At 39.5% G+C, this 122,658-nt stretch overlaps 2 protein-coding genes across 16 annotated transcripts; both read right to left on the bottom strand.

Moving 5' to 3' along the window:
• Window positions 1–26,341: 26,341 nt before the first annotated feature.
• chd9 (chromodomain helicase DNA binding protein 9) lies at window positions 26,342–100,917 on the bottom strand. Of its 8 annotated transcripts, none has more exons than XM_079605414.1 (39): window positions 100,803–100,917; window positions 89,087–90,776; window positions 69,829–70,250; window positions 59,371–59,479; window positions 57,118–57,264; window positions 56,697–56,765; window positions 55,089–55,144; window positions 54,775–54,892; window positions 54,534–54,620; window positions 54,303–54,440; window positions 52,602–52,723; window positions 50,959–51,202; window positions 50,181–50,357; window positions 49,938–50,081; window positions 49,581–49,836; window positions 49,280–49,487; window positions 47,669–47,864; window positions 47,397–47,570; window positions 45,978–46,163; window positions 45,244–45,354; window positions 44,563–44,759; window positions 44,083–44,282; window positions 43,810–43,969; window positions 40,928–41,017; window positions 40,063–40,166; window positions 39,866–39,983; window positions 39,662–39,719; window positions 38,895–38,943; window positions 38,530–38,782; window positions 37,475–37,680; window positions 36,491–37,360; window positions 35,362–35,516; window positions 34,887–35,117; window positions 32,431–32,608; window positions 32,172–32,311; window positions 31,838–32,059; window positions 31,459–31,596; window positions 31,266–31,370; window positions 26,342–29,800 (listed from the first exon to the last, which is right to left on the bottom strand). In XM_079605414.1, the coding sequence occupies exons 2-39, from the start codon at window positions 90,641–90,643 to the stop codon at window positions 28,913–28,915; spliced, it is 8,883 nt and encodes a 2,960-aa protein (XP_079461540.1). In that variant the 5' UTR covers window positions 90,644–90,776; window positions 100,803–100,917; the 3' UTR covers window positions 26,342–28,912. The 8 variants fall into 8 exon arrangements, with proteins under 8 accessions (XP_079461540.1, XP_079461542.1, XP_079461541.1 ...); XM_079605416.1 differs by having other exon boundaries at window positions 32,431–32,605; window positions 34,941–35,117; window positions 35,362–35,522; XM_079605415.1 differs by having other exon boundaries at window positions 34,941–35,117; window positions 35,362–35,522.
• A 1,416-nt stretch (window positions 100,918–102,333) lies between these two features.
• aktip (akt interacting protein) lies at window positions 102,334–114,463 on the bottom strand. Of its 8 annotated transcripts, none has more exons than XM_079591262.1 (11): window positions 114,267–114,463; window positions 112,869–112,972; window positions 111,192–111,267; window positions 110,471–110,679; window positions 109,451–109,515; window positions 108,085–108,185; window positions 106,041–106,129; window positions 105,607–105,705; window positions 105,117–105,224; window positions 103,032–103,092; window positions 102,334–102,788 (listed from the first exon to the last, which is right to left on the bottom strand). In XM_079591262.1, exons 3-11 carry the CDS (start codon window positions 111,204–111,206, stop codon window positions 102,681–102,683), a joined length of 855 nt encoding a protein of 284 aa, XP_079447388.1. In that variant the 5' UTR covers window positions 111,207–111,267; window positions 112,869–112,972; window positions 114,267–114,463; the 3' UTR covers window positions 102,334–102,680. The 8 variants fall into 8 exon arrangements, with proteins under 8 accessions (XP_079447388.1, XP_079447392.1, XP_079447387.1 ...); XM_079591266.1 differs by having other exon boundaries at window positions 102,992–103,092; window positions 114,267–114,444; XM_079591261.1 differs by lacking the exon at window positions 114,267–114,463 and adding an exon at window positions 113,715–114,069.
• Between the last annotated feature and the right edge of the window lie 8,195 nt (window positions 114,464–122,658).

A 122,658-nucleotide genomic window follows, 5' to 3' on the forward strand; every position in this document is an offset into this window, starting at 1 on the left:
ATGTATGGGGCTGCGGTGCTGGGGTGGTGTGCTCTGTAGACCGGGCGGGACTGGATGAGTCGACCATACACTGGCTGAGTGTAGGTTCCGCAGTCGGTGATCAGGAGTCTCAGTTGTTCTCTCGGTGGCAGCTGTCCTCTGGATGGCTGACAGCACAGCATGACGACCCACAGCAGCAACCTGGTACAGATGACAGGGAGAGAGAGAGAGAAAGGGAAGGAAGAGGCAAACGAGGGTTGTCTTTGGTTGGACAGGGCAGTTCTTTTGCTTTGTGGGTGGCAGCTAGGTTTAGCTCGCCTTGGCCCATGTTTTGTCACATCTTTCTGCCAGCCTGTCGCTTGCTTCATTGTCTCGTCAGTGACTCTGGTGCTGTGTTGTGCCGCACATGATGCGTCATAGATAAACATTGGCATGACCCCCCTTTTGCAACTGTTCACCACAAGCTTTTGCGCTGTGATGTCAACAGGTGCAGAACCCGTAATGTTGTGTGTATGCAGCGTGTGCATGTTATGCAGCGGTTTGAGGCACTGGCTGTCAGTGAGCTCAGACGGCGTGCAAGGGTGGCAGGAGGGGTATAAGTGGTGGCAACGCAAAGTCTTTGTTGTGGTGTCAGAAGCCCGCATGTCCGCTATGTTGGGTGTTGCAGACAGCGGGGCCCGCGTAAGCGGGACAGTGTTAGGCCGTGTAGCCTGTAAAAGTCTTATGCAGTGTGTAGTCGTTGCAAAAGTTAGGGCGGGTGGGTGGGTCGGGTGTGACCACCGCTTTCCGTTTAGTGCGCCAGGCTTGGCGCGGGCATGAGTTTGGTCATGTGGCTGCAGGTCAGTCTTGACCTTGGCGCAGCATTTGTTAAAGTCTTTTGTGGGCTGGAAGGTGCAGGGTAGCGAACTTGAAACTTGACCTGTTGCTAAGTCTGTGTCGTTGTGACTGGCTGTGGGAGTTCCCATGAACTGTGTGACCTGACAGTCTGGCTCTGTGGAAAGTCTCGTGACCTCTGTGATCTGACAGTCTGGCTCGGGTGGCCTGTGTGACTGGATGGGGAGAGGTTCTGGCACTTGGGCCCAAAGAGTTCGCTTTTTGAAGTCCAGTAAGGGCTCGAAACGATCCAGCAGGTCTTTGCCAATGATGAGTGGATGAGTGTTCATTGGTGAAACGTACACAGGGTGAGTCAGCGACATAAAACCTATTGACAGGTGGATTAGAGTTAGCTGTTCGAGCCGGATGCGATTTTGGCTGTATGAATGCACATTTAGCTCACAAGTGTGGGATTCAAGAGTTCGATTCTGTCTCTTAGCTTTGACTTTGAGTCTTTTGAAAAGTTGAGATGAGATCACAGTGAGGTCTGCTCCTGTGTCTATCAAGGCTTCAAGTTTCACTTCCTTCTCCAAAGTGCAGGCTAGGTAGGGTTTCCTGGTCACCCCCCTTTCAAGGAGGTTTCCCAGAAACTGTGGCACCGGGGCTGTTGTTGTCAGCCGGAGTGAATGGTAGGTGTTGTCAGTTTGTGATGCAACAATGAGTGAGTGAGTGGAGCTGCTATTTGGTGATGTAACAGCAAAGTTCATGGGTTGCGATTTGATAACAATGTCTGGTGGGTTGTCCCCGGGAGGGGCGTGTGGCTTGCTGCGGGGGCAGCTAGCCGGAACAGCACTTCCTGGGACTTTGTGATGTTGGTCCCAGGTGTGATGTGTTGTGCTGTTTCGTGTAGTGTGTGCAGCTGTCAGCTGTGGTGCTGGAGCGGAGCTGTCACTTTGTGGTGTGACAGCTAGCTCTGTAGTCTGTGGGGGACGAGCAGTGTTCGTGGTGCTTGGCTCAGGCAGATGGCAGTCAGACAGGGTGTTGGTTTCAGTTCTTATGCTTAGACATAAGATGTCTGGTTCGTCCTTGTCTCTCTTGCGATGTTTCTTGTGAAGAAACTCTTTCAGCATCCTCACGATCTCTGCTGTCTCCGACGTGGCTGCACTGTGTTTTTCTGGTGTGCGATGAGGCTTGGGCTTACCAGTAGCATGTCGAGAGGGGTTCCAGGGCCGGCTTTCTGGGCTTGGAGTTCTGGACGGCGGGTGATGCTGGTCCCAGAACCTCTTAGAGCGCTCGCTCCGATGCTTTGGATGAGCACCGTCACGGTTGTGCTGCCCTTTGCTGGCTTGGAACGGTCTTGACTCTCTGTGGTAAAGTCTGTGACTGTGGTGCTGTTGGGCACCCTCTGTGTCTAGCTCTGAGCAGTGCTCAGAGACAGAGTCGATTGTGGGGTCTTTTACAGTCTTTTTTGAAATAGTCTTTTGCTTGGTGTAAGCTTTGTGGACCAAGTCACGTAGCTGTTGAGTGGACATGCTACGTGGACAGGCCAGAACGCCTAAGTGATGACTCACTGTGGGATGCAGATTTCGGAGGAACAGCGTCCTGAAGTTGACATCTTCTTCCATACCGGGCATGTTTCGTGCTCCGAAGTAGGCGTGTCGGAGTCGGCCGTAGTAGGTCTGTGGGTGTTCAGGTCGGGCCTGTTTGATGTCCATGGCGGCGATGAACCCCTGATCTGACTCTGGATCGGAGAATTCACGGATCAAAGCTTGTCGCAGCTGCTGGTAGTCCCTTTTGACAGTCTCTGGTTGACGGTCTAGGAAGCTGCGCACGTCACGGCTAGACGTAATTCTGAGCAGGTAAAACTTGTCCCAAGCTGTCACGTTGGCGACAGTTTGCAGGTGAAAGTCAATGTCTTGAAGGTAAGCATGTACATCATGGCCTCCTGCAAGGTTTGGAGTGAACGTGGGGATGTTTCTGGCCAACTTGTCAAAGTCTGTGGGGGAAGGGCTGTGGCTGGGGGCCCAATCCGTCTGGAGGGGATTCTGACCCGTTTCAGCTCCGCCCCCGTCAGCTTTGGGAGCCGTGCCGCGATTAGCGGTGAGTGTTCTCTGTGAGGGCCCCCCCCTTTCTGCTGACAGGGGTTTTTGTTGGCTGGCTGGTGATGTCTGGAACAATGGGCTTTCGCCCCCCTTTTCAGCCCTGGGTTGTTGGCTGAAAGGTGCGTACCAGCTGGTCAGGGGAAACTTTGTGGTGTGTGTTTCCCCTACCCGGTCACTATTAAGTCTGTAAGAATGTCTCAGTTCTCTGTGAACAATGTCAAGTTCGTCTCTGAGATCATGTCTCTGCAGAGTAAGCTCATGGATTTCAGCTCTGGCCACCTGTAAGTGTTTTTCACAGGCTGTGGCTTTAGCGTTTTTGTCTCTTAGTTCAGTCTTTGCTCTCTCGAGGAGAGCGTCACTTTGTTGGAGTCTTTCGTCGAGTTCTTTACGGGTTTCTTTCTCCGACTGTTCTCTTTGGTCTGTGTCGAGGCGAAGATCTTGCAGGGCCTTTCGAAGTCTTTCTACTTCTTTCTGTAGCTCTGGATCTGTGGCGTCCTCTTTCTCGGTCTGGAGAAGAAGCTGGTCAAGATGACTTTGGGTGTGGGCCTGGTTCCTCCGGGCCTCCTCTGCTTGAAGCTTTAGCGCTGCTGCTTCCTGCTCCAGGTTGATGTGGCTCCTTTCGCTGAGCCGTGCCTGGGCGACGAGTTTGTGTGCGAGGCTTCCGACGATTTTGGCCCAGTCCTTGTAGCTGTAGCTCTGTGTCGGATCGTGGGTCATCAGTTCGACCAGGTCGGTGTCCAGCTGTTCCCGGCTCCGGGGCTCTGTGTCAGCGGCGTCTCCGGGCAGGAAGTCGGTCGTCATGGCTCTCAACCACAACTCGAGTTCGTCCCACTGGGCAGCCATACTGGACGGCCGTGACCTTGGCACACTGTAGGCGAGAGAGAACACAGAACACACACACAAAAGAGACCAATGCAAGTTCGTTTTAAGGTTGACGAGCTATGATCATACGGCTATGCCGTTTATGAGAATTTTGGGGCTAACTGATGCCAACAGTTAGACAGTTCACGGAGCCAATTAACTTGGGTCGTCTGAGGACCTGCACTAGGGGTTGTGACGAGCAGTAGCCTGGCGGGTCACGTGGTGGCCCCGGCTGCTGGTGGTCACTCCACTACTTAGTTTCCTTGATGGCTCTCTCAGGTTACTGTTTCTAGGTGAAATGAAAGAAACAAATCACAACAGAACAAAGGATAGAACAGATCAAAGTGAAATAAAATCAAACAATAGTAACACGGTATGTGTCAGAGAGAATAAGGAGGCCTAAGCCTATTACCACTGCCAGAGTTTACGATAGGGCCTACAGGTGAGTGGGGGCTATCGGGGTAGAAAACCTAGGAAGATGGTGAGGCTTGGAGAAAAGGATAGGGGCCAAACACTTAAATGACCGGGGAATATCTAATATTCTGTGGCTTATACTAAGTGTATGGGTTTTACCTTATTTAGTCTGCCTGGGGTGAAATGAGGTCACTCAGGAGGGAGCCGGCGGCGCGGTCAACCTTCTTGACGGTCCCAAACACTCGACCACAGTGGACCCGGGCCCTCTGTTACTCTGTGTACCACGGTGCGACCTTCTCAAACAACTTGCGACCTTAAACACAACCTGGCAACACCAAGGTGTCAACTGCCAGACAGCACGACAAAATTGGGTTTTCCCTGGAACCCGGCCCCTGCAGCAGGCCCTGGTTCAGGTAATTGTCCCGAAATTGCCTTGTGTGTCAGCTGGCGTGGTTGACTTTACCCTTGGAGTGCTAAATTGCTGATGTAGCAGTTGCGTGCCGCCCCAATGGTAAGAGACAGAAGAGTCCGAGACTCACGCACGGCCGGTGTCGGTCGTGACGGCCAGGTGACCCCGCTCGCTGGAAACCAACCAGAGATGACCGTCAAATCACCACAGCGCCCTAGGGAGAACTACACATAACACACAAAAAGGGGTAAACAGGTGAAAGTTAAAGTCAATTAAGGCTTTCTTGTTTAAACCAAGTTTAGTAATTATGTATGTAGAAATAAAGGCAAAGGCTTTGAAATAATGATAAAACAAAAAGGGGAATTATGATAATGTTGGTGATTATCAGAATAACCTAACCTAAAAGAGATAAGAAAATTAGGAATAAAAAAAAATTTAATAATAATTTTTTTTTTTTTTTTTGAGAAAAAAAAAATTTATTTATAAAATAAAATAATGGAAAGACAGGATGACCCCAGAAGAAGAGACAGGCCGCAGTAGTGGGTTTGTCCCACAAGGGGGCGTATCTCTTTTCAGTGGTCAACCTGGTTGGACAGACAAACTCATTCAAATTAAATTCAAACTGGTTTTAGATTCAAATTTAAATAAGCCTGTGCAGAAATGTAAAAATCAGAGTGATATTTTATAATAATCCAGATGACGTTAAAGCATCAGTAATTACTATGAAATAATCAGAAGGGAAAGATGAAATAAGTACACACTTCAAAAGAGTGAAAGGGAGGAAAAGAGTGGCACCGACTTAGTATCCACAAGGCCACACGGTGGCGCTGTTTCCTTCTAGTGGATGACAGTGGCTGCCAGCCAAACAAGATTTAAATCCAAAATTTAAATCTGATTTAACTCGAATTTAGATAAGCGTGTAAGGGAATTGAGAACTCAGAATGATATCGAATAATAACTTAGATGCATTAAAGTATCAGTAATTATTATAAAATTATCAGACGAGAAAACAGAAATAAAGCAATTCACACAGAATTGGAAACAGAGAAGCGAGTTGAATGAACCGCTTTAGCGGGAGGCGGCCACTGGGTGGCGGACTTCCCTCTATGGGCTCTCAATGGCTGGGCTGGGATTTAATTTAAGTTTTAATTCACCTCTTGTTTGAACCAAACTCAAAGTAAATGTACCAGTCACAAGCAGGAAAATTGTCTAACACAAAATAATATTCGCACGAGCAAAGCTGGAAATGCCAATAATTATTGAGAATTTAGACATAAGCTAATTCACTATTCATCATAGAACACTTGAATTTAGCAGTACGAGAGCATTATCTGAAACGGCCACGAGATGGCGTAGTCGCGCTCATGCAGGCTGACGTCAGTGGGAGGCGGTGCTCACGCAGGGTGACGTCGTTGGGGCGCGTATTTTGAGACTTGAACACCTAAAAGGACCTCTGGTGTTTAGTCCGCGGAATTACAACCAATTTTAAATGTGACTCTAAAGAGCTCAGAGCGTTCAGCTCAGTCACGTGCTGATTTTCTGCAATAAAATCACAAAGGAAACAAGATCTCTACAGATCTTCGGGTGCTATACTGCACAAGAGAGAACGTGTCAGGACTTCTTCACTGCACTTTATTACTCAAATGTGGAAAACAGGAATTATCATCTGTTGTTGGGTTCCCGTAAACATTTAACCACAATAGCACTTATGATTTAAAAATGTCTTAGGTTTACAAAATGGGTAGCTAATCCAATTTTCGACCAGGAGTTATCGTTATTTTAACGATCTAATATTATTATTAGGCCTATTATCGAAACGGAGGAGACTCGCTCTGTTCCAATCTACCGCGTGAACAAAGAAACTCGTTTGATTTCAAGCGGGCTAAAGCAATATTAATTACAGGCTGAACAGAGATTCTTTTCTCTAGGACATTTACCGGTATTGTCACTTCCAGCGTCTGTTAATATGCTTGTAGCTGAGCTGGCTCGGCGCCAGTCAGTTCTTCAGTGAGCGCGCGTGGGTTCGCATTTGGGCGCGCGCGTTTCCTCACTGAACCGCGTGGACTCTCGCTGGAGCGCGCGCGTGGGTAACACAATATTCAGAATGTACGGAATGTACAGAGATTCTGTTCTCTTTACCGAAACAATATTAATATAATACATCGAAGTTTATTTTAGCAATTAACAGGGGCTGAAAATGTTAAACATATCTAGCAGGGTCAATTTGCTTTGACTGAGATCGGCTTCGTGCCTTCTAACAGTCCTTCGGTGAGCGCGCGTGGTTTTTGCCTTACTAGGGCGCGCTTGTTTCCTCAATGGGAGCGCGTGGGCTCTCGCGTCTCGCTGGAGCGCGCGCATTACATTAATACACAATATAGACGAAACTGATTTGCTCGTAAAACACAAAGTTTGAGATTGCCCGCATTCTCCACCAAACTGTAATCTATATGCCTAGGACTCTGGGTCCGGATGAATCAGCTCAAATGATCCATAGGGAATTTTAATAACTAATCATGAATATGATTAATATTTTGCATAGTTCAGTTACATTAAATTGTCGAAAGTGAAGGTGGATTATATGAATATATGAATAATCAATCACAACGAATTATAATTCCTCATTCATATATCAATAATCTTACTTAACTTCGATTATGAGATAATCTTTAAGGGAAATTAATGTAATTATCAAATCGTTGTTCGTCCGGCGACCAACCGTCAGATTAAGTGATTAATTTCTCAATAAAATTATCCTTTCTTATAAACTCCAAGAAACATTAATTTTCTGGCCGTGAACATTAATTTTCCTGTGTTTATAGAATTAAAACTAGTAAATAATAAGAGCTCTGGCAGCTCTTGGATCTTTTAATCTCATTGACATTTGTGGTTTTACGAGCGTTTTTTCACAGACACAGTCTTGAATATATTGTTTTAATAAATGCAAACTACAGAATATAACGGATTACACATATTGATTATACACCGATTATATCTATGTACATAATTTACAGTAAACAATACAAGACACGAATAGCGGATAAGAGAGAGAAGTTGAGAGAGAGAGATTTCTGAGGAGGGGCGCGCCGTGCCGAAGCACGCGTGGAGTTTGTAGAGAGAGAGAGAGAGAGAGAGAGAGAGAGAATGGTCACGAGTGGCCATAGAACAGCTAAAATCACAGACCATTGAGAGAGACATCAATCAAAACACCTTAAAACATTAAAACTCGTAGAGCTTGATACTTGCAAAGTTCGTTTGTGCGGAGCTGTGTTCAGCCTGCGCGTGTTCTTGGAGCAGAGTGCGCGCGCTCGTGCTGAGGCGTGCGTGCTTGTTGCCAGAGCAAGCTGTTCGCGGGAGTTTTTGAAGAAGGTCTCTTTGGAAGGGAAGTTGCTGAAGGAATTCAGGCTTCGTTCGTTCGACTCGTAGGTGGCAACGAACAAAGGAGAATTTAAAAAGGAAACAAAAAACACTTTATAAAGGAAATAAAAGAGTGGAGGGAACTCCTGGAAGGAGTTCCAGGATCGGAGACTTTACATGACCAGGTCGGGTAGTAAGAGCAGGAAAGGGGAGGGCAGGAAGAGCGTTTGGCTTTTAAGGAATGTAAGGATAACGCCTTCTCCTGGTGGATGGTCCAATCACCTTCAGTGATTTGAGAGCGGGAGACTTTTCCTTTGTCTTGTCACGACCCCAGTCTGTGTAGTTTATGACAGAGCTCCAGTCATTTCTATGACTGGCAAGAATTCATATCGAAATAATCATACCATTGCAGTCTATTATCGAGATTCAACTCCGTTAGATTTAGAGAATTACAAAGGTACGAAACACATCATATTAACATTGATAGGAATACAACATTTGATTATTATGCATTAGTATAGACATTTAAAAGTTTAATTAATACATGCTATAATTGTAAACTAAACCCAAATCTGTCACGACACATAAATAGCAACACAGAATGCATTTGGTAATGTTTTAAATATGATTCGTTCAACGAAAAGTCTCTTGTGTGTGTGTGCTCCAGTCTCAACGGAATGTGTGAGTGTCACGTTACATGTCTCTTTGTGTGTGTGTGTGTTGTAATGGAGAAAGAGACAACGCTCTCATCTGGTCACACAACGAATGAAGTGTATTAGAGAGTCATTGTTGCTACAATAGATAGATAGATAAATAGATGTATTAATTGTTCACTGGGGAAAGTTGTTTTCATAGTAAAAATTTATTCATCAGCTACGGAATCATGGTATTCATGCATATGCCTTTAGTTTGTTTTATTTTTGATAAAATAATGTATATGACGTATGTCTCAACCATTTAGAAAGCTGCAAGAAATTACATTTGCACTGAGCTATTTCCCATTTCCACGTAGATTATAACCGACATCTGTAGCTTGTCAGGTGCAATTAAATGGATGGAAATAAAATGCCCCATCACAATGCGTAATGACGCACAATGGCTGATCTTGTCCGACCATTTCTTTTTTATTTCGGCCACGGTCCGAGGTCGTGAGGCTACAGCATTTACGCCGTCTGCAACCTTTTGCCACTCAAGTGCCTTTTTGGCATTAGTAATGACCACACTGTGCCCTCCAAACAAAATTTTTATCCTCTTTTCCACCTCGCCAACGATAACTTCTACTTCACATTGAGTGAAGTTAAGTTTTTTTTATTTCCTCTCTGTGTTTGCCTTGATTTCGCAATCGATGAATATTAACTTGTGGGCGTTTCACAGACTATTTATGGGAAACTATGGGCGTGACATGAAGCCGCAAAAGCTGCGCTACATTTAGAATTGATTGTTATTTATTAGGGGAAAACTGCGTAGGATGTGCGTGCGCACGGTTTTATAAATCTGAATATTTCTGTGTGTACGCACGTCCTATGTTTCATCCGTACGCGGCGCAAATCCTACGCAAAGTTTTATAAATGAGGCCCTAGGTCTTCTAGATCTCCCGTTTCTAGCCCACCTCCACCTCAGTGGAGCCTCTAGAGAGGTGCAGGGTTTTAAAGGATGTAATCCTAGGTTACAATGATACAGTATGAGTAATTTTGGCCAGTGTTTCAGCTGCAGCACTGAAAGGATCTTAAATGCCTCATGCTAACTGATGCCATTTGTTTCGGCGTAATCTGATATTTAACAGGTGGGTGTGTTATTGCATGGCTATATGATACACTAGGGCTGTTCGACATAATGGAAATCTGACTCGAGTCCAAACTATAATGCCCTCAAATTCAATCACAGGTAGTTTGGCCTCTGCTCTCTTCCTCTCTCGTCTCAAACAGAGGACAGAGAGAGTTATTTATGATTGGACTCTAATGGTTCGCTCTCTCCCCGAAATGCACCTATTCTCAAAGAGGCAAGAGAGAGACAATCATATGTCAAAAGCTTTTCTACAAGCAATTTAACCCCAAAACATTCTGGCTTTTGCATCATTTAGCATAATTGCTTGTGTCTGGCCTGCAGGACAAGTACTTGATTTCTTTGAGACAAGAGTATGGATGTTGTTACTCTACATTAAAAATGCAAATATGAAAGGGCACTAATGACGGTGTGGAGTGCTCTCTCCGTCTCTCACTCGCTTTGTTTCTGTCCTCTTACTTCTATATGCTGGTGCTCACCCGCCCACTCACCAACACACACATTAATGACATTCCTCTCAATGTAAAATTAACTTAGCTTTCATATTCAAGTGCACAAAAAACCTTGCATGTTGACGAGCAAGTACACGGTCTTGAAATGAAATAAAACATGCCGTTAAAGGAAAAGTTCAACCAAAAATGTACATTCTGTCATCATTTGCCCAACTAATCGCTAATAATGAAGATGTTCTGAAGAATGTTAACTGATTTTGTCCAATCAAAGACTTCCAGGGTGCTTTCGCACTTGGTTTGATAAAACTCTAATAGATCTAATCAGACATTTCTTAAATGTACAGTTAAATACTGTTAAATGGCGAAAGTGTTAAGTGAAAAAGAATGTCATCTTACAATTTATGGAGGAAAAGATTTTTTTTAAATTGACATTCCCTGTGTGACACCTCATATTTGACATTTCTTCTAGTTCCCTTTCGTAGGGAACTCGCACTGCGTCGTTGAAAACGACTCTTTGGGGACGCTCCCTAAGCGTACGCCTCTGAAGTATGAATGAAACTTATCCAATCCTGATTGGTGTTGCGTCGTGACGTAACATGTGACGGCATAACCGGATGCATAAAAGTGTCGCCGGCGCACACACACATTAGCTTTCGCTCTTCAGCAAGCGCTCTCTGTTTTGTCTGTCTTATTTGGTGTTGTCTGTCTGATCCAGTCACTGTATTATGGCGAGTGAGCAATTCATTAGATGTGTGCACCCCTGCCCAAAATATATTACGAGTGGGGACACGCATCAGTTGTGTGTGAATTGTTTTGGAGTGTAACACACGCACGGGCAGCTCTCGAGGGGGCTGTCTGTGATCTCTGTGAAACACTCCCTATCAGTACTGCGCTCGCGTTCCCCGTGGTTCAGGTCCCGCGTCCGTTGAGGCGGCGCGGTGACTCAGATCGCGGGGTTCGCAAAGGGATCTTGCAGATGAGAATGAGACTGCTGCGGCACTTTCTCATTCTTCATCTGAAGGTTCTAAGGCTCTCGTTCATGGTGCAGAAGCCCGCGCTGCGGCTTCTTCTGCCCGTGACGAGACCTCGATGTTTGAACTATCTGCTTCCGAGGGAGTGGATGTGTTCAGCATCGAGGCGGCCGGAGGAGCGTGAGTTAAATTCACCAGCTCGCGTTCCCCGCGGTTCGGGTCCCGCGTCCGTTGAGGCGGCGCGTCGACTCAGATCGCGGGGTTCACGGGGATCTTGCAAAGGAGAATGAGACTGCTGCGGCACATTCTCATTCCCTATTTGAAGGTTCTGTGGCTCCCTTTCATGGTGCAGAAGCCCGCGCTGCGGCTTCTTCTGCCCGTGATGAGAACATGATGTTTGAACTATACACTTCTGAGGGAGTGGATGTGTTCAGCATTAAGGCGGGTGAGCGTGAGTTAAATTCACACAGCTCGCGCGCGGCGAATCAGATCGCGGGGTTCGCGATAGGATCTTGCAGATGAGAATGAGACTGCTGCGGCACTTTCTCATTCCCTATTTAAAGGTTCTGGGGCTCCCGTTCATGGTGCAGAAGCCCGCGCTGCGGCTTCTTCTGCCCGTGATGAGAACCTGATGTTTGAACTATCTGCTTCTGAGGGAGTGGGTGTGTTCAGCATCGAGGCGGATGAACGTGAATTAGACTCGCCAGCTCACGTTCTCCGTTGTTCAGGTCCGCGACTCAGATCGTGGGGTTCGTAAATAAAATAAATAATAAAATATGAATTTTGCTGATGAGAGTGAGACTGCTGCGGCACTTTCTCATTCTAATGGTTCTAAGCCCGCGATGCGGCTTCTTCTGCCCATGACAAGCACCCGATGTTAAAATAAAAAATCTTCAACATCGAGGCTTAATAGCGTGTTGTGATCCGTGCTGTGGCCAGATGAAAATTAACTGGCCACATGTTAGACAGGAAGCGCTTAATAAATAACTAAGAAAGGAAATAAGTGAACACTTCCTGCAGCAACAATCACAACATCAGCGCCGGAGCTTACCATTTTTATTGATTTATTTATTTTTCCTGACTTGTATAATTATCTAAGTCATGGGATAAACCCCACTCCTTCCTCTAGAGCCCCTCCCTCTGGAGTTTGGCAACAGATAAATTTATCTCGCTCTTTTGATCAGAAGGATGACCTGAGGGCCGTCCTTCAGGCAAGAGGGCTTCAGGAAAGAGGTTCTACCTGAAATAAAAATTAGACCCTTTCCCTCCCCCCCGTTGTAGAGCAACTGAGGTTGTTCTCACAGTGGAGCCCTCAGGAAAACTATGCGGTTGCCCGCCGTCCAAGACGCTTCGGGCCACATCAGTTTCCAGCGAACGCATACTGTTGTGTTCGCTCCAAAAAGCTTGAAAAAGGGCACTGACTATGGTTACAAAATCGGTCTCGACTAATCCCTGCCGGTCATCTGCTTCAGGGGGTCGAGAACAATGCTCAAAGAATACCCGAAACCAGCCTCAAGGGGCTGGTTCCCGTAATAGATTTTGTTGAAGCGTGTCAAACGCTTACCCAACATATCTGCATGGGTCCTGCGTATAAGCAGGATTGGGTGATGGAACAAAAAGTATACTCTTTACTGGTCAGAGAGGCCATATGATGGGTTCCTCCTCCAGACAGGGAGTCCGGATTTCTCAGCCGGTACTTTTATAGTTCCAAAGAAGGATGGAGGGTTCCTGCCGATTTTAGATCTGAGTCACTTAAATCGTTCTCTGAGGAGCTTCAGGTTCAAGATGCTCATCGTGAATCAAATCAGGTCCGAGGACTGGTTTATCACGATAGGTCTAAAAGACGCATACTTCCGTGCTCCATCCTTCCAATATACAGGAGGTTCCTGAGGTTCGCTTTCGGGGGCGAAGCGTACCAAATTCGGGTTCTTCCGTTTGGCCTAGCACTCTCCCCTCACAAAAGCTCCAAGTGTATGGATGCAGCTCTGGTCCTACTGAGGCTTCAGGACATCCTCACACTTAATTGAATCGACGACTGGCCCATTCTGGCTCAGTCTCGAGCAATGGCAGTTCGGCATCGAGATGTCGTCCTTGGCCGTATTCCGAGCTTGGGGGTGAGACTCAACACGAAGAAAAGCGTGTTGGTACCAGCTCAGAAAACTACGTTTCTGGGCGTGGTATGGAACTCAGATACAATGTGGGCACATATGTCTTCCGCGTGTATCGAGTCCATCTGGGCCATGGCATCCGGGATAAAGCTAGGCCAGGCCATCACTGTAAAGCAATTTCTAAGACTGCTGGGCCTCATGGCAGCTGTGTCCAACATAATACCTTTTGGACCTTCTACACATGAGGCTCCTTCAGTGGTGGCTGATAGCCAAGGGGATTTCCCCAAGGGGGAATCCGTTCCGAACAATCAGGGTTACGCGCCGATGCCTTCATTTCCCTAATTAATATGGAAGAAACCTTGGTTCCTGTCCCAAGGGCCAGTGTTAGCAGCGTCATGTCGCCGGAAAACCGTTTCGACAGGCGCCTCCTTCACTGGCGTGGGCGCGGTCATGGATGGCCGCTTTGCCAGGGGTCTGTGGCAGAACCATCAACATGTTTGGCATATATTTTGCCTAGAGATGTTGGCTGTGTTCAGGGCTCCGAGGAGCTTCCTCCCAGACATCAATTTATCTGAACCGACAAGGGGGACTCAGATCGCGCCCTCTATCCAGACTGGCGCATCAGATTAATCTATGGTCCCAGGGGAAATTATTATCTATTAGAGCAATATATGTCCCGAGGGTTCAGAATCAGGGAGCAGACATCCTGTCGAGGCAGGGGCTGAGGCCCGGGGAATGGAGACTTCACCCAGAGGTGGTGAAGTTGATATGGCAGAGGTTGGACCAATGGAAGTGGATCTGTTTGCGTCTCGAGAGACGTCCCACTGTCCACTTTGGTTCTCCCTCACTCATCCAGCCCCACTGGGGTTGGATGCCATGGTACAGGCTTGGCTGAGGCTTCGCCTGTATGCTTTTCCCCCGATCGCTCTGCTCCCGGGAGTCCTGGAGAGGGTCCGTCAGGAGGGCATCAGTCTTCTTCTGATAGCCCCGTTGTGGCCGGCCCAAGTATGGTTTTCAGACATATTTTCACTTCTGATAGCTCCACCGTGGCAGATTCCTCTGAGGAGGGATCTGTTGTCTCAGGCGGAGGGCACAATATTCCACCCTCGCCCGGAGCTGTGGAAATTGTGGGTCTGGCCCCTGAGGGGGTCCAGTACCTAGATGCCGGTCTATCAGCTGGGATGGTCAAAACCATACTTAGCTCTAGGGCTCCGTCTACTATGAGATTATATGGCCTCAAGTGGTAGGTTTTTCCACTTGGAGTAGAGAACATGAGTTAGATCCAGTTAACTGCCCAGTGGCTTCAGTTCTGGAGTTTCTTCAAGATCGTTTCTCTGCGGGTCTCTCCCCGTCCACACTTAAGGTGTACGTGGCTGCCAGTTCGGCGGTCCATGCACCACTGAGTGATGGGCTTTTGGGGAGGCACCAACGGGTCATACTATTTCTCCATGGTACATGGAGGTCAGGTCCTTCCTGGGACCTGGTGGTGGTTCTCGAAGGGCTATCCCTGGCTCCCTTCGAATCCCTCCAGTCGGCTTCGCCTAGGACCTCACGTTCAAGATAGCCTTTCTCTTAGCTGTTTCTTAAAATTATTAAGAGAGTGGGAGATCTCCAAGCCCTGGCACTAACGCCAGCTTGCTTGGGGTTTTGCCCCCGGCAGAGTTAAGGCCATCCTGCACCCGGGACCCGGCTATGTGCCTTAAGTGCATTCTAACATGGCTAGGTCCATGGTCCTGCGAGCATTTCATCCTCCACCTCATGTGTCGGCAGAAGAAGAGAGGTTCCTTTGCTCTGCCAGTCAGGGTTCCGAGTATTTACCTTGAGGGGTCCTCTTCTTCGAGGAGGTCGGACCTACTGTTAGTGTGTTTTGGGTCACCTAATAAGGGGCTCCCGGCATCCAAACAAACCATAAGTAGGCCTACAAGGTGCGCAATTTGCCTTCACCTTTGGCCGTAAGGGCTCATTTTAACAGAGGCATGGCGTCCTCTAGGGCCCTCCGTTCGGGAGTGCCCCTCCAGGAGATCTGTGAGGCAGCCGGTTGGGCTACCCTGCACGCTTTCATCAGGTTTTATTGTCTTCACCTCCTTAGTGCGTCTGGCGCACGAGTGCTCTCGTCCTAGCTTAAGTGCCTGAGATCAACTTCACTCTAGGACAGGCTTTTTCGGTGCGTGGCCTAGTGGGTATTCGTTCCCCAAAGAGTCGTTTTCAACGACGCAGTGCGAGTTCCCTACGAAAGGGAACGTCTCGGGTTACGTCTGTAACCCTTGTTCCCTGAGGAGGGAACGAGACACTGCGTCGTCTTGCCACGCCCCTTAACGCCTGGGAGCGGCTTGCTTCATCGCGAGGCTAATGTGTGTGTGCGCCGGCGACACTTTTATGCATCCGGTTATGCCGTCACATGTTACGTCACGACGCAACACCAATCAGGATTGGATAAGTTTCATTCATACTTCAGAGGCGTACGCTTAGGGAGCGTCCCCAAAGAGTCGTTTTCAACGACGCAGTGTCTCGTTCCCTCCTCAGGGAACAAGGGTTACAGACGTAACCCGAGACGTTTTTCTTATCAGTTATATACATTAGGGGTTTGTGTTACATATTGTAGTTAAATTAATGTTTATTGTATTATTTTAGTGTCAAGTGTTGTATCATGAAAACATTTTTTTTCGTATTTGTGAATATGACACCATGCATATTCTTTATTTACTCAGCTTGTGGAAATGTAGGCTATGTGGTGGTGAATATAGAAACTTTTTTAGTAGGCTATATTCACTCTAATAGTATAATAATGTAAATGAAAAACAACAACAATATGGTTTATGGCTCAATAAAACAATCAAACAAGTCCATCTGTTTTTTGTGTTGATGAGGTGCAACAATGTATCCCTGACAACTGCACATTCACCCTATAATTACTTGTTCTAGGAAATGCATGCTGTTTTCATGACTCATGAAACTATTGTACTGAAATTAAAACCGAGATTAGGATGGAGAGGTGAGAGGGGGTGATTAAATACTGTTATATGAGCTTTGAGACGCTTACGCAAGGGAGACACAGTGACATACTGTCTGAGGCCTTCAATACCAAAACTGGCACATCTACTACACCCACAAATAATAATGCAGGGCCTTTGTTGGCTACATTTACATCCAACCACATAGGCTAATCCATTAGTAATCGTATAGACGGCTCAATCGGACTGAGGTATTCATGTAAACACCTTAATCCATTCGATTGAGCTAGATCTAAAGGAATTTTCAATCAGATTGAAAGGTTTATTCCTTGTTTTTTACACTTGATTGGATTGAAAACCAAAACTAAAAGGACTGCGCATGTGCAATGACGTGGAAATAGCGTGATGACGTATGACGTGCTGAACGAGCTGATCTTCCTGTTAAGGCGAGACACTACAGGTGAATAGGGAAATATTTGTAACTAGCAGATATCACCATGAAACTTTCCCAGTTGATTACCTACATTAAGATGAGAAAAAAATGTATTACAAGTTTTCTGTAATTTATTGTTTAAATATGCAAATTAGGCATTATCTAATTAAATATGCGCTAATTTGCCTATATTTAAAAAAACGAAATCTCAGAATTGGATAAAGCCAGGTTCAAAATTATTTTTTCATTGTGTTCACATATTAGATGGGGAAAAAATTACAGAGGGATTTATGGATATCTACTTTTGTTATCCTGTAAAATAGAATATACTGTCAATAGCCTTAAAAAAATTATTTTCGCCATGTTTACTGGTGGGACGTTGTCCTGCTCCACTTCATAGACGTGGAGTGAAAGGAGAATTTTAAAATGACAGAATATTTATTTGTATGACACTTTATTTAAGGCGAGACACGGCAGGCAAAAACATCGTTTTTTTTTTCACTGGTCAATTTTGAGATTTTGGGTCATTTGTCTTCAATAACATGTTTTCTTTCAGACTTGTGCTGAAAAAAAGTCCAAAATACACATTTAGGTCTTTATTTTACTACACTTTGTCTATTTGCGTCAGTAGATTTCTCTGAAATTCAACAAAAGTTGCCGTTCTAAATCAACGCGCTGCTCCGCGATCTCTGTGTTCTTCCTTTAATCACGCAAGCTCCAACGGCAGTAAGTTAAACCCTCAGGTGTCATCTCGCAAATTACACCAGACGCCATTTTGGATCAGCAATATTTCCGACCAAAATAGAAATGAGCTGAACCATACTCTTTTTAGAGTAGGGCAGGCTACTGAATATCTATTCTAAACAAGAACAACAGTATCTCGTTTCACACTTTAAAAAAAAAAACTTGCTCGTGATCGAGGCTATACGCTCTCATGAGCCGATCGAAGGTCTAACCCCATTGATTGTAAATTTTAACTTTCAAAATAACAACAATCATAATGTTTTATGTATGCATAATGTTAAACGTAGGCCTACTGAACAGCTCGCTCACCTGATATAAAAGATCGGGCGGGCAGTGCACTCCTTCTTGTGAGCGGGAGCAGACAGCGCGATCCCGCACGGCCGCACCACCAGCGCTGGCGTAGTGCCAAGCCAACTACAGGACTGTCACGTGTGTGACAGTTCTGTGTGCTTTCATTAGCGAAAACTGATAGAGTGCATTCGAAGCCCTAAGTGGGCACTTATTTTTAATAAGTAATTAATTTACTTATTAAAAATGTTAAAACCGCTAAAAATGTTCTATGTGAATAGTAGAGGATATGTTGAAATTTTGTTTTGTTTATATTTCGTTTTTTTATTTGTTTGTATATTTTATTAATGTGTTTCTTTCTTCTTTTAATAGTTCTAAATTAAGATTTTCATTCATTCATGAATGTGTGTAGTAATGTAGCCTAATCCAGACCATGGCTTAATTTGGAACCGCATTGCATAGGGCCTACTTCTCTCTTACTATTTCTGCCCTAGAAAGATGTGGTTAAAGTAGTATAGCCTACATACAGTCGTCGGACTATTCATAGTTGGGGGCATGGTCTGGCGGGGGGAACACAGCGAACATCGTGTGTATTTGAATGACAAAAATCTCATATTGCGAGTCTTGACGCCTGCCGACCGGCAACAGAACATTGCAAAATTAACTGAAATAGGTTATGATTGCCCTTATTTAATTAAAAACTGGGTCAATGACCCAACCAAATGGCCGAGCTAGGTGTCCTTTCCAGACATATTTTGTTATCTGGTTGAATCTGCAGTAGGCTATGACATGTAGCTACCGGTAGCTGTAGCGGTAACATTAGCCTATAACTCAATCAACTTTCGTATGTTGCATACTATAACTCCATAAAACCTTGTCACGTATGCTTCACTCCAAACTATTAATCCTTTTGTAAAACGGTGATCAGTAGTACGAAGTTGCCGAGGGACTGTGTTGACAGTTATCTCTAACTCACAGACTGCAGTCTGTATTGTAGACCTCGAACTACTCCATAGGTTCACGGCTCGCTTCATTACGTAGCAATTGGCCTCCTTTCCGGTTCTGTGTGTTTATTAGGAAGGATGTAGAACTTCAATTCATAATTTGTTTGTTTATTGGCTGTACAGAAAACGACACAGCAACTCTTCGGCATGATTGTCCCGTGTATTTCAATTAGCGCCAAGGCAATGTTTTCCCCCACAGGCTAAATTCACATCTCGTGACGGGGCGTTCCCAGACTAACCGTCTGTATATGCGGTTCCGAATTCAGCACACTTGACCCAGACCATAATACTATACATAATAAGATGTCTTACGGCGGAGTCTCGAACAGCATCACCCGGTGGCCATCTTGTCACAGGGAAGTTTTCTGTAAGGCGAGTGATCTGCACGAACACAAATACTATTATCTCGCTGAAATCTTGACGGATTTAAAAACGTTTTGGTTTCTTACAAACGTTATTAACGTGGATATAATTCTGGATGCTTGAACATGTTGAAATATATAATATTATAATTATTCATAAGTACGCAGTGTCATAACTACATCTCTGACGTTTATAACAAACCAACCCGTTTGAAAATCGGTAGAAAATTTAGCAAGTTATGGTTATTTAAAAAGTACATGCACCATTAAAACAATGTTACGAGTGAGCGAGCCCCCTGTGGCAAGATGGCCGCCGTGTGCGGACGTTGACCTCCATTGGCCAGCAGCGCGGGCAAGACATCTAGCCTTTATTATATGATATCTATGACCCAGACTACATTCCATGTTGTCATTATCACGTGACCCACTAGCGTCAGTTGCGTCGCTTCACTGCCATTCACAAATCCTCTCCCGTGGCCTCATGGGATAGTAAAGTGTCCATCGTATGCACAATGGACTTTATGCACAGCTGCACTACTTCCTGAACTTTACCCAGCTACTTTTGTTTCCTGTCTGCCATTATTGGACAAACTGATTAATCCAGGTGTGCCTGACCAACAACAATAATCAGACACACCTGGATTAATCAGTTTGTCCAATAATGGCAGAAAGAAAACAAAGGAGCTGGCTAAAGTTCAGGGAGTAGTGCAGCTGTGTATAAAGCCCATTCAGAGTAGGACAGCCTTCGTTGTGCAGGTGTGGTGGAGTGTTGAGTCCCATTGAAGTGATGCGGTCTTCGAATGATGCAACCTTTGAATTGGGATGCAGCTATGTTTTACTCTACAAACTGTACAGCAATTAAACAAAACAATTAACTTTTTTTTTAAAGAAATATGCTATAGAGTTAAATAGGTCAGGGCAATATTAGTCCAATATGAGTCCAGTACATATGAAGATAAATAAATGATATTGGCCTACAAATAAATTATAGGTTATAAGTCAATTTAATTCACAATGAGTAAGTAAAAGAAGAACAAACCTAATGGGAAGACTATCATTACAAATAACTCTGAATAGTTCATGTCACCCTTTTATGTGGCTTCATCTCTTATCAAAATGTGGTATTTTACAGGATTCTCTTGCCCATATGAAAATAAGAAATGTCACCTTGGTAGCTATAGATGAAATAAAACGTTTTTTATATTACATTTTATTTCAAGTATCATTTTGTTTTTATGATTTTAGTTTAATAACTAATAATAACAGTGCATATTTTGTGGATTCATTATTTTCTACTGTGACACATAATGCATTGAATTAATAACAGCAATTGCTACAAGTTGGAATTGATGCGGCCCCCCCTGGAGCTGTGAGCCCCCCATCAGGGCCACCCTTTCACCCCATCACTGATTGCACAACACACACACACACACACACACACACACACACACACACACACACACACACACACACACACACACACACCACACACACACACACACACACACACACACACACACACACACACACCCTTTATGTGGCTTCATCTCTTATCAAAATGTGGTATTTTACAGGATTCTCTTGTCCACATTTACAACAAGGGATAGATGATATTTTAAGGTCAGAGTGACATGGTGGCTGAATGAATGACATTTAGAATATGTTTTCCCATTTTTCTCCATTTTCACTGAAAAGACTTCTCCCTGCCTCAGCTCAAAAAAAAAAAGAAAACCTCATCTGGGAGATGAATGGCTACACCTGCCAGGCAGGCATTTTATATACACACACCAGCAGCTTTCACATAATTACACTGCAGCTGCCAGAGCGCTGCTCTTACTCTCATTCACCTTGAGACAGAGCAGATCACACAACACACACATGATGCACATTCATGGAACCAGCTGCTTAGTTTCACTCACCTTGAGCCAAGACACAGATCAATCACACACAACTTAGCTCTACTGTAAATAAACTGTATAATGCAGAATTAATATTATTATTAATAATGTATAGATTGAACTTAACTTTACAGTCTTAATGAGCAAAGTAAATGTATGTATACCCTCAGTAGACACTTTTATTTTGGCACATTACAGTTTTAATTCTTAATGTCACAGATTCAGCATGGTGTTTGAAATAAAGAGATTCTGCTATTTAAGTTCACTGAACTCATTGTGTTGTTGTTGTGTAACAAGCATGGAATGAAGTCTGCATTTTGCAATAGGTTGAGTTGTCCTAATGGACGTGACCATTTGAGAATGACTGTGTTGAAATGGATGCACATGGAAGCAGCAATGAGGGCATATTTGACATTTAAAGTTGAGAAAAATAAAATTAAAATAAAAAATGTATCATAACACCCCGACCGATCTGAATAGAGTGCGACAGGAAATTTTTTGTTGTTGTTGTTGGCCAAAACCTAAAAATAACTTTGGGTTCCATTGTCCTAAAGTCAAATGTGTTTTTAAGATTATCATGATGAACAAAACGTGTTAGAATCATAAACTTTTGTAGGTCACAGAGCTTATTTTCTGTAATAATCTAAAAGCGTATGTAATGATCATATTGAGTTTTTGTCGAGCTAACTTTCGGTTTGGCCTGCAAAAATACATCATCACTGCAGCCCTCTGTTGCCACAAGGCAGGATAAATTCATGAATTCATCTTCTCTTCATCAAATTTTGACTCTCATTTGCATATTACATTCAAAATTGATATTGTCCAGCATTTTGAGTCTGGTCATCAATTTCCTCACACGTTTCTCATTAACAAGGGCAGTGTCTGCTTAAAGAACGGTGATGGCTTTGGAAAGTATTCCATTAAGTCTAATGGCTTTTGTTTGTGAAAATCCTGTCTGGAGTGTCTGTCTGCATTTCTTCCTCATTTTCATATTTAGTTTGAACAGCAAGTGAATCTCCTGATATGATAAAACATGATATGTGAGGCAAATACATTTTATTTTTCAGACGTGTAAATTGAATCATCTCAGATCCAGATGTTGGTCACACTGCATACAGAATTACCCAGTGAAGCGATATTTCTCCCGCCAATTGTCTGTGACAACAATTAAATTAAATTGATGTCAATCAATGGCTTGCACTACACTACACTCCCGCAGAGGAGCGAGTGTATTAACATAACATTCCGTTAACATCAATGGATCATTTGGTTTCATGTAACCACAGAGATAATGGGTATTTTAAGCATTCATTCATATTAATTAACTGATAAAGAGAAGATAAGACACCAGCTCTCTGCAGGTGTGTTTGCTCTCATCAATAATGAGAGGAAGTGGCATGCAGGAGAAATACTGTAAGTCCTTCTTTTCATGCATCATCTGAAATTAAAAAGCTATTAAGCGCCACATTTTCTTGAAAAATGCTTTTCATTTATCGTTTCAAACATTTAATTTATTCACAGTATCCATTTGTTGAATAATAATATTTTGCAGCAATTTCCTGCTGTCTTTCTGATGAGAGTGAAACTGGGCTTTATAGAACAGCTTTTCTGTGAGCTCAACCCACTCTGTGTTAATAATCTTAAAACATACATTTCACATTGAATGCTCTCAGCAAGGGGTGCAACTGCAGAAAATGCTGATTCCATAAAGAGTACTTTTGCCCCCTAGTGGTGCTCATCTGTATGTGCGTCCGGTCAAGATTTGCTTATCAGAATGTGATAGTAGTAACACATGAAATCACAGCCTGCATTAAGGCCAACAGTCTTCAAGAGGAAACATCTTTATAAACATAGGCTAAAATGTTTTAATGAAAATCTAAAATGTGAGGGTTTGGTTTAGTGGAATAGGGGGTTGAAAATATCATTAGTTCAGTTAAGTATAAAAACGATAACTGTCAATAAAAAAGTCCCCACTCTGACGGAAATCTCTTTAAAACCACTTTGTAAAGTAGCCTGTTTTAGCATTTATTATTTTTTAGGCACATTATATCACATTTGATCTTGTGCTGCATACACAAGGTTTGTCAAATGTGCATGAATTTCATATAAATAATATACAATTTAAATAGAGAAAGAGAGAGAGCCATCTGTTGGTCTTTGAATATATTTTTCTACTCCGCAGTGAATTTAGCATAATGTTAATATAATAAAGTGTGCATGTGGGGTGTAAAATAACAAATTATAATGCATTTATTATTTCTTAAGAATATTTATTTACATTCTTAAACAGCAGAATCTACTATAATATCACAATAACAATATTATAACCTTTTTAATCTTTGATACTTTCCTTATAAGTTTAATCACGCAATGAACCATACAGAAGGAAGGTATTGAAGTATGTATAATGGACAGAGATCACATGATGAGATGAGAACATAAAGTAACAGGCTGGGATGTAGATATCATCACACTCTCCTGGAAACTTAGCAGATCACATGCAGCTGGACTGGAAATAAACTGAAACAGATAAAAGTCATAAGTGTGTAATATAAGTATCATCAAGTGTATGATATCTTAAAAAAACACAGGTCTATATTGGCATCGATGGTTCCATGAAGAACATTTATCATCCATGGAACCTTTTATTTGAGAACTTTTAAGAACTTTTCACTAAAATGTTCTTTAGGGAACCAACAATGGTTCTTCTATTGCATTGTTTTGAAAACCCCCATTTGGAACCTTTATTTTTAAGAGTGTTTCAACAATTCCTGATGCTGTTCTCTCACTTGAGCAGATAAATAAACTATTATGCAGCATCATAAAATAAGGTGATATAGGAAATAGTTTCCTGACATGTCAAAACACATTTGTGAATCTTACCATAGAAGCTTGAGGAAGGTAGCCAGCATAAAAGAGAGTATCAGCTGTCTTCTGTCTCAACCCCATTATTCTCTGTGTGTGAGATTTCATTGACATTGTCCTCTTCTTTGTCCGATGAGTCGCCTGATTCGGCTGATTTGGGTCTTTCTCCAGGTTTTTTGGATGAATCCACAACTTCAGTACCTTTACTTGAGTTGCACCCCATTGTGATATCCGAATATGCCTGTATTGAATATTTTGATGCTTAAAGACAACAATAAAACGTAGCGAAGTATCTCAGTAGATGTTGTCCAAAGGCAGTAATGTGCTCTTTAGAAGTGCATCATATACAATCTCTGCCTAAGTAGTATGTCTCCTATAACAGTGTTGTGGAAGTCAGGGCTCTGATTTCTATGACAACACAGTGAACTTCCTGTTGGCATTGGTGCGGGTACTGCAAACATACTTCAGCATGGTCACAATTAGCAGGGTTTGTTGATTTAGATTCCCGCAGACTTTGTGTTTCACCTGCCAGGCAACGCGAGTTGCCATTTAACCTGATGGCGTGTGAAGACATGGTTACTGATAAACACAGCAGGCCTGGTTGTCAGTCAGTGTCTGTCCATTGTAACAAATGAATGACAGGTTGAATAAGCATGAACAGCCTCTTTCGTTAATCTCTGTCCACAGGGTCAGAGCAGAAATATGACAACACTGACACACTGATTCATTTCAGAGGTGTTGAAACACTTCCTGTCTACATGTTTGTGATTCATTGATCACTATTTAATGTTGAGATGCCCTAGAGCAGGGGTGTCCAAACCTGCTTTTGGTGGGCCTTTAGAGTTTAGCTCCAACTTGCCTCTAAACACCTGCCTGGAAGTAAAGACCTTGATGAGCTGGTTCAGGTGTGTTTAAATGGAGTTGGAGCTAGGACACCCCTTTAGGTAGCAGGACTGGACACCCCTAGAGAAATAGGCTGAGTTTAACTCCACTTTTTGACATCCAGTCGCAAACTTCTCTTAGCACATCCCCTCGGGAGAATCCCCGCCAACATTTTAAATGCATTCAACTTTGTCAAGTGAGGGTAGTTTATTTGGATTGAGGGATTTTGACCAAAGTCTACTCATATGTACACTTCAGGCAGATTCGTAGACCACAATGCAACAGGATTGTGAGGTCACAACAGCAACTCCAAGGCAGGCTCCATGGCAGATTCCAAGTGATAAAGGGCTTAGGGCAGAGGCGTCCAATCCTGCTACTGGAGTGACACTGTCTCCAACCCCAATTAAACAGACATGAACCAGCTAATAAAGGTCTTAGGCATACTAGTACTCTGCTTTCGGGCCAAAAATCTGAGCTTGGAGCCCTCCCCTCGGACAGCACGCCAAATACTTATTCTATCTGATTATTTGTAAGTGTGAACTCATGAAAAGGCAGTTTAGTAAAGCGATACTCTGATGCAGTTGAAAACATTCGCTAGAAGTAATCAAATTTGATCAGTTACATTACTTTAATAAAGTATTTGAAATAGTATACTTATTACATTTTAAATAGGGTAACTTGTAACTTTCCCATCACTGTTGATTGGATATGAAGCTGCAAAAGGGAAAATAAAACAACCAAGTGAGTAATTAGAAAATGTTTAACATCTGATTCTTCCTGTTGTAATCAACAACTTGATGCTTTCCCTTACTGTTGATGCACAACACACTGAATAGTTCAGCACATCATCATAATGGGCTGTTTGATTTCTGATGGGATTGGCAGAGATTCAGCTGTAGAGATCTCTCTCTAGATTACAAACATCCTGAGGGAGAGAAACAACTGACAACAGTGCTGAAATCAGGACTGATCACGTTGTTCACTCATTTGTTTTCTTTGTACCTCGTTTCACCAGCAGGAAAGTATAGCGTATGCCCTGTAAGCACCTCAGTCTGAGTTATACATTCTTTCAATGTACTCCCACAATTCTGAAATATAACAATTTGCATACTTTTGCTTGATTTAAAGTAACAACAGAAATCTGTTCATCTGTTCTCAATTATTAGTAACATGTTGGTGAAAGTATAAAATACATCTAGTCAGTTGACATTTTACTTTTAGCTACCTTGCATTACATTTCTGAATAAATGGGATGATTTGGATGTTATATAGGAAGCCCTTTTACGATATCATTATATTTATTTTAAATTGTCCTTGTTTCAGTGTAAATACATCTAAGTATGGATTAATATTAATTAACAACACCTACTGGTTTGCTTTAGTGTAAGTTGCATGTATTTATGCATAATTTATAGTCATTACTATAACTACATGTAACAAGGACACAGTAAAATAAATTGTTACCCTAATTAGTCCATCACTTCAACCCCACAGATTATATCAGTCCCATTCTGTTGTTCCTAACAAGTGTCTTTTAATGTAATTCACTTGCGGTCAAATATTCAATAACATGTAATGGTATAGTTGATGTCCTTTAAATTACAAACGCAATCAAACCAGCCCACTTTCATCACAGATTAATAAAAACATTTTTAGATGTTTTGATTTTAGACAGTTTTAGATTTTAATAACTGGTGCTTCAGCTCAAAACAAACAAATACATTTGACAAATTTCACATGAGACACGATTTTTCTGTAGAGTCAGAATATGTTTAATAAAAATAATTAAACCTCAATTTCTTCTATAGAACTTCATAGAAAGTAATTCAATAAATTACAAACTTTTTAAGACATGTATCCTGCACTACAAGAAGCATTAATTGACTACACAGGCCACAACTTGCAAGTATTGCAACTGTCCAAAAAAAAAAAGGAAGAAAAGAGGGGGCTTTAAATTTCAAAATATTAAAAATATGAAACAAAATAAGCCATGAAAACAAATGAGTCGGTTTGTCAATTCAATCATTTACATAACTGAAAACAAACTTTTATTTGCAGTAGTGTATTTCTATTTCATTTGCTGTTGCATGGTGGATGTCATTGTCTTTGTGCCACAATGGCAAGTCTTGCCCTGATTCTGGTCAGTAGTCCAGCGGTTCATAATGCAACACATGAAATACAACCAAAATACTGAATTAATGTACACATGAAAAAGAAAGAAAACCAAGGTAAATGTCCAATTCTCAGTAAACCTGCAATTCTTCTCAGAACATTATTCAGTTAAATGAGATGCTAACGCTGCAATGTCATAATAAGAGGAACTATATAGGTTTCATGTGCGGTTTTGGGAAGAAGTGGAAAGCAGCAATACCTGTACACAGTTTCAAAGTGCGTGGCTCAGCACGAACTAACTGGAAAGAGGAAGATCTGATGCCACAGTGGAGAGGAGAGGGCATTCAGAACATCTACTGAGGCAAAAATCACACTGAGAGAGATAAAAGTGAGGGCATCTGAGTGAAACCATGATGAATGTAATCATACATGCTTGGAAAGACCCATTAATATTACTGTGTTCACTAGTGAGACAGGCAAAGAGTTGCATTGTGCAGTGCATCCCGAAGAAATTTGCATCACAAATGGAAAACTTCAGTAGCCAAACCTGAATATGAACAAATGTGACGCAGCAGAGACTCGCGTGAATCAAATGAGCCTAACAGTCTAGAACAAGGGTACATCAGCACATGTAACAGAAAGCAAATCACATACACGTCCTGATTCAAAACGCCAATGAGGTTCATCGTGTTGGCCGAGGTGCTCGACTGCAATGAATCATTCTATGAGGGACAGACACTGAAGTATGGCATAAGGACACTTCTAGATCAGTCATTTACATCTAACAGCAGCAAGGCGACTATGTGGATCTGACGTATTTTATCAGACTAAAGGAACATGTAATTTTGACCTGTATGGGGTATTTAACCCTCCTATCAAATCTGAGGACTTTATGTGCCTAACAAAGTAACTGAAATACTACTGCAAATACTTGAATTTCTCTCAATACTTTTACACAGATTACAAACATGGGTGATTTAGCAAGTGATGAACTAATGGGACAATACTGTAGCAGTCTGTGGAAGAAAAAAAGAGGATATACGCACTGCTGTCTGTCGCAAGAAGGTTTGCATGTGAGGCCGACAGGACCTTGGACACATAGATTTTCATGCAAATTGAGGCAACAGTGTTCATAAGCACAGAACGCCACACATGCACACACACACACACACACAGTGCTGTCTGAACGCTAAAAGTAATGTATGAATATATGGATGTGAAGAAAGTGGTCTGAAATAAAAAGGGTAATATTTGTTGGAAGCATGTTTCAGGCAGGGAGGAATGTGTCCCTAAAATAATGTATGATACACTATAGACGTCACCGTACAGCGTGTTGGCAAGATGGATTTCCTGCACCCATGTGTTACGTACAAAACTCAAATCTTTGGGTAAAAATAGCTGTATGAAGATAATTTAAATATAGGTAGGAAGGAAGGAAGGACAGACAGACCATGGGCAGGAGGCAGAGTCCAGGACAGTAAACAGATGCACAAATCTCAAGAGGAGTGAATGAACAAGAACGTGAGTGATGGATGGATGGATGAATGAATGAATGAACAAATGCAGGGTCTCTACAGCTTCAGTGACATTCATAAGCTGCCTGTGTGTTATTGCTGTGGATCTGTAGGTATAATCTGTGAAGTCTATGTGTTCAGGATCCTGCTCAAGTATTTACAAATGAAACCCAAACAGTCGATGTGTTTTTTCTCCCAAAAGAAAATATATTAATTATACAGCTCTGCAATGAGCAACAGCATCCTCATATCTTTAATAAAATTAAATCCCGACATAGTTATAACAATAATGCCTTTTAGTTTTTGCTTCTTGTCTGTTGCAATTGTACATCATGGTGTAATACAATTTCACAAAGTTTTTTTTTTCCGACATGCAAAACGTCTCTTCGAAACGACAATGTACCTAAACAAACACTGAAATCTCATTTCAGTTTCTCTAGAATCTCCGTTTTCCATTTTTTCCTCCGTTACACAACACTTTAGTTATTATATTTACATGGAAACAAAAAAACATGATGTAGTAAATGCAGGATAATTCCTATATGTGTGTATATGTATACATTTCTAAGAGATGTATATAAATATATAATATTTATTTATACATGTATAAAGACTCAGTCTTCGTCGCTGGAATCGGAATCCTCGGATGACGAGGAGGAGCTGTCGGACTCGGAGGACGACGACTCCGCCTTCGCTGAGCCTTCTGGACCACTGGTATCCTTCTTTTCGTCGGGCTCCTCCCCCTCATCGCTGTCTCTGTCCTCTGAGCGGCCGGGCCGCTGGACCGTGGCTTCAGAGGCAGCAGTTTGCAGCAGTGGGGTTGGCTGAGTGTTTGAAGCTTGCGGCTGGTTGGCCACAGGCAGGTTAAGGCCTGGAGTAAGAAGCATCCCTGGGTAGAGCATACTAGAGAGGAGAAGGGGGTTGAGGGCCAGTGAGTGGCCAGAAACAGAAGCACTTGTTTGATTCGAGTTGGTGGCCATTGAGGTGGTGGCTCTGGAGCTTTGACCCTCTGTCCTTTCTGCTTTGCCATCCGGAATCAAAGTCTGAGCCGACGCTTTGTGCGTGGCGGACTCTCCGCCGTTCCTCTTTTTTCCGTCCTCGTCACCTGTCAAACATCCACCGGCCGCTTCCTGCGAGGGCTTTCCGAGGAGACCGCTCATCCCGAGGAGGTTCGGCAGGCCAGTCATTCCAGACAGCATCATAGGAAACATGGCAGCCATGTTGGTGGGGTCGTGAGGCAGTCCCATTAGGCCAGTGGTGAGTTGGAGAGACTGGAGACTCTGGAGGTTGTGCTGAAGAGCTTGAAGACTAGGCAGATCCAGCCCAGTGAGGAGGCCGTTGGATAGGAGTGGGTTGAGCCCCAGGGCGGCATTGGCACTGGCACTGGACATGGTGGCTGCTTTAGCCAGAGCGTTTTTGGGGCGTCGACCTCGCCGGCTCACCTCTTCGGGAACGATGGGGCCAGTCAAGATGCGGTCGAACATACTTTCAGGAAGGTAACCCTGAAAACACAAATACATCTGTAATACAACTAAGTAAAAACATCTATTAAGTTTTAGTTAATATATTGAGTTGGTACGGAAGCCCTGAACCGCAACGTAGAAAAAACAACAAGTAGTATTTCGAGATTTAAGTCGAAATATTTCGAGAATAAAGTTATGAGAATACAGTCTTCCGTAGAGGTTCTCATTTATTTATTTGCACACACAAAAAATGCGCTTGAGAAGTCGAACTGTTTCTGATGGATCTAAATATAATAGTAGCTTTTTACTTTTATCTGGGCTTTCAACAAAAGAAAATTCTACAGGTGCTAATCTAACATGGCATTACCATTTGTTTTAGGACGCCTATAGACGAGCACGAAGACTCCGCCGGAGTAGGTACCACAATCCTGGTCCAAACTTTGTGGCACGCTGACTCGAAGCCTACGTGTCTTCGTGCTCGTCTATAGGCAACACCATCTGGGCCGAGAACATTTAACAGTACTGTCTCCCTCTTCACTGTAAATCCTTTCTGGATACATTTAAAGTGCATCATTCTGTATCCAATCATTTGGCCGGATCTCTCGATTTCCTCAGATATAAAGCTGGATAACTCCATCCAGTCTGAAAAGTGATTTCGCCTGTCTATTCCGGCGCAGTATATATTTTGTAACGTCCTAAAACAAATGGTAATGGACATGTTGTTAGATTAGCACCTTTAGAATTTCCTTTTGTTGACAGCCCAGATAAAAGTAAAAAGTATTTTGTTTAGATCCATGTCCGAGGCAGTTCGCCTTCACGAGCGCATTTCTTTGCACGCACGCACACACGCACACACACACACACACACACACACACACACACACACACACAAACTTCTACAGAAGACTTCTCGTAATTTTGACTTTATTCTCAAAATATTACGACTTTAATTTCGTAATATTTCGACTTTAATTTCGAAATGCTAGAATAAAAAAAAATTACGGATTTTGGGGGCTTTTACATGGGCTTTTTTTCCTTTAGGTATATGTAAAATTATAATTTAATTTATGTTGGGGCTGTCAACATATCAGATTTCCAAAAAGAATAATAACGCAATAATTGTGATATCTATTGAAAAGAAACTTGTATATAGTGTTTTTTCTCTTTTTTGGCCAATGAATCACACTCAAAATATGTGTAGGGAGAAAAACTATTGAAGAACTGCTGATCGGCACTTCCAGTAGACTGTGGTGTCTAACACCATGTTTTTTTAAATCCCCCCCAAAATATCACACATTTTCCCCCAACTTTTTCATGTGCAGGCCTAGTTACTGGCCCTGGATATTATCTTTGGTGTAGTACATAGTATTATACATGTGTAGTATGATATTTAAAAAATGAAATATTTATATCATGGTTAACAGAAATACCAGTATATTGTGACATGCTTAATTTCTGTAAATTCACTGTATTTGGAATGGAAAATGTTTCTCTTTTTACTCACAGATTGTTTAACAACGTCAGCCCACTCTGGTGGGACGCCATACTCTGGATTTTCTTGCAGGAACCGGCTTAAATCTTTCAGAGGTGGAGCAAATGCACCACCAATCTGGAACAAAGAAAGAGGAAACAAATATTACAAACACCCAGCACAGCAAAGAATGTGCACACAAAGTCTATAACCATCATAGACTCACCTTGCGAGCATTTCGCCTGTTGATAATCTGTACTCGCTCTTCTCCAGTCAGGCTGTTGATGTCAATTTTGTTGGGATTTCTGCAGCGATGTCTCTTCTGTTTTGGTCTGCCATCTTGAAACTGCAGCTTGGTTGCACTCTGCAAAAGTAGTAATGATCAGAAACTTGAATCCATGGATATTCTTACAGTACATACATATATATATATATTTTTATATTTGAAAGGATAATTTGATTTTAACATAAAATGAGATGATGGTATTTGTATTGTTTAAGAAATTGGGATTATCGTTAAAAATTAAAACATTTTTGGCCTATTTTATGACATTTATTAAATTATTTTGAAAAACCCATAGAATTATCTAGCATCTGGTATTTACAGGGATAAAAGCTCCCACATCTGCCACGAAGCCCGGGTGCTCCTTCAGCCACTGGTCAAGATCTTTCCGTTTCGGAGCATCCTCTCCAGCTAGTCGCGTCCCATCTTTGAGGCTGATGACGGGAACGCGACTCTCCGTATCGTGGGTACTGGGCCCCTGAGGTGTGCTCAGCCCAGGGGGAGCAGATGTACCTGCTACGCCACCACTCCAACCAGCAGGAACCTGCAGAAGTAGGGGGTGCATTTGCCTTATTGATACTGAAGAATGACAACTTTTTCTTGCTTTCTACATATAGAATTAAACAGTAAAAAAAAAAGTCATAAGCAAGTCGAACCTGCTCTGGCATCACAGAAGGCCTGTTTCTGTTCATAAACAGCAGGTCCATCCCCTCCACATTCTTCCGCCGTCCTCTCCTCCTCTTCACTACAGGCTGTCCATCAATCACTCCATTCAGTCGCATTTGCTCTGGCGGTACTGCAATACCACAAAGAACATGCATTTCTAGTGTCCTCCAGAGTTGTACATTGTGTACAGCGTTATGTGGTTTGTGGGTAAAGCAGGTACCTGAGAAAGTATGTTAGGTTATATGTTACCTTGTGGATAGCTGTTCAGTGTTTTGGTGTAGTCCGCTAGGCTGGTATCAGATGCGTTCTGCAACTCTTGTAGCCGGGCTAAGTACTGCTGTTGGGCGAGAGGTCCCTCCTCACCCTCCAGGGGGCGCTTCAGAGGCAGGCCTTGCTTCTGGAAGGTCAGTTTAAGGCTGCCCTCCTGCTGCAGGTCACAGGCCAAAGGTCAGAGGTTAAGGACACATTGCTAATCAGGCAGTGTCCTATGAAGCCTATGATACTGGTAAGAGACAGGTGAAGGCCTACTGAATAAACAAACAAACCGTTTTTACAGATAAAAACACTCATATAAGGTACTCAAATGACATCAGTTTTTATACTGACAGGTAGTTTTAATCAATATGTAAGTAATATAATTGTCTCTCTAGTGGGTTGAGGCAACACAGGAACACAGAAAAGTCAAAGGACTTAAAGGTGATGTGTGTAATTTAATACATGGGTTGATTCTCACAATTTGGTGTTATCAAAACTTTGCTCCGTCTAAGCATCCTGACCAGTCTGACATTAGCAACATTGGCTCAGTTTGGGAAAATTTAGGGCTGGGACTATCTGTTTGTCAAATACGGTATAGACAGCTGTATTACACTAACATTCAAAAGATTGTTATGCTCACCAACACTGAATCTATTTGATCAAAAACACAGTAAAACAGCAATATTTTTTTTTTTTTTTTACAAATTAGAACAGTTTTTTATTTTAATATATTTTAGATTTATTCAGCTGAAAAAATATGAATTTTCAGCTGAATTATTCCAGTCTTCAGTGTATTCAATATATATTTTTTACATTTATGTAATAACATTAGGGATGCACCGAAATGAAAATTCTGGTCCGAAACTGAAAATTCAGGATGCACTTAGCCTAAAACAAAACCCAAAAACTATAATAAATTAATGAATCAAACTTATTTAATAATCAACACTCAAATAGCTAAAACTAAGTTGTACAAACATTTAAATTGCACATATATAATGCAGTTTTTCCATCAACTTTTTTAATAAAAATAATTGTTTCTACTCCAGTTTGTTGGTGAAATAAACATTTAAACGACAATAAACTGTAATAATAACTTTTCTTGACAGATTTATTCAGACAAGTCACATACATTAAATAATGAAGACATCACTAACAGGTTAAGTAAAAATATAATGAATATGTACACCTTATATTTAGCAAAATTCTATTCTCTATCTATAGTTATTTTTTCTAGCTAACTAATGAGTTTATGGACATTGAATAGTTTTTTTTAAGTTACTTTGTATAGCCTACAAGCTGTTTTATTGACGTCTTTCCCTGGTTGAATCACTGACTGAGCGATTACATGAGACAGTAATTTTGGTAAGTTGTAATGTACCGGTAGTCTTTCATGTAATCTAATCTTTCAACATACCTTCTGGTGTTCACCCATGAGATGATCGGTTCACGTAAGCTTGATCCATGTTGCCGCTTGAACTGAGGCGGCTACAGTGATCATCAGTCACGTCGAATTAAAGAGCGCCAAAACCACATATATTGTTTGAATTTCGTAAGAAAATTGACAGACTTTTAGAATTTGCAGTTGCACATATTAAAAGATTTAAGAAACCATATCATAACAGATTAAAATTGTGAAATTAATATTGTCAATCCAGAGCTAGTGTCTACACAGCTGACAAGTTTAACTGTTGAAGCTCATCCACGTGCACGAGATAACTCTGAACACAGTGAAAACATGGCATCAGAGAAACGCTAATTAAACATCTGTTTCGGTCACTGATTTTGTCCCTTAAAAAACATTTCGTCCCGAAACCGAAAATAGCTGTTCGGTAGCCAATATTTTGGTGCATCCCTAAATAATATGTATAAAAAATATAGTAATATTATTAAATATAATAATATAATGAATATAATAAAACGAATAATTTGTTATAATTGAAAACTTAAATTTAATGATAAATGTCTGTTAGGATGTTGAATACAAAAATAATCATAGTATAGGCCTGATAACTATTATGTTTGTTTTAGCCAAACTTCTTTAAGTACTGAGGTACTGTGAAATTAATGTGGGTAAATTTCCCTTTTGCTACTGTTGCAGAAATTACACACTTCACCTTCAAAGCAAAGGACAGAGGCTAAGACTGATTTGTGTACTGGGAAAATGTTGCAACTTCAGTGTAGTAGAATTGAGTTGACCCCAGTGAAAGTCACAGGAATAGACCATTGGTCTCCAGGCAGGTATAGAAAGCAAACTTCTGAGAACATAAACAGAAAATGAAACCAAAGCTGCAAAATTTTCAAAGCAAAGTCAAATGAAAGGAAGAAAGAAGCAAACAAATACTGGAGGAAAAGGGGGAAGACCAAACAATAAAAACAAACAAAACATGCCAAGCACTGCAATGACATTGCAGATCGGCATTTGTGGGGGAAAACTTAAAATAACATACGTTATTGATTTTGACTGAGAACTCCTTTTCTCTGTCTGCAACATGCTTCTTCACCTTTGAACCCTGAGGGGAGGCTGAGGGGTCTTCTGTGAGCGTGGTTGCGTTGTCCAGGAGTTTGGTGGTGTAGAAAGAAGTCACTGCATTGCCTTCATATGCACGACGAACCCCTGGCCATTTCCCCTTCAACACTGCCTGACATATACTGTCCAACCGGTTTATCATGACACGGTCCTGCAATGAGAGGACAGTATTATTGTAAGGACATCACAAGCAAGGACTGTACTATAAGTTTGAACTGTAAGATTATGGTGAGGAAGAGAAAAACATGTTCCAAAGCAGACTTACGTTTATATAGGTTTATCACTTTTTAGTTAATCAAATTACACCGTTCTTACAGTGGAAGAGCCTAAACTAAGATACAACACTGACAGAGTGTGGCCAGAACTGGCACAAGATGTTGGCTTGGCCTGCTAACCTTTGGCCAGTAGGAGGCAGCAAGCATATATCCGCCCTGGAAAGGGTGGGGAGGGTTGGAGATACCATTGGTCACATGACTGTCCTGCATGTCATCTTGTGTAGTGTTGAGTGAGGCAATGCTGTCTTCGTCAAAGCCTTTAACACCAGGTACTGCTGACGCTACCGGAACACAGACAGACCCATCAATGATATACAGGCCAAACACACTTTAAATATTATCCATTTTTACATTTTGCAAACTCAAACTTCACATGAAAGTATTTCAAAAGGCTATGTTTGGAATTGCACACTTTCATATAATTATTTCTATTTTTGTAGCATGCATACTGTGCAAACACTGTGCAAAAGAATACCCAGAGAACCTACAACATTTGCCAAAATGTGCAATATACAACCAGGGCATACTGCACTGCGTACGGTTTCCTACAATGCAATGTGCTCAACTTTCATTCTTTCCATTAACAGTGTGACGAATGAATCTGAAGCAATGTCAATCTCTTTCTTGACTGCAAGACAGGACTTTTTTATTTTTATTTGGATTAAATATGTATTCTGAGATGTCAACTGAATGTCTCTTGCTGAATGAAAAATATAATGTTTGAAATGTTTATCATTATATACGATTTAATTACATACAGGTTTATTTTTAAGAAACAGCAGGCAGTTTACCGTATATGTGCTGTATAGTACAGTAGGAAGTACACTAGTTCTCCAGTTTCCCATTTGAACCTACACTGAATATATACAAATTAAATGAAGATATAAGCATTTCTCTCTCTTAAAATAGTCTCTAGGGTAGGCATGCTGTCCTCTCCAAAAGACCTGCTGAATTCTTTCAAACCCTAAGAACTGGACATTAATGCATAAGTGAGCTGACTCGACTCGACCTGAATACTATAAGGGAGACACACATGTGCCAGCTCTAAAGCTGGTGTGCTTATTACAGTCATCTCTAGAGCCTGAAACCTCATCACCAATCAAGCATAGCTGAACCTAAGACACAAAATGCATCGTACATGGACTGGACTCAAAGACGCAATAAAATGCTTTACTTGTTAGGAGTGCTGAAGTAGTCCTATAGTTACTGTAGAGGCTGGGATACAACTTAAGTTTATTAGAAAACTTACCGTTCTTTGGTACCTCTTCGCTGTCACTGCCTTCTGAAGATGAGGATGAGGATGATGATGAAGACGAGGAGCCCGAAGAACAGGAGGAAGACGAGGAGGAGGAACTGGATCCTGACCGTGACGAAGACGAGGATGAGGAAGAAGATCTCGATGAAGAACTTGACGAAGAGCTGGACGAGGAGCCGTCCGAGTCTGATCCCGACCTCCTCCTGGCCTCCCTGCGGCTCCGCTTACTCAGCTTCTTCTGTTTTCGAGTAACTGAGTTCGGCGTGAGCGGTTTTGTTCTGGCCGCCACCATCCGACTCTCGCTCTCTCCCGCTTTGTTGACATTATCTTTCTCGTCCACTCCTGAAGGTGTGGGTGGTCTGATAGAGGGTATCTCCATCTTGGGCTCTCGCTCTACACGCTCTTCTTCTCCCTCTGACATCAGCTCCTCCTTCAGTTCAGTTTGGTTCAGGAGTGGTGAAGCAGAAGCCTCTTTAGGCTGAATGTGTTGGAGGGGGGCCGGGATGTGACACTGACCCAGCGAAAGCGTCTGATTCTGGGCTTGGGCTTGTGATACAGTTCCCTTGTTCTGGCTGTAGTTCCTCTGGGCCGCCATAAAGCAGAGCTCCGGGTCACGGAGGATGTGGTAGTCTGTTCGACTGACTCCGTGCTTGGCCGCCCCAAGCAGAAGATCTCGATCGTGTGATCCTGTTTCCCACCACACTGGAAGATCTGGTCCAGGCAGGCACAGTGCGAGATGCTCACCAAGCTGCGGGTGACGCAATACCTGTTCTCTTATCTTTCGCAGCAACTCCACACGGTATAGGGTACGGGACGCACGCTCCTCAGTGATTGGTTGAATAGCAAGAGAGGAGTCCACCATATCTGATGGAAGAGAAGACACAAACTGATGATGAAAGAGGACAAGCTAATGCATTGGGAGACTGGTAGAAAAGCAATGCAAGTGTGTGAGCATGTTTAGATGTTTGTGGCACTTACCTCCCTCTATAGCTGGTAGGCGGCAGACCCTCCTGCACATGGCAATAAAGGCACACAGGTACTTGTGAAGACTCTCGTCAGTTTTCTTGTGCAGTCGAGCCATGGCTCTGAACTTGGTCCAGTCAAAACGGCCCAAATCCGGATCAAAAACTACCCCAAAAGTTGAAACCACACGGTAGAAATCGGCCTCCTCCCTCCGTGTCCACCTATTGAGAAATGGGAGAAAAAAGGATAAATTCTTAGAGTTATTGGCCCACAAACTTAATTTTGTAGAAAAGATAATGCATTTTACAAAGAGGTATGTTACAAATAAAGTTTCTTAAAGGTACACCAAGTATTTAAGTTTTTTTAAATGCAAATCATAGATTCAAGAAGTTTTTGTTGATTAACTCGGTTAAACAGCTGATTATACGAGGAGTCACCCACTTTATGTAAAATAAATTTCTAGGCCACATAATCTCATGTGGGTTTACATAATTTTAAACTGATTTTTCAAGTGTCATTCATTTCTTTTTTTAAAAGCAAGAAAAAAATACTTCTTTATCCTTAAGATGAATTAGGGTTGAAATTCCATACGACTTTTCAAATCTGTACAGATTTTAAAACATTAAGCATCATACACTTGCCAACTTTGTTAATGGTTACAAAAAAAAAAACTGGACATCATACACTAAATGACTAAATGACACTGATTTCCGAACACAACAAACTCACACGGAAACATGCTCCTTGTTGCTGGAGCCGCACAACACATGAAAACAATACGTGTTCTACAGTCGGCTTAAAATATCAAACATGTTTGATATCCTTTGACTAGATGGAATCAAAGTCTGAAGCAAAAAAAAGTCTGTGCCCATCATACACTGCACAACTTTTGCTTGTCAAATTTTGCTGCAAAATTAAAGGCTGCAAAATTTGTAGTGTATTCCAGTCATTAAATAACTCACTATCACAATCTATATTTCGCATTAATTTAATTGGTTCAAACGGAATGAACTTTAGTTAGTTGAAACAGAAAATGTTATGATATTAGGATGTTTTCTAAAGCCTCTCACCGTTGTTGTCTTTCAATCTTAGCAGCAATTTTGGGATTGAGTGTGTCGCTGACGGTGGGAGGCAGAGCGTAGAGGGCTGGGGTCGTAGCCTGCTGTGTCTGGTGGATTTGAAGTATCTGTCTGCTCTTGGTGAATCGTTGAGATGCGGTGATCAGACGCCGCAGTCGGGCCGTCAGCGTGGAGGGCGAGGGCCAATACACCCCTGAGCCAGCACCCAGAGACCCACCTCCACCATCTAATACAGACCCTCCTTCTACATGAACACAAACACACCACTGATGACTAACAATAACTTAATATTAACTCAAAACAAAATAGGGGTTTATTGATAAAAGTGAATAGGAAACACTTTAGTTTGTCTATACCTCCGACTGCATCAGTGATGACCAGGTCTCCCGGGGAGGAAGCATCGTCCTAGAGGTAAGGGCACATGTTAAGTCATAGTTTAACACTATAACACACACATGAAACACACTGAAAGCCCTTTAAAAATCCAGTATTCAACCAAATTTTCAAATAAAAAAAGAAATTAAATAAGAAATTCATAACTGCTGTAAATTTAGTTTTTAGTATGTTTCAGTATGAATTACTTACTGTGTGTTACCATACACACACCATGTGAGGCATTTCCAGAAACATTAGATGACATTTATAATATAATTACATATATAATCGAATTAAGCATTATATTTTATTATATTTATTATACTGAATTCTCTTTTAAATATATTTGTATAAATCAAATTCAAATGTTGATGTCAATTGTTTATAATATTATCTGAAAATATTTTGTAATGCTGCATGGCTAAAATTTAATTTAAAAATAAGAAAAAAGAGAAAGTATGGCTAATCAGTTAGGAAAAAAGTATTCTACATATCAGATAACAAATAGGCTGCTATTTAGTCAAATGAAACACCCTTGTTTTGTGACTGTGTTTACTGAATTGAGACTACATTCCTCTTCGTGTCATTCCAATTGAACATCCAGTGGGCTGTGGCCTAGTCAACTCATGAATTGTAAAATTTGCCCATCCCTGATGTCACACTAGTTCGTATCATTTATGAGCTTGTGTGTGCGCTCGTGTGTGTAACAGTCTTATCAGGGCCAGTTCTCTTTCTTCCACTTGCGTACCTCCATATCGTCCTTCAGCAAAGCTGGAGCAGGCTTATACTCAGGGTCATCCACATCCCTGCACGCACACACACACACACGCACACACACACACACACACACAGACAAACACAGTTACAAACACCTCCGAGAGGTACTGCTGACAGAAACTGATAAAAGACTTCCTCTATCTGTATGAATGGAACACATGTTTGTGTCGCTTACCCATCTATAAAGTCATTTCCTCTCTGTTCGGCAGCGATGGCCTTCTCGTCTGGCCGCCCAACCCTTTCTAAGAAACACAGTGCTGGATCTGCACGAATAGTGTTGTACTTCTCATAACCTACAACACATACATACATTAGTTAAAAGTGTGAACCCACACATAAAGCCTTGAGCGCATCAGAGCTGATCAGACTTACCGTGCTTATACACTCCTAATAGAAGACATTTGTCCGAGAGCATGTCCCACCACAGAGCAGGCATCTCTGAATGATCCGGCTCAGGAACCCAGATCTCGATGTCACTAGCAGAGCAGATAGCAAACGAAACATTTTCAACCAGTAGTATTGCTGTATGTTTTAGTCTACAGCTGTTTATTTCGTTTTTCTATTTTGGAACAGACAAAATGTAAGTCTAATATTGTCATTCATAGAAAATGTTCCCTTTTAATAGCTTTTATACATATTTCGAAGAGAAAAAAAAAAACATTTTATGGTACTTTAAGGTGCTTTTGTTGCAGTTCAACAGCTCCAGTCCTGAATAGTTAAAAGAGCATTCTGGACTTTCTTCTTTTGTGTTCCACAAGGGTTTAAATTGGCATGAGGTGAGTAAATGATGACACAGTTTTCATTTTTGGTGAACTGTTCCTTTAAATGCTGGTATTGGTATTACATGCTAACATTCCTGAAGTTTCCGCAGCAGAACAGCAGATGGCGCTTTAATGTTTATCTTACTAACCAAACTGGCTTAAACTGGAGTAGTTCAAGGAGCACCTACAGTACCGGTATTTATAATCCTAAAATCTTAAGGGATACACAAGTAAAAGTCTTCTGAAACCTTGTACATTTTTAGATTTTAATCCATTTTATATGGTTGAAATACAACCTTTTATTTTTAAGTACTAATAACAATTCAGTTTCTTTCACTTTTCTACTCCCTCTCAAAAAAGAAACTACTGGTACTGCTAGTTTTACCACAATTGGTACCTCAAATGCAGAACACACTCTTGTTTCTTTGCCCAGACCAGTGAAGTAATAAGGTAAGAGGGTCCATGGCAATGCTTACCTGGCATCTATCCCGTCCAGCACTTTTTGGCACTGTGCTCCAATCACCTCTTGTTTCAGATAGTACAGCATTCTGACCCTCAACAGCACCCTACCAGACAAAGACACAGAGAGATCGAGGTCAAAGTGCACACACGCACACAGAAACCCACAACGCGTTCACCAGTAAATACAGTGTGTTCTCTTATGCAGTCAAAACAATGACAAACTGTCCACATCCCTTTATGGGGCAGCTGAGCATTACTGCACTATTCCATACACAGTATTTCTGCATGTTAGGGCTGACTATAAAGAGCATCCTTTGCTAAAATGTACTATAACAGGGAGTCTGTAACACCTAGGCATTCATGGCAGCAGTTGTATGATCTCAAGTGTACCGCTGAGTAAATATGAAACGCATTAATGTTATCTGAACATTAAGGTTAAATCCTAGGTTTTCCTATCAATTCTAAGACAGACTTTTGCCTGTATATAAGGTTAATTATACTGGAGTCAGATAAATAAATGAATGATGTATCTAAGTATCTACATACACATATAACTATACAAAATTATATAATTATATATTTTTGAAAGAAATGAATAATTTTATTTAGCATGGATGCATTACATTTATCAAAAGTGACAGTTAAGACATTTATAATATTAGAAAATATTTATATTTCTTATAAATGCTGTTCTATTGAATTTTCTATTAATCAGAAACAATAACATCAATAGTTATTGAAATGTTTCTTAAGCAGCAAATCAACATATTAGAATGATTTCTGGAAGATCATGTTGACACTGAAGACTGGAGTAATGATGCTGAAAATTCAGCTTTGACATCACCGATGTCAATAAACGGCATTTTAAAATGTATTTAAATGGAAAATAATATTATATGTAATGATATTTCACAATGCTACGTGTGTACTTTCTATTAATTAAATGCAGCTTTGGTGAGCGAGCATAAGAGACTTCTTTCATAAACATTAACAAATCTTACACATCCCAAACTTTTGAACAGTAGTGTAAATGTGCTTATGTGTACATTCTGATGTAACATGCACTGCCATATGGCTGGTGTTCATGAGTGTTAACACACATTGTTTTTCAGACACAAAGTGACCAGAAGTTATTCCTTTTTAATGGAAGTTGCTGTTTTTCGGAGGACATGAATGACAATGACAGTGAATGTTGGCAATTTAGCCTAAATATTCAAAAAAACGTTCTTTCATGTGGACTACTCAGCATGACTTTGTTTTTTCAGCTTGACTTTTTTGAACATTACATTCAAGCTTATATGTGTCCATGTAATCACTGAAATGAGAAATAATTCATCCTCTCTCATTCTAAAACTCACACTTTCACCCTAACATTAGTGGCATTCCAGGCCCAAGGGAAACTGCAGACGCATGCGAAGCTGACAGCTGTGTCCCAGGTCACCACTTGTGTGTGTTGTGTGTGTGTGTGTTAAACAGGACAGCGCACTCAACAATGGGGAACTTTCTCCAATGGCAGAAAGCCCTGGATGGAAAACCAGCCTTACAGTAATAAACTCCCTCCACACACACATCCTGGTCCAGAACAGTCCAATTATCAGAGTACAATTGTACAGCATATTTATAACATGACATGATGTACAGTGTACATGATGTACATCCTCTGCTTTCTAGTGCATTAATTTACTGTACAAGCATTTGTGACAAACAAATAGACAAAGAGTGTTAACTTAACAGCCAGCCAGATTCACCACCAGTTTCGATCATGAGTTTGACAACTTAAGCAATAAGAACTGAAGAGTGTGACCTGAAAACGACCTCTTATCTCCCACTCCCTAGGTGACAAACCCCTGAACCAGTGTGTGAGAGTGGGCCAGTCAGTCCCCTTTTATCACTGCATCACACACTTCCTCCAGAGCAGCAGATATCCATCGAATCAGGCGTTCACAAGTAGATAAATTGCTGTGTGGTTGAAAGTGGGCTGTTGCTAGATAGCCTAACATTATTGGTTGACGGCACAAAAGGCCATAACCTTTGAAAATTTGATCATAAATGGAATGTACTGATCGCAAAAATTTGATCAGGAAACAATGATCTTGCTGCTAAACATGTTCTTAAATATAATTTGCAGCAGTCCATAATAAATCATGACATAGACAAGATGGATGATTATGAATGCATGAACCAAAATCACTCAAAATGCAAATTCTGATTGCATTCATGATTGCAGATATGTTTTTTTATGCATCATTTATTTAAATTTGAAAAGCCTGTAAGTGGACAGAAATGAACATATAGAACACTGAAAACGCTCACAGTAATACTAATTCTCCTTCTATCTTGCCAACATTTGACTACAATATGTCACATATGATTGATCTGTGAGCTTCAGTGTCTTCATGCCTATTGGTATGAAGTGCTATCATCATGAACATCACTGGATATTTCTTCTCAACTTTGTCAAAACCAGACATGCCTACATTGCATCACCAACAGTTGCCAACAAAAAAGCAACTTTCATTGAAAACGAATGACTTCTGCTTCCTTTGTCGTTGCACAATGCAGCACGACTTAGTGCCCATTAACACCAGCCATATGCCAGTGAATATTACATGAGATTGTGCAAAGAAGCGCGTTTACAGTACTGTTCAAAAAATTGGTGCCAGTAAGATTCTTTTTTTTTAATTAACACTTTTATTCAGCAAGGATGCATTCAACTGAAATAAGACAAATGCTCTTATTTTTAAATTATCAAGAGAATCCTGACAAATATTTATCACAAAATTAGGCAGTGTTTGGCACTGGTAATAATAGGAACGTTAATTTCATGAGCACCAAATCATCTTATTAGAATCATATCTGAAGGATCATGTGACACTGAAGACTGTGCGGTACTCACTTGTTGCAGTGGTGTTTCAGGTGTTTCTTGTACCCATCATCAGACAACATGTGTTCTGGGTTGTGTTTTCGGATCCACTCTGCCTTCTGGATGTCAAATGAGCTGGACTGAATCTTCATCTTCTTTCCTTTTCTGCCTCGCGGTACTGGAGTCGATAAACCTGCGCAAGTCACATTCAAAACTCGAAATGATGAGAGATTCATTATTCTCCTGACCTGATCAAAATGCAAAAGCAAATTGAATTAATTAATAACAACGCTTCAGTCCTCATACCCAAATGGTTCTGAAGTTCCTTGGTCCTGCCGTCCTCCGTGGGAGCGATCAGATCCCACATGAAACTCTTGATTTTGTCGTCTCCACGGTAATGAACGAGACAGTACGACAGGAGCGCCCTGCATATACACTCCACGTCACGCTCACTCAGCTGTCGCTTAAAGCGGCCGTGAGTCAGGATGTCCTTCCAGCGGCCCCACCTACGTCCATAGAAACAAATTCAATCACAGGAACAAATGGTATTTTAAAATATATAAAAACAGAAAAGTTATTTTTTATTTGTAATAATATTTCACAATATTACAGTTTTTTACTGTATTTTTTATCAAATAAATGCAGCCTTGGTGAGCATATGAGACTTCTTTCAAAAACATTTAAAAAATCTTACAGACCCCAAACTTTTGAACAGTAGTGTAGTTATTGTACTGCCATACACAAATCACCAAAACCCATATCAGCAGAACACCAGCCATCACTCACCCATAAACCAACAGATTTTTCTCCACCCTGAAGCACTCCGTGCGGCCATAGCTGTTGAGCCGGTCATGTGGCCGGCGGAGTTTGGGTTTGTCGTCTCCGCTGCTCTCCCCTTCAGAGAGCTCGGCCAGCTCATCCTTAGTGGCGCTGAACGGCCGGGTCTGTTTCCTGACCCGAGGGGTGTCGATCACCAGACTGTTCTGTAGCAAAACCACATCAAAAGACACAAGTGAAAAAATAACCACTGACACACCTTTACAAAGAGCAGTGCTATGGATTTAAATAACGCCAACCGCCAAATCATTATGCACTCTTAAGTCCAGCACTTACAACTAAAACACAATAGAGCCCACAGAAAACAATGATTGAGTTAATTTCATAAAGTACATAACATTAAACACCAATCAAGTTAGCCAGCATCCTGTCATCTCTTACAGCAAAGCATCTCAATCTCATTTCTGGGGGGTTTCCCATCAGCCATTGATACTCGAAATAGCTTTCCATTACTTGATTCCTTATTTTTTATTAACACGGATGTCTAGGCAAACCGTTCTCAAAGTAATTCTGGCACTGCAAAGAATTTGCATACATATACACTTTGACCTGATCAGCCTGGTGGATGTGGGCTACTCTGCTCTAATGTGAAACTTCTCATTCATACGGAAGAGTTTGTGTATAACTTACTCTGCCATTGACAGTATCCATGTCAATCTCTGCTTTCTTGGCCCACTTGTCCCAGAAGTTGGGGTCATCCAGAGAGATGTCTGTTCTGTTCCCTGAAGCTACAAAACTGGCCTGTGGGCACAGCAAACATTATGTTAAAAATGTCTCTAAAATGACCCTTGCAGTTGAAAAAAACAAAAAACAAAAACAGATATGGAAGGTATAAGCACATATGCACCCAAGAATTAAGAAAGCACAATATTGAATAAAAAAATAAAAAAAATATGATAATGTGATAAATACTGTGATATGAAAAAAAATGTAAATGACTTGTTATACAATTTATAATTATAGAATGATTCTGGTCTTTTGGGGTGATTGGAGATTGGAGTGCATCTGCATAAAAAAATAAAATAAAAAAATTTACTCTGAAGACTTAAATTGACCTATTCAATATAACAATCATAGTTTTTATGTTATTATTAAATAAAAATATTAAACAAAATAATACATATTATATATTACTGTAATAATACTATTGTACTGTAACTTAAAGAGTATTTAATAAAAAATATATATTTTACAGAACAAAGGTAAAATTACAATTACTTATATTTGTCTGAATTTCTTAATTTTCAGATGTCCTTTTTAATTACATTTGTGCAGCCTTAACAACTGAAAATGTATTTAATAAGAGGAAATGTACGGAAAAAAATATATGATCAATACTTTTAAGCCAAAAGAAGGAAGTTGACCTTGGCAAAGGTGGAGCCCCGGCCCTCAGATTCAATAGTTATGGTCTTGGTTCTGCGTTGCAGGATTTGGTCAATGTCCTCTTCACAAAATTTAGCCCCCTCATCTTCCTCATCCATGATGGCACCGTAAGCTCCACGCCGCAGAAGGTCCTCGATTTCCTTCTTAGAGAGCTGCTGCTGCATCTGCTATAAAGATGAAGAAGGAAAGAGAATGAGACTACTACAATATATAATAGACTAGTACAAAAAAAAACAACAAAAAAAACAGACTAGAATTGTCTACAGCAGGGGTATTCAATTAAAGTTCCAAAAGATGCGGTCTCTATATTTCCTTCCCAGCGGAGGTCCGCCGGACAACACAGTTTTGGAACAGTTACACATTTCCATTGGGGAGGCCGTAGTATTTTTTAAAGAAACAATTCTAAACAACTCAGAGATGAGAATCTTGGGCCTCGAGAGCCAAAAGCAGTGATGCCTACAAAATGTTAACAAAGAAAGTAAATATTTCTCCCAACTGGGTATTAATATAAAAAGGTTAGATCAGATGTTTTATTAGGCTATTATTATCATCATTATTATTTTTTCTTTTTACATTTAGACACCTTTGTGTATGACACAAAGAAGGCCTTGGGACTGAGAACATAGTGGGGGTGCAGGGTTTACTCTTAAGAAAAGTAATGACCATTTTGCTCTAAATAATAAACTACCGTACCAAAAATAAACAACGTACATAATCTAATAATCAAAACTCTCATCATGAGGACAAAAAATTCACTTGTAATTTCAAAGTTTTTTGTCTTCCCTTACCATCTCTAAATAACTTTCCAAATTATAACATTTTATATTATGAAATGCTCTTAATATGCTGATTAATAATGCTAAATGTATGAAAAAAAAAAACGTCTAAAAGAGCCATGCATTAACTTGTCACAAACCTGGTTTAATTAAACAGTCGGAGTCATCTGTATGACAGATACAAATAATTGTATTTGCTGCATTCTTGTTTTCTGCAGCGTTTTAGCAAAAGTATCTAGTTTGCTGCTCACTGTAGTTAAAATAACTACGTCATCTGCAGCTCTTGTGGCGCTTTGCATCTTTTTAGCGGGAGAGAGAAGCAAAGCGCAAGGAACGGAAAGGGCTTGAATGAATCGCGTTTGGATCTAGACAACGTAGTGGCGAAAGATCATTACTATAAACGGCCCTAAACACTTTTGGTGTGAACTGATCCGTTGTTATGAAGTGCTGCTCACATTAATCAGTAGAAACAGTAAAATGTCGCAATTACGTCCCGCAATCTGGATAGAACCAAGTCATTTGAATACCACTGGTCCACAGCATCCATCATGCAAATCTCTATGTAGGGAACCACATCGAGGGCTAGAGAAAACCCTGGTACACGGTTGACATTTGACGACTTACCCCTCCTCCTCCTAGACTGTTGTCCCGTCCACTCATGCTCTGAAGCACCGCTTTATCCAATCCCAGCTTCAGACTGGCTCTATCGAACATCTCTCGCTCATACGAGTTGCGTGTGATTAGTCGATATACTTTAACAGCTTTATTCTGACCAATCCGGTGGCAGCGAGCCTGAGCCTGTGGAACAAAGAAGGGGGAAAAAAGAGAGGTGAGCCAACAGGAACATCTACGATGCTTTTTTATTTTTAAGTGTGTGTGTGTGTGTGTGTGTGTACCTGCAGGTCGTTCTGTGGGTTCCAGTCAGAGTCAAAGATGATACAGGTGTCAGCAGCTGTGAGGTTAATACCGAGCCCACCTGCTCGTGTACACAGCAGGAAGACGAAGCGATCGGAGTCCGGTTTACTGAAGCGGTCAATTGCTGCTTGACGGAGGTTCCCACGTACACGGCCGTCTATCCGCTCATAGAGGTATCTGAAAAAGGTCAGTTTGACTTAGAAATTACAGATCAATGTACTTTATTGAGCACTTCCACACAGTAGGTGCAAAAAAATCATACAATCATACGCCAGCGTTCTGAGTTTTTTAATGTTTCTGAAATCTTAAGCTCACCCAGGCTGACAAATATAGTAGAAACAGCAGTATTGTGAAACATTATTACAATATAAAATAACTGTTTTGTGTTTTAAATTTTAATTTATTCCTGTGATGGCAAAGTTGAATTTTCAGCAGTCTTCAGTATCACAGAGGTTGCTCAAGAATAATTTTGTTATTATTATCAATGTTGAAAACATTTGTGCAGCTAAATATTTTTGTGAAAACCGTGATACGTTTCACTGAATAAAAGATTGCTGAATAAAAATATTCATTTATAACAAAACAAAAAAATCTTACTGACCCAAAACGTTAGAACGGTTAATATACAGAACATATACACAACTATAAATATACCGGTATCATACCGGTATATTTATAGTTGTGTATATGCATCAACACATTCACATGATCCTATATATATTTTGAGTGTCATCCAAAATAACTGAAACAACTTACACATATTTTTTTGTCTTTACATTAGAACTGAATTTGTTAACGGAATATTCCAGGTTCAATACAAGTTAAGCTGTATCGCCATCATCTCTGGCATGGATGTTTATCCAATAACAATGTTGCATCAGTACGTCCCTAGCTCGCTCGTAAACCTCTTTCCTATCCCTAATCATCATTTCAGTCACTCTTTCTTTCATTCTTTCCACTCATGTCCTTGATCTCTTCCTCTCTTTTTATTAACAGTAACAATCTCCTATTTTCCCCTGTAACTTCCTGCTTTCTCTGACCCACTTTGGGCAGAGCTGTGCCTCTGGGACTGTGTGCCTGATGTGGGGTCCCTGGAGTGTCTGTGTCCTTCTGCACCCTAGCTGCATTGGCCAACATACACAACACTTTGTTCACAAATGGTACACTGTACACACTGTTAGATTGTCAAAGACAAGCTGAGGCAAGAGGAAAAATTAATGAGAATTTTTCCTTAGGAAATAAACTAATCCTAGCCACTGCATTGAACAGTCACGTGATATCGGTGGTGCTAAGGGGTTCAACAGCAAAGAGCTCTGTATACAGGCCTAGAGAGATAAGGAACACGTGAACACAACTGAAACTGGGGTAAGCAAACTGTGGCATTGAACTCCTGCCAAAAAAGCAGATTAGGCTACTTGTTAAAACTGCATATATAACCCTGTAAGCATCTAAAACAAATTCAGAACATCCCAAAATGCAGTTAAACCCCATGAACTCTGTGTGAACACAACGAGAGCCACATCAATGAAATACACCTCTACTTACAAGTACCATACATTTTTTTTGTGATCTCTCTTGTTTTTGATTCCCACCTTCTCTGGATGAGGTAGTCTTCCAGGATGTCCAGGCAGCGCACCATCTGAGAGAAGATGAGTACTTTGTGTCCACCGGCCTTCATCTTGGGGAGCAGCTTGTCAATGAGAACGAGTTTACCGGCCGACTGAATCATAGCCTGCAGGTGGAAATCTACTGCTGTGGGGCTGTACACCTTAAAGTCCTCCAAGATCTTCTCCTCAGCCCCTGGAAGCAAAAGAGAGAGCGAGAGACTCCTTAGGACCTTGCCTATTGAAGGTGTGTTGGTTTTGACAGCAGTAGGGTTTTGTGTGGTAGTACCTTTGATGAGGTAGGGATGGTTGCAGCATTTCCGCAGTTCCATCATGGTGTTGAGCAGGTTTGGGACATTGGCTTGGCCAGCTCCTTTAGAAAGGAACGAGAAGTTCTTCTCTAGTATGGCGCGGTAGTATTTCTTCTGGATGTTGGTGAGTTCCACTTCGATGATGGTCTCCTCTTTAGGGGCTAACTTCTTCTCCACGTCTTCTTTAAGACGACGCAGCATCATCGGTTTCAGGATGGCCTGGAGTTTCTGGACCTATATGCGCACACATGTACAAATGGAGCAGAGTTAATATATACAGAACATACATACTAATTAATACAAGGTAATATATAAAGTATATACAAATGCAGCACCTGCTCCTCAGTCTTGAGGTCTCCAAATTCCTGCATGAAGGTGCTTTCAGAAGGGAAGCGGGTCGGCTCCAGGAAGTGCAGCAGACTAAAGAGTTCTTCTACCGTGTTTTGTAGGGGAGTGCCCGTCAACAACACCTTATGCTCCTACGGGACAAGAGGTCAACAGATACCAAGTTAAAAATTGGGGGGAAATGACATCTGTTATAAGGTATAAATATAGGTGTAATATTGTCTCATTTGTACCAGACTCATAAGTTTGAAGCCCTCCAGTAGCTTGCAGTTCTTATTTTTGAGCCGATGGGCTTCATCAATGATGACACAGCGCCAGTCTATTGCATTAAGCTCTGGACAGCCTCCCAAAATCATCTCAAATGTTGTAATGACTGCCTGAAACCGGTATGCACCTCTTATCACACGACCCTGTTGGAGAGAGGGAGAGGGAGAGGGAGAGGGAGAGGGAGAGGGAGAGGGAGAGGGAGAGGGAGAGCACATAATAAGTGCTTGCAAACATTTTCCACAGTTGTTTTTTGTGCTCCCTGAGGTTTTGTATGGTACATCATTAAACAATTATTAGGGGTAAGTGATATAACCAAAATCATATATCAGCGTTTGGGTATTTTTATGTCATAGAAACAGTATATATCATGATACAGTTATTTTTGCAGGACATTGCATAATAAAACTGTATAATATATATTAACCATGTGGTTGTGTTTTAAATGTTCTACCAGCTGACACATTTCTAACATTTACATTTACTTTTTTTATATCAAGCATTACTATATATGGACATTCTCAGAGATACAATTAAATTTAGTGTGAAAAGGAATAAAATAACCATAATTGAGTTGTGGCTTTTCCACCTCTATATTTCTCTTTTACAAAACATGATACTAGAAGGTAAGCAATTCAAAAGCCTTGAATTACAGTTAAGAGGTCTAGATCAATGTGGAGCTGGCCTGTGTGTGTGTGTGTGTGTGTGTGTGTGTGTGTGTGTGTGTGTGTGTGTGTGAAATCTCACCTGCGCGTCTCTGAAATACATCTCATACTGCTGCAGCATCTGTCTGCTGACCACACTGCCATGGTACACTATAACATTAAGGTGCGTCCAGGTTCTGAACTCTCTCTCCCAGTTAGTGATGGTAGAGAGAGGGGCGATGATGAGGAACGGCGTCTTTATCCCTGTGCGATAGATCTCTTCCAGAAACGTGATAGACTGGATGGTCTTTCCCAGACCCATCTCATCCGCCAGAATACAGTTACGCCTGAAAATTGAGACAGTTTTTTTTTTATTACATTTTTGCTTTTTAAAAATTCCCACACACAATATACCAGGCTAACAAGACTAAGGGCCCTATCTTGCACCCAGCGCAATTGACTTTGAACACCGACGCATGTATCATTCCTATTTTGCACCCGCGCACAGCTGACTTTTCCCTCCACTGACGCACGTCAGTAAATTAGGGAATGAACTTGCGCTCGCGGGGGCGGTTCAGCGCAAAGAGGAGGCGAGTTCCGGCGCAAAAGTTCCCAGTGTTATTTTCCAGTTTTAGACAGCAATTGCGTCACTGACCAAGAAAAAAACAGTTTAAAGACAGTGGCGCGTTGCGCGTTAGTGATATGGTATTTTAAGGGCGCGTGCTTGGCCATAATGTAGCGTGTTAACGCGCATCCACTTTGATTCTCTAATATAAACAGAAGCAGCAGTTTTAATTTTTGCAAATCATACATTATTACAAGGAAAAATATTAACACACGAGGGAAATCATTGTTGTGTCCGTGAAGATGTGGAAAAGATCTATCTAGATTAAAAAAATAAATAATCTAGATTAGCCTACACATTTACCCAAATGATACGCCTGTTTAACCGAAGCTAATTTGGGTTGGTTTCTCCCATCATCCCCAATGTCACTTCTCCTCGGCTGTGGACCGCTTCTGGTGTGCGCTGGCAAATCCACCGTTATAATAGCGATCTGCCATGGAACAAGCGCGCCTGCTCTTAAGGGGAATGTGAGAGGACGCTCTGATTGGTTTATTTCACGTTACGCCCAAACCACACCTATGAATAATGAAGCTACTTCAGACCAACCCCTTTTAGATTTGCGCCAGGCGCAAGATGCATTTATCCCACCGGGAAAATAGCAACAGCGCCGGGATCCGCCCACAAAGTTACTTGCGCTTTGCGCTTTGACACTTGCGTTTCAGATCGTTAAAATAGGGCCCAATGTGTCAAATTGATAATCAATAATATAATGTAATCAAAAACAAGGACTAAAATAGAAAAGGCTGGTAATATCTTTGAGTAACTCTTAAATGGCTTTCAAATTAGGTTTGTAAGTAGCTTTTGTACAAAAGCAATTTTAAGTCATTTAATTAATTTATCATTGCCATTGATGGTCTAAATGCTGTTCAAAGTCTGAATGGGAGGCTAGACTTCCACAACACAGCTATCCTGCCTATCTGCCATTCAGTTATCTTATCTACACACAAGAAACACAGGCAAAAGAACAGATACAAAGTATATAACATTAGAAAAGCCATGAAGTCACAAGTCTACAAATGAAAAGTACACCATATGCTGAAGTTGCACTGAGTACTTTTATTGACATATATGAGGAAAGTTAAAGAGAAAGGATCTGTGTGTCAGGGCTGAGCTTTACTTACCTGTTGTACCAGTTGAAGAGAAGCCAGTTAACCCCCTCCAGCTGATAATCCCTGAGACAGTTTCCATTACAATACTCTCGCGATTGCTCCCGCTTCTTCCAGTTACTCGCTGGAGGACGCTCCTTAGATAAAGACAGCAAGGAAGATTCAGTAAACAGCATTTTAGCACCAACAATTACTCACTATCCACCCGTGATACACTTTAACAAGGTGCTATCTGCTTTGGTACACCAATTCACCATGCATATTTAAATACAGACACAATTGTTCTTTTTAGCCCAAACACGTCTCCTTTCTATTGTGTGTGTCGTCATATACTGGTATTGATGATAACCGTGATATATATATAAAAAAAATTATATCGTTATCATGCTAATTAGGGGCGATAACTAATATTTCAAATGAGTAGTACACATTTGATAATGTGATGTAAATGATCCAGCGCCAGTATCTGGTTGACATTCCAATGTATACTAGGTGTTGGTATTGCACCTTAACACTGGTTGCCACCCGTCATAAAACACAAGCAGTCATAGCGCGCAGCTAGTGCTGCCGCGTAAAAGCATGTCGTCAGATACGACAGACGAAACACTCTACACACTCCAAGAAGGTTAGCTCGCCAGTGTGGAAAATATTTGGACATTGCGAAAATGACTCGTTAATCACCCCAGTCTGCAGGACTTGTCGATCAACGCAGAAGAGGACAATACCAAACTTGTTCACCCCTCTGTTATCAAGTCATCTTTCTTTATTTATAAAGCACTTTTTACAATACAGATTGTTTCAAAGCAGCTTTACAGTGATAACAGGAAAATAATGCAACAAAGTTTGTTCTGCTGATGCCTTTCTGTGTTTCCGTATATTTATATCCCTCTGGGCTTTTAGTTAGAAAGTGTGCTCATTCAGATAAAAACTTATACTTTATCCATGTTTACTTAAAATATCTTTAAAGAGTAGTATTTTTATTACATTTTTACCACAAAAAATGAGATGGTGAGCATTATGCAGCGCTAAACTCTCACGTCATTTATGTTTCATTCATACTCGACGCCGACGGGCACCCTCATATAGAAAGTCAACAAGTGAGACTCATGAGTAATAAAACTTATGACGTTTTAGAAAATCCCTAATATGGACAAAGACATCCAAGGATTGCTGAAGCTGAATAAAACGCAGATGGAGACATTTTGACTGATTAAACATGAAGAGTATTAACACAGTATTTTGTGACAGTATTTTGGTTTATCTGTGTTCTTCAAGCCATCTTGGGTATGTCCATAAGGACAGTGTATATTTATAATGCAATGCCAATTGACATATATTTTAAGACTGTGTATAATACTATAAAATAATATTATTTATTTTAATTCTATTTGACTGATATCATTATTTTAATAAGTTTTCTATAGATACCACGATATATCGTTATTGTGAATTCTTTTGGCCATGATAACCGTATAGTGAAAAACTTGATATTGTGACAGCCCTGCTTTCTATATTAATTAAAGATGCTTATTACAGATGCTTCCCAAAAGAGAAGTTTGTGTACAATTAATACAGTAATTCATCAAACAATGAAGAAGAGAGTTATAATCAAGCATATATCTAGTTGAGCGCACTTCAAGCATAAATAAATATTTTAATATAATATAATACAATATAATAATGGTATAAGAGAGAGCAAAAGAGAGATGGTCTCACCACTCTGTTGGTGTGTGGTTTTGCTGCCTGCAGCTTTTTGAACTCTTGAATCTTACTCTGGTCTACGTCTTCATTCAGTTCCCACGTGCTGTCCTCGTATGGCAATGAGCACCATTTCACCAAGTAATACACCACCGGCTACACATTCACACAAAAAGAAGGCTTTGAGACTTACACCAAATGCCTACCCAGATGAACAAACACACATACAATTTACAAAGCAATCGCTACCTCTCCGGTGTCCTTGTCCTCACAGTATGAGACCTCGAGAACTCGGTCCACTTCTACATAGTCAGGATTGAATGGGTCCTCCTCAATCTTAAACACACACACATACATTAATAATTACACATAAATATTGTGTCTCCCCAGTGATTATAATTGTCAGATGACTAAATGACATGAAAAATTAAAACAATTTAGTGAGAAAAGAGTGTTTGCTGAAGTTACAAACAAACACAGGCATCCTTACATCAGCAAAGAAGTGTGCTTTCTGCGCCTGTTTGATCTTGAAGCGCTTGATTTTCTGCTGGATCCTCTTGTCTTTCACTAACTGCTGCTCCGTCGCCCACTCACAGTGAAGATACGAACTAGAACACACGCACGTTTACATAATTACTGAATGATCCTTACACACGCGCTAAATTATGCGTGCTCAACACATGACTAAATTGCTCTCTGAGCTGCTCCTGGCTATTAGCAATATGAAAAACATAATCTTTTACAGCTTGAAAGCTAACAGAGAGAACTGGAAAAGCTGACAAAAGCAGTGCATAATTAACTTACTAGTTTTTGTATTTGACATAATACTCTTCAATTTCTACCATCACTCCAGGAGAAACCTGTTGAATGAAGAATAAAAAAAAGTCCATTTCATATGCAGACTTCACAGAACATATTTCAGTGACATAGATAACTTGCTTGGGATACAAGCATTTAATAGATCATGCGAAAGACAAACATTAAAGTTTAATACAGATACTCAACTAAGGACCTGTTTACACCTGGTATTAAGATGCGTTTTGGTCAATCGGATCACAAGTAGACGAAGGAGACACCATACCCTTTTGCACCTGGTGTTTTATTCTCTTTTTTCCACTTCTGTCATGATTTTTTCGATGGGCGGGTAAATAGTGGTCGACCGATATTGTTTTTTTGATAGCCAATGCTGATGTCGATATCTTAGAGCAGGGTGGCCAATATAAAGCCGATATATAATATATATATCCTTTATATTTATTGAAATTAATATTTAATCAATTTGAAATAAATAATTTGAAAATGAATAAAAAAATACATCTCTTAAAAGGTCAGAATTGTCTAAAAAAACTTTTATTCAAATTTGTTTAAACTGTCTTTATATACCAATACATAATTAAAATGCAAGTACTTTGAAATAGAGAGTATAAAAAACTGAGTGACTCTAGTGTATTTAATCTTCAATAAACACAGCTCATTAATTCCATTCACTCCCACCTAAAAACGGGCAGTAATAGCGGCGGTAGTCATGGCGACGGAGAGTGACAGTCGCGTAAGCCAATCAATTGTTTTGTCCCGGTAGGAATTAATGAGCTGTGTTTTTTGAAGATTAAATACACAAGAGTCACTCAATTTTTATACTCTCTTTTTCAAAGTACTTACATTTTAATTATGTATTGGTATATAAAGACAGTTTAAGCCAATTTGAAAAAAAGTTCTTTAGACAATTCTTACCTACACAACCTTTAATTAAACACTTACTTTAGATGGCAACTTCTTCTTCTGTAATCATATTACAGTATTTTTCACAAATAAAGAAATTGTTGGTAAAAATATTAATAAAAATGTAAACCTTGTAACCAACCACTCTGGTAAGTAATCTGGTAAGTTTTTTGTGCGCACTGGGAATCATATTTTCTCTAGGCTACTCTACTCGCTTACGCATTAAGTAAGCAGGCGGAGATCAGGGGGTCATTTGTGGCTGTTTGAATGCATTCGACCACATGAGCCTTTACACTATGAAAGCAAACCGCGTTTTTCAACTAACTAAAAGTGGACAAGCTCAAAACGTTTTGGACCCTGTTCACACCTGTATTTAGCATCATCCACTTGTGATCCGATTGACCAAAATGTGTAAACAGGGCCTAAAATAACTATGAGGATTCTGCTTGAAATGCCACGTCTGAGGAAAGGTTAGAATTCCAGCATATTTCAGAACAACAGTGCACTGAAATGGCTTTATTTTTATCAACATGCTGCGTGATGTACACACTCATGAAATCAGAGACCCTCCCCTGACAAAATCTGCTCACAGAAGGTGCATTTGGGGGACATTACCATCATGTGTAAAACCAGTTTTAAAGATGAGAAAGAAAAACACTAAATAAAAGAGATTGAGGATTGTGGAACTCTTACCTCTTTTTTCACCACACGAGATGCCATGATTTTATCAACCACCGCAGCATCCTCCTCAGTTGGGTTCTCCTATAAACCAACATTAAGATTCATGAAGTCCATCATGAAGTTTCTGTATACATAATTAAAACACACAACTTTCTTTCTCTTTCTTTCTTCCTCTTTCTTTTTTTCTTTCTTTCTTTCTTTCTTTCTTTCTTTCTTTCTTTCTTTCTTTCTTTCTTTCTTTCTTTCTTTCTTTCTTTCTTTCATCCATCCTTTCTTTCCATCCATCCATCCATCCATCTCACACACACAAAAGGATGAACTGGCTTTACACCTGCTAAATATATAATATTATTATGTTCACGATCAGAGAACTGCTTGAGAATGCTGGGATACATCATGAGAAACGAGTCTCTGCTAACTGCAGTGTTCTCACCACAAACAGTTGCACTGCAGGCTGTTTGTGAGCGTTGGGATTGCTCTTCTTGGCTTTGGCGATGACCTTCATTTCTTCATCAGACAGTCGAGCCTCACAATCATCTTCATACTTCTTCCTCTTGATCTTACGGTTCGAACGGCGCTTCTGTAAATACAATACACACACAAGTGAGTGTGGTTTCAACTGTATGTTTGAATTATTTTCACAATGATCAGTGATAACATTCAACATGATACACAATAACATTCAAAGGTTTGGGGCCAGTGATACTTATGTTTTTGAAATAAGTCTCTTATGCTCATCAAGGCTGCATTTATTTAACCAAAAATACAGTAAACCAGTACTGTGAAATATTATTACAATTTAAAATAACTTTTATTTAACTATACTTTAAAATGTAATTTATTCCTGTCATGGCCATCACTCAAGTCTTCAGTGTCACATGATCCTTCAGAAATGATTTTAATATGCTGTTTTTTTTGCTCAAGAAACATTTCTTATTATTATAGCAATGTTGAAAACAGCTGTGCTGCTTAATATTTTTGTGTAAACCGTGATCCGTTTTTTCTTGGTTCGTGATGAATAAAACATTTTAAAATATATATGTGCATGTGTGTATACACGTACACACACACACACACTACATATTTAACCTGAAATTCATACATTTACTAAGAATTTCAGAATACTGTAACTACACCTTTTTCAAATAAATAAATACATTTTCATTCAAGCACTTTTGATGAATGGCTAAACTATTTTTTATTTTGTCAACATTTGTTAGATTCAGTCAGTCAAAACAGTTTTGAAGTGAATTGATCTAATTTTGTGTCTCTGGGAAATTGTGATCTATGACAATGTATAATGTTGAATATAAACGTTTATTTGTGTATATTCGTTAATGAGGGGTTTGTGCAAACATCAATGTTTTTGGAGTAAAAGTTTTAGTTTTTATTTTGAAGTAAAAAGATAAAATTAGACCCTTGGGGTTAATTTGGCACAGAAGGCCACAAGTGTCATGTTGTTACTAGTGCTATTATTATAATATTTAATTTTTATATAATTATTTTAATTTAATTATTTTAAATAAAGTTATTATCACTTTCATTCAAACTTATAGGTTAATTGAGTAAAATTATTCCATTTGATTTCACAATGTTTCTATGGCATATCTTCAATTAAAATATGGGCAACTAAATATGGAAATATGCCAGTACATAAGGCATATGTAATATGTAATCTTTCAGATAAATCTAATTCTACTTTGTCTGTCATATGTTATTTAATTATTCAACTAAATTGAATTTCTGTCAAATTTGATTTGGGGTGGGGGCAGTAGGGGTACCCATCTTTTAATATTTTACATTTTGTGCTATAATAACTAAATTAGCAAATGTTTATATTCATTTCCTTTGATAACACATTGGCTAAACTTATATATAAATATGTGACTGTTTAAAGGTAAATCCACATTGTTCTTAAGGGGGGCATTTTCCCTCATGTTTCCCTATTCAGAAAAAATCTGATGTCATTAGTGGTGAATTTACCCCCGGAGGCTTCTTGCACTTTGAAAATATGTAATTTTGGGTGAACAAAAAGTGCGCATGCACAATTTTATTTTTCACTCAGCAAATCAGAGATGGCCATCAGGGGCCCTTTAATAAATTAGTATAGAGCAGAGAGAGAGAGAGAGAGAGAGAGAGAGTGTGTGTCTGTCCTCCCAAATATAACATGACCTAAATGTGTATGAGTTAAAGTAAATGGATAGGATGAGAATATCTCAGGATGACCAAATAAAGAGCCACCCGCTCTGCCACGAGACCCCAGTGTTTCCCAAAATGCACATGGTTGCAGCTTTTAACTCCAACAGCACAACTGAGTCATCAAAAGCACACTGCTTTAATTAACACAGGGGGCATTTAAAGAGGATAATTATATCTGCAAGGGTGGATGGGTGGTATATCATGGATGGGGAGAATGAGAGGTTAGTTATTTCAGAAGAAAGATAAGTAAATTATTTGAGGGTATGGCAGTCATCGTAGTCTCTCTCGCTCTTGTACTGAACATACATATGCTGCAGGAAGCACCACTGCATTATGCAGTTTAAAGGAAGTCCAGCAACAATATGCATGCTTTGTGCTACTGTTCCAGAAATGATCACTTACAAATACTTTTCTTGTTAAATGTTTCTATAAGACAGCATAAAAGAGTCATCAATCGTATCAAGAATAGATCAAACCCAACGCTCACCGAATCATCATCTTTTGAGGATCGTCGAGTTGGTCTGTCATCATCAGACAGCTCATCTGAGGAATCGGTCTTCTTTCGCTTCTTCTTTCCGAACTTTATAACGATTTTCCTGTAAAGGGGAGAACACATTAAGAGACTTGTTTTAACACTGTTTGTGTTTACCCACTGGAATTCATTTAGAAGAAATGGAAACACCCACAAAATGGCTGCTTTGTTGACCGCATCAATCCATGAACAAAAAAGAGATTTGATGCACTTAAATACTAGTTTATATTATATGATATTCCTTCATAAAGGTTCCCTTCCACAAAGTGGTTAGCGAAGGTCACTTTAAGGGAGCTATTTTGGCACGTGTAATCATATGATTATGGATGGCAATGCCTCTGCATTTATTTTGAAACCCGAGGTAATCTACAGTATGTTTCCAAGAAGCTGTAAAACTGTAAAGTCACTGTTTCATATGGTCACACATAAAACAGACACCACACACACATAAAGACTGGCACCATAAACACACACTCTCTCTCTCAGTGATGTTATTGTTTATACCAAACATTTTTGGTATAAAGCTGAAATCAAATAAAATCGAAATATTAGATAAATTAAAACTTGGACCTGGTTTATGCACTATAAAACCGAAAAATATTACAAACAAACAAATAGAAATGCCAAAAGAACATCAACTTACTAAAACTTAAACTAAATGAAAACTGAAAATATAAAAATAAAAGCTAATTTCAAATATGAATAAATTCTATAATAGTATACAGTATAAATAATACCAAACACTGGTCTCTCTTAACTTCATTGTACCTGTCATGTAACAAAGCCAACACTTCAGGATACACAAAACATTTTCAGTCAAATGATTGTACAGTATTGCTGGGCGGTATGACAAAAAAAAGATTCTGGAGGTTTTAAAGGGCACCTATTATGACATTTAAAATGTTCCTAATGTTGTTTAGGGAGTCCCCAACAACAGTTTTACATGCATGCAATGACAAAAAACACTTTTGTTGTCGTATAATATGCATTTATTTTTACCTGATTTGCTCACCGACTCCCAAATGATTCGTTCAACGACTCGTTTTCCCAAACCCCTCCTTTGCGCGACGCTAATCTGCGTTGATTGGTCAGATGACCCAGCAGTGTTTACAGAGATAATACTTATTTTTAACACGGAGTACAATGATGCTTTTATCAATTAAATTGTGTTATAATAATGATTATAGTCCACTGCTTTATAGTTTGTAGTAAAAAACGAAAAATAAGATAATTAATTTAATGTTATGGTAGCGAGCATAGCCCAGAGTTCATATTGTAAAAGCACAATCAGTCTTTGTTTGCGTTAGCCCGATGCATAAACATAACGTTTTTACACAAAAAGAAATGCAGTTACGTTACTACGAGGTATTACTCTATTCTTTAGACTCCGAAAACAACGACAAACACTTCACATATCTCAATACAATTGCCATTGAAGACCTAGAAGCTAAACGGTGCTTACACAACAAACAACATAATTATTAAGCATGCTACATAAAATATAAAAGCAAAAATTATTAATAACACTTACAGGTTGTGATACGGAGGAGGAAGCTGATGCAAATACACTTGGAACTGAACCTTCCTTCAATATCAGCCGGCTCGCGAATCCAAGTTTGATTGCATTTAAGTTGGTAAAGCAATCGTCTTCAAAATGGCGCGAACAAAGCACAAGGCTCGGACTAGACTTCTGTGGTATAGTTATATGAATTGTAGCCACTTAGTCTTCAAATGCTCCTCCTTGGGCAGATGAAAAAAGTTGGCTTTTGAGCCGCACTTCAGAACACAGCGTCTCGTCGCCATGATATTTTCCCCTGGCCTTTCTTGGAGCGCAATAAGTGGGCGTATCGTATTCAAATAACTTTACAAGTTGACGTCATCTAGTCAGAGAAAAAGCTTCGGTCTTCTAACGATTCATAAAAATGACTCAGAGTCGACTCTTACTTTTGAAAGACAATAACTTTATATACGGTGCACTTTCATATTTCAAACTTTGCAGGATGTTTTTGTTCACTTAGATCTATGTTACACACTACATGAAAGGTAATTTTCAAAATTCCATAATAGGTGCCCTTTAAGGAATATTACGGTATTGTTTTCTTTTCATGACTTGACCTTTATATAGGTTTATTGTGGCTTATTTGACTGTCAGGAGTAGGCCTACATCAAATATAAAAACATTGTAATGTCAAATACAAATTTACGTAATTGTTTTAAAAATAAATTATAAACATTTTTATTAAAAGTAACCAAATTCAATTTATACACAAAATTTATAAAATCAATAAAACAAAAAAAAATTAACAAAAATTAAATCTTTGAACAAGTACACTCTACTGTGCAATAGCTCTGTTATAATTTCTTCAAGTTAAACCAATCTTTTATCTTGAAGGGTTGTCATGAAGACCTTTGTGTTTCTGTGTATATAACAATAGTTTAATCAAATGAAATGGCGAAATGCTCGTGAAGTGAACTTAGAGCAGCTCTGCAGATCCTCATAGTGAGACTGCAGACCCTGAAAACACCATGAGCGGCAAGCTTGCTTCAGTATGAGTGTAGTAGAAGAAACTGTGGCGCTCATTCACACAGCCATGAAGAACATGCAGACTTCAGCTTATCATCAATAGCTAATCTGATTGAGCATTAATATTCACAGATACTAGTCCATATCGAGATTTGATTAATTTTACAGCCCTACTTTTATTCATCCAAAAATTCCGTTACATTCCGCTTTAAGTTCAGCTTGTGACTGGATTCCGTGATTCCGTCCGTGTTTTCGGCATCATGGAAATCATATATCTCTACACGGTATTTGCCATGTTGAGGAGACTTAGTTGTGTGGGTTATTTATTGTTATTTATTGTTGTGTTATAAGGTTATAACCATTAGTACGAAAGAAGAAGTGTTTGCAGTTAATAGAGGTCTCCTCTCAACACTCAAAATAGCGCTTCGTGGTCATTGAACAGACCGTTTCTGCTACGCCAGTATGGCAGAATAAAAAAACATAACGCACGAGAAATTGAAACCAGTATTCCGCCCAGCACTATTGTACAGAATTCAAATTCTTATGCTAGACACTAAAAACGGTTACACATTTGCAATCTCTCCTCAACAGCTCTGATAAACAGGAAATGATTCTCAGGAGTACATAAGCTGTGTGCATCATTTGCTCTTTCACTGCTGTTCTCATTCTGGGTCCTCCTCTCTGGATGATGTTACACTTCACTAGTCTCCGGGACAACATGACTTCCTGGTTGCCTAGCGACCTGATCAGAGTGAAGCTCACGGCGTGGGTGGAAGCAGTAATGCTGTATCCTGTGAGTGACACACAAGCTCCACTCAGCAGCTGTGAAATGAGACTGAGAGCTGGTCTTTACTGCACTCGACTCTTCTGTGTGTGTGTGTGTGTGTGTGTGTGTGTGTGTGTGTGTGTGTGTGTGTGTGTGTGTGTGTGTGTGTGTGTATGGACAGAGCATGTGAAATCATGAGGTAAGAAGGTTTAACAACCTAAACATCATTCTTTTGCTCTCCTTTTTCGAGGGACCCAAATATACACATGCACACACAGGGTCCAAGAACAACCACAAACTTTCTGCCTTTTTATATATATATATATATATAAAAAATAAAAAAAAACACTGGCTAGATAGATTTTCCATAAGACAAAGCAATTATTTAGCCATTTTTGTCTTCTATGTTTATGCTGGATCACGTACTATCCTTATGAAATTTTTAAACAGGCCACTATGGTCAACATTTCATTTACTCTGTTGAAAAGAAAAGAAACGTAGAAAAGTTTATTTCATAAAAATAGTTGAAGGGTTTATTTTGCACTTCCTGCTAATTGGAGTTAACTATTGATTAAATAATTTGATTCATCATTTCACATTAATACATCTCTGTCATCTAACTCTTAAAAGGAACTGAGAATCTAAATCACCTTTTATTTTAATGCCTGTACTTTGTCACTTTACAAGCACTCTGAAAATATCAGCATAAAAACAACATATACACAAGCAAGCATGCACGCACGCGCACACACACGTACAATGACGGTGAAAGGTAAATATAATTATTTTTTATTGACTGTAGTTGCCACTGCATGTTTGACAACCGGGTGGTTTGGTAAGTCATAAAGAACATGGAGATTTGTGTATGTTTCTTTCTTATTTCTTATGATGCATCAGTTTTTAAAATCTATATGAATCAGAAGTAAACACATACATGCATACACACCTGCTCGACGGACGAGAGCGGCAGGTCTTTGGCACCAAACACAGAAGGCTGCATTAATATTTCAGGGTTGTAACCTAGGCTACATATACGCACACACTTATTGTTTTCCCTAAAAACTCCTACCAACACATGGTTGCACAAACATACCCATAAAAGGAGATTAAAATCATCCTTGTGCCAAAAAAAAAAAAAACCTTTTTCATCTCTAACTTCTTTCTTTCAAAATATGTATAATGTAAACATCCAGTATCTGTTCATCTCCATCACACGCTCAGCATGTTACGAAACAACTAGTCGCCTTACATCACAATTAATTAGCAATGAATCACAGTACTATAATTGGATTAAAACTGCACTGAACGTGTGAGAGAGAATCTCAGCGAGACAGGGAAAGAGTGAATTTGCGGGATCAGTTTCAATCTGTCTTGCATGGTTCACTTCACTTTTGTCCAATACTGCATCGCTAACTCCACTTAGAAAACGGAGTTTGAAAAGCTATTAACAACCTGCTTCTTCCTTCATTGAACCAATGAACACATAGATATAGGACTGGGTTAGGCTATATGGCCAAAAATATTAATTTATCACGATAAAATATTTCAGTCGATATCGATAATTATCATGATAAATGTAAAATCTTTATTTCTTTCAAGTTTAGAGGCAGATTTTATTTTTTTTGAGTGAAAGTTTTAGAAACCAGACCATTAATTGTGGTTTTATCATCGGAACATGACAAACACTTGCCAAATAGGTGAACATTTTAAAAAATCTGAGGTAGAATATTCAAAACATTTATAATAGCCCGTGTGGTGCGGTTCAAATGAGTAGTGCTGTTTAGTTCTGCTTTTGGTGCATAAGCATTACATCAAACATTTATTGAATTTTTTATATAATTGTATCGAGGAAAAAATTATATCGCTGTAATTGTATCATTATGTATATATATATAATAATAAAAGTACTGAAGGAATAGCATGAGGGGGAAAATACAATATATGACTGTATATCAACACAGCCATAACCTGCAGACTGTTCAGTTATAAATATGGTTGTGTGACTGACTGCAGTCTCTTCTTAAGAGTCTGAGATCACATGGTCTGCATTAATGGCTGTAGTGTGCAGTTTGGTGCAAAGCAGGTCAGTAGGTTCCTGGCTTTTCTCTCCACCGCAGGCTCAAAGACACCAACTCTGCTCTTTATGAAGCCAGGATCTAAGACCCACCTCTGCCTCCATGTCTCCACATTAATTTGAGAATAAATATCCAGCGTCCAGTTGCTACAAATCTCTTCAGTAACAGTAAGAAAACTGAAGGGGGTGGATTTTGATATTCACTGCTGCTCTAATGTGTAATGAGAGTGATTATAATTAAGGTATTAATCAATATTTTTTCTTCTAAACATCACTTCTCTAGGCTTATGAGATTTTACTTTGTTATAGAAGTTACCAGTGTGATTACTGAAATGTTATTTTCATGTATTCTTTAATATCTGTATTTGATATCTGAATGCAGTAACAGTGCTTGCTCATTTAGCCCAGCTACCAAAAATGAAATATGGACTCGTTTTGGAATTGAAAAATGTCTTTTTCAATCTTTTTTTCTGGGGTACCCTGACAGCTATGGTCACATGGGTCATTGAAGTCTATAGTTAAAGGGACCATTTCTCAGTTAAAGCCTGACTTTCCATTTATATTAAAGTGGCCTCTCCTTGAGAGGAAGAACATATTATCTGGATGTTTTGGGAATACCCTACTCTCCTGTTTATAGTTAGAGCCCGACCAAATCTAGCCTTGGAAAAGCTGTGTGTCAGTGTGTGTGTTAGTCTTTTTGGTTACAGGTTAAGGAACAACTGGCATTATTGGAGATTAACTGAGTTGTTGTTCTGGACATGCTGGCGCCCAGCAACCCAAATATGCGACCTGGAAGGTCACAACGTGCCCGGGTCCGAGTCTCCGAGTGTCAGCTGCATAATCGATGGAGATATGCTTCAGTCTATCTGTATATCGGTGGAAAATTACTATGTTTATCTATTTCTTAGCCAATGAGAATCATTCAACATGAAGCAAGGACGTAGCTTAGACCTTGGTGAAGGGTATAATTGCTGTGTATCTATGTAGGAGTTTCAAGTTTTTTTGTTTTTTTTTTTCAAGCAAGTCGTTTAAAGAAATTGTGCGAGCAAATGATACTGCGGTGGCTGTTGCTGACTATTTAAATCTAGCGGGTTTGGTGTCTCGTGTTGCAAATCCAATGACGCTGGTAGTGATGATTCTCTCTGACCAATCAGTGATCTGCAGTGTTTACACGTCACATTTTATTATTGGTACCCGTAGTATGAGCCATACCATGCAGGGGAAAGCGACAAAAAGGTACGTGAGCCGTACCGAGTCGTACCATACAATGGAAAAGCGCCAAAGCGAGCCGTACCAACCATACAGTGGAAAAGCACCAAAAAGTGAGCCATACCGAACTGTACCATGCAGTGGAAAAGTGCCAATAGTGTGCGATAATAGAGTTGCTCTTAAACCACAAATACACACATAATTACGTCAGAATATCTTCGTAAACAGTCGGTTTTGTCTTAAGTAAACATCAACAAATGAGAAAGAGAACATGTGTAACAGTATATTTGACCCTGCTTGTCATCTTAAAGTGACAGCAGCCTAATAAACCTGCTGCCATCGGTTTCATTACTCTTAATCAAAGAACAAAAGGAAAAGAAAATCCCTCACTGATTTTGACGGAATAACTTTTTTTTCTTTTTAAAAAGGATTAATCTATACTTTATTTATAAATATAAATCTAAGCAGTGTTATTTTACATTTGATTGCAATTTCTGTACCTGAATTTTGTTCAGTTGTCTCTGTGCTATTGCTTATTTATTTATATGTTCTTATTTTATTACTATTTACTTGTCTTTAATCATGTTTGAAATTTTAATTAGTTAGTCCAGTTGTTTTTGCAAAATGGGGTATTTTTGTTAAAATCATAGGAACATTTTAATGTTCTTTAGGCTGTTGATTTCGGTTCATGGAAACCAGCTGCAACAAATAGTCCCCCAAAAGACACAGAATAAATATGTTTGAAATAAATGTTTGACTAAATGTTTCTACCTTACTGGAATTGAAACTGGGAATCAGAATCGCTAGAATTCAAATAATACCCAATGCTAATTAATGAATTATGTTTTAATATAATATATTTATAATAAAATGTTAACAGCTTGCTATGGGAGAATACTAGGCTATACCAGAAGCTTGCATATAACAGATTTTAACAGAAATATTTAGGCAGTAGGAGTACTTAAAAAAAGGTAACCATGATATGTATAATTGGTTAGAATTTTTTCCCCCCCATAGATTAATTATTTTTATTTAATATTTTCTCTTGGTAAGGTTTTGCTGTCATAAAAAAAATGCAGGGGGTCACACCTGAACATTTATTGTCAGAGAGATTTAGAATAATTTTTTCGAAAATTGTAAAAAACTAAATAACTAAAAAACTGAGAGAACAGTTTCCTGCACAATGTTGTAACCTGCAAAAATCCTAATTTCCGCATGGTCAAGACACTACTACCTACAACATATAACACACAAGCCTTAATAAATGCCACTCACTTAGAGCAGAGCGGCAGCAACGTAACACATTCAGCAGAATAATACTTGATTACAACATCCCGTTCACACTTGCGCTGCAAACAATGCTTAATAAAAGCTTGCCAAACCAGACAGGTAACTGAGTACTGAACAGGTAGAAGACGACCACTTAGTATATTAACAATTCAATATGTAAACCTGCCCCTCTCATTTTGGAGTATCTGCAAACCGGCCATAAACATCTGCTTCCCTCTGTCAGGTGTGGTAAATAATGTAATCTGTACAACAGAGGTGACTGAGCCGAGAAACTGTGTTAAACAAGCAAAGAAATTACCCAGTGAGGGGTTGAGTCTGACCATACACATGTCCGGTTTGTCTTGCCTTTACTGCTGAAGTATTTGGGTCAGTCAGACTGCTAATCCATTAAACACGATGAACAAGTCAGAAGAAAATCAACATACCCCTTTTACAAGCACAGCAGGAATGTTAAACATTTTCATGCTAGCTTTGTAATCTCAGCAATGGACCATAATAGAGCATGTGGCCTTCCTAAGAACAAAGCAGCATCTAGACTGAACCTTAGAGCTGGAAGAGCCAAACAATATGGTGGAACAGTTTGCAGAGGCCTTCACATAATGCACATGACCTAGAAATCTCATGTCACGTTATTCCATTCAGTCCTACATTAATGCAGATCAGATGACATCATGATGTCATAAATCTCTGCATATTCGGTTCAGACTTATGATCGATTCATACTCTCCAGAAGAGGCTGTCTGTGTGAGGACTAATGTTACGTGTGAGGTACATTTTGTAAAGGAATCATTAACCACAACAAAAATGGGACTATATGTTTAGGACATGTTTGTTCCTTTGCCATGTTTGTGGGTTACAAAACAAGTGGCACATTTTTCATGCAACCCTAAAATTAGGGATTTTCAAACTGGGGCCCGGGGATCCCCTTAGGTGGCGTGTTTAAGACAAAACATTTTTTTACCACTATTTATAGTGAAAATAATTAATTATTTTGAATGAATATTTTTCAGATAAAATACAACTATTTATTGAGGCTTTGGTACAATTACAACAAGAATGCCAATTATTAAAAAAATAAACAACAATAACATTATTTTTTGCATTATTTTTTCATAAGTAAAATATATGGAGTCCTTTATATTTTATAAAGGAGGTCCTTTGCATCATATTGGGGGTCTTTAATAGTCAAATTTCCAACATTTCTCGGAAGAACTGCTAGGGCAGAATTTCTAATTTCTCATACAGTTAAAATGGGTCCTTGGTTCAAAAAAATGTAGCTAGAAGGTTCTATAACTGGTAAGATATGGTTAAAACGTGCACTCTCCAAGCATGCTCTGAGCTTCTAGGGCCAATGACTTCCTAATAGATAAAGGCAGAATCATCAGCATGACATTAAAATATATCTGTAAACATCTAATGGAACCTTGGCACTTTTGTTAGACTTAATGTTTCTTGAACTTACAGAGTTACAATTTTACAGAGGATTTTGCTGCGCTTGCCATCTTTGCAGAGCTAGAATTTTGTACCCGCCAGAGACTATTGTTGGGTTTCCAGCAAAAGTTGTGCTAAAAAAGCCTGACAGGAAATTCGTGATATGCGCATTAATTCTCAATATTTGCATACAAGTTTATGCGTTAGCCTGAGGTGGATTTTTTATAGTTTTGCACAGGTCGAAGGGCGAATTAAGGTGAAAGAAATGGCTGACATGCAAATGACGTGTTTTGGCGATTTAGGCACGTTTTCACACTTTCTCACAACATGGCAATGGAGGAGTGAATGTTTTGAATTGCTTTTAGTCAAGAGATGGCCCGTGGGCCAGAGTTGGCCCTGATGACCTTTGATTTGGCCTGCTATATCATTGAAGCATATCTTAATTTCCTTTTTGTTTAAACATTTTTTTGTTTTATTTTTTCATTGAAATACATAGAATATAGCCTAAGTAAATTAGTAAGTAAATTTTTTTTTTTTTCGGAATATAGTTGTATAGAATTAAATATTTGCTTTTTGGCCCTTCAAAGTAAAACGTTCAGGTGTCTCTGCTTTAGTCGAATGTTAACAAATGCTCTAAAAACTGAGAAACATCAATGCCCTTTACTCTTAACTATATTCACAATTAATGTAACGGGTCACAAAATTCACGGTTTGGTACGATACGACCCAGTGTTGGCACGTGCTCAATAGGTTGCCAACCCCTGCCTTAGTGCTTAATTAACTTAGTGCTTAATTAACCACTAGTTCAAGCTAACAGCATTTAACATGACATTCAATGCTCCTCACGCTATGATAAAGTGCTGCATCTTAAAGAGAGCTTGACTCTCATCTGTTTTAGACTTGACACACAAAAACAACTTAAGAAAGACCACATGTGCAGTAATGGCTAACAACACGCAGGTGAAGTTACAGATATGTTTTTGGATAAATTGAAGAAGTCATCACAAATCATGATGGACACATCTGTATGACACTTCCCCTCCCGCTCCCAGACAAAGAAACAAATTAATGAAATGTCATTCATCCTTCAGATTGGGGAGAATGTCACAGTGGTCTTACCCAATTTTCGCCTTTTGCTTGGGCTTGGATGACGCCACAATCCGGGCCTTCTTGGAACTCTTATTCTTGCCTCTGGACTTGGAGGAACCTGCCCTGTGACTGCGGTGCTGCGACGACGAAGACGGAAAGCATTCGGGACTCATGACGCGCGGAATATTTTTCTCTCCCCTCTCTCGTGCTTTGGCGATGGCCTCTGAGATTATTCGATTGGCCTTCTGTTGTTTATCGTCCGAAAGAGATGACTCCATCTGCTGCTGCTGCTGCTGTTGCTGCTGCTGTTGCTGTTGCTGATGTCGCTTCAGCACCCTCTTCTCAGACACGGATACGTACGAGGATGACGAAGAGGAAGAAGAGGAGCTGTTTTTCACTGCAGGGCTGAGTACCCGTGGCTGGCTGCTGGGACCATTAGTGTTCTTAGGAGGCTGTCGAGAAAAAAAAAAAAGATGTTACCATCCAACCATGATATTAATATTCTCCATAAGACTAGCTTCATCTAGAATTGTTGTGTAGGCAGGACTGTACAGAAAACCAATAGATACGTTTCTATTTCAGGATTCTGTAATTCCATATGCTAAACCCATCATGAACAATACACTATTTAAGATACCATGACGCCATACCATTAAGATACCATGATGGTCAATTTGAGAGTGCTATTCGACATGAAACAGGACGATGAGCTGAGTTCCATGAACAGCCATAACATTACTCCTCTAGTCATGACCTAGAAAACTTGGACTCGAGCGGATGTAAATACTTTAATAGGTTTCTTATTAAGGGGGACAAAGTCAGTACAGTGAAACAGCTACTCTGCACATAATATGAAAGGTTCTGTAAGTGATTTAAGATGTTTCGCTAACTTCCACCATTATGTTAACTTCAACCACACAACCTCTCTCCAAAACCCAGACCTCCAAAGAGATGCCAGCAACCCAGAATGTGAAAAATCATTCACAGGCAGGGTATTAAATTAACAACCTACCAGCCAAATGCTGGTAGTTTTACAGACAGTGGTAGGTAATTTTGCTCATGTACGCTTGTTCGTTTATAATATACTCGTTTATATATTCATTTATAAGCTACAGGTTCCTTGTGATAATGCCTGATTTAAAAAAAATCTAAACAAAAAATATAATAACAGTCTCAATGAAAAGTTAACTGAGATCTTTAAGTCGCAATGTAATGGAAGTAGAGACAAATCTTTTTCTCGTATTGTGATGTACATCCGTGTGACAAAAATGTCAGGCAGGGACTTGATTCTATTCAGTTGTTGTTTGAATGAGGCAGATATGAATGTGAGCTTGCAGTCGATTAAAATAAAGGGCTGGGGTTTAAGCAGGCTAAATTATTGGAGAAGTCCAGCATACGTCACAAGAGCGAAGTTTCACTGGAAAATCCAGTTATAATGTTTTGATTAAAAATGATGGGCTCAAAAAAAAGGAAAAAAGAAAATGAAAATGTATGCATGAATTGTTCAAAGTAAGATTAATAACATGAATTTGGAAAATAAATAGAGTGAATTTTCATTCATGCTGATTGTAATTACTAAATTAAAATAAACCAGGGATTGTGTGCTAGTCCAAAGTGCTTTTTTGCACATTTTATATAGGCCTATATATATATCATATTTTGAGCTGGGAATGTCAGCAGCCTTTGTGTCTGGAGGGCAAACAAATTAATTTCATACCTTGTTGACAGGCAAAGAACATTTCTGATTGGCTAGTTTACTGATTGGCTAAAACATGTCTCGCTCCCCTGATTCTTTTTTGCAGTTACAGTGTCTAGGGCTGTTACTGAGACAGGTGTGATTTCTCACGACACCTTTTACAGTGAGGCCTGTCAGGTAGTAGAGGCACTTTATGTGCTTACAGCTCAAATACCGTTTAAGAGTTTGGGGTCTTTCATTACCCAGCTCAATACAGATTGAGAATTTAATAAGCACACTAGGTATTTCATGACCACGCCAGCAGACTAAACATAAGAGGAGGTCCAAGATAAAAATCCTTGGAGATCCTTTCTCAATCTGATTGAAGCTGAAGCAGGGCAGCATGGTAAGCCTGAGTCCACCCACACATACTGGATGACAACATGGGAAATCCTCCATCTTTGAACTGCTGCATCATCAATGTTCCTAAAGCCTGGGTTTCATAATATTCACTGCTCTCCAATCACGTGGCCAACCAGCTATAGAGGACGATAAAAGAAAGGTTTGGACAACTGCACAGGCAAACGCAGAACACCACAGAGGCTGCACACTCATGCACGTATTTATATCTTTATCACCAGTTTAAGCATTTAAACATGATAGATATATTATTAGGAATAGAGGTGTTAATAAGTCACAGTTCATCAGAATGGCTTCACCCACTGATCAAAGGTCAAGAATTGAAATCGTCAACCTGAGAGCCAGTTTATTCACATTATCCACCCTCACCCCATGAAATAAAAAGACAGACATGTATAATTCACCGCACGATCATATAACAGGCAGAGACATGCCAACTTTTATTATTCATGCCCATTTCGCTGACTCTCTAATTCCTTGAATTCTCATCTCACACTTTTTCTCACCAGGAGAGCAGCTAAAGTGAGTTTGAACCTCATAAAGAAGGAGAATGAGATCTTATCGTTTACTTTATTAGGTTTTATTTTGCACACTTGCTCTTTATAAACATGACACACGTCCAAAGCAATGTTCCAGTCATGCCAATAAAGCTTTGTTGACTCTCAAAAAAAAGAGACCGTACATAAAATCGGATCACCCGGCCTGCGCTTTCCTGATGGCTAAATAAAAGGGAATAATCTGGAAAGAGTGAAACAAAAGAAAAGAGTGGGGGAGGGTTATAAACTAACTCATTCGGGGGCTAAATATGAGCCGGAGAGCTGAGTGAGAGAGACTGAGCTCTCCTGAAATATTCACACTAATCCATTCGAGGCATGAAGGGGTAAATCAACAAAAAATGGAGACAAGGAGAAAAGCTATAGGGGAAAGGCGGGAGGGCGTATGTGAGAAAATGAGTAATAGAGAGAATATGACGTGAGCGAGCAAGAGAGAGAGAGCGAGCGAGGGGAAAATGCAGCAAGCTGTGAGCACTGCAGCTATGTTACACATCTATAAATAACTGAAATTACAGGCTGCCAGCGATGCAGCAATTTCAATCTCTCTCCTCGCTCAGGTCATCAACGTCTCCGCTTATAATGAAACTATATTGAAACAGAAACGTGCATGCGGCGCTGCCACACAAAGCCTGATGCGCACATGTGGCACATCCTACGGCGCCTTGGTGGAAGAAAGCAGCTGAAAACTAAACAGGAAGAGCAGACAAGGCACCAAAAGCTAGCTAACATAGCATTCCCTGTTAGCATGCAAGCTAGAAAATAAGAAATGGAGAGAAGCAGTTAGCACAAGATGGCGGCGATTGTGTAGCCTGCCGCATGAGCCTGTAGCTGTTCAGTTCCTGCCGGCCCCCTCCCCCACCCTTCCCTCCACATCCCCTCCCCCTCCACCCTCCCCCCACCCCATACACAAACACATGCTCGCTCTCTCTCTCACTCACTCACTCACTCACCCGTCCTCTCGGTCTCTTCACCGTAGACATGTTTTTTCTTTTCTTCTTTCCCCCCTCTTCCCTCTCTCCAACCGCCAACAAAAGCCTTGCCCTTTCGCAGTTTTTTTCTCTCTCTCTCTCTCTCTCTTTTGCACGCTCCCTCCTCCCTTCTCTCTCTCTCTCTCTCTCTCTCTCTCTCTCTCTCGCTCACTTTCCCTCTCTCCCTTCCTCCCCCGGCAGGTCCGTGGCTGAAGAAGCCCTGTTCACCTCCTCCTCCTCCCCTGGCCGGGCTGCATGGAGCCGCGCTTTACGGAAAACGAGGGAATGAGGAAGAGACTGATGAAGCAGCCACGCTGGTCCGGGATTCTCTCATTCTGCTGGGCTCAGCTGGGCTCAGTCTATTCTTTTCCCTCCCTCTCTTGCTCTCTCTTTCTCATCGATTCCCTCCAACTGTCCGTCCGAGAACAACTGCACACGATCACTCCCGGCCGTCGTTTTCTCGTCCACTCTCTTGCGTTCACACACACGCATAGACCGACAAGACTTCTCGTTCCTCTTTCTCCTTTCACATACCAGACGAAGGTAGGATTGCTAACACAAAAGGTTTTTTGTACTGGCTCAGTTGGACGCTCCGTAGCTTGTTTTCCTTATTTCCACTTGTTTTCTTTCCTTCCTTTTCCCTTGTTCCCCTCCCCTCTCTCAGGCTGGGGTGTGTGCGGAGAGCAGGAGACGCAGACGCAGCGGCGAGAAATGAAAGCACAAAGCAGCAAAACGCATCAGCATGAATATTAGAGATGTCGTTAAAATCCGGACTCGTTTTTCTCTCTCTCTCCCTTGCTCGCTCACTCTCTCTCTCTCTCCCTCTTTAGCTCATTGTGAAACAGGAGGTCCAGCAGAGGGTGCTAGCTGTTATTACATTAACTTTCACAACTTAACCCTAAAAATACTGAATTTCTTTACTTGCTGAATCCAACCAGGCATAAAAAAAAAATGAACAACAGCAAGTGTTCAAGGAAATTAATAGGCTACACCTACACATACATTCAACAGATAATTTGTGTCAAAACAGCTTTGTTTTGATCCAAACTAGTAAAATAAGTCACAATTATAATTTTAAATGCATCATAATCATGTCAGCAACACAATCATCAGATTTACACACACAGGCAAGGTGGCATGGGTTCGTGTGCTGCTGGATCGACTAACAGGAAGTGACAACAGAGACTCAAAGGGAAATGAGGTCGTGTCCTCACTTTCCCAAACTGTGATAGGCCATGTGCAACCATGCACATGCACTGCAAAAAACCCCACTTGTGCCCACACATACACACACAGAAAAAATGAAAGCAAGTGTTTGCCCACCCCAATCTGAAATCACACACAAAAGTGGGTCAGCTTAGCATAAGAATCTTACAGAGTAGCAGAGAGATTAGCTTTGGCTAGGCCTAGCCTTGGGACTGGAGTAAGATCAACTTTTACAAGGTTAAATTAAGTAAACAATACAAGAGACCTGAAAGTCATTTAAAAACACTCCTCCTCACTAGGTGGCACATTGTGTAGCTGCGGCTTGTGCAGATTTCTCCTCTGGCAGTATACTAGGAACAATACTATGGAGCCCTAAAGGGACATGGTGGTGGAAAAAATATGAGTTGGGAGGAAAGTCTATGCTTTTGCATTCTCTCGCAAATGTTTTGCGTTACCCTGATAAACTTTGCGTTCGCTCGCAAAATGTTTCGAATTCAAATTTCTCTGCGGAACGCAAAACTTTTTGTGAGGAAACTTTAAATTTTCTCGGGGGAACGCAAAACGCTAATTTTTCCTCCATCTCATACTTTTTCCTCTTTCATTCATATTTTTCTTCTACCACCATGTCCCTTTAAGGGCTCCGTAAAATACAATGTTCTGTAACAAGCTTTGTGTGACAGAGAGAGATAACAAAACTGAGAAAGAGATAACAAGGCCTTGAAGTTTGGACTCGTGGAAACAATTCAAACGAAGGCTTCAATACACAGTTCATGCGACCTACTTGCATGCAAAAAATTAAATGAAATTAATAAATAGAAATAATAATAAAATAAATCATATAATTAAATATGCCTGCAATTTGTGAAGAGGATGTGTTAATGTGAAAATGTTATTTCTACGTTTCTAAAAGATGTGTTTGGTAATTAATTTTATGTGCAACCTATATTTGTTAATGTACAGGCAGCCAAGAAAGAATAACTTAGAAGATGAAGAAAGCAAAGAAAAGAGATTGTATGTACTATAGGGAGGAAAAAGAGAAATATGCACATGTTCTGAAGGTCACATGGCACAAACCACCTCTCCACCATGGCAACCAAATGGTTAATATGTAAATAAGATGATATAGCATCACCAACATATTGGGAGGAGTTCCACAGAGAAAGAAAGAGAGGGAGAGAGAAAGAGAGAGCTTGATTCCTTCAGTTCTATGCTTTCCAACAAATATATAATGTATTGGAGTTACATAATAACAGAGTTAATGAAAGAATACAGCCTTGATTGTCTAGGTATTCTTTTTGTAACTGACCTAGTAAAAGTTTTTTTAATAACTTCTCTCACTCTACAAATCAATGCTCTAACTGCTGTAATAAAAGTAATATGCCATTTTTTGACAACTGGAAAACTGCAGCAGTGCACCAGTGATGACTTGGACCCATCAGCCCACAGTAAGCAGGGTCTTCATTAGAAGAATTACACTATTGGCTAATTCAGAGGTTAAGGACGGCCATTTTTGGGTTGACATCATTGTAGTCCTTAGTTCGCAACATGTAAGGCCTGGGTATACTTAATTTTCCCCATTCTGCTTTGTCATGCACAGTTGAGCGCGCAAGCCTTTCAAATTATACTCCTTTTGCCGTGGGAGCGGAAAGACGTGTTCGGTGCGTCTGCACTATCTAGCGGACTTATTCTAGCACTTTTCAAGCGCTCAAGTCACTCGAGTCCCACATGCAATGACACATGGACAGAGCGCGGAACGCGGACAGCCGAAGTATACTTTTTTGGGCTTCAAGTGCCACCTCAGTTAGCACCCAAGTTTTAGACCTTGCTGAAAGTTGCTTAGCTTCTTTAGAAATAGCTCCTACTCTGAAACAAACTCCTACTTTCTAATAAGAATGTTTTGACAGTGAAGCCTATTCTTAAGAGCATTTTTCAAGTTTTATACATTTTGCCCCAGATATCAAAGTCATGTAAAGACTAAAATTGCATACTCTTATAAGGCAGGCCTATGGAATCAGTGCATGTAGAAGGCTGCAGACAGCAGATTTCTGGGCCTTTCATGTGTGTTTATTAAACATGATGTATAATTTAATTACAAAACCAATACAATTTTTGTTATCTTAACTGTCAGCTAAATTCATTCCGACGTAAAAAAAAAAAAAAAAAAGTAGTACGCCATTAAAAGACAATGTTTTTTTTGTTTGTTTTTTAAGACAAACTTGTTCTGACTGGTATAAGCTCTCATGACAACTGATGAGTTGTTAGTGGTGCTTAGAAAACCGTGATAAATCGAATACTTCCCTACTATATAGTATGCTAAAAACGGCAAAAGAGTAGTAGGCCTATGTTCGAATTAGTATTCGAAAAACAGTAGGCGAAAATTCTACAGTAGGCGAAAAAGTTCTCTTTTAAAAGCTTGTTTGGATACTCTTTGTGATGGATTATACAGTTTTGTTGTATTTAATAAAGACTACGCTGCATTGCATTATAGACAGGGGTGCACATAACTGGTGTGCATCCGTGGTAAAAAATAAACGATGCATAAAAGAAAACATGGAGTGAAGCGATGTTAAGGACCAACATTTTTGGGAACAGGGTCAGGGACACGTTAACTTACTGGAGTAGGATTTTTCTCCATCTCTGGTAAGATAGCAATCATGATGATAAGTGTGTTAATTAATTATTAGTTGTTAATAGGGGTGCAACAAAATCGCAGTTGATCCGTGATCCATACGGACCAGGCCCCATGATTCGGCACACATCAATTGGAACCATCAAAGAGTGAAAGTTTATTATTTGGACGTGTTTTGTCTGCTAATTTACACATTCAAACGATTCTAAACACGAAAAGAGAGGTGAAAATTGGGACTTGCGCGGTGTTATCTGTGTGCACAGCTGGACGCAGAGAGAAAGAAAGAGCAGTTTCACACGGCGCTGGAACACCGAATTGAATATTTACACACTCTTTCACATTTACTTGCGCTTGAACGGACACATACACACAAAATTATGTTAAAATACCTGTCTCAGCAAGTATTCTCTCGGTTATGTTATAGCCTAAGTGAACAGTTGACAGAAAACCGGATGCGTGTCAGTATATTCGGTCTGTGCATTCGGTCTTAAAGTGACGTCAGCCTAATATTCCTGCGGTTGTCTGTTAATATAAAATAAAAAATACAGCTTGAACATATATTTAATTTCTACAGTGAACAAATACTGTTATAGTGAGGCGAACAGTCAGGAGTAACCGGATGACAACAGATTATGATAAGTGTGCCCCGTAAAGTGTGTGCCGTTTTATATAAACATCTTCAGCCATCCATTACAGAAATATTACAATTTAAAAAAAACACCTTTCTATTGTAATATATTTTAAAATGTAAGCTTTGATGACAAAGCTGAATTTTCAGCATTATTACCCCAGTCTTGGACAGTCAGTGTCACATGATCCTTCAGAATCATTCTAATATGCTGATTTGGTGCTCAAAAAACATTTCTTATTATTATCATCATCGATGTTGAACACGGTTGTGCTAATTAATATTTTTGTGAAAACCATGATACATTAAAACATTTCCAGGATTCAAAAGAACAGCATTCATTTGAAATATAAATATTTTGTAATATTATAAATGCCTTAACTGTCACTTTTGATGCCTTAGTAAAACATCTTACTGACCCCAAACTCACAGTGTACATTGAACTTGAACTCTGAACATTGAACGGACCTTCAAAAGCTCTAAAGCAGTGTCTAACCATGAAAAGATCATAGACTTGAGTGGAGTGGGTTCTTTTAAATTAGGCCAATAAGCAACCACCCAGAACATCCTATAGCCTAAACACTCAGAACACCTTGGCATCTACATGGCAATACCCTGACAACCACCCACAAACGTAAAAGTCAAGTTCCTTTTCCTGCTGTTAATGAACTCCCTCTTACGTTTAACAAAAGCACTTTTAGAAAAACCTTACTTAAATATAACATTTGAACACACTTGTATGCCATATTAAACTTCTCTCACTTTGATCGGAGCTTTTATAACAGTCTAACACTGTGATATCCCTGCCCATAACCTAAAATCTGTGTCCTGCTTAGGTGGAAATGAATTACACTGTCAGGACCAGAGAGAGAGTTTAGTGTCCATAATTAGGACTAGACCTGCAGACTAATGTGGAGTACAGCGGATAGAGCTGGAGGGAAGGAGGGAAAGAGAGGATTAATGAGGGAAGGCCTGATGTGTAGCATTGGTTTCCTGAACCCATTAAACACGACGGCTATTAATGCCCCACACAGAACACACCACAAACCCCCTCTAGAACACACACACACACACACACACACACACACTCTTTCATGCATAAATAGTCTCTAAGACATAATGACCACATGCAAACAAATCTAACATAATCCTTTACGCATGTAAATCTGTAATCAATAAAAAAAAAAATCAAAATATATTTTAATATGAATGATAACTATATCATAACATATCAAGGAGGTCATGCACTCAAATCTGAATATGCACTTAAGTAAAATCTATGATACCAAAACAAAACAATAACTGAGGTACAAAGCATTTTGGCCAATATACAACATGTTTTTGCAGCATTGATTATTGTAGCCATTTGCAGACATGTTTGTTGCGCATGTGAACCCAATGGCCAATCAGAAGTGTAAATTAGTAATAATACGCTCAATACGCCACAGATCTGCATGATGCCTGCACGCTTGCTTTTCACTCAGTCACTGAGCGTGAACTGAAGTGATATCAGCTTCATTGATTATTTGTTTCTGTATATAACTTTGCTCGCTTACTGTATTGCAAATTTTTATAAATTGCATTTTTCATGCTGCTAAGTAAACACTGCAAAGTTTTGCAGACTCAATCTGAAACTGCGATGTTTGACATTGTGATAGCCATAGCATCAGATCAAATCAAATCAGATCAAATCTGATATGTCAAAATAGATCCTTGCATTAAATCTTAAAATGTGAGTGCAATAGACCTGTTGCCACTTGTTCTGTTACCTGTAATGTTTCTTTATTTTTCATTTTTTGTTTATTACTAACTTTTCACTTGATATTTTTAATGCAATTATTTAATTAAACAATATTTGAAGGCTGCATACTAATGTTTTAATGTTATATTTACTTATAATTATTGATAGTGTAAGTAATTCACTAATTTTCATTTATTTACTATTTTTATTTTCAAATAATAATAAAAACAATTGTGCTATGATACTGAAATTTGAACCGAGTACCATGAAATTTGACTGTTATTGATACCAACTACCTACTAAATTTTGGTATCATGACAACACTTATTCAGAGTTTGGTTAGGTGACCTAATCGGTCTCAGAGGATTACATCAACCCCAGCCTCAGTCTACACCCTAACTCACTATAGGGTTCTACAGAACAAAACATAAACATTACACAAATAAATTAGGCTGCAACAGATTAATAACTGCTATAGTGACAGACAGACAGACAGACAGACAGACAGGCAGACAGACAGACAGATAGGTAATGAATCATACGTTTTTTGCAGGCCACGAGGAACCCAGGAAAAGAGATACATGCCAGGGGGGAAAAGAGAAAGAGAGCACACAGCGGGTAGCCTCCACTAGACCTTTACACTTCTTTCATTATTTAGAGCAAAAGAGAAAGGCTGAGAAAACAAAACACACCGTCAGACACACATGCAAACATCACTCAAACACACTGAACACCATTCACAAAAATGCTAATTCTCAAATCAAAGTACACACACAAATACAGAGGAAGAACCTGTACAATTCCTTTGCCACTCTTGCATGTGACCAGAGAAAAAAAGTCTGGAGGGCCGAAAATGACTGTGTTGTAATACATTTTTAGCTAACTGCGTGATTTGTATTTCTGAAATGTATAACTTAAACACAGTCACCTCTGATAACAGATCACTCTAAATTGTAATGTAGACACAAGCATTTGCTGTGAAGCTGCTTTGAAACGATATGTATTGTGAAAAGCGCTATACAAATAAATGTGAATTGAATGTGAATTCTACGTATCTTTATAGACCCCTACATATTTTCATGCAATTTATAATTCATATTTAATCACTGAAATAGGGCTATGAAATCGGTTTTATTTTCCCCAAATTCTGTGTATTGATATTTAATGGTTTAATTAAATTTAATAAATGAAAAAGAGTTTTTAATCAAAAAATAAATAAATAGAAAATCAAACCAGCAAAGCAAAGGAACACTCCCTTTATAATAAATGAAGCTGATGCCACTGATTCCTATTTAATGGTTTAAATGTAATAATCAAAAAGCATGTCTAAACAACAAACTAAAATTAAACTTCATTTTATTTCACCACAGTAAGACATTAACGTAAGAAAATTGTACTGAAAAGCACAGCAAATTAGAGCAAATGATTAGAGGAAATGTATGTATATACAATTTTAAAACAATGTTTATCACAGAGAGGTAACAGCATTTTTTAATGAGAAACAACTGATGAACCACCTTAACTTCTACCTGAGGCTCCTGTTCATCTATTGACCAATCATAAACCTGCAGCCCTAATTCTCGGCCAATCAGAAACTTGCAAACCAATGGCCATCTCCAGACCAAAAACGAATAAACCAACAGTAACCAAATCAAATACTTCTCCTCCAAAAAGCAAACAGTACAGCTGTAGAAAGCTGAAACAAACATTTTCCAAATCAAAGATGACGTCCCACACCTGTTAAGCTCCCTGCATGTCATGTGAGCGTGTGTGTGTGTGTGTGTGCGTGAGTGAGTGAGTGAGTGAGTGAAGGGTTAAACTGCTCAGGCAGGAGATCAGACAGTGTCATTGCCCTGAACTCCTGACATTCCTCTAACCCCCCCTCGCGAGAGCAGAGAAAATGGCCGGCTAGCTCACAGACACACACACACACACACATCCCAACGTCTAAGCGTGCTAATTTTCAGTAGACTGAAGTGAACTCTGCATACACACCCCACACCAACAAACACATGCATAGTGAGAAAGTAAAGTAAAGTAAAAGAGGGCTTGAGAGATTGAGACCTACTGTGTAGTTTGGCCTGGCAAACTTCCCACATGCTTTTTCCCCCTTATGACTCGACTAACCCCTCCCTCTTCTCAACGTCCTTCCTTTTCTGTCCTCCCTCCCCTTCCGCTGTGCAGCAAAGACCGCCTATCTATAGAAATGCTACCAGAAACCCTTCCTGTTTACCTTTAACCCCTCATGTCCCTCCCCAGATCTGTGAACCTCACGGCTTTTCTCCTGACGTCATTCGTCATTTGATTCTGACCCTAGATTAGAGCTCGAGGGAGAAACAGAGCTGTCAGACTGGTTGAATGAGCAAATGTCTGTCTGTCTGTCTGAGTCGGCTGGTGGCAAACTTACAAAAACGAATGCACATGCATGTGAATGAACCACTTATACACACAGATGGGGAGCACAAACACACAGACATGCAGTGGGAGGTAATCAGGTATCAGGTTACAGTGCTGGTTGGAGACTCTGCCTGACAGACTGGCCCAGTTATATAAACCTCACAGATGCAGGGTCAGGAAGCAACAAAGCAAGTTGGCCACACACAGGCATGCACTCACACAAAGAGGCGGATGCGCACACACACAGAGACCGGTTTTACTCACACAGCGCATTCACGCAGCACATGGTAGAAAGCCGACAAACAAGCAAACACACATACACACCTTACTTCACAAACTTTAACCATTTGCATTCAGGCATTAAGACACCTGCGTCTTTTTATTATTTTTTCTCTCTTAAACATACAGAAACAGAGTACAAATGCCAAATGAGTACCTTTAAATAAAAACATTTATCGAATATATTCCTAAATGACAATGATTCGGCTATATCTATTAAACCTTCAAATCTGCGGTCATGCTGCCGCTGACCCAGAGAGAGCAGTTGTCATCAGGAATGAAATAGCTTGCAAACTGTCAAGTCTTTTCAAACACACAATTTAATGAATCTTCTTGACGGTTCGGTACGTACCTCGGTTTTGAAGTCACAGTTCGGTACGGGTTCAATACAGCAGGGGGGGGGAGAAAACTAAACACAAAATTGCTTCTTATTTTTTCTTTTTTTAATTAAACTGTGTGGGGGGTTTTTTGTGTGTGTATAAATACATTCTATTATAATTAAAATGTTCTTAAGGATAAAAAACTAGCTTAGCTAATGCTGCAAACTATATGGGGAGCCCTTAAGTACACATTATAATATTAAAGGTTACAATTAACAACAGAGCCCAAATCATTACATTTAGTTGCTATTTATTATTAGATATAATAATCAACACTCACATAAAAAAACATGTACTGTAAATTGCATATGGTTTGCATTAACTTATAAATCTAATTATAAATTAAATGTTCTACTCCAATTTTTTTTTTTTTTTTATATAATAATTCACACAGTGGCTGTCATAACTTGTTTTCAAGACAAATTTATTTTAACATAGGCCTACATTCAAGTATGTGAATCAAGACATTACTAACTAAATATAATGAATAACTCAATATAGTGCATATGCTTCACTCTAGAGTTCATTTCTCTAGCGAACTAACCTGCTGTCGACACTAAATGCCTGAGGTAAATATAATGCTACGTGAGATATTATTCTCAACCTGTTTTATTTTAATCTTTCCGCAGTTTAAACACTGCTTGAGAGATGTAAACATATGGAGCGATCGTCTCTTCTTCTGCGCTTTTTACTGGTAGAAAACAGCGATGCATTGCCGCGCGCGCCCCCTTCTGGATTGGAGTGTGGATCGCCTGTGTATTCGTCGTGTGACTGCATGCACCGAACCGTGACGTCCGGTACGTACGAAAATATGTAGGCTACCGTTACACCCTATTCATCCAGGTCTTCACCCATGCAGGTTGTCAGTATTCATTTCTTCAGAAAATAAATCTAACTGACCCAACATTTTTGAATGGTAGGCCTAGTGTAGCCTGTATAATTTAAATATTGCTAGCAAAAATTATGAAAATATTGGGATGTCCCGATCCAAGGATCGGTAGCAGGGCCAATTAAGCCTTTTTTTAACTGATCGGTCTCAGCTATACTAAGCCCGATCCTTTATTTTTCGTCAGCTGTCACGCAAGTGTCCATATGTTTAACATATTTTATCTTTGATGTGCACTTTTTTAACTAATCACTTGAAATTAACTTATTTACAGTTTATTTTTATCTGCCATCAGACTATCTGAGATGTCGTTGCCATAACGCGTTGCATCTGGCTTTGTAAATTCTGACACTGCAAGATATATATATATATATATATATATATATATATATATAGAGAGAGAGAGAGAGAGAGAGAGAGAGAGAGAGAGAGAGAGAGAGAGAATACATTTGAGAATGCCCTTGAGAAACTCTCTGCAAATCCCTTTATTATATTTTTTTATAACTTTAATGTACTTGAAGTGTGCACCAACAAACCAATAGGCAAATACAAGTATTGGATTGAGACTCAATATGTAATCACTCAGATCGGATTGGGCACACAAAAATTGATCGGGACATCCCTATTAAAGGGATAGTTCACTCAAAAATGAAAATTCTATTGATTGAACCCATTGACTTCCATAGTATGGGAAAAGATGGAAGTCAATGGGTTCAATCAACTGTTTGATAACCAACATTCTTCAAATATCTTCTTTTGTGCTCAGCAGAAGAAAGAAATTCATACAGGATTGGAACAAGTTGAGGGTGAGTAAATGGACTATCCCTTTAAAAAAAAAAAAAAGACAAATCAACAGACAAATATTTCTGCCATCAGTGGAGAAAGATTCTCTACATAGCCAGATTAAGCAGTTACAGCATCTACCAGCAGGGGCTAAATGGGCCATGTTAATACTCATTTAAAATGCGAAGGCGGCATTTAGATAAAACCACAAAAGTACAGTAAAAACAGACAATTTAATTTCAAGAGTCAAGAGAATAAAAAAAATGATAATGGAAAAAAGACACCTTAAAAAAGCGGATCCATCATCAGGATCCCATCCAGACAGTAGGTTAGGGGGTTTGTGTGTGCATGTGAGTGATGTGGATTGGTATTTGCATCTATGTTGCTGAATGTTCATTCTGCACAAAGCAGCAGCACAAAGGGGCTCTGTTCATGCCGTCAGCCGGTCTCGCTCGCTCTCTCGGGCCCTCACACTATCACACCACCCTGTAACACTGTGGCCGCTGCTCCTCTACCCTGTCACTCATTCCAAACCATTTTTGTTGATTCCTAAACTGTCAGATCAAATGGTGATTTATTTATTTAATTCAAATATTAAATCTCAATCATTTTCAATCCCGATCAACAAAGCTGCAGTCATATCACAAGAGGGGTTCATTAGAATGGGAAGGTATGATGTGACATTACATTAAATACAGTGAAAGAGGGTTATCTTTGCAGTAGTGTGAATAAATCAAGTTACATAGTGACATTTCTGTCTGAACATGGTCAACCATCTTGTATTTTCTACAAACATAAAGTAAACCACAAAAAAGTAAACCCCAAAAGAAGCCATTCCCCTCTACTGCAACTAAACTGACATCCTAGGTGAAGGCAAGTTTCAATACTGAAACACCAAGCTCTCGTGGTCCAGAGACTCAGGACATTAAAGCACAAACTCGAGACCCTCAGGGAGAGAGAAGGTTGAGTGCATCTCTCTCTTTTACCCTGGGACTGCCTCACATTATACATCTGTTGGCTTTCCACAGCCCAGTGCACATGAATGGCTCATCTCTCTCTCTCTCTCTCTCTCTCTCTCTCTCTCTCTCTCTCTCTCTCTCTCTCTCTCTCTCTCTCTTTCTCTCTCTCTCTCTCTCTCTCTCTCTCTCTCTCTCCTCTCTCTCTCTCTCTCTCTCTCTCTCTCTCTCTCTCTCTCTCTCTCTCTCTCTCTCTCTCTCTCTCTCTCTCTCTCTCTCTCACACAAGTGTGTCACACTCACTACAGGAAATCACACGATATGAACTCTGATCCACATCCTGTCTCTACTTTAATTAAGGATCTGCGAGGACAGGCGGATTGACTAAAGGGGAACATAAAAATCCATCTTGACTGACTTTGCTTTCAGTACCTTTAAAAAAGTCTAGTTAATTTGTAACATATTCTAAAATAGATTGATGCACCAATACATATTTATGGTCAATTCTGGCCATAATCTGGCCAATAGCCTACTGTTAAAAGGCCAATATTAAAATGTAATATTATTTTTGTCTAAATAAATAACAATTAAACCACAATATAAATAATATCACATTTAGTGTTATTAATTAGCATTTTTAAAGATTACGTGTAATTGATTGACAGCAAATGTAATCTAACTGTAAAAATGATAAATAGAATGCATAATTAAATATATTAGTCTGCAAACCCAACTAGTGCTGGGCGATAAAACTATAACAATAATTATCGCGATTTAATTTTCCTCTATAGAATCATACACCTGGCGCAATGCGGCACCAGGCGCGACACTAGTGTTTTTTTGCTAGTTTCAGTCATGCACGCAGATAATTTTCACGTCCAATGTGCAATGAAGTCAACTTTTTTTATTTTTTATTTGAAGAGCGCATTAGTAATGTGCGCCTATATGCAGGTTCACAACGCGCATACATTTTGCATACGCACCAAAAGCTGAATGAAACAGGGCTGCTCATTTGAACCGCGCACCTTACAGAACATTTATCACTGTCTCAATCACGCGACCACTAAACAGTGCTGTGAGATCCAGTGAGAAGTGCTTAGGTTCAGTGCAGAGTTATCCCGTAAAAAACACAAATCAAATGCCTTTTAATTTAAACTAGTTTAAAGCCAGATGAAGCTCTGACATTCTCAACAACACTGTCGCTGAACACTGACAACATTGAGCCCCGATACAGTTGGAATGCTTTTAAATCCACAAGTCAGTCAGCAACATTTTCCATGATTATTTGAGCATTAAAAACACTAACTGAAACCATGTTAATGGTATTGTGGCAGAAATATGGGATATTCATTTAGAATTGTATTAATAATGTATAGCCTACATTAAATATATTAAAAGAGTAATGGAATCTTGTGGCAAGCAGTCTGAGAGCTGTGGGAACAAGTGAGGCCGAGAAACAAAAAGTTACTATTTTACCATAATTGTTGCAATGCATGGTTTTACCTGTGGTTAACATGATCTAAATACTATGGACGATAAAATTTTACCGTATAAAATTTACATCTGCATTGCAACTTAAGCAACTGCTACTGTCACTCCACTCAGGCTACTGTTATATGTGCATTTCTAAGAGACAAAACATACCGTATTTCCCGGACTATAAGTCGCACTGGACTATAAGTCACATTTATTTAGACCAAGAACAGACATTTAATCTGGAAAGGCAAGTTATTCAACTACACAATAGCACACAGAACAACAGGCTGAATAGGTGTCCGGCATGTCAATGTAACACATTAACAGTTATTCAGCTACACTATAGCATAAACAAATACCTGGGAGGCTGAATAGGCTAAATTAACATAAGCCAGCGAGTCCAACAAGTTACCGGTAAGCAAGTTCACCAAGCTCCCGCGATCTCATTCCACAACACTGAATCCATTGAATTCTTCCTCGGTGTCACCTCTGAACAACTCCGCCAACTAGAGTGCCCTCTCGCGGCAGTAGATGGTAATGTTTTCTCTTGGTTCATCTCAGTCAGTATGAATTAATTTTGATATATAAGTCGCACCTGACTATAAGTCGCAGGACCAGCCAAACTAAGAAAAAACTGCGACTTATAGTCCGGAAAATACGGTGGCGGTATTATTTAAAATCTGCCGGCAGTCGTGAGTAATCTCCCCTTCGCATTCGTCACCGTGCCACTGAGTGTAAAAACGCGAAAGGCGAAACTTGAATTTCCAGATATGTCCCTCTTTGGCTAATGCATTTTCAAGATGGAGGCGCAACATGGCTTCCGCCATTCGAGCAGCTCACCCGTATATTATAAATGGCAGATTCTATGCTTACGGGAATACTTGATTAGTTGGTAGAAGTAATTATACATTAATGAGCACATATAATTTTGAAAGAACAAAGTGGTTTTTGCTAAGGATCAACTTAAAAAATTACACAGTGTAGCTTTAACAATACTGATAAAAACTATTCCATCTCTCTCGATACAATCCATCTCTCTATTGACAAACAAAGAGGAGACTCCTGTTTGCATTTCTCTTCATGGAAAACCAAGAGCACTGGCAAATCAGAATCTGTATTTGGGTAGGTGTAGGTGTATTTGTGAGTGCACGTCTGACTGCGAGAGCACTCCATGTGCCCGGTAGAATTGGTGGAGAGAGTTCACTGTGTGTGTGTGTGTGTGTGTGTGTGTGTGTGTGTGTGTGTGTGTGTGTGTGTGTGTGTGTGTGTGTGTGTGTGTGTGTGTGTGTGTGTGTGTGTGTGTGTGCGTGCGTGCGTGTGTGCGTGTGTGTGTGTGTGTGTGCGCGCGCGCGCGCGTGTGTGTGTGTGCGTGCGCGTGTGTGTGTGTGTGTGTGTGTGTGTGTGTGTGTGCGTGCGTGTGTGTGTGTGTGTGTGTGTGTGTTTGTGTGTGGCAGCTGAATCACTGAGCCTCAACTCCCTGTGTCAGCAGCAAAGAGCTGAGGGGAAAGACTGATGCTCATGCATCACAACAGAGAGGGTGAGACAGAAAAAGAGACAGACAGTGAGAGAGAGAGAAAGAGTTGACACTGCCAGGGAGTATTGCTGAAAGAACTGCCTGCTGCTTGCGATCACAGTCTAGACAGTACTCCTGCTCGTTTCTCTCTCTCTCATTCTCCATTTCCCTTAGGAAACCTCATTATCAACATATCCCTTCTGCCTGCACTCACACACAAACACTAATCTCACATCAACACACACAGTCAGAAAAACCACAAGCCAGACCCACTCTAGTCAGTCAGAGTGCACCTCCCACTATCCTATGGTTGGCCTGACCCACATCTTGTTATAGCCTTAAGTACGCTTAGCCCCAGTAAGTCCTAAACACCACTGCAACTCTTAATCGGCTGTTACAGTACCTGTCTAAAGGCCCTTGACAGGAGGAGTGGTGAATTATTATTTAATGGAGCCAGTCTGTATTGACCTTTCTGTACAGTTGAACACTACAATGTCCCTGTTGTCAAAGTAGGCCATTATTCAGCTTGGCAACATTCCAGTAATAATTTCATTTATCTCTCATCCATATCATTAACTTGTATAGTCCCTGTGTTGATAAACACCAACAACGACTACAAAAACCTTGTTGCAAATTATTCACATCCGCTCAAAATCTAAGCCAAGCAGAGCTAATAACTAAAACTGAGACCTCATAGCTGTAATATTTGACACACTCCAACATCCCAGCACTGAACCTTTAAAGCCATCAAACAAAATAAGATACATTTGGGAAAGAGCTGAGAACTGCTTCTCTCACCTTTATATTGTATGCCATTGGTACATCCTCCATGCCCTCCCGCTCCTTCACTTCCTCTTCTCGGTCATTCCCTAGTCCTAGATTTATCCAAGAGTGATTGGAGTTCTCTTCATGGTCTAGTGCCTCCAGCTGGGGCAACAGCTCATCGCCCATAAGGTCAGAAGCTTCACCCAGATCGTCAAGTCTTTGATCAGGTTGCTCTCCAAGCAAGACCTCCTCCAGAGCCTGAAGTCCATTAATGCTGCTTACGCTCTGGTTCGCAACCAAAGATCCAGGCAGATCACAGGTCCTTCGCTCTGCCGTAGAGAACGGACGGTTTGCAGAGAATGAGTTCAGGCCAGCTGAGAATACCTCAGAGGAGCTGAAGGGATTCTGGTCTGATTTGGAGCTACGTAAGGGGCACTGTTGTGCTGGACTGCCCGGTATTCGGACTTGTTGCTGCTGATGTTCCATTCCCGAATTAGACAAGAAAGGACAACCAGTATCCAACAGGTTTGAAGCTGAAGATGAGATGACCATAGAAGAGGTTGTAATAGATACTGGGGCAGAGGAGTAAGACTGGGTTTCATTTACTACAGGGGGAACGTAACAAGCAGTGGGATAGGAAGAAGCATGGCTAACTGAGTCAGTTGGGAAAGAATGGGTTGCAGGGGAAGACTGGACAGGGAAGGCCAGGCCATTGTCTTCCAACCTTTGACCTGTAGTATAACCTTGGACCCCTTGTGCCACCTGAAAGCCACTGTGTTGAGAAGACACAGGCCTCATTGAGGCCTCAAGATACTGTTTGGACTGTGAATGACCACTCGGGGCAACTGTAGGGTGAAATGGACTACCCTCCACACTGAGCGAGTTATGGTGGCGCTGCTGGGAATGGTTTTGGGGGACATTACCCTCATAGTAAAAATTGAGATGTTCCTGATAGGTCTTGGCAATTCCATGCAAGCCCTGATGGGCTATTTGTTGGTGTGGAAGCTGCAGCTGGTTTGAGATTGGGTGTTGATTGAGACTGTGCTGTCTCTGCTGAAGATGTTGATGACTGTACTGCTGATGTTGAGCTTGATGCTGCTGAAACTGTTGTTGCTGTTGAAATTGTTTATGTTGAAGTTGTTGATGAAGTTGTTGGTGGTGTTGATGGTGCTGATGGTAGTTATTCCCTTTTTGATCATGGTTTCCCCACATGGGGCTGTCGTGAAGAAATAGTCCATTGGTCTGGGGCACTTGGTTCATAGTATGCCCTTGAAATTGTTGCTGCTGTGGCAAAAATGCTCTTCCATCATTGCTACCTACTTCTGGACCAGGAAAGGACTGTTCCATTGAGGTCTGTGCCTTCACAGTGTCAAAATGCCCCACAGGTTGACTGTAGGGTATCCCGTGTTGGATGGTAGAAGATCTGGACCCTGCATCCACCTGAAGATTATCCAAACTAGGACCCAGGTGAAGTTCATCATCCAAGGACACTGACCCAGGGGTAAACCCTGGATCATCCTGGACTAGGCTGTCAAGCCCTCCCCCAAATATGTTAGGGTCATCAAAGAAGTCCATGATGGGGTCAGTCATTGTATGAGTTCAGTGCATGAAGTGTCTGCCCCCTCAGCGGCCCCTATGACAGGACTGCTGAATGCAACAGGGAGCTAAAGACTGTCAGAGTTTGTTGAACCACTGTGTGTCCATCACCAAGAAGGGCAACAGTCTAGAAAAGATAAACAAAATGACACGTTAGATATGCAACTTTAGATGCAAAACACTTAATATGGAATTCAGAACAATTTCAATAACCTTCTACAAAATCATTCATTAAGCACATTTTAAAAGAGGTTTTGAATCCAAAAACATACCGGTAATTGATACCACATAATTGCATCACAGTTCTCTGAGCTTGGCTAATATAAGTCAAATTTGAAATCCTGTATTCAGAACACAAGACTTCAGGTATTACCTACTGCTTTTAACATACAACACAGAGTTCAGTTCAAAACAGGATGGGAAAAAATAAATTTGCCACACAGTCCAGTTGAATTGGAATGACAGGAAGTGGAATGGAATGAACTGAACTGAAATTCAAAGAAATTCAACAGGTAATGGCATTCTTCAAAAAACAAAGACCTTGATTAAGCTAGTTCAAATGTGTTTAAATGGAATGCAGTGATTCTAAGACAAGTCAGATTGACATCTCTGATGTCTTCTAGTCATATAGGCTAACAGATCACTATATGGTCAGGTGAAGTATGCAGAAACAAAATGGCACTGTGAATGCTAGCATTTGTTTTGGGACATGTACGATTATCAACACAGAATATTATAATGTACTGTGTAGTATACTTTTTTTATCATCATTTATATAAGAATGTTTACACACTGATCAGTTTTATTTGCTTAAGTGATGGTTTATCATTATATCTCCTTGGGTGCCACAACGATCGTATGACGTAATACACCCACATCTCAGCATAGTCAGAGTTTGTAGGAAGTTCCCCATCAAGTGATGTTCTATTGAATTTACCCAAGTACGAAACAGAGAATTCCAAGCTGCCGAAATGTAATGGAATGCAGCATAAACTCAGCAGGAAGATGGACCTTTAGCAGTAGCACTGAGCATATACTTTAAATACAAATCCGTTGTTACATCACTCCATAACAAGATCCAGTACCGCATTGATGCTCTTCTAACATGCCCATGTCCTTAAGTAAGACTAGCAATAAACTCTTCCAGAACACCCTGAGGCCTGAGAGAGGTGAAAGGGGAAGGAATGTCTAGGGAACATTTGGCACCATTAGTGGAGCTCGGAAACAGGCATTACAACAAGCACAGCAGCTGAAGAGCTTTCAGCACCAGACAAAAACCAGGTGCTTCATACTCCCCTCAGACTTCCCTCAGTTATGGATGAAAGAGAGTGAGTGGGAACTGCATAATTCTTTGTCAAGCCCTGGTCAGGAGAGCGGCAGGAGCTGTGTGGGACATACAGACAGCTCATTCCATTTCATGCACGCATGCACACACACACACACACACACACACACACACACACACACACACACACACAGCCGGACAGAGAGGGTGAGAGAGAAACAGGCTGTCCTGACCAACACCGGCTGTGGAGGAGGTCAGTCACGACCTGATGACTCACAACACACACAGATAAACAAAATGGCAGTGCACAGAAACCAAGATATGGTCCAGAACTACAACACCATTCTTTGGTTTCATCCTTTATCCCTCTATACCTACAATAATTATTTAGTCGCTTCATAGGGAAGCATAACACCCTAAAGTGTCGCTCCACATCTTGACTATGATATATTTTTTTGCCATCTGAAATAAACTGTAACAGCTATTTTAATTGTTTAAAAAGCAAGAAAGAAAAACACATGGAGGGCCAGTCCTATGGGTGGTAGATTTCAAAGGGGAAAAAAGCAGCTCAAACATGAGTCTTATTTCATATTAACCACAAACTCACAGCTCTGTGTAGTAGGGCTGAACGATATTCTGTTTTAACATCGACATCGCGATGTGCGAGTGAGCGATAGTCACATCGCCGGAACATGCAATGTGAAGGGTAGTAGTACGAGGGGGAGATATTACATGCGTTTCATGAGGCACAAGCGCACGGTCTCTTGCTATCTCTCCCTCTCTGCCGTGCACGCGCTACACGGTTTGGAGCACAGTCTCCGTCTCGCGGGCGCGCTCGCTCTAGATTCCGGAGATTTTAACTAATTCGCGGGCATCAGTGAGCCGCTATCAATATGCGGGAGACTCCCGGAACTTCCGGGACACTTGGGATGTCTATATTTCTATACCGAAATCATATCGGCATTATAATTATTGATTTTTTATTAGGCTATTTTTTTGGTGCTCCCTCAGCTCTTGGTGCCCTGCGCACAGCGCGTGATGCGCGTGGTGGGAGCGGCGGCGCTGACAGGCGGTAAAGCTGCTGTTTAAATGTGTTCGGCTTTTCTGTTTACAGAAACATGTTCTCTAATCTGTTTAGAAGATTTAATACAAATTAAATATATTAAAGTTTTATTTCATTTTGTTTATTTCATACGATTATGATGACCAACACCAACACTGTTTTACTTTGGCACTTTGGCTAAGTAAAGTTGACTTATAAGCATTTTGGTTCACAATCTTTTAAATTGTTTTATAAAAAAATATATTTATTTTAAGTTATATTGTTGTAAACCATTCAGGGGGGTTGGTGTAAAGCTGCTGTTTTATTTTAAAATGTGTTCTGCTTTTGTGTTTACAGAAATGTTCAAATTTAGAATAAAATATGAAGTGACCTTTTTGTCACTTGTAATGAAGCTTGCTTATTAGTGAAATTATTAATATCATGGAATGGTAATTATTGACTTTAGCCTTGAGTTATGGCTCTCAATATCGCAACATATATCGTTGGGAGAAAAAATATCGCAATGTTATTTTTTTCCAATATCGTGCAGCCCTACTGTGTAGGGATTTTCAATCATAAATGCAGCCGCATCTGCGTCTGTCACCAGTGTTCAAAATTACAAGGCACCTCCCATTATCTAGGGCTGGCTTTAGTGAACTGTTTTGCAAGTAGCACACACCTGTCTCAAACCAGGAAGCATTTGGACAGGAACATTGTAATTAAGGCTTACTGTCTTTTCAAGTCATCTGGGAAAAACTGATGTGATATAAGACTATATCATATTATATAAGAGAGGTGGGCTTCTGCAGAATGTACATAAATCACTTTGTTTCTTAAAGATTTTTTAAGTCTGGAGTATAAGGATGGGACTGGAAAAATTACAGTATGATTAGCCTACTGCTGCCTTGATCAAGGAATTGTGAAAAGTGTTGATTACACAATTCCATTTAAATATACCACAGTTTTAAATGTACAATACGTTTAGAACCAAAGTGTAAAGAATCAGTGGCCATTTACAATTATCATTGCAACTATGTACAGATCTGATATTCAGTATCAGTATCGACATTTTTGCTGGATCGGGTATCGGTCAGATGAAACCGATCCAAATCCATATGCACATACTGTGCGTACTCATGGTTTTTACTGTTAACAATGTATAAAAAGTGGTATTGGTGCAACCCTAATTGCAACATAAATAGGGTAAAGCTAAATATGCGCTGTGTGCGGACAGTCAGTTGACTTGCGCTGAACTTCAAGGCTCAAATATCGAGACTATGTAAACATGCAATGAGTGGATTGTGGATGGATTTAGAGTATTACCACATTGCTTGTTTCCTAGTTGCCACGATATCGAAATAATACGTTTTCTACAAAACATGACTAAAATATATCAATACCAATACAGAGCCGATACCACAGTCGAAACCTAAAACAACAGGAAAAGTAATTGAATAATAGATGACAGATGAACTAAAAATTCTTTGTTGTATTTATTAATTTAAACAAGATGAGATTGGGATGTTTGAAACATTGATAAAAGGATCAAGTCAACTGTAAGTTATTTCTTCCTGCAACTGCCTCATCAAAAAAAAAAAAGTTTGCTTGTCACAAAATAAATCGCACTAATTTGAGGGCATGAGCATCATATAGGCTTATTATTTTATCAATCACATTTATTAACATGTCGTTTAGGAGTGGGTGATGTGACACAACTTATTTCACAATATGAGTTTTTATGTTTATTTTTTTCACTATAACAACATATCCAAATATATGTATTTTTTATTTTGTCTTTGATATTAAAAATAGGAATAAAGAAGCAAATTGTTTCACTCACTGACAATCACTGTATTGTTTTATTTTTATGACTGGAGCTTTATATAGGTTTATATATATTCAAATGAAAATGTAATAATAAGGCGTTAAGAGTTTTTCGATCTTTTCCACCTCACTTTTAAATCGCTTATGAATGCCCATGTGGCCATGCGCATTTTACTTTCGGTTTCAAATTAGCAGCAATTCAGGGGTGGGAATTGCTTGAACGGTAGGTTGATTAATATTCTTAATGAAAAACAACAACAAAACAGTACAATGACACACTCGCTTATATTAGACAGAACTTGTATTAACAAAACGAATAAGCACGGCATACACCATGCATTGTTGTGCGCTTGAAGGTGTATGTGTAAATTAGAAGTGTTACCTGCGGATTCTGCCACTTTCATCATGCAAAGTTTGCAGATTCTCTATTAGCATTGAGTTTAAATCCCAAATTTTGCCAAATAGGCGCTTTTACATTTAGTTTTTAAACCAAATCTGTATTTAACCACCATCGTCTTGTCAGTCAGCTCGCCTCACTCTGTCTGCTGATCTGTGCTACGATTGCGTTCGGCTCAGACTGCTTTGAGCAGACACATTCAGTTTTTAATTGTACAGTCTGTTCTCTAACTGAACTAAATTATTTTATTACCATAAAAATCAAAACGATGATGGTGGGGGGTGGGGGGGGGGGTACACCGACTATCGCAGCAAGCCTGTTTTGAAGGGTTGTTGAGAAGACCTTTGTGTTTCTGTGTGTATAACGATATATAATGATAGTTTAATCGAATAACATGGTGCAAATGCTAGTGAAATGAACTTAGAGCAGCTCTGCAGATCCTCATAGTGAGACTGCAGACGCTGAAAACACCATGAGCGTCATGCTTGCTTCAGTATGTATTTTAAAATATATTAAATTGTAATAATATTTCACAATTGATATAATGTATAAAATAGCTAATTATTCAGGATTAGCCTACTTAGCATGGTTCTCATTTCATTGTTGGTGTGTAGATTACTGCATATTGCATTGCATATTGCATGCAGTGCCATACAGAAAATATTTATTTTCATATAAAATCTATTAATTAAGATTATTATTTGTGACTTTTTTGAATAGGCTATTCATGCAGCTGGAGTAGCAATGGCTTACCGGTGGTTCTTATGAAACATTGTGGCACAGACACAACAGACCCGAAAAGATTTATGTAAACACTCATTGCCAAACTTCCAAGCCCAGATAGCTTACCAGTTTTGATCAGACTCTTTGGCTGTGAGGACATATTTATATCCGCTGGCTTCATAGGAAAAGCATCAGGCCAGAAACATTTCTTGTGAGAAGAAAGGCTAGAGGTGTCTTCAGGAAACAGCATCAGTCCACAGCTGAAAGACACACTGATAAGAGCCCTGCCGTCTCAGGTCATTAGCCGTGCACTATCTGTACAAGCAAAAACACGTGCAACTTCCTACTACTGAAAAACACTGCGACCCCCTCCCCCAGCACACACTCTTCAAAGATTAGATCTTACACAAGTCTCTTTCATAGAGTAACCTACAATGTCCCATTCAATTGACATTTTTGCAATGTGCCTAACAGCCCTGGTTCATGAAAAAGTGACTAACATGAGACAATGATGTGATGCAATGTATTTTAAAAAGCGAATCCACTGGCTTTTGTAGTATCAGTGAGAGAGTGTGACTTCAACAAGATGAGGCACGGTTGAGTGTCATCGCTGCTGGTCTTGGACTGCACAAGTCAACACATTTCCGTTGTGAAATTGTCCTGTGACAGCAGCCAAGTCATATATGCTGAATTGTGACTCATCTAAAGAGCAGGTATTGTAGAGGTTGCCTGGTGCCAGAGACCTGAGACCAGTTTCAGAGCTGTATTCGACTATGCTCAGGGTTTTTTTCTGGATGAGCGAAGCTGATCCTGGACCACCCCTATCAAGTAACCTCTTTTTTTAGTGATTCATTTTACCACAGCACAGCATGCTTTAACCAACATGACAGGTGGCGAGTGAAGTTTCAACGACTTCCACATCAAAAGTGGAACTGGAGGAAGAAACGACTTTGTCTTTTTCGCCAATTTCTTGCACCTGATCCCTGTAGGAACAGTTCATGTCCTTTCATTACAATATTGACTGATATGATTGAGCTGCTAAATGGTTTGTTATGGCTGACAGACAGCTAATTGTTTTAAATGCTACAACATTATATTGTATAGTATGAAAAATGTATATTTATTATGAAATTTGCAAAAGATTACATTTAACTGTTATTAAATAGTGTTTTTAAGTTTAAGTGCATGTTTGATGACAGCAAAGGTGAATGTAAAAATAGAAGAAATGCGCATGAACAATGGATCATATTTCCAGGGTTCTCAAAAACAATAATCATTGGGTAAACTTCTATAGTGGTAAATGGGAGACTAGAAATTATGATTTTAGCTTTTCCGTTTGCTCCAATTGCAAAAATATATACAGAGGTTGATTATGACAGTCGGAATAGAAAAAGATATCAAATTTACCAACACTCTCTCAGTCGCATTAGAAACACCCTCGCAGCAGTTAATTGGTATATTTATTTATTTACTGCCAAGGTAATATAACACAAAGGGTGTTATAAATTATCATTACATTTTTAGAGGGTAAATGTATAAAAATACTATATTTATAAAGTTAATAAATGCATTATCAGTGTCTGTGAAAAGGGTCCATTAAATACTAGTTAATAGCTAGTTAATAAATGCAAATAAACATTTTAGATAACTGATATGATATCGATATATTGTGCATCCCGAATTAAAAATTTAAGTGAAAAACTTCAGGTAGTCTAGATCTTCCAGCATGAGAAAAAGGCTAGTCTCAGACTAACTTTAAAATAAAATAGTCTAAGCTTAATCTACATGTAAAACAAATGGCCATTCAGGTTTTGCAGATGCAATTCAAGATCTTTACATTATGTTCGGCAAACCGTTCTCTATTTTTAGCATATTTCTAAAAAGAAATATGGACCAGTGCAATCTTATAAAAGATTGGACAGATAATGAACCTGCTTTAATTGTGGAGGGACAAAAGCCACTTTTTAAAAGAGAAGCAGAAAGAAACAGCTGCTTGCCGGTGCACAACGTGGCATAGGGAATAATACTATCATAAAATGTAAATTTTCTGATGCAGAAAAGTCTAAACGGTATGTACTACAGACAATGCATCGGTTGCAGTCCTTAGTTGATGTACAAAATGAATCAATTAATGTAAAGCTGGCTGAACAAGACTTTCTCTAACTAATGGAAAAGTACTTCAGTTATCTTCTATCTCATCATGACTCATGATACTCAGAGATGATTTTTCAAGCAGAGGAAAATGTATGTGGGCTCAAATTATACTGTCCCTGCTGGAGCTTCCATTGACTCATCACTGAACGCCATTTTGCTTCCTGGTGTAAGTTCAACAGTACTTCAGATGGAGATGGGTGTCAAGGACAAGGACAAGGTATTTATTGTTTTTGGAGTTTAAGCGCAAGTGACTTAGGGGTCATTCACACAGGACGCTTTCTTGTGTCCATCTGGTTTTTGAATTGTTTTCTACATCAAGAGCGCTAGACAGACATCACAGACAATGCATTTGAAGTCAAAAGCAACACGTCATTGTACACTGTCTAGTTTTTTTTTTTTACATGGAAGATTACTTCCTGTGTAAACAACCCCTTACAGTGCATTCAATGTGGTCTATCTACATATTAAAGGCTAAATGGAAGCAAACTTAACCTTACTTAAATTGGAACGAAAGTCCACAATATAGCGGCTTAGTAATTATTACTAGCTATTTGTAATTTGTAACTAACTCTGTTGTACTTAATTTGGTTGCACCATTAGTTCTTAAGGCAGAACGTAGTAGGCCTGCACAATATATTGAAATATCGCAAATGTACATATCGCGACGGGGTCAATAACTAGGGTCATGAACAAAAAACAATGAGAAAATCACTCACTGCTCTTGGCGTTGACGTTTTGTTTACCCTCAATGATCCAATAGCAGTCTTTACATACATGAGCAGAAGTTACCTTTAAATGTGTGAGTTTCCATTAAATACAATGCTAATATTACGAATAACATAACAGGTATTTTATATTTAAATAACATTCCGAAACTTTTATTTGAAATGAATAAGGATCAATAATTAAATAAATCCTGATACAAAAACCCCCATAAGAAATCATATTTATTATACTATGACTGATTTTATTTGATATACAAAACATGGACCAATGCACACAGAGGTGTGCTGTTTAGGATGCTTTAGATCCGATAAAACAGTGATTTATTCACGCATCATGTTCTCTCTCTCTTAAAATGTAAGCAAGTGTAAAAGTCTATTGATGCAGTTCAGTCAGTCTGCTATTTTATTCCATACATTACTCCTGATCGGAAGCTTCCGTAAATATTTAGGCTAGCTTATATGTAGAGTAGTTAAGCTTTATCAAAGTTTAATGGTGCAACGCAAAAATATTTAGTAGTGCGCAATTTGTAACTTAGTGACCCTATACGTCAAAACTAATTTGTAACCAGCCACAGAGTCCCAGCAGCATCTCGGTTCAGATGTCACTACTACATTTTACTAGCCTGTACTAGTGAGGTCTCTGATTCGAAAATATAGAGCTGAAACTAATAATGAATATTTGCAGACTTTGATCGCTGCCTCTATAACTAAGGTGAGTTATATAGACTAAAAGCATGTGGCAGAAACAAACAAAGTGTTGGAGAGAAGAATAGGCTATCTAACTGAGCTTTGGATGTCCCATAAACACACAAAAAGTGCAATGGTACTACCAGGTTTTCTGTACATGTGCATGAATATGGATCCTTCAATTATGGGGAAGTTCTTATATATATATATATATATATATATATATAAAATAATTCTAGTTTAAATAATATATTATTAGAGCTTTAATACATGTTTCTTTACTCCCACCCTCTACCTCCCCTTAAAAACTACTTTTTAAATAATGAAAATTAATACTATTTGTGTGCATTTCTTTTTCTTGTACAAAAAACTGTCAGTATAACAATTTTTACATTCTGATCTGCCATCACTAAATCAGTCAGTATTTGAGAATTTGAATACATAAAGAAACAATTTGTTTTTATAAGATCAAAATGAACCATCCATCTCTAACACAAGTTGCTGTTAGCAATTGTTGAAATCACCATCATCAACAACAAAAAAATCAAAAAAAAATCCACACCATCAAATATAGCCTACCAAAATTCACTTGAAAGTGGATCACCGTCATGATCAAATCTTTCCTCCAGTAAAAATGAATCAAAATATATTTTGAATATGTTTCACAAAGCTGTCAAAAGTGACTCTAACTGAAGAATCCCTCTATACAGTACTTTGAGCGTAGGTCAGAAAACTCTTAATATGATATTATCTTCTAATGGTCGAGCCTGTAATCCCACCTCTGTCTTCGCAGATTACCTGTATGAATCTACACTCCATTATAGATGAAATCAGTGTACCATCCAGAACATCACCTGGAACGCGCGTTTCAGTCTTGTCACTGGAGCATTTCCAACTTTAAACGTGTGTCCTCTTCAAGTTTGTCAAGACAGCGAAGGAACATGATAATCCTTGAAATACAAACTGTTCTTTTTCCTGTTACGTTCGTCGGGAGACCGCAATTGGTCTACTTTCTGGAGTGTGCTCGGTCGCTGTTAGTTCAGAACCACCGTTTGCTGCCTGTCCGTGTCGAGCTTTTCACGTGGAGCTCATATCGTGACGGTCTACCTAAATTCAGGTGCCACGGGTGTTTCATCCAGACTGGGATTCCCTTCAGGCAGCTGAACGTCACGCTCTCTCTCTCTCTCTCTCTCTCTCTCTCTCTCTCTCTCTCTCTCTCATCAGAACTGACAGCCACCTGAGTTTCAGCACTGTCGCACTCTATAACCATCTACATTATCTTTAGTCTAGGAGAGGAAACAAATAAACGAACTTACCTAAACGAAACCAAATCCTCCGGTGACAGCGCGATCATTTACCGAGGAATAAAATAGCGAAGTTTTGGCGTAGTTAATATCGCGGCTGGGCGACCTCAGCGGTTCCAGCGCTGCTGACGTAGGATGATGATAAAACGTTCATTTGCATATGTGTTAAGTCCTCTGTGATTGGTTAGCGTTGAATTCATTTCTTTGGAATAACTGGGACGCACGTTTGAGTCCTCGGGTTGAGTTTTTAACAAAGGCCAACATCATGTCCTTAAAATGTTACTCGTAATCTGTAACATGATTGTACAGTACCAAAACATGAAGTTAGAAAGTTGAAACAACAAGATGGCCGTGCCGGGAAGTCAGCCAATCAGAGATGGTTTTACATCGATTGTGAATCAGCCTATGGTAGTGGAAGCAGTGGGAGGAGAGAAGCGGAGAAAAGTTGCTTTCGGTCCCTCTGATATTTGATCACCTCTGGTGGATCTTTTGGGAACTGTTATTTGTAAACACTGACAAATCAGCAGAAACTGGAGCATGTCAAATGCAAAATGAATATCAAAATTACTATTTTTACACAGCGCCACTTTATCACAGCATGATTTTAAAAATGCGGAGAGTTTGAGGTACCACAGTTCACTTTTCACATCAAAAAAATAATAAGCTTATATAGACGCACAAAATATATACACACACGCAGAGTCAACATTTGAAGTGGATCAAAACCTTTCATCAGTTTACATGTATTGTGAACAATACCCGTTCTTGTCAACTTTGATGAATTTTTTTGATCCACTTCAAATGTTGACTACAAGCAGTATTTAGCAAATCCAATAATAAAGCAGTGATATCTACACAAAAATGTCACACAAACACCAAATTTGTGATCCATACAGAACTAAATTATTATTCTCTTGATTTATAATGCATTCACCATAAATGGAGGAAAACATTGTATTGCAAATATCAACACTAAAATGTATTACCACTAAATAAAATATCAGACCAGTTTCATTCTTTATGCATTTATTGGCTTTAACAGAAAAAAAAAAAAAAACCTTACTTACACAACTGAGCTAACATCAGCATTGTAGCTGAAACTGCCCAAAAATAAAAGCATTGTAAGACAGCCAAAAAAAAAAAAAAAAAAAGTCAACCATAGTAAATTTCTAGCTAGATATATAAATCAGCTATGGACTCTGATATAGAGGCCATTCATTTAATTGTACTGCTCCACTATTTACACATCAAACCCATTTAGATCAAACCATTAGGACACAATAAAAGTGAATTACTAAAAATAAGGATTAACTTAGTCTTACTGAATAGTATTTGTCTTGCTCTGTATTTTGCATTAAAACCATTTCATACACAGCATAATACACACACAAAAAAAAATCAACCCAAATACATCAAGACGCAAAAAAAGAGAAAAAAGCATTCTGTCCCAGTCTGCTAATTTACGTTTCATATTAAGACTATTAACCAAGTTTGTGGGGAAAGGAAAACCAAAGGAAACGATCAAATTATTTGTTAGAAAACCAAGTTCATCATTTAGAAGATCATGACCTACACAAATAAGTGAGGTGGTTTGTTGTGCCTGAAAACATGTGCAAGTAACATTATTGGCTAGAACCATCTCTGTGCCATCTGTGCGTTCAAGCCTTAGCATTGAAATGAACGAGTGGGGTCTTTAGTTCTATACTGGGAACATGTCTATAGTTCTGAAGCCATTAAAGCAGTTTAAAATGATTTTCTTTTAAAGCTGAGCAAGGGTTTTACAAATGAAGATGAAGTTCATAGAACTGCATCAGAATTCTATACATGTAGTTAGGCGCAGCCACAGTAGCATAGCGCCCCTCCTGGTGGACAGACAGAAGCACTGAAGGTTCACGTCTGAAGGGGGTTGTCTTCTTTGCTGAAAGGCTGAGTGGAACCAGGCTTCACCCAAGACAGCCCAGACACTGGCAGTCCTTTGTTATAATCATCTGGTCGCCGCTATAACAACAAGAGAAGGCCATTGGTCACAAACACAGAGGCTGCAATTCATATTTTCACAATAATTCACATTTTAACTAACCCACAAGTACGTAGAAAAAGACAACAGGATGTACGATCGAAAATAGTGTTCCACACACACACACAAGCTACTGATTTAAAATGAGGCATGCATCAGATACCAGGAAGAAGCCAGATTTTACTTGGTTGTGAGGAGCAGTCAGGGGAGCGTCACACACTCACTTTATGTGCAAACATCTTCTCTTTTGCCTCTTCATGCACCGCTGGATTCCACGGAGAGAAGCTGCAGAGAGAAAATGCAAATATTAGATACAGAAAAACAAATGAGATGATGTCCAGTCTGATGACTCAATGCTGAACTTTTAACCTCACTATATATAACAAACTCCTGGTTTCATTTTCACAAATGACTTCAGGTTTCAAACAGTAGGGCTGCATTTACACTGCAAGGCTTAATCCATAGATCTTTTGACCATATCAGATTTTTTTTGTCTAGCCTTTTCACACTCACTTAAGAAATGACTCATATCTGACATCTGCTTTTACATGAATCCCTGTACATACTAGAATAAATTCCATTGGTAGTGATCTCTTTAGTTTTTTTCAGCTGTGAGTTTAATTCATTCATTAATAAAGTCATGCAGTCTGTGAAGGACAGATCGTTCGTTACCTGCTGGTTCTTGTGGTAATTACTAGCCTGGGAAAACGCAGACCACTTCCGGCAAATTTAGATTTGCTCTGCAAGTGGGTTTGGCAAAGAGCCCATTGAAACCCATTTCCAATCCGTCGAAATCGTGGCACCAATCAGAAACGTTGGGGCGGGCTTTACACGATGACGACAGAGCAGAGACGGTGACGCAGATTTTGTACATTACAAAGATGGATGCCGCCGTGGAACATCACAACATCATTCGTTCGAATCAGCTATCGCGTCTGTTTCAAGCGATTTAAAATTGTCATTTTCGTTAACACAAACAGAGAATTGCTGAGAGTCTCGAGATGTTTCTCCGTCGCTCTGCATACGTCATGTCATTCATCGCTCTGATTGGTTTTAGATCTATCCGACGTCCGTTGGTGACGCCCCTGTGGAAATTAATTGTCTATGGAGCTTTGCCAGACCCTAACTCAGTTACAACTGAGAGTGGTCTGGGTTTTCCCAGGCTAGGTAATTACAGTATGTCGGGGAGGAAATCCAAACGTTCACCCATCATTCGACCTCAAATATGCTTAACATTTGAAACATACAAGTAGTAGCAACTTTACATTGCCACTCTATCTAACATTAACCTAGATAAATGCATGCTATTACTACTGTTTTTGCACTGAAGCTTAAGTATTAGCAAGCTTTACTGCAAGACATGAAAACGCCATCGCGATCACTTACATTTTTACAGCAGAAACGTCTTAAAATACTCAGCCCTTTTTGGTCATAGTCAAAAGTAATACATTTACTTAATACGGTCTATTTTTATTTGTGTACACATAATAAAAACAAAAAAACATTGTGCTTTTGTAAAATAAAGAAAACACAGGATGCAATTTCTGCCGTCTCGATCTCCGTGAACTGGAGCGCTCACAAAAATAAACCGAAACTCAGCGTATAGGCTACTTGCCTCACAGAGTGAGAAATATTTTTATAGGAAGCTTGAAATGCTTACTTTTAAATGAAACAATTCAAATCGAAAAGAAATACTCTCTGATTATGTAAACCATATGAAAGATGCGTTCACTATAATGCGGAGATGGCGAGTCAGTATCGTCAACTTCATCTTTGTAGAAAAGTTGAGTCGGTGTCAGCCCTATCAAAACCGTTATCACTTTGTTGCTGAAAAATATAATTTAGCTTTCAGTAGCAAAGCTATTTTATTAATAAAAATTAATGGGCCAGAGTCTCAACAAGTTTCTGTGCTCCTCAATGTTTCTGTGTGTGCGCAATATCTTGCCTATATAACGTTTTCACCTCAAAAGAATCTGTGAGTTTTTACGAGCACATACAGGAACGCTGGTTGCATAATACAACAAAGGGAAAGCCTCGCTTTGTCCCTCACCTTGTCCCTCACCTTGTGGTAGCTTGGAGTTCCAATTTTGACACAGGTCAGATGTCCAGATATCAGATATGTATCCAAAACTACATTTGATAGAGGCTCTGAATGGATGTGAAATATCTTTTTTGTGTACATGTGTGCAACAATATCAAATCTGTGTCAGATAATAAAAATGCTTTAAAAAAAAAACTTGTGCTAGTGTAAACATAGCCTAAGAGACCATAATTATGGAGGAAAACTCACATCTGAGTGTTGCACTTGCCTTATTGCATAAGGGTCATCGATCTTGGGCTGATCGAACAGGTGACTATTGCATAGCTTGACACTGTCTACCACCTTGCTTTTGTAGAGCTGGATGTCTTTTTCATACCTGCACAGACAGCATTGATATATGTAAGTAAAAGCAGTCAAGAGTACAATACTTCAAAACAATCTTATAACTACTGGGAGGCACAGCTAAGAGGAAATGAATGCATGGGGGGGGAGCTAAACAAGCTTTCATCTTGAAGTGTGAAGCCAAGTCTGAGGTTGGACTAAGCTTGTAACTACCATATGTCTTCAGATGCACAGGAAGTCAAAATAAGCTCAGACTAACATAGGCAATGCCCAAACACGAAAGAAAGAGAGATTGTGGTTACTTCATTTCACTGTAAAGCAGAAGCAAATTCAGTGGCTGTCACAAGTGTTAGGCTAGTGCTCGGAAGAGTTCAAACTGTGGGGACTCCACAAATGATACAGAATCCACCACTCACAGCACAGCAGCCTCTGGGTTGAGCGGGTCCATGGTGTTGATCTTATAGAAGATTGTGCGGGCGTACATAAGAACCTGCCAGATATGGTTGTGGTTTCGTCTGCAAAATCAGAGAAATATAAATAAAGTATAAAATAAAGTATAAAATAATTTCCCCATAGTCACAAAAAAAAAATGCCAAAATAACCTTGAGCCCCTTTAAACTATGGCAACTCTATTACGGCAAAAATTATAAATGTCTATAAAAATATTATTTTCACCTTTAAAGCACCTTACTTTAATAATTTTATTAGTTAGTTTATTAGTTCTTTTTACTTGTCATTACTTATTTTGTCTATAATGCTTTAGAAATGTTATATGTAGACACAATCATGCCAATAAAGTACTTTAAACAATTGAAAATGACAGCAGGGCTTTATTTCCTTTTAAACATACCTCCATTTGGTGAAAGCTCTTCTCACATCCAGCTCGCCAGAGACTGGGTCCACTAGTGGGTGGAAAACTGGGGTGTCGAAAACAACCCTCTGAAAGAACACGCATAAATGCAACAGAAAATAAAAATATTAGCTCTTCTGATGACTGCAAACTGAGAGGACAAATAGATATGGCCATAGTGAAAACTTCTAAATTTATTGTTCAAAAGTTTTCGGAACCCTCTGGATCATTTTTTCCAGAAATTCATGATTACTGAGTAAGCTTATCTATATTCTGTTATATCCAATAGACTTTCCATGACTTAAGTACTTATTCATTTCTGTGACTTTTTCAGACCTGGAATAAGAAACTAATTGAGCAATTAATTGAAACGTAAATAAAATAAACACCTCTGCTGACTTGATAAAGTTGGGCAGGGCTAAAAGGGGCTGGGGGACACAACAACACTAACTCTAGTGGATCCTCAAACTGTCTGGAAAACCTCAGTAGCTGAGGTAGCTCCTCAGTAGCTCCACCCAGCTCAATCGTGAATTAATTGCTGCACATATTTAAATAAGTAAGTACTTGTTTAAATAAGTACAGCATTTTCTTTACTCAAAACATTAGCCTTTACAAGCATTGCGTTTTTTGTGTATTTGAGGAGTGGAGCATTTGCTGTCTTAGTCATATCCAATTCAGCCTGTACACTGTGCATAGCACTTCATCTTTTAGAACACAACATTTTGGCTAAGTGGATTAAACGACAGGAAAAACTGAGTGCCCACATAGCTACAATAAACTTCGTAACCTGTAAGTTGATCAATTTAATGCGATCCACTAACTGCCTCAACAAAACAAATCTCCAACATTCACTGGAAAATATTAATAATATAACATGCAAGTTTCTGACCATACATTTTTTTAAATAGTTTGTTTTCCCGCGAATTTCCTGAATAGAATCGGTTCTACACTAACCTGCATTTTTTGGCTGGTTTAAAACACACACACCACGTGACGCTAGATAATACCTGCCATTCATTTTCAAAACTCCTGAGATCCAAAAGCTAATGCTAGCACATTATTACTGCGACCTTAGATAACTTGACAGCTGAGCACAGGCATTTCACTCGCATTGGATGCATCAACATTACATTTGCATAGGCCGTACTATTTTAAATCAAGCTTGGTTGACTGCCAAATGAAAATATTAAAAACAGAACGATAAAATATCATCAAGTCGTTAATGGTCATTTTTAATTGTTCAGAACATTGTGTTCGTTTCTGTTTTTTGTTTTCATTCCTTGAACCGGTTCAGAGCCCAGGCAGCCAGTAATTAGCCTGGTCCTACCAGACTCTCGTACATTTCATTTGTAAAGCGAGTCTGGCCACTCTCTATTGACAAGCGTTAACTTCCTTGAAGGCGGGTACTCGGTTGAAGTTTAAAACTATTGGATCTGCCCAGAGCCACTCTGAATCTGCCATAACCAATCGCTAACGTTTGGTCGTGAGTCTCGTGACGCATGTCAACCCAAACTAACGCACAACCTCAACGTCATCGTTCTCAACCACTCCCCTCTGTTTGCTGATTGGACTGGTAAAAAATTGATCGGAGAAAACCCAAGAATATACCGTAAGCCCAGACGTAGTACTGAAGGAAAATGAAAATTGAGCGGAAGTATGTAGGAGGGCGGAGCCAGGCTAGCCAGTAATGTTCTGTTCCTAGACGCACCCTGATGTCATCATATCACATCATCAGTTACAGAATTAAGATTGAAGTATTCAACATTCCATTTGGCATTAAAGTCTGACTATTTGTTGGGTGTCAGTTTGATATAAAACTTGGTGAAATCATTTCACTGTGTGTATCACTACTTTTTCAATATTTCCAGCACATAATATTGATAACCGTGATAATTTTGATCACTATAACCATGATATGTAATTTTCATACCTTTTCATCTCTACATTCCAGCAAGTCATGGATTGAATGAACAGTAACAGTGCCCTGGTCATGTTACAGCAAAGAATTCAGTGGAAAGATGTGTAAAGTGTATACTATACTCACAGGACAGTCTCCATCTGGGTAGTTATCAGGAATGTAGACGGTGAACTTAAAAACACCATCTTGGTACAAGCCATGTCGAATGAAAATCACACCAAACCACACTGCAACAAAAAAAAAAATAGACATTGATGTATAGGCCTACTTGACTGAGCAAATCAGCAATACAGCAATCAATTTAACTCTTCAGCTCAGTTATTGGACATTAACAATTCCACAAATTATTCATAAAAAAAAAAAAGACTAACGCTAGTCTTCCATTCAAAAACAAATTTCCAGCAATCCTAGCATTTGTTTTGCATGTGTGAAAAAATATTGCATTCTATTTCCTTGAATGTGTGCATTTATCATTAAAGGGGGGGTAAAATACTTAGTTTCAGTCAATCTCATGTTAATCTTGAGTACCTATAGAGTAATAGTGTGTCCTTCATATCTCCAAAAAGTCTTTAGTTTCATCTTATTTATAAAATAAAAATACAGCTTTCCGATTCTATCCGGAAAAAGCCGAGGTCCTTGATTCTGGGCGTGGGCGGAGCTATAGAGTCAAGCGTGATACCGTTGTACTTACATGAATGGGGTGTTTTATCACTGGGACCGCGCCAGGTTTTAATTGCAACCGGTTTGCAAATCCAGCGACGGCCTGGGCCTTGTTAATAAAACATTCGTCACTGAAATGACCAGAACACAAAACCGCACTTGCCGAACTCCTTTGCTGTCCCGGAAATACAAACTGCATCCACTGTTCCAGTAACACTGGGTTCTTTGGGAAGCTGAACAAGGTAAACTTCCCTCCCTCACATCCCAAAACACACTTTTTTGGAGACATTCTTGACATCAACCATTCCTATTTAGCGCTGCTGATGATGATTTCCGGTAGTAGCGCGTCGATAAGCGCGGTCTTTCTCTCCTCTGGTCGACGTGTGCGTGAACGCGCTTTTCCGAGAGCAATGCTCATATAAGGAGTTCCACTCTGGTCTACGTCATTAGATCTACGATAGAAAAAAACCAGCCGAAACGTGTTGCAACCCGGAAGTATGATTTTTAGCACAGAAATTCTCTGTTATTCGTTCAAAATAACTTTTCAAACTTTGGCCATTATTAGCATGAGAATCCATCTCTTTAACACTGTAAACAACTCTGAATACATGAAACACCATTGTACCCCCCCTTTAATCATGCCAGCATATGCACGTGACAATGCATCCTCATCCTGACATAGTTGTAGAATTCCACACAAGGTTCCAAGTAGAAGTTAATTGACTGCACATTCTGTTGCACTTTTCCAGGCAGGAAGTTGGAAATTCTTTTGGAGTTGAATGGAATGCAGCATAAGAACATTCTGCGTGAGAGTGGAGGAAGACATTCTTACTCAGTGCTGATCTGTATGAAGGCTGTACATAGATACCAGGGAGCTTCTGCTTGATCACCAATGTACTGCAACAGAGACAATTGTCCATTTCAACAATACACCTAAAAATCTAAATACTGCATAACCTAAAGATGTTGCTATACAACTCCAGGGAAAAATCAGAATAACAAATGTGAATAACAGGTGTGATGCATATTCTTAGATGGTTAGGTTACATAAAGATAAAATCCTATTCCATCTTGGGTATGTTTTATAGGCACAGCTTCATTTAAAATCAACACTACTAAGAAGTCACAACTATTACTGCCCAAAACCTTGTGGAAGCCTGTGGATCTGATCTCCTGTACAATTGAAATTAGACAAAAAGTGTGCACATCCAGCAGGCAAACACCTCAAAGAGAGTTTCCTCAAATACAGTAAAAACCGTAATATTGCAAAATATTATTACAAATAAAAAAAACTTTTCTATTTGAATATATTTTAAAAAGAAATGTATTCTTGTAATGGCAAAGCTGAATTTTCAGCATCATTACATGATCCTTCAGAAATCATTCTAACTTGCTGATTTGCTGCTCAAGTAACATTTCTTCTCATTATTATTATTATTAGCAATGTTGAAAATCCTTGTGCGGCGCTGCTTGATTTTTTTTGAAGGATCATGTGACACTAAAGACTAGAGTAATGACGCTGGAAATTCAGCTATCATCATAGCAGACAAAATACATTTTTAAATTGATTAAAATTGAAATTAGTACAAATTAAAAATTGTTTTCTCAGTATTACCGGTTTTACTGTATTTTTAATTACCGGTAAATAAATGCAGCCTTGTGAGCATAAGAGACTTCTTTCCAAAACATAAAAAAAAAAAAAAACATTTACAAACTTTTGACAGGTACTGCAAGTCACTTTTGGTGAGAACAAGCAATAAATCTTTTTTCCATTTATGGAGCTGTGGTGTGCCAACTTCCTCATGTACAATTATCTAGGAAAGCCAATGAATAAGAACGGGGCATCACTCACAACTCAGCAAGCAGCGAGTACTCCAGGTAGAAAGGGCCGTACGAGGCGTGGGTGCCATTGGCAGACTGTGTTGAGGAGGCCGGAGAGGCAGCTTTAGTGATGGGGATGGCATTCTTCGGGATGGAGGGAAGCTGTTTCTTACCAAACGGAGGACGAGCTGGACTGGCTCTCTGCTCCCCTGGACCGCTCTGCTCTTCAGCGTCAGATCTCTGCACACATATGCACCTACAAATTAAGCTTATATATATATATATATATATATTTATTTACTCTTTCCTTTTGTTTGCAAGTGTTAAGGTTTTAAACATTTGGAAATACCAGGGCCAAATTTCTCTAGTACTCAACCTGCCTAATAGCGTTACTGTTCTAGACTATTTCTTCAAAGAAATGCATTAATTGCAGTAAATGTTCTAGTTAATGAAACAAGCGGTCATACTTTTTAACTGTAAAAAAAATTACTAGAATCAGAGAATGAGTTTTATAACAAAAAAAGACTATCATATTTAATTTTCTTTCTTTTGAATTTGAGTGAAATGTGATCTTGATAAGTCAAGACATGCTATTCAACCATTATAAACACTATAAATCCATATCACAGAACCCAGAATTGGAGAACTCTTTGAAAGTTTGTTTTCTTTTTCTTTTCTTAATGATTAGGCCTATGCGTTAATCTACCAATAAGCATGAACTAGCACTGTTAGACTCGCCGAATACATTTTACCTTATTTGAATCCATTATGCAGAATTTCTCTTAGCACAGAGAGAAAAAAAACCCTGCAGACTCCATCTGGGCCTCACTATAATTCAAGAGACGGAAGTAAATATCAGACACCAGAAATTCACAAGCAGTAGGGGCTAAATGGAAACAATAACTAACACAGCAAACGGATTCAGCACATAGCCTCTAATAAAGCCAACAACAACAAATTACAGCGGAATAATCATTGAATACAGTCAAATACACCTCTCAACGAAATTACAAACAGCTAGTCTAAGTGTCTACCATAAATCAATGAGACAAAGCAGTTGGGTCATGAGTCAGCGTCTGTTAAGAAACAGCTGAATTTAACGTCTTTATGACAGCTGCCACGCCAAAGTCAGGAAGACAACACCTCTGTAGTTTGCAACAAACAAACTGTTACTTCGTTTCTAAGTTAAAAGCATTAATTGAATGCAATTATAAGACTTAAGTAAGAGTTTAAAACAACCATAACTTCAAAACTAATCAATGGGTTTCTAGGAGAATGAGCCACTAGACTAAAAACACCCTCCTCAAACACAATAGCTTGTGACTTTAGAGAGACTGATCTGGGCGAAATCACCTTTAAACCCTGAGCCTCCCACGTGAGTTCCTTATTGAAGTCACCTGTTGTAAACCAGTCCATTCCTCTTAGTCTGTGCATTTAGACTACAGGTAAAGGACATTGAGATATGCTGCATAATGTCAGGCAGTACCTCAAGATTTATAAAATAAATATATATATATATATATTTATATATATAATTTTCTCAAACCTGAACCGACCCAAAAAAAACGTCAAGCTTGGGTCTTGTAACAGAACTCTAGGCAGTCCACCTTGTATGTATTCTTGTAAACGCCAGTACTTTTTACATGAGATGCAAATATATGAAGTTAGTGGGCATATTTTATATATATACCTTTTGTGATGCTCAACAATGTTTTGTTGCACATCAGAACTATATTCTTTGGTTTTACTCATTGTGATGGAAGATTAAGGGAATTTGGCCTTTGCGTTTCCTCATATTCAAACTCCTGTGAACAAGAAGTCATAGCCAGCCAATTTTATGTTCCTAGTCACCCTGGTGTGCTAAAAAAAAATGTAAATATTAATGGGAATATAGTTCAGAGATACTTTAGTCATAAAAAATTCTAGGGGTATTAATAATTGTGGACACCGTGATTTGGAGAAAAACATTTATTTAATAATGTGATTTCCCCCCCACTTTCAATTCTTTTACTTAAATGAAAGGTTAGACTTTTGCCAATTTTTTTAATCAAAGGTCAAAAGGATAAATGATGCAGTTTTTTTTTTACAGCCATTTTTGATCATATTTACCAGGGGTATGATTCATTCTGAGAACGACTGTATGTATATATATATATCCTAGAGTTCTGCTACAAGACCCGAGGTCGACGGGTCCCAAAAAACTTACGCTTTTTGGGTCGGTTCCGGTTTTAATTTTTTTTAACTATAACTAATAATTATATATATCGCACTCGGTCACAACACGGCAGACAGGTTCGGGCTGGATTCAGGCCTCAAATTTAACAGCACCGGTCGGGTCAGGCAGCATCAAGTCAAGCATTCTCAGAGACGGGCCAGGTTTTGGCTTAAATTTAAAGCCTGTTCAGACCTTTAGGACTGCCATACTTTACCTTACGACCAGCGTTTGTCGACATGCTCCAGAATGGGTTCATTACTCATTGAGCTCTTGATGGGTGTATGCTTTTCCACTTTTTGGTGGCATCCGAAGAATTTGCTGTGAGAGAAAGAAAGAGAGAGAGAAAGTGCTGATGAGAGCCTGGATATTTGAAGAACACAATGGGCAACCTGATGCTGTATGGCAGCTGGTGGCAATCCAATCCCCAATAACCATGTTGTTGCCGGTGCTAGTGAGAACTTCAGTGAGCTACAGTATAATGCGGGGGTTTTCAATCTTTTAGTTGCCATGGACCCCCAAATATGAGCATCCTCATGCAAGGGACCCACATCCTAACAGTCAGCGATATGCGTGTATTAAGACCCAATTTATACTGTGAACAATTAATATAAGAAATGTGTGTAAAATATTATTTAGAAAATTACATTACTCAATTTTTACATTTCACTTATCACGTAGAGCCAGATCTAGCACGGTCTTAAGAGACAAACATAAAACCTAAACTAAAAATTAATATCAAATTATAACCAAGGTGAGTGAAATTTCAGTAGTAACATGACAGATATCAAAGCCTGGCACACAGGAAGAACCGCCTCAACTAGAAACAAGAGCTCTGACTCCTCATAAGACAATTGCCTTCATGTTTACCTGCTGACACCCACTGCAGACAGCTTTATTTCATGACATGTACACTTTAGCGATTAATAAAGTGTTCTCTAGGTGATAACAGAGTTTTAAAGCATGGTTTAAGGTAAGTTACTGACACGGTAGCAGCTATTAGAACTGGACTAGACTAGCCTTCATTTAGCAAAACCTCTGTAACAAACGGGCTTCCACTTACCTGCGACAAATACTGTCACCTGGTTGAAGACATGTCACACAGTAACTTGTCCAGGTGTGAAATTGTTTGAGACTGCTTTTTAATGCCGCACCGTTAACCAAATCACCGACGACACTGTTATCCGAATAATCTCAGACAAATACTGAACACACCTCTAACTAACTTGACAGGAAAAGGCGGGACATAAACACAACTGAGGGGCGGTGATTGGATTTCATTGTGATTGACAAGCTCCTCACCCCATCAAACATTAAATACAGCAATCCACAAGGTTAAATGTCTCCAGGTTAACGTTTAGACAGCAAATATTAGGTACATACCGATCACTTTAGATAATTTAAAATCGTCTGGGAATGGCATCTGCCGCAAAGTGTCGGAAAGTTGTTTTAAACCAGATGACAAAATACATCCTGTGTTTTTATCTCGAGTTGTGAGCTGAGCGTATGAACTGACGCGATTTGTACATTTGATCTTACAGTATGATATACATGGCGTATCTCCGTTAAACGTTCATAAACATTTATACATTATAATGGACTTTGAGAAACTTACCGTGCTTAAACTCAGGACATTTCACACGTTTTTAAAACACGTAGTATCCACCCTCCCAGTTGCCTGCACGGAATGGATTCACGTGCTGTCATTGGCTTATAGAGACGCGCGGTAGATTCTATTGGTGCTTTTCCCTGTATATCATATCAGACCAAGGTAGTAAACTCGGATTGGTCCCTTTAATCGTGGTTTTATGTGAATTTATCAAACAGATTCTTGGGTAGCTTTATTCATACATAATAAGAGGTCTATTAATTACGAGCCTTAGTGCACATTTTAAAGTTAACCATTACTTTAATTTATTATATTACTTGTTATAATAATAGGATGTCTATTGTCTTTATATTAATTTTGTAAAACAATACTTCAAATATTCCTGTGCTTTTACACGTCTTTTGTAGGTGAAATATCAGTTATCTTATAAAATAAATAAAAAAATAAGAAAGTTTCCACATCCAAGGTTTTAGAATAAAGCAAAGAATGAAATAGCCTACATGTTCAGATTACATTGGCATCGACAAGAGATGTGACTGGTTTTGCAATGCCCCCTTTAGGACAACAGAGGGAGTCAAATACTCAGAATAAGACTAAATCAACAATCTCCACAAATAACTGCCTAATTTAATCCTCTCTAGGCACATAGGCTTTTACTTTGAAAAGTAGTCGTGTCCTTCTGGCAAGACTGTCATTGATGCTGTCATTACATGGTCACCATTTTTTTTTTATAGACAATTTCATGGTGGCCTACTGCAGTAACTTGTGAGTTTTCCTGCTTACTTCTGGAGTAATTGCACTGTAAAATTTGGCACCTGCTTGATTGATTGATTGATTGATTTCTTGAGGGATATGCCTAATAATAATTTATGAGGAACATAGAGGAAAAAAGAAAAAAGTAATTTACTGCTTCACCGATTTACCTAATTGAGGGAAATGACATTGTCCAGGACTGAAAGTGGAAGTTAATTATTGACTTAATTATTGTTTAATTATCTAATTCCATTTTGTTTTTCAACACAGTCTGTTAATATAAGTAATTGGCCTGTGGTTTCTTGATGCAGCCAGCCCAGTAAACAAAGCAAGGTCACTGACAGAATGATTTTGACTGGATCCCAGTGGCATTTCTAAAATGTAAAGGTTGGACATGAAAAAGTTGATTTCACTCAGCCTCAAATACTAATACCCTCTGGCCTACCTGACCTGGAAGTGTTAATAATGTTAACAGCATAGAAAATTACATAATTTGGCTCAATCTGACTTCAAACTGATCTTTTCAATGAGAGCCTGACACTGAGTAAAAACAAGTAAACACTGCATTTGTTATATATTCTGCTATGAAATAGTTTAATATTTGTGTGTATTTTTCTGTAGTCAACATTGGTACTATCTCTCATGGGTTGTAATGTCTGAGCTCAACGGAGAGGTCTGACAGAGAGAGGTCAACGTAGCAAAAATTAAGCACATGTTATTTTGTCTTTTTGTGCTTCCATTTATACCTTAACATGAGTAGGAATACCTGTTTAAAATGCTTTTTGAATGTTAACTCGAGAAGACTTTAAAATAATGGATTTCTAACAGGCTTTGTCTGAGCCTTACACAAAGTTTTGCTTCCTGAGACGAAAAAAGCTAATATAATAAGTGGTTGGGTTATTGTTTTGTCCTTTTTTTGTTATAGTATTGATTAATGTATCAAACTACAAAACAGACACTCGGTAGGTCATTGTGTTCAAGCTGCAGATGAAAAATATCCAGTGCTCATCCTCTCCATCACTCTGTGTCTCCTCTGAGACACCAAAGGCCTGCTTATTCTGATCTGCAATTTGGTTTAAATGACAGTTAAAAATTGCAATTGGCAGCCCCCCAGTGAAATATGCCACGACAGCAAAAGCCATAAAGCAGGCAAAACGAATGACTTCACGTCTAGATAATAAGTAATAACAATGTTAGTTTGAATAAGAAAAGCCAGAGCTGGATTCAGATGCAATATTCATTGGAATATGCACAACTGGGGAAAGGAAAGAGGAGGGAAAAAAACATCAACCGAGTCCCACACACAGCAATAGTCTTGTCTTATCCCTTAGGCTATGGCCCGGCTAGCACCTCAATGCAGCAATTATTTGCTATAATGACTGCAGTTCAAATAAGCCTGGAGATTTTATTAAACCAAATGAGGAAATCTTCAGTGTATTATCACCTTATGATTGACAGTGACAAGTGTTGGGCCAGCTCAGATGTGAGTGTGATGAAGAAGCTCTCGGCAAAGCTCTCAATAATGTTCCCCCTGATAAAGTTGCCTATTGAACTCCAGCGAGAATAGAGAGCAGCAGAACTGCACGCATATTAATTCTCATTGTCAAGAGGTGGTTAAGGGAGCAAGGGCAGACGGAGAAGCGAATAATCTGGCAGGGCTGGAAGTCCCTTACACTGCCTGGCTGGCATTTTACTGCACTAATGAAAAGGAGATCTATTGTGCCCGATCATGTGCATAGATTTTACTATATGATAGTAATAATGAAAGAGAAATATTCATATTAAAAGCAAAGGTCATTCACAGAGTAGACTAAGCTTTCCTAAGCTGCAACCTTTACAGGAACAGACAACCTGTGATGCAGATGAAGAGGAAAGAGGAGGGAGAGGAAAAGAAAGAGAAAGAGAGAGTGTTGTGTCTTAGTATGGACAAAGGGGGGAGACACTGTACTGTTCTTCAGCTGTGGTCAAACACAACCAAAACCTCCTGTATAAGGGATTTATTTTGAGATAATGACCATTATTCCACCTATACACATGTTTGAGTTTAAATCATTTTATAATATTACTCATTACACATGCATGGCATAAGTTGCGTTTGAATTACATGAGAGAGAGCGAATCTGAAGTGTGATACTAGAAACAGGAAAGTAGCATGTGTCTTTAAAGTCACCATGCAATCGAAATCGGTGATTCTTATTTTTTGGGGGGAATATTGCAGTATTTATGGCAAATGATTTGTCCGTGCACATCATTATTTTTATTTTGTAACAATGTTCAAGGAAGAAGGAGTGCGGGAACCGACGAACATCCAATGTACAGTTTTAACCAAGAAATATACAAACAAAAAACGAAAGTAAAGATAAACAAATAAACATAATGAAACACAACATAAATGAGCATAACTGTCCCTCCTGTTTTATCCCTCCTCCGTGGGATAGACCAGTGTAGCACGCAGGTAATGAACACTCGCGGCACCGGCCTCGCTCTGTTCCCACAGCTCTCGGCTCTGCCCTGCTTGCACATACCCTCATCGTCTTTCACAGGCCAGGGGGCATACACGAGACTGCGTTCTATGGCTAAAGCAACAAAGCCGAGATAAAAACATAACAAAAAAATCTGGGTCTGGGTCCGGTTCCCAAAACACACTGTGAACTCTGCCGCGATGACTGGTAGTGGCGCTGGATTCCCCTCGTGGATGGCCCTCTGACCCTCTGTTGGACGGTGACGGTTCTCCGGCTTCGGGGACTCCTCTGTCCCCACTCGGATGGCAACAGCCCTCCCAAATCCCATGGGGGACAGCAGCTAGTTCGTTCATACCCCGGAAAGTCACTCCAGCCCACCACCTTAGCATCCATAGCGGCACACTCTGCTCGATGGCACTGCCGATTTCCCATAACGACGAGGGCTCTTTGGCTGCATTTACACTTTTGTGTAAGTTGCAGAACCATTAATTTTCTGTAAAGAACGCGCATTTTCCCCACTACTGGCAACGTTCTTGGACCCATACATTTCTCTGTACTGTTTCCACGGCATCTACATTATTAGTACTCGCAGCCTCTTCATCCTCCTCATTTTGCAAGATATGTCAAATGTCCCCGGAATGAAAATAGTTTTTAAAAGAAAACCTACCACTTAAGGTCAACTTTGCACTGAAGCAATCCTTTTTTCTCTCTTTTTTTCTGGAATGCGAGATCCGATCGGTTGTACAGAAACCACTTGATGTGGACAGGTGTAAATCCATCGTGTCCTGATTGGCTTATGATCCGATCAAGCACATGTTAATGCCAAGTGTAAACTCAGCCTTTGACAGCGCGTTCCTCCTTCCTCCCAGGTTTTCGGCACAAATGTAACAAAGTTCGTTGATAAGGGAAGGAGGAAGCGGGAACCGGCAAATGTTAAAGATAACTTTTAATGACAAAATAAACAAACAACAAAGCGAAAGTAAAGCGGCAGCCCCTCACAAACGACTTCTGCATAAACTAAAACAAAACAACAACATAAAGTCCTGGCCTGGTCCTCTCTCATCCTTCACTGTCATCACTTTATCCTTCTGGAGCTCCTCCTTGAGACTCGAGACCGGTGTGGCGCGCAGGTGATGTTCATTAGCACTCGTGCCACCGGCCCCGCTTCGTACCTATGGCTCTCGGCCTCGCCCCCGTGCTTGCAAATTTTTTTTTTTGATGTGCTCTCAAAATAGTTAATCAAAATAACTTCTCCTCAATCTTGCAATCTCTTCTCTGATGACGTGACTCTTAACGTGAGGGCGGAACAACCTGTCACTCACATGAAATCACAGCAACAGCAAACCACAACCATCCTGACAAAATCAAGTCCCACCCTTCATTTTTTCTTGTTTGAAAAGTTGTTTCAATAGGTCACAATAGCAAAGAAAATACTATCACAAGTTACATTTCATTCTGACCTTAAGAATTTGCAGGGCAGACGGGGGCCAGACTCACAAAGTTCTGCAGTAAAAAAATCTTAAAAATGTGACCTTTGAGGTGTTTTCTATTGGGTTGATCAGCGAGTTTCCCAATAATATAAACCTGGCGATCTGGAGGCTTCAGTTTTATCGTGGCCGTCCGAGGAAAACATTACTAGGACCCATGTTTTTTTTGTGACAGTGCCAGAGTCAATACAACTCCATCAGCGGAGACCTTAAAATATGTAGCAAACAGGTGCAAAGACCAGGACACAACAACCATTCAGTTTTTATTATCTTTGTACCTTACTTTTAATGTGTGGAGCTTTATAAAATGGCTAATAAAACAGATGTCTGGCACATAAACAGAATATTTTACTTCTGCATTGAAAAAGAAGTTCTCTCCAAGAAAACCGAAAGAACTTCTTAGAATTTATTTTAATACATTTCTTAACGTCTTTCCAAAAGGAGATTTTTGTGAATTGAAATAATCAATGAAACGAAATGAAATATAATCAAATTTTGTGCAGTCAGCATGAATGATATAGTGTCATATTTCACTATTGTTAGTTAGGTAGTCTATATCTCAACAGATCAACACAGAATAACATTATAACTACGAAACTAGTGTCTACACAACCAGGTTTAATCAAAAACATAGGCAAACTCAATTTTAATAACCAATGGACAGACGATATGAAGAATTCTCTCTTTAGGCTGGATGCTCTCGACGTTCTTTTTTTAGACTCGGGCAGAGTTGCTTTGAAAGACAGTGCACACATTATTGTCTGCAGTATGTGAATGAGCAAGTAAGTGATGTGGGCTCTATGTCCGCATATGCATCACACACGCCACCATTTATTAGAGCCGTGCACTAAGTACAGGCCATGTTATTGGATTTGAGTACCGACTCCCAGACACGTTCTCTGGCTCTGGATATATATTAAGATGAAGCAATCTCATTTAATAACACCCAAACTAATAAAAGGCAGAGAAGATTGGAAATTAAATTTATGAATATTGCTCAGCAGCAGGGGTTAGCCCAAAAAGGCAGGCTTGAGCTGTCAGTCTTGAGGCAGATGAGTTCTTATGAGGTTCAGACAGGCTCCCAGAGAAGCATCGAGACACCCCGGCACAACCTTCAAAAGCAGGAACAGAGAAAGCACTGTGACTTATCTGAGGTCTCAGTGTCACCATATTAAACAGGAGTGAATTAGACATCCGAACATATGCTCCTTGTGTAAATTCACAAAAGTCTGTGTATGCTATGGATAGATCACTTCATATGTCATGTTAAGCTTTATTTATGCCTGTATATGACATACTCTGTGGCATATTTCGTCACCAGAAAACATTTTATATAGACAAAAAAAAAAGATGCTCAAAGATAAATTTCGCATGATAATTAATGATACAAATCACCATTATTCTTAACATTATTATTACTATACGCACTGATCCATCCTCTTTGTAACGGTTCATTTGTGCCTACTTCAACAAGACTACAACTGACTTAATGCATGGGCAAATTACTGACTTTAGTTAACCCACAAACGTTCTTCTGGTATACCTTTAAGAATGTAATTATTTGTGTACTTCTTTATTTATTATTACTTTAAATTAATATTTTTAATTGTATTTATTTTGACATGTACTTGTATACACAGGTGACTGGCCATCACCGGGAATTTTTTGGTGTGTCGGTCAATAGTGGTTTTGCCTGTGACTCGTGACCATAATCTTACTCATCACACAGTTAAATTAGGCTGTTAACTGGTAAATATTCATAAGGGCAAAAGATAAATCAAAAAAAATATATTTTTGTTAAATTAGCATGGACCCCCATGGAGTGAAGATATCTATCTATCTATCTATCTATCTATCTATCTATCTATCTATCTATCTATCTATCTATCTATCTATCTATCTATCTATCTATCTATCTATCTATCTATCTATCTATCTATCTATCTATCTATATCTATCTATCTATCTACTTACCTACTATCTATCTATCTATCTATCTATCTATCTATCTATCTATCTATCTATCTATCTATCTATCTATCTATCTATCTATCTATCTATCTATCTATCTATCTATCTATCTATCTATCTATCTATCTATCTATCTATCTAATTTATTGTTATTATTATTTTCATCATGGTGTGTACACTCATAGACAGTAGCCTATATAAAAGTGTACACTGGTGCGAGTTTTCTTCCAGATCCGGGTAGCCAGTGCTCGTGTCCCGCGGCAGCAGAGTGACTGTCGCAGCCGCTGATTGGCTGCAGGCATCGATCCGCGCATTCATCTTCCGCAGCCGCTGCACTTCCCAAACCACCATCAACAGATGCAGCCGCGCGATTGATTAGCGAGCGAGTTCTTCGGAAACATATTTATTTATGTGTGTATGTAGATAACTTAGACGTCCATTACTGTGATTACCTTTGAGAGTTGGTGGAACAACAGATGCTCAAGGACAGCTCATTCAATATTACTTAGCGAGAGCACCTGTCCACACAGTGAGCGGAGCAAGAGATGCCTAAACAACAAAGCAATTCATTTGTCGTTAATATTTGCAATTCTTAATCAATAACTAAATGTCGTAGGCCTAAGTAACCTACTCTGGGAGACTGGGTTATAATTAATCGGGGGAAATATTGTTTATAAACCCAATATTGAACTTAAATAGGCTATGACTTGAAGGAAAAGCTTCTGGACACTAGAGGGCGCTCTAATACAACATTTATTATTTTCACAGATCGTGTGTAGATGTCTCAAGCTCTAAACACAGCATTCTAGACAGCTACGACTTTACTTATTTCGAATAAGCATCTCTAAAACCATGTGCACTCGTGATTATGATAATACACAATAATCTATCACAGTTTTTTTTGTATTGTTGTCAAATAGGTCCTTGACATGACTGGATTTCAAGAGATGCATAATTAGGCTATTTAAAGCATTTCTTAAACGCATTTTTCACAGACTCATTTTCTTGCAATTTTATTATGGATCTGCGACAGTAGCATAACCCAGCAATGTCAACATTATTAGTATTATTTTAGCTCATAATATGCAAGGTGTTCTTGGATTAGGAGCATGTGATTTGTAAAGATAGGTCAACAGAAGAATGAAGGCATGCAGCCTAGAATTGCACTAGGCCTACTAAAAAAAATAATAATACTACGACTCGTATTTCGTAAGCTGCCTACATTCGTAAATAGCCTGAATAAAATGTCAAAGTTATGTGATGTGCATAGCCCTAGTCTCACAGTTGCATCTAAATAATATTTTATATTACATTGTAGGCTAGGCTTTCTGGTCTAGATTTTATATCCATGCTATTTTTAACTAAACACTTATTCTATTTAAAGTTAGATAAGCAACTACACCAAATATCTTGCACTTTAGCCTACTATTAGCTTCATCCGCAGACTTCTGTTAAAACACAAGCAAAAGCATAAGTCATAACACAAAATGAAATGAAAAGTTTAAGTGAAACAATTTGCATTGGGATTGGATTAAATGTTAATTCGTTCCCAAACTAAGCCCTTAACAATCTACTCTCTTCCATTTTTTCCCTCTGATTATTTTTTCCACACGGATGCGCCCATTCATTAAACTAAAATTATAAACATAAAGGATATCTCGGTATTAATATTTCCTCTTTTTGTTAAAGCTCAATCAACCATAATGTCCTAATTTTTCTCTCCGA

This window comes from Phoxinus phoxinus, assembly GCF_949152265.1.
Source record: "Phoxinus phoxinus genome assembly, chromosome: 2".
Lineage (NCBI taxonomy): Eukaryota > Metazoa > Chordata > Actinopteri > Cypriniformes > Leuciscidae > Phoxinus > Phoxinus phoxinus.

What these genes read in the sequence shown, in the direction of transcription:
- chd9 (XM_079605412.1), bottom strand. Translation starts at nt 90,643, where the DNA reads ATGACTGACCCCATCATGGACTTCTTTGATGACCCTAACATATTTGGG. An exon ending in CAATGGCATACAATATAAAG is followed by an intron (nt 70,251 to 89,086) that starts GTGAGAGAAGCA and finishes TTTTCTCGACAG; the next exon opens with CCTCCTAAGAACACTAATGG. An exon ending in GGGGCTCCACCTTTGCCAAG is followed by an intron (nt 45,355 to 45,977) that starts GTCAACTTCCTT and finishes CTGTGCCCACAG; the next exon opens with GCCAGTTTTGTAGCTTCAGG.
- aktip (XM_079591260.1), bottom strand. Translation starts at nt 112,910, where the DNA reads ATGAACCCATTCTGGAGCATGTCGACAAACGCTGGTCGTAAG. An exon ending in ACCCAGATGGAGACTGTCCT is followed by an intron (nt 106,130 to 108,084) that starts GTGAGTATAGTA and finishes GTGTTCTTTCAG; the next exon opens with AGGGTTGTTTTCGACACCCC. An exon ending in GATGACCCTTATGCAATAAG is followed by an intron (nt 103,093 to 105,116) that starts GCAAGTGCAACA and finishes TTCTCTCTGCAG; the next exon opens with CTTCTCTCCGTGGAATCCAG.